At 37.0% G+C, this 122,070-nt stretch overlaps 3 protein-coding genes across 6 annotated transcripts; 2 read left to right on the top strand and 1 right to left on the bottom strand.

Annotated features, from left to right (window-relative positions):
* Positions 1–3,370: 3,370 nt before the first annotated feature.
* patl2 (PAT1 homolog 2) lies at positions 3,371–20,711 on the bottom strand. The gene is made up of 19 exons (XM_067369828.1): positions 20,611–20,711; positions 19,979–20,132; positions 19,488–19,753; positions 19,311–19,376; positions 19,170–19,223; positions 18,932–19,087; positions 18,008–18,085; positions 17,758–17,903; positions 14,759–14,833; positions 14,547–14,670; positions 14,288–14,408; positions 14,100–14,197; positions 13,947–14,000; positions 9,282–9,424; positions 8,516–8,672; positions 8,294–8,434; positions 5,740–5,837; positions 5,232–5,372; positions 3,371–3,956 (listed from the first exon to the last, which is right to left on the bottom strand). Exons 1-19 carry the CDS (start codon positions 20,629–20,631, stop codon positions 3,923–3,925), a joined length of 2,127 nt encoding a protein of 708 aa, XP_067225929.1. The 5' UTR covers positions 20,632–20,711; the 3' UTR covers positions 3,371–3,922.
* Positions 20,712–24,086: 3,375 nt separating this feature from the next.
* LOC137007558 (serine/threonine-protein kinase pim-2-like) lies at positions 24,087–26,508 on the top strand. The gene is made up of 8 exons (XM_067369097.1): positions 24,087–24,330; positions 24,422–24,712; positions 24,803–25,093; positions 25,242–25,324; positions 25,446–25,496; positions 25,587–25,959; positions 26,131–26,310; positions 26,402–26,508. Exons 1-8 carry the CDS (start codon positions 24,087–24,089, stop codon positions 26,506–26,508), a joined length of 1,620 nt encoding a protein of 539 aa, XP_067225198.1.
* Positions 26,509–32,281: 5,773 nt separating this feature from the next.
* On the top strand, positions 32,282–120,992 carry ccser2b (coiled-coil serine-rich protein 2b). Of its 4 annotated transcripts, XM_067369374.1 has the most exons (12): positions 32,282–32,545; positions 54,454–55,845; positions 57,450–57,631; positions 80,131–80,230; positions 80,785–80,878; positions 84,062–84,218; positions 97,859–97,939; positions 99,223–99,309; positions 102,710–102,820; positions 105,966–106,053; positions 108,073–108,112; positions 116,346–116,605. In XM_067369374.1, the coding sequence occupies exons 2-12, from the start codon at positions 54,489–54,491 to the stop codon at positions 116,470–116,472; spliced, it is 2,424 nt and encodes an 807-aa protein (XP_067225475.1). In that variant the 5' UTR covers positions 32,282–32,545; positions 54,454–54,488; the 3' UTR covers positions 116,473–116,605. The 4 variants fall into 4 exon arrangements, with proteins under 4 accessions (XP_067225475.1, XP_067225474.1, XP_067225476.1 ...); XM_067369373.1 differs by lacking the exons at positions 105,966–106,053; positions 108,073–108,112 and adding an exon at positions 43,089–43,161 and having other exon boundaries at positions 116,346–120,992; XM_067369375.1 differs by lacking the exon at positions 108,073–108,112 and having other exon boundaries at positions 116,346–116,543.
* The last annotated feature ends 1,078 nt before the right edge of the window (positions 120,993–122,070 follow it).

Below are 122,070 nucleotides of genomic sequence, written 5' to 3'. Positions count from 1 at the left end.
TAACAAGATTTTAATAATGTATTAGTAAATGTTGAAATTAACATTAACAAAGATCAATAAATGCTGTATAAGTGCATTATTAGTTCATTTTAACTAATGAACCTTATTGTAAAGTGTTACCAGTGTTTCTAGTAATGGTATCAGATGTTGGAATTATAGATTATGGTATTGGATTGCAATCATATTTTTTGTTTTTATACAAATTTCACCTCTCAATAAGGCTGGATAATAAATATCTCAATATTTATGCATTTGTTGTAAAATGACTAAAAAAGCTGATTTTATTTTGATATGAACCATAAACTAATATGAACCAGTGAGGCCAGAAATCTCCAAGCTGGTGGATCGTTGTGAAATAGGACGGACCTCTATCCAATGATATTTATAATTATTTTATAAGTTTTTGAATGAACAATCAATCACAATTAGGGCAACATCAAACTTAAAAAGACATACTTAATATAAATAACAAAACAGAGTTATCTTTTTGGACTCTGTTCTTTTACAAGAAATGTCTGAACAAACCAATCCACCAAAATGAATCAGGCTTTCCAGAGCTATGGGGTCTGTTTAAGATGAACCAATTCACAAGAAAAAAATAGAATAAATCAGGCTTTCCAATGCTACATATAAGAGAGAGAGAGCCATTTAGGACAACCATTTACTGGAACAATTTGAACTGACCAAATACATATGAGAGAAAAAGAAGAGATTAAGACAAACAGATTCAGTAGAATGAATCACACGTAACCTTTTTAGTGTGATTTACGCTCTGCAGTAAAGTAATATGATCATTGTGCTAGATCACTATATCATTCTGATCTTCAAATGGAGGTGGGTCTGTTACATTCTTTTTCCTTTAATTACCACATTATTAGTATATCCCTGGCAACTTTGATTTTGTGGACAAGTGCCACCTAGGACCAAATGTGTAATATAATGTAAAATCGAACAACCTAAACCTTTTTAATAGATCCTAGTAATTACATAGATTGTGTCATGTGGTTTCACTAAGGTTACTCAAATGTGTTAATTTTCCACACAGCGCACACGCAGCACATTGCATGCCTTTTCTGAAAACAGCCTGAGATAACTTCTCAATATGGAAAGACAGCTCATGAGAAAGTAAAACAATGTGGGTACAGCAAAAGAAAAAAACCCTCAGTGTCTCACTTGAGGCTGACATTCCACACACAGGACCAAAATCCTCATATCAAGAGGTGAAGGAGAGTTGAAAGCTTGGCCTTTAACCCCTGAACCTACTCTTTTCCGATTCACTTATACAAATACACTGATATGTCGAATTACATCACCCTGACCCACCCCAAAACAAACAAAAACACACAAAGGAGTTCTCTGTGTTAGTTAGAATGAAGATGTGACTGATCTGAAAACTCAGTGCAGTAAAAACAAGCAAACACAGGCTGAAAGTAAAAGTCTTTTGTACAATTCATTTCTAAAATTGATTTAATTAGCTGGACAAAGAGCTAATCCAGTACATAACAAACATTTCTAAATTAGGACATGTATAATTTATTCTGATTTAAAAAAAATCGTAAAGAAAATAAGAATGATTCTTTCCCATTCAAAATGGCTGCCATGGCTGATAACCTAGAACTTAGAAAAATGTGGGCTTTCAAGTGTGAAAGCTGAATAGTAGCGTGCTTACTGCACGACAGTTAAACATGGAGGCGCCGGTTTAAAACCGGTTTTTATCACTTGCATTTAAAATTGTCAGTCATTTGTGGTCATACAGATAAGAGTAATACACCTTTTGAATCTGTGAAGAGTCTATTTTTATTTGTGTGATCTCACAATAACAAAATGTTGTGCTTTTTTAGAAAGTTTTGCAAACGGGGTGCGCTTTCTGCCACCTCTCTCTGTGAACTTGAGCACGCCAAATAAAAAAAACTGAAACCCCATGTAAACTTGACCGATAGGCATGAAAAATATAGCTTAAATATAGAAAGTGACATACTTTTGAATAAACCAATTCAATTGGAAAACAAATATTTTCAGATTATGTAATCCATATGAAACATGCATATAGGCATGTCAACTACTGGGGAGATGACGAGTCAGCACAGTCAACTTCATCACTGCAGTTGAAAATACAAAAAAAACACTAGCTTATCATAATGATTACTTCTGCCGGTGCGCTGTGGCAATTATGCGTGTGCTTGAACACTGATTAGGCTATAGGCATCAAAGGTTCTTTATTATGATTTATATGGTTTATTAATAAATGTGCGATTAGCCAACTAATTGCTTAAAATGTACGACTATTAGTCAACCAGAAAATTTTTTAGTCGTGGGCAGCCCTAGTAATTCATGGGGTTAATAGTTATTCCTGGAGTTAGATGTACATTTCAGATACCTTTGCTAATTTATTAAAAACTGAGTGAAATCATTGTCATTCAATTTGAATTCAGAATGTTGCCATTTACATTATTGATGCATAGTGGTACATTGTGTCTAGAAGTTAACTTACTATAAAATGCACTCAAGGCCATGTTATATTGTGAATTAGTGTTGTCAAAAGTACCAACCACAATACCAAGTCAGTACTGAAAATTTTAAAATGTGATGCTTTGAGCGCTGTTGAATGGATTCGTAAACACCTCTGATTGCCAATTGTGCCCATGCGTTCATCAGATATTTTGTGCATTTTGGGATATCACATTTCAAAAAAAAAAACAAAAAAAAAAAAAAAAAACACTTGTGTACTCAACTAAATTTATGCAATACAAAAACATGCGCATAAACTACGATGGAAACTTTTACCGGATAAACCATTTTATAAGTCCTCCACTGACAACTTTGGATGGAAACATATCTAGTGATTGGCTACAATGATCAATGCTTCAAAAACATGTAGTAAATAGACAATGACGCTCTTCACCAGAGTGCTTACACAGATACTTGCTTGAAGTCTGCTTTCAAATGCTCACACTTTCAAATTCAAATACTTCCTTGTGCTTTCAAACACTCCCATGTGTTGATCATTGTAGCCAATCAAAGACATCTGATGAGCACGTGAACAAAGGCCAATCAGAGGCGTTTACGAATCTGGTCAACTGCGCTCAAAGCGTCACATTTTTAATTTTAGTACCAACTTGGTATCGTGGTCGGTACTTTTGACAACACCATTGTGAGTAGCACAAATCAAAAAGATAGTGTCCAAAAATTAATGTCTGTTAAGTTGATTCAGTCACTAAAGTTGTGAACATCGAGTCAGTTACTTTTACAAATTTTTATTTATTTATTTTTTTTAACTTGCATGTGCTCTGCAACAGTGAAAAAAATACATTAGATATAACATTAGGTCGAACAATTACAAAAATAAAACAAAATGAAACCATACCGCAAACATTTTTCACATAAGCATACATAATTCTGAAATTAACATTAAAGTATCCAAATTAACACCCAAAACCTTTCTTTGAAAGACAGTTGGATTCATAACAAAAGATGTTTTTATAATCACAAATTAAACCCAACACCTTTAGTGCAACTATCGTTTTACATCAACCCCAACAGCTCGCTCTGAAGACCTGCAGACCACAAATTCAATATGATCAACTTTATCTGTGACGCAAAACTCTTCATGAGGCTTTACATGGCCATGATTAATGACTGAATATCAGCCACTTTGATAAATCTTGTTTAAAAAAAAAAAAAAAAAAAAGAGAAAAAAAAAAGTGCTAATTGCCAATTAGAGCAAAGCTGACCTTGATAGAAGGACTAAATGGAATATGCTTAAAGTAGACAGTTTAAAAATTAGGAGAAGGGGAATTGAGGTTAACTGGAAAAAGAATACAGATAAATTGATGAATGTGGTCTGTCACAAAATCCAGTTCATGCTTAGCGTCGTCCTGTGTTTCAGGTCATTGTAGCGAGAGGTCAAAGGGTCAGTGCTCATTTATGATGCTACAGCCAGATATCCTGTAGCTGATCTGCAGTCAGGAAGAAAAGAAAAGACAAACATTAATCTTACAGTTAAAAAAAAGTCAAGGGCCAAATTTACTAAACAGGGCAAATTAGCATGAGACAGCAATCACATAAAAGCACTGATCTACTAACAATGCACAAATTAAAGAAATCAAGACGCAGCAGCTCATTTCCATTATGACCAACACAATCTACCTAAAATGCCACAAATTAGGGTACATTTACATGACAACGATGTACTAAAAATGGAAAAGTTTTTACTTTGCATTTTTCACATACAGATGACAATGTTGTCAAAATGATTCCAGTTCACACGTATCTGCAAAATGATTAAAAGTGCTGTATTATGTATGCCAGGCCAGTAGTTGGCGATGTCACTTGTAAAGAAACACTACGGGCCTAGAATGAACATGTAATTTGCATGTGCATGATCGCAGTTTTCAAAAAAAAATTCAGTTTTTTGTACTTTACACAGAGACAACTATAGTTTTCAAAATCTTGCACAATGAAACCCATTTTCAAAAGTTTGCATTTTCAGGCTCCCAAAATGCCATTGTCGTGTAAATGAATGGCCAAAATGTTTTCAATGAAACGGCCCCTTAGTGTAGTGTTGCAAACAAGCAGAGCAGATGATAATCAGGTCTGGGTGATCCAACAACAGGCTGCAAACTTAAATGATATGTTCAGATGTCTTCCTCTGGAATTCCAAATAAATGAACATGAGTGGAGAAAAAAAAAAAATCTTTTCTTTCCATCATACACTGTTCTTTGCTGTGCCTCCTTACAGCAGCAACTATCACAGCCTTGTCCAGTGCAAAATGGGTTAAGAAGAGTGCAAAACTGCGTTCCTGAAGGGCCTCAGGCCTTGCAGAGTTTAGTTCCAACCCAAAACAAATTCTGGAACAGTTCGCTTGTGGTAAACCAGTCTGACAAACTATCAGTTCATAATAGGAAGCAAGTTACGCTAAAAGCAGTGTCTAATTACTTATTTGAGTTGAATACCAAAGAGCAACATCTTAATGTTACTGCCCTTTTCCTATACAGGAGGCATTGCAAGAATGCAGTCCTGACAAGGCCTTGATTCCTTCTCTAACGGATTTATCCTTACTTGGATAAATTGCGATATGCATGTTACAAAGTTGAATTTTTCTCATTGGTTCAGTTTACTTTCACAAGGCTATATTTCAATGTATGTGCCCATTTTACAACAAAGCAAAAGGTCTGAAAATCCCCAAGAGGTATGCAAAGTGTGAATTATTGAGTGCAGTATTTAGACTTACTCCATGTTGTTCTTTAGTTGGTGTATGGTCCGCTTGTCCAGATAGCGACAGAAAAGTGTTAGCAGGTTGGAGGGCAGAAGTAATGGCTCAACAAGTGTTGTCTGGGATAGCTGCCGGGCCACATGGAATACGGTATCCGTCCTTGATGGTTGTTAGAAAAATTGAGTTACAATTTTAAAAATCATTTACAACACACATTCACAAAAATATTTGAATATTTGTTTGCATACAGCTGAAAAAGTGCAGCAGAAGAACAACGGCAGACACAATAAGACAAAATCTGAATAAAATACGCTGACACAAGAACATATCAATAAATCTAGAACACTGCAAAAAAGACTTTAGTATTTTTGTCTTTCCAGTCCAAATATCTAAAAATACTTAAAATCAAGATGCATTTACTAGATAAGTAAAATGGCATACCGATTTCAATGTACATGATATTTGACAGAACAATTACATTAGTCTGTCTCTCTGTAAGTAATCTGATGGCAAGCACAAACAGTACCAGGTCTCAAAGTCTCCAATGCTGGGCTCCATGGGAAGGTCAGAAGATAAGAGCCTTTCTCCCTGCGAAAGCAGAGCATACAGCAACGACAGGCCAAACTGCAAAAACAACAAGTTAATTTAAGAATGCTTTTTTAAATAAATAAATACATAAATAAATAAATAAATAGAAATTACACATTGTAAAGACTGCCTCCGTTCATTAAACTGAAAATACTAGAAAGCAATACCACTAGGAAGCCCAAAAAAAAAAAAAAAAAAAAAAAAAAAAAAAAGCAAAAAAAAAAAAAAAAAAGCTGTTAAACATTAGCTAACTGTCGATATAGTAAAAACGCATACACAGAAAAGGACAAGATAATAAAAATATAATATAATAATAATAATAATAAATATAGCTGCAAGCAGCAATTACGGGGCCAAGCACAAAAGTGGCACAAAAAGCCAGCCAACACGGCCGTGAACAATTAAAGACCTATTAAGATGATTTTAGGCAAAAGAGCTGAAAAATGATCAAAAATTATGATTTACTGTTTCATCACTTTCGGTCAATAGGTGGCGCTGTGACCAAATTAATGTGGTATGGTCAGAGTGAGGTGACAATGACATTTGCAAAGTTTGGTGTCAATATGTCAAAGCATTTCAGAGATACAGCTTCAAGAGTCGTTTTTGCATCATGCCTCAAATTCTTTGCTCTGGTATACGAAAATGGTTTGACTTATCGACTTGAAATCCATAACTTTTTGTTGACATGGTCTGAAGATGATACGGTTCAATTTTGGTGAAAATCGGAGCAACGGTCTAGGAGGAGTTCGAAAAAGTAGGTTTTCAAAGAAAAACAATATTTCGGACAGGAAGTTCAGCTGACTATGGCAATTTTGATATCCATGTTCTCAGCATGACCCAGGGAATCTACTGAGACCAGTTTCATTACAATCAGTTAATTCAGTCAAAAGTTATTAGCATTTTTGTAAATTTTGTTATAACTTTTGACCACAAGGTGGCACCGGTCCGAAACTTCTCAGGCTCCTTCAGGGCTTTGTCCTGATGACCCATGCCTATTTATGAATTTTGGTCAAACCCATCAGAAGTTATAAGCAAAAATAACAATTTTTCATATCTCCACTCCAGTAGGTGGCGCTGCGCCGAAACACTGTATGTTGCCTCAGGTCATGCTTGTGAAGACACATACCAAGTTTGGTCTGAATATGTCAAAGCATTGTAGAGATACAGCTTCAAGAGTAATTTTTGCATCATATCTCAAATTCTTTGCTCCGGCATACGAAAACGGTTTGAGTTATTAACTTGAAATCCGTAACTTTTTGTCGGCATGGTCTGAAGATGATACGGTTCAATTTTGGTGAAAATCGGAGCAACGGTCTAGGAGGAGTTCGAAAAAGTAGGTTTTTAAAGAAAAACAATATGGCGGACAGGAAGTTCAGCTGACTATGGCAAATTTGATATCAATGTTCTCAGCATGACCCAATGAATCTACTGAGACCAGTTTCATTACAATCGGTTAATATAGTCAAAAGTTATTAGCATTTTTGTGAATTGTTATAACTTTTGACCACAAGGTGGCACTGGTCCGAAACTTCTTAGGCTGCTTCAGGGCATTGTGCTGATGACTCATACCAAGTTTCATAACGATACGCTATTGCGTTCATAAAATACAGCATTTTAGCACAAAATTCAAAATGGCCAACAGCCAAAATGTCCGATATGGGAAAATTGGATATCATTCGACTCTGCATGATGCCCCGAATCTAACGAGACCAAATTTATGATTTTTGAACAAACCCATCAAAAGTTAAGCAAAAATGACCATTTTTCATATCTCCACACCAGTAGGTGGCGCTGTGCCGAAACCCTGCATGGTACCTCAGGTCATGCTTGTGATGACAGGTACCAAGTTTGGTCTGAATACGATAAAGCATTGCGGAGATACAGCCTCACTTCTGTTTTCGCAAGCACTAGGTACAATTCGTTTGCGAGTTTTTCGAAAACGGTTTGAGGAATCGACTTGAATTCCATAACTTTTTGTCAGCATGGTCTGAAGATGATCTGATTCAATTTTCATGAAAATCAGAGTAACGGCCTAGGAGGAGTTCGAAAAAGTAGGTTTTTCAGAAAATTCAAAATGGCGGAAAATGACGTCATAGGGTGCAATCGAATTTTGTTTCTAGCCCTTATGGTTCAAAAGTTATTAACATAAACATAAGTGCAACTTTGGACAGCTGGTGGCGCTAGAGGGATTGAGTTAGAGACTCCAAATTTGCTATGGACATAGTTCAGACTGTCCTCTAACTGTGTGCCCGCAAGTGGTTCTATGGGCTGCCATAGACTTCAAGAGGAGGAGGAGGAGGAGGAGGAGAAGGAGGAGGAGGAGGAGGAGAAGGAGAAGGAGAAGGAGAAGGAGGAGGAGGAGAAGGAGAAGAAGGAGAAGAAGGAGAAGAAGGAGAAGAAGACAACAATAACAATAGGTACCTCCGCACCTTCGGTGCTTGGCCCCCAATAATAATAATAATAAAAAATTAATAAACCATCTGAAAGCTGACCTTGTTTTGGCAGGCCAGCATTAACCGTGTCTCTTTTGAGTCGGGCAGTGATGTGGTGAACTCTTTGAGAATTCTGATTAGCTGACTGAATGCAAGTCCATCAATCACAGCACGGAGAGATGGATACAAAACAGGCAGGGCCTGTGAAGGCGTTCAAGCTTGAATAGGTGATCAACATCAAGAACTATACTGAAAACACAAATTATTACACATGTTCCAGACCTCATCTGTATCTCTACTCATCAGTACTGGAAGGTGTTTGGTCACCACGCTCAGGATATGTAGGGATGCATCATGTGACAGGAAGGGCAGGAGCCTGGCCAACATCCTCTTTCCTTTTGATACAAGTAGACACGAAAGAAATTCCTCTCCTGAATCCCTGTAGGGAGGGGAAGATTTTTTATATATAAAATAAATAGACCACAGGAGTATGAAGTCAAACTTATTGGTTCATTTCCACCGAGTGGTAAAGTTCAGTACAGTACAGCACAGCAAACCCTCATCCGGCTTGTGTTTCCACCACCAACAGTACCTTTTTTGATAGGCATGGTGTATGCCGGAAAGTAGTGATTGAGGTCTTTCTCGCGTGAAGAAAGTGACAGTAAACAACAATGGAGGAAATACAGCAGGTTTGTTTGAGCAAAGGCTAAAGGCTGCAAAAGGAAAAACGGCTGAAAAATACACACCGTGTTGCAATGTTATTCTGTTGTCATTCACCTTGTAGCACGCACAAGTGATGATTCTCCGTCAACCAATCAACGTTCTGCAGTGAGTGTAGCTCCACCCTTTTGGTACCAGTACTATTGGTACTATTATGCTTTGAACCCCAATGGAAGGGTCCCAAAAAAAGTGGTACAGTATGGAATTAGGATACCATTCACAACTTTTGACAATGGAAACAGCAAAAATTGTGTAACGATACTGAACTGTACCGCCCGGTGGAAACAAGCCATTATACTGTTCATTCAAAAAAATAATAATTTCTTACAATAGATTAGTGCACCTCAGCCCAGTGTAAAGCTGCTGCACCTTCCTCTTCATGTTCTGCATCAACCGCCTCTCCTCATCTTTGTCAGACACTGTTGCCTTCGTTTTCTCTGCCTCTTCCACTTCTAACAAAACTGCGTACAACTGTGAGAAAGCAAAGGGTTTAAACAGTCATATGGGGCTCAAAATCAGAATGCAACTAAAGTTACCCACACACTTGATTGTAGAGTACTAAATACAGAAGAAAATATGTCACTACTTTGGTTTCGTTGTGACTTTGTGAAGTATAGGAGATTAATGGATTAATGAAGAAGATTTTTTAATGCAGTTGTTGACCAGTGATGGGAATAACTGCGTTATAAATAAACGGCGCTACTAAAGGCATTATTTTTTTCAGTAACTGCTAATCAAACGAATCGCTTTCCGTTACAACGCCGTTACTGTTACTGACAAAAAGAAAAAGAAAATGTCGCTTTACTATAATTGATCTCACTGAAGCGGTTTTCAACCAAGTAGGCTCTCTCGCAGCCATAGGACCTGCAAAGTTTTCTTTAGTCTGTGAGTTGGGGTGGGACACATGCTTACTGATGATGATTGGGGTGTGACTAGAGATGATAGACCTGCAAAGCATTTTGTTAAGAAATAGTATAAGTTATTCATACACACATCATTTTAAACTGATAATAATGTATGATGCTCTGTGTGCGCGCGTCAGAGCATGCGAGTGGAGCGAGAGCGGACCCTTTGTGACACACTGGATCGAAAATGTGAAATACGTGTTTTTCTAGTTGTTCATTTAAGCCATTAGTTTACTAATCACATTTATATTAATTTCATTTCTTAAATACTGGAGAGAATAAAACCATAATGAGCGTTTATGTAATACAGGCTAGATATAGCGCTCAAGCGCACAAAGAACCGGCAAAAGTAATGATTATGAAGTGACAAATACAGCAAGGATACATTTTAAATGTTTTCTGAATCAGTGTTGGCTGCAAAGATGAAGTTAACATTGCTGACTCTCATCATCTCTGCAGAGGACGTGCCTCAAGAGAGAATGCACATTTCATTTGGATTACATAGTCAGAAAGTAGCCCATTTCTTTTCTTTTTGAATGATTTAGTTTAAAAGTTGACATTTTTGATCTTTCTATAGATATATTTATCATGTCAACAAGGCATTTAGCCTATAAGACGTACTCCACTTCACGTGCAAGTGATTGCGCCGGCGCCTCCATGTCATGATTATATTGCATGGTATATTTGCTTCTTATTTATTAAATCCAGGCAATTGATTGATGAAACATTGAAACAAAACTAAATTCACTTCAAAGAAAAGCTTTCTACAAAACAAAATTAAATCAAGTGGTCAAAATAATGTCTGACCCACTCCATGTCTCCCGATATATTGCGCATCTTATGATGTATTCCATCTTACTCATGCAGTTCACTTTTCATAATCAAACAGGTTGTAAATTTAAATTTTAAAATCTAACATGGGCCCCATTTAAACAAATGAAACTATGTTTTCTTTAAAGGCTACAAAACGTAGTACAGTACAGAGAAATTTCATGTCGTGAGCAAGAGCTTCTCATTAGTTATGAGTCGGATCAAGAATAATTTAGACATTCAATATTGGGGGCATCCAAGTTATTTGACTTTTTAGCGCAATAGTTACTTTCCCTGGTAATTAGTTACTTTTATAATGATGTAATTTCAAACAAGGACCGAGTCCTTAGTTCGAAAAATATCCCATATACAGGAAAGGATGCATGTGTGTAGCTTTCACGCTCTTAAATCACCCACAATCCTATGCGCGCAGCTTTGCGATCTTGTTCAAAAAAAAAAAAACAAAAAAAAGGGACGTTAGCGGGCAGTATGCTTTTAAACGTAAGCATATTTACATTACCAAACATTTGTTATAACTGTAGTAAATGTGTCAGATAAATAAAGTTTAACGTTTAAATGGCAGTACAAATTACTACCGTATTGATATTATAAATTACACAAATAACGTTATTGATGACTAACTGAACCGGACCGTCATTTAACACTTGTTAGCTTGGTTGCCGTCACCGGCATTTCTTTTATAAATAACTATTTAAGTTGTCCAAAGTAATTTAATGTTAATATTATACCATTATACCATTCACAGCGTTATTCATAGCTTTCTCGTCTTTTTTGACAGGGACCAAGGAACAAATTGAGGCGTTCATACGTCTCCGTGTAGAAAACAAGCAGCTGTTAACCACGGTGAACTGATATTGGTGAGAAATCATTTAATGTTCAGAAGCGATAGCGGTGTAATTTTTTATTTCTCCCGAAAGCGGGAGAAAACTTTTCACTGACATAATGACGTGCACTTCAGGCCCGGTTCTAGGATTGCGTGACTGGGGGGGGCATTTTGAAAACTTGGTGGGGCAGCATAATGTACACTGGTGCACTTGCTAGTCTGTTCCATTTACGTGTTCTCCGAATGCTAAAGAGGAGCCTCGCCTAGCCTCTGGAGGAAGTGACTTGGTAGGACCAGTCCAGCCAAGGAAGTATCCTTGACATTGAGAAACGCCTACTAAAAGTAGTGCAGTGTTTGTCGTTGAGTTAGGACATGAGCTGTTGGCACAACTTGCATCATACGTTTTTGGATCATCTTTTACAATTTCAAATTGCATCCAATTCTACACTTTAGATTTTCTTATCCCAGACATTGTTAACGATTTAATCCCTGCCGCCAAGATGCTCCTCTATCGGTCACGGATCATGGTTCATCTTGTGAAACTTAAATCTGTCACAGGGGTGGTTGGATTTATTCACACATTAAAAATATTTAAAGCTTCTTTTTCACAGTTTTATTTACAGCATTAACATAATAGGTTGTATATTAATCTATTAGGAGAGAACCGTAAATATGTAAAATGAGATATTGAGCGCACCATATCTCTGCGAAGATTCAACTGTGAGATTGGTAGCCTCCTATCGAAGCATCGAATCATCGACTATTCAGGGTCACCCGTAATATATTTATGTTTAAAGTATTTTGACTTGTTTAAAAGACCGAGCTTTAAGGGTCGCTTTTAAAAAAAAAAAAAAAAAAAAAAAAAAGAGCTACACTGAAGTTGGCAGTTTGATAAATGAAAGTTAATTTTAATCTTTGTGTGCTAAAAAGGCACAAGATGCTGTAGAGATAATACACATTCTCCCTTTTTTTTGCCAAACAAACAAAAAGCATGTCATCAATGTCTTCTCTCTTGCTGTATCAAAATCTCACCTAGCTTTTACTCAGAGATGGTCCCAATAATGTGCTTAAGTCAAGTCAAATTCAGTTGCATGATTACATTACAAAAATGTTAATACTGTATCCTAAATTGTGGATAAGCTAGTAAGCATATATATTATATATTTTAAAAGAAAAACAACAAGAACCATACAGAACAGAAAACTGTGACCCTAAAACCGTGATATGAACTGTTGTTGACTGAATATTGAGGTGTGTGCGTTGCATTCATCTGCATTCACTTTTGAGTGGAAGTTTGCAGTGGCAGGTTCAAGCAGACTAAAAGATTGGAGAAGTCATGCATATCACAAGACAGTCTGTAATTTTCACCTAAAGCACCAGTTATAATAATAACAATGATTATTTAAAAAAAAAAGAAAAAAAAAAAAAAAAAAAGGGGGGAGGCAGACACTGCAACAATATGGAGAATAGGGCTGGGCGATGTGGCCAAAAATCTAACCACAATATTTTTTTTCCATATCATACGATATCATATGAATATTTAATCACATTATTCATTTAACATTTATAGACATTGGGAAAGAACTTAAACTTGTTTGTTCACAATTAAACAGTACACAGAGTAGCTACCTTTTAATTTTGGACCCCATGAAATCCATTTTATTTTCCCCTAAATTCTGTTTTCCCATTTTATTTTTTGTGGATTCTGTGATTACAAATTTATATAAACTTTAGCAATTTAACAAAAGCTTTTAAAGCTTCTTGCAAATCAAATGAAAACAAAACATTTTTATTTTTTGTCAAATAAGATGAACAGAACTGTATCAATTTAAAACATGGATGAAAAAATATCTTGGTTGTATGATATTGATAATAATGCTACTATTTTTAGAAGCACATTTTAGTATACAGTAGTGATCCATTTCTGTCAATTCATTGAAGTCAATTTGTCGTTAAGAACTTTCAGTTTTAGTGTGTATTTGACGGTAGACTCTCAAAGCAGCTCTGGAGATGAAGTTCATGTGTTCATGTCCTCATATGAGACTGCAAATTATGAAAACACAGAGCGTCACATGCGTCTGAGTTTGTGTATCAAATGAAACCGCACAGTTCATTCAAAGAGAGACACTCAGAAATCATTTATTAGCAACATGCACTGACTGGCTGTAGTCATGTTTATTTCTATTGCCGTTTGATAGGCTGTTAGATTAATCCATATAGAGTAAAAATGTCCAGAGCTTATAATCAATTATGCAAATTTTATCGATATGATAATTTATCGCCCAGCCCTAATGGAGAACATGTACAGGTTGGCAAGTCACTGATGGTTGGTGACAGGTTTGGTTAGGACAAAGCGTAAGAGTGCAAAAATATGTTCCAAACCAAAATAAAAACTTCAGAACTGGATTCAAATATTACAAAGTGGTTACTTTACCTTCTCAATGGTGCTCAACACCTCCAACCTTTGCTGTCTAGTGTCTTTGTGCTCCTGCTCAAATAAGAAGGTACAGCTTTTTTCTTTTTTCCTGCCCCTCACCAAAATATTCCAAATTATTTTGCATCTTCAGTTAAAGATTGCAAATCTCACCTCATCAGGTGTGTTTGCATGAACGGCATCAATTGCTCTTCTGGGAGAGAAACAGGTGGACACTGCAACCTGCCCAAGCGAACCTTCAATGTGGACCACTGTAGTAATGTAGTAATGCAAGAATCACTACAAACCACTCATACTGTAAAATTATAAAACAGGCATTCCATCAGATTATTGTGCCAGACCTGGGATGTACGAGACCGTTTTGGTAACATAAGGGGTTGTGAGTTTAGGTGATTCCTTCTTTAGCCGGTCACCCAGGAACTCTTCTTCATTAAGTTTGGCTTCCATCCTCTGATAGTACTCCTGCAGAGGTTAAAAATACCACTACTCGTACATTTGTAAAGAAGTAACTTTTTTAAGCCAGCACACAGCCAACAGGACAGTGTTGAGAAAACAGATCCCATTTTCAGGAGTGCGAAGCAGTTCAGGACTGATATACACCTGGTAATAGTAATCATCCAGATGTGGATTCTCACTCTGCAGCTGGATCATCTGCAGCCTGATTATCCATTCCTTCTCTTTATCGGTCATGATTTGAGAATATGGGTCCCAACTCACTGGCTTTCTGAGAATTACATTTCAATTCAGAAAAGGGAAAGACAACATTTTCTAGTAAACATTTATTTCCATAAGACAGCATTCATTGCACTTACCTGTGAGGTCTCTGCTGTCGCTGACTCAAAAGCCGCTTGTGCTGTGGGTGGAACTGAGCAACAGGACCTGGCGCTCTAAAAGTTGACAAAGAAAAATCAGTTATGGAAAGACCAAATAGTAGCTAGTAAATCCAAATTACAGAACCAAATTTGAAAACTTTACCTGAAAACAAAATTATCAAAATACGAATTTAAGTTATCAGGTACAAAGATGATGAATTAAGAGTTTCTACACCCTGTTGCAACCAACTAGTTTATCTATATTAGGATATATCATAGACTGTAAAAAAAAAAAAAAAAAAGGGGGGACACACAACATGTCTTCCTTCCACTGTAGTAAAATGGAAGTCAAAATATTCTATAAACTGTCACTGCAGATTACGTCATTTGGAGCCCGAGTGTGCGCATTAGTTAATAGTAATATAGTAATTACTATATTAATAGTAATATATCATAGTAATATCAAGGTCCCACCCATACTTCCACAGACTCACCAGGGGGCAACAAAAATGTGTTTTGGCTTTAATTTTCAGGACATGTGCTGCACACTTGAGATACATAAAGCTTTAAGAAAAATTAAGGGGGCAGGGGGGAAAGGGTGGTGGCAGAGCATGTATGATCACCCTAGGTACACACAATTGACGTATAATATTAAACCATATATTAGACTTGCTCTGTTTTCATGTGCATTTAAGATATTTGTGCTTTTTTTGCCTTTTTGGCAGAACGGTTCAAAGAGAAGCACAAAGCAATACGAGAGGGATCAAGAAAGCACTACAAGCCAGGACAAACTTAAGACACCTAATGCGCAGTTGACCCACGTGTCGTGCACTGCTCACAAATAAATTTGTTTAACAAATGAACACTATATTTTTACAAAAATGCAAAATTCATTGACTCATTAGGTTTAGGCTTTTCACTGAAGCACAATATGGAGATGTTTAGTAGAATTTTTACACTCATTGGGTCTCATTCATGGGTGAAATGTGCGTATGAATGTTTTCACAAACAAATCATGATTGATCAACTTTCATTCCAAATTTTATTCTAAATTTACAAAAATTTAGGAACAACTGAAAACACAGATATAGAGAGACAGACACTGCATTATGTACAGTAAAAAAAAAAAAAAAAAAAAAAAAAAAGTAAAAGAAAAAAAAGGTACGTGTGCTACAGCTCAAGCTGCGAGTTTCTGCATAAAGATGCAGATTTGGGTCATGTACAGCTGCATGTACATAATGTATGCACATTTTGTGAATTAGGCAGAAAATTCTCATGAGAAGTTCTCCTGTGCGTATAAATATGAATAATCCAAGCAATTATTAGTGAATGAGACCCATTGTTATCAAATCTCATTTGATACAAACTTACAAAAACTTTCCATGATACCACATCAGTTTCGAGACATCACACCTGGTGTGACCTCAGTGCTTCCTACACAGACTTTACTTGGGCGGGCTGCCCAGGTATAATAACGGCCTCCCAAGTATATTTGGAGACACATTTTTGCTAACATTCCCACGGGCGCTGCATGTTGCAAAGTCACAAGGGGGTGCTGTTGCGTGCTCTACAAGCTCACGCAAAACTGCTTCAAAATGATTCTCAATCAATGAAAACCGCAGATTTGTGCCAAGAGATTGATAATGAACTCAAGTTAATGAATTACAATGTCTTCTTTATGGCCTTTATATAAAATGTTTTATACGGTTGTAAGAATCTGAAGGATCAGCCTGCAATAGTAGAGACTTTTCAAAATAAGAGTCCCAGTGTATTTCAGGCTTGTTAATAATTAAAAGTTATACGTTTTAATTTCACCAAGTTTCTTTTTCTTTTAAGCATAATTGATATTTTGGTTACACAAATTGTATTTAATTTGATTTCCATTTAATTCCCCCACAGGAAGAAAAGAACATTATGAGACACATTATACATTATATAAATTACACTAGTAAAATCTGTGTCCCATTCACTGAGAGAGACACTATAATACAGCAAGGAGAACATAGGAAAAGGAGAACCATTTAAATGCTGTATTTTTGCATAATTTACAATGCATAATAATGCATAATATTAGTATGTAATTAAAATTAATTTCAATAAATAAAAATACTGTTCAAAATCACACTTTATTTGTTTGTCACATGTAGTAGACCATTTTTGTGCCGTGGGTAATGGGAGACTTTTTACCCGGCTACCACCGCAAGTATATTTCAAACCTGTGGGAAGCACTGTACCGTTTCATGAATCAAGTTTGAATAAATGGAAGTACATTGAATAATGTATAGTTTACAATGTGAATAGTTTGCTTTACAATGTGGTTGTGTGACTTGGTCTAACGTATTGAAGTTGTATACATCCCAGTACCATTAAAGAAACACTCCACTTTTTTTGAAAATAGGCTCATTTTCCAACTCCCCTAGAGTTAAACAGTTGAGTTTTACCGTTTTCGAATCCATAATCAAGGAACTTTGCTTTCGCCCGTGAGCCCCTGCTTGCACAGGGAACGTGCCCTGCAACCATGGAGACGTTTGTGAGGGACGCTGTGTAATATCATTGCACCTGCTGCAGCCATGATACGGCAGCAAAGTTCCTTGATTATTACGCCTGAATGAGAGTATAGTTCCTAGCCATATCAGCCTAGAAAATCACAACTTTTTATTTAGTACACGATTTAACTACAGAAGAGTCAAGTTTTAAATAGGAAAAATATCAAAACTGTTTGGTCATTTTTAAGCGCGATGCTAACGGTCTAATCAGATTCAATGAACTATGCTAAGCTATGCTAAAAGTGGTACCGCCAGAACCGGAGATCGGCTGAATGGATTTGAAAACGGTAAAACTCAACTGTTTAACTCTAGGGGAGTTGGAAAATGAGCCTATTTTCAAAAAAGTGGAGTGTTCCTTTAACTATTTGAAAAATGCTTAATGGCAGGGTTTGGAGGAACATGAGGGTCCATATTTTTCATCTTCGAAAGTATTCCTTTACAGAGATGACCAACCTGAAGCCCTGCATGATGTTGGAGGATGGGCTGTAGAATGGAGCAGGCCTGGGGGATTCCGTCCCGAACTGCAGGTGCATGAGTTTGGGCGTGTGGGGCATTGGGGTAGAGAGATGAGGACGGGAAGGTGACAGAAAACCTCCAGGCTGGAAAAAACAAAAACAAAACATATGAGCTTATGGGGAAAAAAAGCTCAATATGACTTTATTCAGGAACAGAAAATTAGCAATTGTATGAACAAGAGGGTCACCTGATTATATTGTTGCTGGGGTGTAAAGAGTCTTTGGGGACGAAAAGGAGAGCAAGGCACCATGGGACTCTTTTGTGCCTAAACAAGAAAGAAATGTAGATCCATTTCTATACATTTTACTAAATTTATTAAAAACTCGATTGACACAGACTACTTACACTTCTAGATAATTACTGATGTTTGCCAAGAAAAGCATGACTCAAGCAAATTTAAGAGTTTTGAACAAACCGCTAAACATAATAACTTAGAATTGGCTTTTGTATCATAATGCTAAAGTAAAAGAATAAAGTTGACTGAATAATTTTTTCAAGCCACTATAGAAGTACTGTTACATGTATACACCTTTGGGACACTGAAAGGTTTGTGAACACTACACAAATCTGAATTGCAAAAATGGACACGATAGCTAATCTGACTGCTAAGATAAACCAAATACTGAGCATGCACAATTAAATATCTTTTACGTGCTGATATTTCAAACCAGTTTTAGACAGCAAAACAAAACATCAGATAAAGTGCTTAAAAAAAAAAACAAAACAAAAACAACAACAAACTTTTCCCTCTGAAACTTTCCCAGCAGCACTCTGCGAGTCCCCAAACCCAATTTGTTTGTTGATGGTTTAACGCCATTAACCCATTCAACTATAAAGTTAAGAGTCCTAACAGAGTTCAACAGATCACGGTCCATTGAAATATGCTTCAGCGATAAAGCCAGAGGGGCATAAAGGAGGATCTTAACTCATTAACAAAAACGTATGGCTTAGTCTGGAATGTCAAGATATTACTGACTTGGAGAAAAACTGTAGAAACACCTAGCAATGCTAATAACCACCCAAAACATTCTAGAGTAGTGGCAGCTAGTTTTGCACAGGGAAACATGACTCAAATTTACCTTTACAGAACATAAAACGCAATCTCCACTACCTGATAATGACATCTTTGGTTGAAGGATCCAACAAAAGGCTGTCCTCTCCTGCCTCGGCTAGTGGAAAAAGGCCTCATAGGAGAAAGAAAGTTTGGAGAGACAGGTGGGACCCTGCCACGTCCTGATCGGTCAATCACTCCCACGATCGCCTGGTCCTAAATGATGAGAAGATCAAAATGATCAACAAATGGTTATGTTGTATAATTGCAAATGACACATCTGATCTTGCTTGATCACCTGATATATAGATGCTGGAGGTGGCCTACTGGACTTTAAAGATGCTATCATCCACTGAAGTGGAGGAAAAAAAAAAAAAAAAAAAAAATGCACTTCAGGTCAAATCAAAATTATTATTGCTAAATATTGAAGACTACACACTGCATTTGAATTGAGGTCCTCCCAGTAGGAGCTGAGGCTGCAATCCACAATGGCACTATCAAGACTCTAAAAACAAATACAATTCAGAAAAAAGACAGGGTGGGGGTGTTGGTTAGTATTCAATTTATGTTCACACCAGCATTTCTGGAAACAAAAAAAAAAAACAGGCAGGTAAACCTTCAGGCTTGGTCGACCCTCCACAGTCTTCACCACAGCTGGGTCATCAAACAGCTGGCCTCGACCAGCTCTCCCTCTCTGACCCCGGCCCGTTGGAGTGTGGGGCCAAATGTGAGGTCCCGGTATGGGGGGCGAATGAGAACTGTGAGAGGAAGGTGGTCTGGGAGGTGGTGGAGGTGAAGACTGTGGTGTTGGAGTGCTGTCACTACACAGCAGCAGAAGATCTGTAGGGTCTACATCTGGATTTTCACCACTCGCACAATCATCTGGCAATTTTTGCATAGTGATGTTAGGGAGTATGAGAAAAAAAAAAAAAAATGCTGCAGGGATAATTCTTAAAGAGATTACAATGCATCTAGCAATACAAATACAATATTTCCCTCCACTTAAACAAAAATGGATGGGACCTTTCCGCTTTCTATATTGGTTTTAAACCCTTCCTTAGTCAGTTACCAATTTGTGCATGTTATGATATTATAATATAATAATACCCAAGCCAAATGTTTCCTCATTGTAGAGGTCAATCTCCTCATCCTCTTCAGCCATTTCCTGCAACAGTCCACATTCATCATCCTCTTCTTTGTCGCTCCACTGATCTCCATTCTCTGGCCAAATGGCATCAGGAACAGATTCCCCGTTTTTCTCCTGAGACAGAGACAAAATATTATTATTATTATTATTATATATCATTGCGAACAATCACCTTATTAGCAATGGATTGCATACAAATAAAATATGGTAACATTTTACAAGATTCAATTTGTTAAGTAACTATGTTAGTTAACATGATAAAAGGTCAGTCCATCTTCAGTTTAACATTTAATATAACATCTAAAGTTGTACTTGATATTTGCTGATATTTGATTGGCCTGAGCTAACATGAACCAACAATGAACAGTATTTAATGAACAGTATTTAATAACGTTAACAAAGACTAAAAAAATACTCTAACAAATGTATTGCGCATTATTCGCTATTGTCTGTAAAAGTATTAATTAAATTGAACTTATTGTAAAGTGTTATCGAAAATATTACGAGTACATTTATAATAGTCCACATGCAAGCCATTGCTTTCATCCAAAATGTTCAACTTATTCACAATGTTATTGTTTCATCTACTTACGGGATGTTCAGAATCACCCATTTCAATATTGTCAGTATTTTGTGAAATATTTCGTCAAGCATCCACATTCGCTAAACGTCTACAACTGCTCGTGATGTAACACGTGCTTATCAGTGTTTGTAAATGAACACACCTGCGCGCGCGGAGGTGGTGCTTCACGCAAGGCCCACGTAACCACCATAGACATTAAAGGGGACACGTTCTCACCCCCACCAACAACTAAATACTGATACAGTAAAAAATAATAATATTGTGAAATATTGTTACATTTTTAAAATAACCGTTCAATTTGAATATATTTAAAACATTATATGATGCAGTGTTTCTTTGCAGGGCTCGACGTTATGTCCAAACTCCAGCAGTTATCTTCATTCAAATAGTAACTGATTTGCACAGCACCCAACTCAGCCAGAGCAGCAGAGTACAGCGGGCATTGAGGGATGGATATCATCCCTTCCCTACGAGACATTCCTTCCCCCGATACTAGTAACTTAAGCATGGTCTGACACAGACAAACACGGATATTTAAAACTAATTCTGATATTCCATTCTCTAATGCAATGACAATCAAAAATACAAAGAGTGAATAAATATGAATCAAACTTTATGCAGATTTAATCATGAAAGTAGCTCATGAATACACACATAAGTTTTCATAAAGGCATTTGTACATTTGGTACCTCAAAAATCCATCAGATGAAGGTGTCTCAGGAGACAGGATGTGGCACGATCTTTGGACGCGGCTGTTGAATGCTTGAATCTGATTGGTTGACGAACGTGTGCAATTATTTTCAGGGAAACATTTTCGGTTGAAGTAGTTCAATGAACAGATTTTAGAATTTAGAGCCGTTACGAAACGTCATGTGATCTGAATAGGCTACCCAGAATTATTACTATTTTTTTTTTTTTTTTTTATATTTTTGAAATGAATTATTGTTTAATTTCCAAAATGTTTATTATTTATCATAGTCTAATAAATTATTAAGGGAGCAGAATTTGGATTGGTTCAATAATTTGTCAGATTATGATCCTAATTAATTTTACACAATGTTAATTAATCACATATTATTTAATTTGAATAATTATTCACTAAAAGCTCATATTATCGACTACTTTAATTTAACATATATAAAAAACATAATTTTACGTAAAAATTGTTGTACTCGCGTATCCGACGTCAGGTGTGCATATGCATAATTCGAAATTTGGTTGCTATAGCGACGCGTGTAATGAATTTTGACTGAATATATACATTTGAACCCATCGGTATCTGTTGGTTGAGAGACAAGGAGACACAAGAGACTTTTGGAGAGTATTTTCTGTGCTGAGATTGATTTTTGAAGGCGTTCGGAGGATATTTTCTTTGAGTTTTATAGTTTTATTTTTGAAGGCGTTCTTCTCTTTGAAAGAGACTTTTATTTTACTGTTTGAGTTTTATTATTATTATTATTATTATTTTTTGTATTTTTTTTTTTCTTGTTGGAGTTTTGAGATTTTCGGTGGCTCATATGGGTGAAAGACGAGGTGAGTGTTTTATTTTTTTATTTGTTTATATTGGTATGTTAAAGTGTGATGTTTTACATTATTTGACTTAATTAATGTTAAGTAATTTGTGAAAGTTAATCCATTTGAACCCATTTTTTTTTTTTTTCAAAACTAAATGATCACATACTTTTATTCCTTGTAAATGAAACACTGCATGCCTTTTCTAAAAAGCAAATTCAAATAAGCTTTTTTTCTTGTCACAATTATAATGGGGGGAGCAGCTGATTTGCTAATTTGTAATTCACAACCCAATAGAAAGTTAAAAAATATAATTAAACATAATTTGATGTAACCACTGAAATTGATTATTGATTATCAATATAAAATTACCACAGTGTTTCCCACAGGATTTTGTGAGACTGTGGTGGGTGGACATCGGTTCCTCTAGGGGGGTCCGGGGGCATGTTCCCCCGGAGGAAAATTTTGTACATTTTAAATTTAAATGCATAAATCTGGTGTATTCTGAGAGCAAAATTATGTGACTAGATCAATAAAGAAATTTGTTCTCTTGTAAACAATTTTGTGCTCTAAAAGTAATTTATTTATTGGTGATGGTAGGGCACATTAGTCATGTACACAACATATAGTAGGCTAAATGATAGTTCATAAGTGGTCAAACATGTAGAGCACACATTTAAACCATTAAAATATGTATGGTTACCTGTGTTGAATTAATTTATTAGTGGGAGCCTGTATCTTTGATTTGTTAACCAATCCAGAATGCACTAAACACACCATCTCATTATAGAGAAAAATAACAAATGAATAAAAATATATTCATAAGCTGACCAATAAATAAATAAGTAAACTAGGTGAGTATATAATTCAGCAGCAAAAAAATATTCTAGCCTAAAAACTTTGCACAGTAATTTTATAAATCCAAATGTTAATAAAAAGTTTAAAATTACTATTTGTATTCTGAAATGAAAAAACGATTTATATTAGATTTATATGTAAATAATTAAATGTATTTATATTAATGTAACACTAAAAGGCGCTTATTTTAAATGTATTGTGCAGCTTTTTAATGGGGCAACAAGCTATAGATACGACAGAACAAAATAGGCTATTAATAATCGTTCAGTGTGCAAAACCATGATAATATGAAACGCTTCAAAACAGCAGCACAAACCGCTAATGCGCATCCCGGGTGCAGAATGATGCGCTCGAAGCAATATCGAGTCAGAGCGCGCAGTTGTGCTGCGCATTGAAAAATTCACGGTACAAAGAGAATCCCTGTGTACATCTGACTGTATCTAACAGTTTATTAATCATATGGTTCTTTCATTTTTAAATTCCAGTTATTGTGCGTGTGACACGAATTCATAGTCCTTGTGTTGTGCGATCTAACAGACATCCTGTAGCCAGAATGATGACATCGTTCAGAAACAGCAATAAACTCCAGCAAGATACAGGCATTTTATGCAAATCCGCAGCTCTTTATATACATATCAAGTATTATAATGGGAATATATCATATTGGAGAGTTTTACCGTGCTGACTGTCGTTACCGAACGTGACGCGCTGTTTGAGTGCTGAATGATTGACAGCTGTAGCGGAGGGAAGACAAGTTTCTGACCGTGAACTTATCGATGTATATTTCTTCTGTCCCTCACATGAAGCTATGGAATGGCTTCAGATGACTTTGAATATAGTACACGAACACTTAATTGGTGCTAATCTACTTATTTTGCTCTATGTCTCCCACTTTTGCCATATAAAAGAGCGCAATTATCAGACGGTAATTTATATATCGCGACAAACCTAATTTCCGTTTCATTCTGAGACTGTGGCGGGACAAATTAGAATGTGGCGAGCCGCCACAGTCTAGTCAATGTATGGGAAACACTGTATACCAATAGAGCCTTTAAGTATTTGATGTGTGAAATATTTCAGCCTCAGGCTGCTCCAGGAGTGGAGCTTTCACCCAGATGGCTAGTCAGGTTGGGACTCATGGCTTTGGACACAATGATCAGGAACCGCTGCCAAACCCAAACCAGCCACTGAGTCAAGAGCTACCTGGCTATTTAGCTCCTCTGCCTTCCGAGTTGGCTTCTTCTGTGTCAACAGATCAGACTGACAGGAAGAGGAAGTGGCAGAGCAGCAGCCAGCAAGCTCCAGATGATCGACATCCATCCACCTCATATAAGAGACCTGCCAAACGGTCACGCAAAGGTCAGAATAGGCTTATATTAAACAAGTAAGCCTAGCCAATTCTTACATTACTAATAGACATTTTAAGTATTTGATTTGGGAAATATTTCAGCTTTAGGCTGCTACAGAACCAGGAGTGCAGCTTTTACCCAGACGGCCAGTCAGGAGGTTGGGACACATGGCTCTGGTGTCAACAAAGATCAGGAACCGCTGCCAAACCTAACCCAGCCTCTGAGTCAAGAGCTACCTGGCTATTTAGCTCCTCTGCCTTCTGAGTTGGCTTCTTCTGTGTCAAAAGATCGGGCTCACAGGAAGAGAAAGTGGCAGAGCGGCATCCAGCAAGCTCCAGATGATGGACATCCATCCACCTCATATAAGAGACCTGCCAAACGGTCACGCACAGGTCAGAATGGCTTATATTGAAGACGTAAGCCTAGCCAATTCTTACATTACTAATAGATGCTTTAAGTATTTGATTTGTGAAATATTTCAGCTTTAGGCTGCTCCAGAACCAGGAGTGCAGCTTTTACCCAGACGGCCAATCAGGAGGTTGGGACACATGGCTCTGGTGACAACAATGATCAGGAACCGCTGCCAAACCCAAACCAGCCACTGAGTCAAGAACTACCTGGCTATTTAGCACCTCTGCCTTCCGAGTTGGCTTCTTCTGTGTCAACAGATCAGACTGACAGGAAGAGGAAGTGGCAGAGCGGCATCCAGCAAGCTCCAGATGATCGACATCCATCCACCTCATATAAGAGACCTGCCAAACGGTCTCGCCCAGGTCAGAATAGACTTAAAGAGGTTATGACTCAACTATTAATTGATTTGTCATTGTAAAATATTCTCAAGATCTTTGATGTAAAAACTGCATTAAAGTAAAATTCTTTGAGAGATTTCTTAAAGACATATCTTGTTATCTTATATTGCAGAAGCGTATGCGAAGGGCCCATTGCTGGGGCAAGGTGGATTTGGCTCCGTGTATGCTGGGACCCGCAGGTCTGATGGACTGCCAGTAAGACATTTTCTTCCCTCTTTCATTCAAACAGCCTTTAGAAGTGTTCACAGAGTTGATATTAGTAAATGTCATATGTCACAATGAAGCAGGTGTGATTTACTGTGCTTTCTGTCTACAGGTTGCCATCAAGTATGTCTCTAAAGGCAGGACAAACAAGAGGCTGAAAGTTGTAAGTTCCAGCGTGAATCTGTTGTTCTGTTTACACACACGCACACTTCCGCTTTCAGTCCTGGTTTTAATGCAGCATTTGTCATTGCAGGAAGGAAAGGGTCTGCTGCCACTGGAGGTCGCACTGATGACCTGGGTCAATTCAGCTCCTGCCTGCCCCAATGTCCTGCAGCTTGTGGAGTGGTTTGACTGTCCCACTGATTACATCATGATCCTGGAACGACCAGTTCCTTGCCAAGATCTCCAGAGTTTCTATGAGGAGAACGGCTGTCTGGATGAGAGCCTGGCCAAGAAAGTGCTGGTCCAGCTCATCACTGCGCTGAAACATTGCGAGAGACGCGGAGTCTTGCACCGGGACGTCAAGCCACAGAACCTGCTGATTTCCACAGCTTCACATGACATCAAGCTGCTGGACTTTGGTTGTGGAGACCTCCTAAAGGACTCGGCCTACACATCATTTTCAGGTTGGTTTGCGTTACAGGAAGAAAGTTCTTACTACTTGATGTTCTTATACATGGATATTTTGCAAATGTTTGATTATCAACCAGAGGGAAACTCTACATTGACTCAGGGCTACATTTAGTTTGGACTGGAACCTTTTCAGTGGATGTTTTTGATCTTTTTGGGTATCTCAGGCACTCATCAGTATGCTCCTCCTGAGTGGTTTCATCAGCACCACTATCATGCAGGACCGGCTACTGTTTGGTCAGTGGGGGTGACGCTCTACAAGATCTTATGTGGTTTTTTACCCTTCAGAGCCACATGGAGGGTCACCTCTAACAGCAGACTGCACTTCCCCAGAGAGCTGTCTACAGGCAAGAGATAGCATACATTCAGAGATGAAGCCAGACAGAGAAGTTTGTTCTGTTGTGTAACTGAAGAGAAGTACTGTGTTGTGTGTAACAGAGTGCTGTCAGTTGATTAGCTGGTGTCTCAGTGCAGAGGTTGCAGACCGTCCCAGCTTAGATGACATTGAGCGCCATCCCTGGTTACACAGAACAGGTGGCCAGTGATGTTACACTTATCTGAAGGACAGCAGTCATAGGTTGGATTGGATTATTAGGATCAGTCTAGATAAAAGGTTTTAATTATTTGTATAGGGTGATCAGGAGTGACACAGGACTTGCAGAGGCGGCTTCCTGTGCACCTACGGAAAAGAGGAGTGGACCATGAACTAATGGACGCTCCACAAACATGTTATTTTATCCTCTTCTCCACTGGTAGGGTCCCTGTGTGGATGAACATGCAGCCCCAGCTGAAATCGGAGCCCTGATTGGTCAGAGATCGGCTAGTTGGGCAGAGTCTAAGGTAGCAAAATGTATATTTTCCCCCCGATTAGAGTAGAAAACTTGGGACAGAGTGTAAACTAGCATCATGCGTTTTTGAAAATTTAGACAAGGAAATAAGAAAAATCAGAATAACAAATCTTAGCGGTCAAGTAAGTTCAGTAGGTGGCGATACACACATAGAATGCAAATCACCAAAACACTGAAGATTTTTTTTAATGCTCAGAACAATAATCAACATATGGTAAGGAAGTTTGCCATATGGAACCGGGGGCACTGAGCACCTGGGTTATTATCGGTAACTAAAACTAAAACCAAAAAAAAAAAAGATTACAAAATACTTATAATACTTATATACTTATTTTATTTCATCTTGTTGCTTGGAAGTTTATATGGACAGACCCTCGACCCCTCAATTTTGACTTTGGGAGTGAGTCTACTCGTGTGTACACTTCAGACAGCTTCATATATCACAATTCAACATGATTGTGACCGCACACAACTCTAGAGTATGATTTGTGAATTATTTAGAGATTTAACATTGACCTTGATTTAACCTCTGTCATAGTAAATTTTCATTTGTGTAATTTTTAAGTATACCTATAGACCTAAAGCACAGTATATAAAACAATTTATAGGGAAAACTGTAAGGCTGTAAGGGCTTGACGCTTACTTTTTTCCAAGGAGCACATGTGCTCGTAAGTTGAAAAATTTAGGAGCGGATTAAAAACTTTAGGGGTGCAATGCAAATTTTTCAAATGTGTTTTAGATTAATAAGGGGATATAAAGAGACATTATAAGGAGAATACAAAATGTACACAAGGTTTTAAATATTTCTGCTTCAAACTGTTTTTAATAATTATATGTATATTGGCATGTGACAATATCAAATTTTCATTTAATGATGATTGCTGAAGATTTTATTAGGGTAGCCTATATGGTATCACACATTGAATTAATAGCTTTTTTCTTACAATAAAAATAACTCTGAACATTGAAATATACAGTAAAACATTACACAAAAAATGTATAACGCAAACAAATGTTTCAAACAGATTAAAATGCAATACAACTATAAAGAACAATAGGTAACCCTTTACAATATAGTCCCATTGGTTTGTTAATGCAATTAGGCTAACATTAACTAACAATAGCTTGATTCAGAATACAACTGTTCATTGTTAGTTCATGTTAGCTATTAATAATAGCAGATACAACTTTTGATTTTAATAATGTACACTGTTAAAAATGTCACCTTGGTTTTATTCCAAAAAGTTATTTCAAAAGGCAATTATTTGCATCAGACTTCTGAGTATTTTAAACTCCTCTAACTTGTGTTTGACCAATTAGACATTACATGTCTTCAACAGGGATCCCTGCGACTGAGGTGGCATAGAGTACCAGCTCTGACTGATACAGGAACCTCTGGGGCGACCAAGACATGGAGCTCTAGGACCTCGTCAACCAAGATTGGTAGCTTGGAGTCCAGGCTGTCCAAGATAGGAACTTTTGTGGAAGGGCAGCTCTGTGATTGGGGTGTTAATGATAGGGAGCATCAATAAAAAAGAAGGGCAAAGAAATTAACTATGGACAAAAAACTATGTACTCATCCCCAGGCAGCAATACCACAAGACGCAAATATCGATGCCTCAAGCCTGGTGCCAGATGCTACCAGAGATGGCCAGCCTCACAAGACGCTAAGAACTGGAGGGATGGAGAGGACACTTGTGTAAACCTGCCACATGCTAAGCTGACTAAAGAGTACTTCCTTGGTGGCTGTGAGAGGGTGCTCTTGTCTCCACAACTTATGAGATGACCTAAAACAAAAAGGTTTATTGTCTAAAATCAGGTTTGTTATCTAAATACAATACAGAACAGATTTGACTTAGCATTTAAAAACTGTTCATAACTTCTCATCTCTGAACACTTTTTGCTGATCTTAGGTACCTTAAACCGGTTGTGGAGAAGGAGCCTGTCAAGAACAATCCTCTCTTCAGGATCAGGATGCAGAAAAACATTGATAAAATGGCTGCATTCTGTGCAGACTATTAACTTTAACTTCCTTAACACCTGCTCACTTTTAAAAAATATATATATTATTCTAAGCTGCACAGTTTGGAAAAATTTTAATTCAAAGCAAAGGCTTTGCACAGAAACAGTTATAACAGAAACGCTTATATACATAAGGTGAAGTATGTATGATTTTTTTATAGCTCAATGTGTAGCGAGAGTTTGGGCCGTGGCTACTGTAGCAGGCGGAGCTATGGGAAAGGAAATTCAGCTTTAGTTACAGTGGTGAACGTCAAAATTCGCTGCATTTACTGTATATCTTCAAAGATTAATGAACACGTCAAAGTGAACAGAACATTGTGATGCTACACGCTAAAAAGCGTGCTTTAATACCATATACTGTAGCATCATCGTGCACCCGTTCAGAAAAACACAGTTTAACAAAGACAAATGCAGCACAGCCAAAAGTATTGGACCTGAAACATGCCTTCACAAGAACCAGTAAGAGCTGCGTTTGTGATGTTTAGGTTGCGAGAAAGGGATGTTTGCAAGGTTTTTGGAAAACGTGCTTTATTTTGTAATTCCGCTCGGTGTCACTAGTGTCACAGAAACTACATACTTCACTTTTAAAGGAAAGATAAGGAACATTTTACATTATATTAATCATGTTTTAGGTGCTGTTTTCATAGATGCCAAGTCACATGGTCATGACTAACCAGCTCTCTTTCTTATTTAAATTTTTGCAGAATGCAGGGATCTGATTAGCCAGTGCCTAACCCGGGATCCAAAATCAATGGATTAGAAATGATCTGGATTGGAGAAGTTCAGGAGATTCACTCGATCAGTGATTTCAGGTGTGAGGAAATGTAACAGACAGAGTACGATTATTATTACTTGTCTTTATTTCTGTATTTTATTATTTGTAATGAGATTTTCAAATTTGTGTTCAGTGTAATGTCAAGTCAAGTCACCTTCATTTAGATAGCACTTTATGCAATCCAGATTGTTTCACTGTAATAAACAGGAAAATAGCAGAATCTGTGATGCAAACAGAATTCAATTCTGTTGTAAATCAGCTCTAAAAAACATTCATGTGTTGACTTGTCCATATAATCTTTGTATTGGATAGGAAATAACAAACTTGCTGTCCTTGGTGGATGGCTTGAGCTCGAGACTCAACCTGAAGCCTGAAGACCAACTCCAACCTGTCAGGGAACTCAAGCCGCCACACCAGAGACCTCAGAGCCTGTCCACGTCTGAGCAAGAACATGAGAGACTTCAAGACTGGAAAGAAGTCATCAAGTCATCACAGCCACATTTGCTTTGTTTTGAAAAAGGAATTTTTGCTTTTTTTTAAAAAGTCAAGACATCTTTGTTTATAATAGCATTTTAATGTCGAGAGTAAAGTTACATGTAATGGCATTACGTAATTTAATTACAAAATAAATGTAACTATAATTCATTGAGAAAAAAAATGTGTAATTAAATTAGTTACTTATGAAAATGTTAATGATTAAAAAGGGAGTTACATCTGAATATTTTCTGTAAAAAGCTAGGAAAAAGCTGCTTTGCCTGTTTTTGATGTGCACAATGCCTTCTCCTGCCATTTAAAGGCTCTTTAGTAAGGTGATACTAAAATCTGATTTTGTGGTGGCTGTGCTCTTTCAAATTAAACTATTATGATCTTAATTTAAGTGATGAAGGATTTTGAAAGTCTGACAGTAATCAGTGTTGAGAACTACTGTAAGGTTAACCCTGCCTGGTTTAAATGTTTAACAGTTGAAAACATTCATTAGAAATTTAGAAAAGTAATCCAATGTAATTAGTTACATTACTTTAATAAAAAAAAGAAAAGGGTAACTTGTAATCTGTAACCTATTACTGCACTTAATACAGTACAGATTATTTCAAAGCAACTTTATAGTGTTAAACAGGAAGATAACAATGATGCAAACAATCCAGTTCTGCTGTAAAGCAGCTCTAAGACAGTATACTGTCATTATTCAGCTGAAGTCAGTTCAGTGTTGATTCAGTTCAGTTCAATAACTGTAAAGTTCATAAATTATTGAATTCAATTCAGCTGTAAAGCAGCTCTTCAGAAAACAGTGATGTCATCATTCAGCTCATTTAAACAATCTCAACAAACATTATAAGTGGATCTTAGTGGGATCATAAGACATTTGACATGATCCATTTAAATAAATGCTTTCAAAGAATAGGAAACTCAGGTGCATGACACCCCTCTCCATGTTACAAAAAAAGAAAAAAAAGACCAGGTTCACATACTCTTCCAATTCAGTCATGTTCAGTGCATTGTAAACTTTGGTATTTTGCACTTCTTATTGACAGACATGAACTTGTATTGTGTGCAAAAAGCTGTGTAAAGATTCATTTAAAAAAAAGAAAAAAAAAGTTTTTGTTCCACAGGAAAAACAATTCATATGGGTTTGGAGAAACATCGGGGTCAGTAAATACTGAAAAAATAAATAAAGGAATTTTTACATTTAAAGGTAACATGAGCAAATTACCATGGCTGTTATCAAAGTCTGCCAGCACTGCTGACTCAGGCTGGAAATCTCATAGTGATAACTAGATGAATGAGAATCAAACCACTAAATACACAGAGCCAACAAGAAGACAATTCAGTATGAGCTGTGGAGCCTAATAAAGATACAAGAAAGGAGTCCCAGTGCGCAGAAGTCCCATCTGGGACATCAAGTCTTTAGTGGCATTTTATGCTCCTTTTTATAGCAGCTTATGCTTCTGTTATTCAATATTCTGTTAGTAGCCTACATCTATCTGTGTGGTGTGTAACACTTTCACTCATTTAGAGATTCATTAAAAACCTTTTATTGTTGTTAAGACAAAGAAATAATGCACGGCTATGATGAAATTACATAAACATACAATTTTTAAAGTACATTGCCCCTTACCCCCTATCTTCAGTGTAGTTATCTACTTTTTGTTACTAACATGTAATGTAGCTGACAGGCTACTTGATATCGTAAGAAGCTCATAGCTTAAAGTTTCTTCAAATCGTGTCTTGAAAAAGTGTAGCCTACACTTTTAAAAAGTGTAATTCTTATTAAAACATAATCTACTTTAAAGAATATACTTGAGAGTGAACTGAATGTAATGTTTTCGGACATTGCATGTTCATTGCAATGAGATGAAAATGTATTATGGGCTAACATTTATGTTAAAATTAGCTCAAATTTAGAGTGCTTTTTTCGACCCGCTTAAGTAGGACTTAAATGTAATTTCATAATTTCTTCTATCGTCACTGAAATATGGTTCAAATGACAATAATTTCTGGTAAACTAAAATACACTTTAATTTCATTTTTATTGAAACTTGTATGCTTTTAAATATGTTCTTCCTACAGCACATCCTTATCCTGCCTGCGGAGGCAGCATTTCTCAGATTTCGGACGCAGCCAGAAACAACGACCACGCCGCTAAGTGACGCCTATTTCCGGGTATACCCGCAGTATGAGGAATGCCGACGTCAGTGTCAGCTGTTTTTACACAACATGCTCTCATGCCGGTAGGACATACTTCCACAATAACATAGAATGTGATGAGAAGAATCAGTCCTCCAGTCGACAACTGCATATTTAGTATCGACTAACCATCGGATCGGGCCACCGCTTTACCAGTGACAGTAAGCGGGCTTGACTCCTATGGTGGATTTCCACGCCCAGCTGTACTCGCATTCAGTCGGATGAAATCGTACAGGCAGCCGTTCAGATAAGGTGTGGGTTCCCTTTTCACTGTTCATTTGTCTTTTGTATTTATTATCTACGTTGATATAGACTATAGTTTGCTCGTAGTGGCTTTATCATTTGAATTGAAGTGTTTTTGACATTGTTTACATTCCCGGTCATTCAATGGCAGATGTTTTTACTCACAGCGATATGGAAAAACTTTCACGTAAACTCTTTTTTTTGAACATACACATTTTTAAAATTTAATGCTTAAGATTTGCAATAATAGTATTATTATTGTTGTTTGCATTTCTTTTCTTTGAAAGTCACTGACGAGAATGTAAATATCCATTTTTTTATAATGCAGCCAGGTACTATTTATAAAACATTATTTTACAATTGACTACATATTTTGTATGAAATATACTTTTTGAAATAATTATTTTATATTTTCACCAGTGTTTCACAATAATTTTTGTCTTTGAAAATATTTATAATTAAAAGAAGAACTCCTTGACTGGCAAAGAACATGACAGCCGATGATTAATTATTATTTTTGTTTCAAAAATCCTACATTTAGATTGCCCTCAAAAACATTTATTAATAAAAAACAATTAATCAAATCTTCTCTGCTGTATTAATAAATCTTTTTGATGACCGCAGTTGTAGAATGACTATCAGAGAATGATAACATGCAGTATACGTCAAATCACATGTCTGTCACATGTCTGGATTTTTATATCAGTGCTCTTTTGATTGGATTATTATTGGATACTAATTTGAGATTTACATTTTAATGTGCTGATTTTTTCCCTGATCAATTGGGTGAAGCATTTTTTAAGCATTTTCCATGATAGCTATGCCGATTGATTGGTCCAAAGAGCAAACCAACAAAAACAACAATTAATGTTAATGCAACCTTCTTGTCTGTGTGATAAGAACAATTCAAGCAGATGATATGAACACTTTTGTGGCATTTTAAAGGTTTGAAGGTCAGACACAGGTAATGATGGCCGTTAAGTAATGTGACACTCCCTTGCTACAAAAGGACTGATACTGATGTGGCCAAAACTATGAGGCCAGTAATGATCTCTTATAATCTTTAATGATTCATGATTGCGTAATGCTTATAGATGTCTTTTAGTCTAGCCTGTATGAAGCAAATAATGACCATGCTGATCTTTGCTTACTCTCACGTGTTTTTAATGAGAAGAAGGGGATTAACTACTTTTTTTGTCTAATATGATTATCAATAAGTTAAGCTTTACTCTGTGCTAGTTAGCAGGGTCCTGCAGGTTTGTTTGCTGTGGTTCAGAACATGCTGGATTAAAAGAACCATGTGCTCAATATAATTACTGCGTGTGTCCCCCCCCACCCCACCCCACCCCAATATAAACTCTACTCTCTGCTGTTCTTGGCTTTCTCCGATATCTGATCTCCATAGATAATTCATGCTTTGGCCTCTCTGGCAGGGTTTGTGGTGGTTGGGTGTGGTTTGTGCAGTAGCCTGGGCAAGCCAGAGGGTGTCTGTGCATGGTAAAGAAATGTCCCAGTTGTGCCATCAGTGCATAGATACATTTATGCTTTGCCAACCTATTAACCCTTAAGATGTATACCTAGCATTTTAATTTATATGTGATGAGAGATCATTATAAGACAGATATTTAGCATCTTTGACAGTAGGGTAGGGTAATGTAAGGAGCTCATTCTCTGCTTTGAAACGATATGTATCATGAAAAGCACTATACAAATAAATGTGAATTGAAAAATGTGAATATTATCAATCTTATATCATGATAACAATAATTTTTTTTTCTGTAAATAATGTTTTTTTAATTTTCACAGTTCTCAAAAACAACATTAGAAATCTCAAGAAAGATATTAAAATAAATTCATGCTTTTTTATATCATATGTTTATTCACAAATTACATCAACAACATACAAATTTTAAGCCTAATGCACAGATCCAATATAGGCACATTTGTTTTTTCATGCTCATTTATCTTAATGGATGAAGTGAGTAATCATTACCCATCCAATCACCATTTTTGTATATTAAGTGTGTTAAAATAAAAACTTCTTACAATTGTTTTTTAATGTAAAGTTGGGAATTTTTCCCGTTTACTTAAAGTAAGAGCAAGTTACATTAATTTTCTTATATAGTAGCGAACATCAGCACAGCTGATGGACAAAGAATTGTTCATTCTGAATACAGATTTCTACGGCCTTGTACAGTTATTTATTGTGGTTATGTAATTGTTGTATTAGATGGTTATTAGATAGTTATCATTAGTATGGCTTTCATTAATGAGTTAACAGCATTTCCTAGCAGCAGTTACGATACAACATAACATTTGTTAAAAATAACCTTTATTTCAACAATATATCAAATACTTAATTCCCGTGCAAAGTAACATTCTAGTAAAAGGTCAGCATCTGAAGTAGATTCTGGTCTATGAGAAGGCATCAGAAAATAAAAAAAAAGAAACACTTTACAGTTTATTAGAAATAGATTTAAAATAACAATGGCTTTTGCAGCTGAAGGAGAACTGGTACTGTTGTAGAAACTGCAAACATAAGAGAAGAATATGAGTCTGTACAAGTTTCCCACTGACATTTTGGAGAACTCTGGGATTTTTAATGCTTTATTTAGTATCACAAATTGCAGAACAAATGGAATATCTGTTTTGATGTCACTACCAGAGAATGAAATGATTTAAAAATTATTATTATTATTTTTTTTTTTGCATTGCCGGGTTATTGGTTTGCATGTAAACTGGTGAGGAGGGTATAGTTTCAATAAGCCGATTTTTTTTTTGGTAGTTATCAGTGTAATGGTGTGCATGTATAGGTTATCACTGAAGGTATAATTCATTCAAAGGTGTCAAGACATTTTACATGAGAATGTCAGGCCAGCAGTCCATGATGGTTTAAAAAAAATGAAGATTCTTGTTTTGGAATGGCCAAGTTAGAGTCCTGACCATAACATAACTGAGATGCTGTGGCATGACCTGATATTTGATTTGTATCAAAGTCACTTTAAGACCGGTCATTTCACTCGGTGGCCATTTTGAAATACCTCTCGGGCAGCTATTTCAGTCATAGTACAGCTCACATCCCTTTGAATGGGGAAACATCAAATTCTCCAAAGCTGTTCACTAAGCTTACGAATAAATCACCAATGAAATCGGATTTATTCCGCTATAATGCGTTTTGCACTTTCTCCCATATACTTAGTGATATAAATGCATCGTCTTTCTATATATAGTCTTTGTTTGCATAGAGGGCAATAGTCAAAAATTCACCCTGTTGTGATAGTCTTAAGCTACAACAGAAAAATGTTTGTTGGTTGTTGCTGCTAAAGGAGGATTAGATGTACAGGTTACTATATTCACTTGTTTCACACAGGCACATTTTTGTGTGCATTATTTACACATTGGCCTAGTTATTGTGACTTGTTTGTTTAGTTCAGACAAACTATGCAAAATTTGCTTGATGCAGCTTTGTTGCCTCATTGTCTGCACATCAGCTGATTTGTTCAGATTAGGTGCTCTGAAATAGAGCAAGTCAATAGACAAAGGTAGCAACATAAAATAAGGATTTTTTTTTCTTCTTCTTTTTTTTTTTTACATATTGCATGCATTTGTTTTCCCAGCATTTCATGGGCCATCAAATATGCACAGCAAGAAATACAACCAGAATTCCAGGAATGTTTTAAATTTGAATAAAATGAAAACTAAAAGACTTTCAAATCACATGAGCCAATATTTTTTTCACAATAGAACATAGGTAACCTAACATGTTTTTAACATGTTTTAAAATTTTAAAATTTTATGCACAAAATTAGCTCATTTCTACTTGATGCCTGTTACAGGTCTCAAAATAGTTGGGATGGGGGCATGTTTATCATGGTGTAGCATCTCCTCTTCTTTTCAAAACAGTTTGAAGACGTCTGGGCACGAGGTTATGTGTTTCTGGAGTTTTGGTGTTGGAGTTCTTGCCTGTTATAGGTTTCCAGCTGCTGAATAGTTTGTGGTGTCTTTGCCGTATTTTTTAACGAATGATGCACCAGATATTCTCTAGGTGAAAGATCTGGACTGCAGGCAGGCCAAATCAGCACCTGGACTCTTCTACGAGTATGTGGTTTTGCATTGTCCTACTGAAATACACAAGGCCTTCCCTGAAATAGACGTCATCTGGATGGGAGCATATGTTGCTCTAAAACCTTTATATAACTTTCAGTATTCATAGTGCCTTCCAAAACATGCAAGCTGCCCATACTGTATGAACTTATGCACCCTCATACCATCAGAGATGCTGGCTTTTAAACTGAACGTTGATAACATGCTGGAAGGTCTCTCTCCTCTATAGCCCGGACGACACGGTGTCTGTGATTTCCAACAAGAATGTCAAATTTGGACTCGTCTGACCATAGAACACTTTTCCACTTTGAAACAGTCCATTTTAAATGAGCCTTGGCCCACAGGACATGACGGGGCTTCTGGACCATGTTCACATATGGCTTACTTTTTGGATGATAGAGCTTTAGTTGGCATCTGCAGATGGCACAGCAGACTGTGTTTCCCGACTGTGGTTTCTGGAAGTATTCCTGGCCCCATTTAGTAATGTCATAGACCCAATCATGCGATGAGTGATGCAGTCGTCTGAGGGCCCGAAGACCACGGGCATCCAATAAAGGTCTTCGGCCTTGTCCCTTACGCACAGAGATTTCTTCAGTTTCTCTGAATCTTTTGACGATGTTACACACTGTAGATGATGAGATTTGCAAAGCCTTTGCAATTTGACGTTGAGAAACAAAGCATTCCACAATCTTTTTACACACTCTTTCACAGATTGGAGAGCTTCTGCCCATCTTTATATAATGTTAGCTATGCTATATACCTACAAACAAGGACAGCTAGGTGCCAATTACGTTATCTAACAACACAGTTGATTTACTCTTCCGATGACGATGAAGCTGGTTTTAGCTGGCAGACTCCAAAGTTGAATATTAGGCCAGAGAGGGGTGTGATGAGAATGATTTTTTTTTTTTGCTGTAGGGTTTAGTCAACAGAGAGAGTAGTGCTTGTTTAAATGCTTCTGAGTTGCTTTAAAAGCTGAAAGAAAAAATATGTGTGATTTATTTTATTTTTTAATTCTTTGTCCCAATCTGATTAAAAATAGCCAATGTAAATTTTCTGTTATTCACCTTTTGCAGTGCCTTAATAAGATAAGTTCACTTAAAAATGAACGCTCTATTATCAGTTATGCACCCCCATGCCATTTCAGAACGCTTTTTTCCCTCATTGCTCTTTTGCATAAAAGTCATTGTCTGACAAGGTCCAAAACTGAAGAAAACCCCCCACAAAAGTTGTTTATGGATTTGTACATTATATTCTTCTGCATATTATTCTGTTGATTATGAAAAAGTTTTGGGAGATAATTTGATGAACATCCTCAGAGAGATAATGTGTGTGTTATATAATGATCTTGTGACTATGAGATGATGTATACTTCCTTTTTTCATGGAGGCTGGAGGGTGCATCATCTCTGTTGACTGCTACATATGATTTTTTAGACCGTTCAGTGGAAACAGAAAGCTATATAAAGACCTGTATGATACGTAACACCTCATTTGAAGGTGACTTTCGCCTTTAGCAGGGCGGTATAGGCTTACTTTTTTTTTTTTAACTCTGTTGTATTCATATTTAGTTTTTTTTTTTTCCCTTAAGTGAGTTTTTTTCTTTTGATGAAAATGTTCTTTATTTAGTCAATATTTCATTGTGTCACTTTCACACATATCATAAAAATATGTCCAATGCAGGCCCTTTGACATGCCTGTAGCAGCATTTCAGCAAATCATGTTACATTGCTTATTGTACGTTTCAAACACTTTCAAAGTAAAATGTCCAGTGTGTGAACATGAATCTGGCAATGTTTTATTTTGTTGGTTGCTATAAGTATTGTGGCATTTCAGAAATGTCCAGTGAGTGTCGCTAAAGATTAATGCTCTTATCCCATTTGAAAATAATGTAGCACCTACACTAAACCTAACCGTGATGTGAGATAAAAGCCCATTTGTTAAAGCAACCATGTCATGACTTGGTTGTTCAAGTCTTTGAGCTCTATTATTGTGACTGGTGCTTCACTGGACTCGTACACAAGTGGTTTGCGTTGCGAGTGCAATGCTGTACCAGGTGAGCTACCAAGCAAGTTTACTACTAGAAAAGTCATACAGCTGATTATGTAATGCAAACAAGTTTGTAGTTTACAAACCATGCACTATGGTAAAAGTATTTTGATGTCATAACATAGTATTGTCAAGGGACCGTATGGAATTAAGTAGTTATCAATAATCTGCCCCTCTAGTCATAATTTGTGTTAAAGTGAATGAATGAATTGTTGTTTTACTGCCATTAGTGTTAAAATTCACTGCAACTTCCAGCTGAAATTATGTATAGTTTTGCCTAGGCACATTTTTAATAGAAAAATATTCCTTTTTTTGTTTAAATATTCCTCATTATCACTATCATTATCAGCATGTCTTAGGCTAACCTTTTAAAGGGGTGGTTAAATGCGATTTCACTTTTCTAACTTTAGTTAGTTTGTAATGTTGCTGCTTGAGCATAAACAGTATCTGCAAAGTTACAGCGCTCAAAGTTCAATGCAAATGGAGATATTGTCTTTTAAAGTTATGGCAGTTTGATGCCTACAAAAACGGCCAGTTTGGACTACAACAAGCTTCTTCCCGGATTGGTGACATCATAAACCCTGCAAAACAAGCCCCTGGGAACACACAACAAAGTGGGCTGAAGACAGCTTACAGAATCTATACGAGTTCAATGCTGGATTTGCACAAAGGCTTTTACTGAAAGATGAAGCAGTTCCCACTTTAAAAGCAGAAGCTGCTGTTTATTGGCTTCAAACTGTAAGTATGTTTTATTGTTTTGTCTTTTAAACCTATAGTTCTGATGCTATTTTTGGTTGCATCAAGGACATATACAAAGAGCAAATCGTTTTTGCTTCACTAGCCAGTTAGCTAAATTCTACAAACACCAGCAAACGTCTATGTTCATAGACAAACAGTTGTTCATGCTATAAATTAAACTCTACCTTTACAAAAATGTGACTACTCAGTCATGTATTCGGCTACAGTAAAGCTTTAATCAGGATAAAACTGTATATTGAAAGCTAATAAACATCTAAACACTTTGACACAAGTACTAAATGAAATAGCATTCATAAACGTCCTTTAAAAGCAGCGATTGCAGCTTGACCCTCTTCATATGGGTCTAATTCGGGCTCATTTTGATACAGCAATTTAGACGCTATTATTTACATTTTCACTGAAGCAACAGTGGATGGTAAGGGGCGTGGCGTTTCCGGACGCTTCAGCGAACCACGATACACTGGGCCTGCTAACCAATCTGCCAACCAATCTGAGCACATTGCGTATTTCGGAGGGAGGGGTATCTTAGAAGTAGGAAGTCAAACGAGCCGTTCAAATGACAGTGGATACAGAGGTGTAGAATAAAGGTAAAATATATGAAAAATACGTATTAAGACATGTTAAACTGCACCCCAAAAACACAATCAAGCCTAGAAAAAAACCACTGAACCACCCCTGTAACCTTTTACACCTGTAATAGAAGACAATCTTTTTTGTAATAGCAGGACTGTAACTGTTTAGAAGGTTGTGGTTATGTTGTCTGTGCCATTAATAATTTGCTTAGTGAAGGGCATGGTGGTATGATAGTATATACTCTTCAGAGATTATACTGTTTGTACCATAGTAGATATTCTGTATTTGAGCAGAAATGATTTACATTACACATGAGAAGAAACACGGAAAAGAAAAATTGTAAAAACAGATTAGGATATGCATCAAACAAGTCAAGACGAGGAAGAACTTGTTATTAAGGGCGTAATATAAAGTGGAGATTATTTAATTACAGTTGCCGAGCAACATGCCAATTTGCCATATAATACAGACTATTCATAATTCAAATGTGTGTCACAGGAATGTAAATGAATAATCTTATCTTTTGGATTGTATCCATATATTTTCAAATAAAAAAGTAAATAAAAGAAAATAAATAAATACATTCAATTTGTGAAGTATTTAAAGGTGCCGTAGAACGTGTTTTCAAAAGATGTAGTATAAGTCTAAGGTGTCCCCTGAATGTGTCTGTGAAGTTTCAGCTCAAAATACCCCATAGATTTTTTTTTTTATTCATTTTTTTTTTTAACTGCCTATTTTGGGGCATCATTAAATATGCGCCAATTCAGGCTGCGGCCCCTTTAAATTCTCGTCACTAATCACTAAAAATATCATGGATCATGTCCGTTATTGGTCCATCTGCCATTTTTCGCTATTGTCCTTGCTTGCTTACCTAGTCTGATGATTCAGCTGTGCACATACAGACGTTAATACTGCCTGCCCTTGCGTAGTGCCTTGAACATGAGCTGGCATATGCAAATATTGGGGGCATACATATTAATGATCCCGACTGTTACGTAATAGTCGGTGTTATGTTGAGATTCGCCTGTTCTTTGGAGGTCTTTTAAACAAATGAGATTTATATAAGAAGGAGGAAACAATGATGTTTGAGACTGTATGTCATTTGAGGACTTGCCAGTTATTATTAGATTGCTACTGCTACAGGTTATATACTGTATGTTACACACACATATGTTTAACATGCATACTATTATATGTATGTATTTTTAAAACTCAGCAAAAAAATGTCACTTTTTCAGCATACTGTATTTAAAGATAATTTTGTATAATACATAAGCTTTACAAATCTTTATTCGAAAGGGTTTAAATAATGTGTTTTGTTTTTTTTCACTGCTTGTTTGAAAAAAATGTAAAAAATTAGAATTAGCCTATTGCACATGCACCCATGGAACAGTCCTTTAGACATTAAGGACCTTTTTACACCTGGTATTAAGATGCGTTTTGGTCAATCAGATCACAAGTGGTTGATGCTAAATACAGGTGTAAATGGGGTCTTGTCCACTTTCGACCACTTCCAGAGGTTGTCAAATATGTATTCGACTGGATTGCTTTTGTAGTGTAGATGCTAATGTGGCCGAATGTATTTGAAGAGCAACAAAAAACAGCCTATTCTCTCCAAATGCTGACTTAATGTGTAAACATTATGGCAAGCACACTAGCCAGATGGGATTTAAACTTTGTTAGCTGAAGACCTAAGTTTGGTTGGTACCAAGCACAATGTTCTCTCATCATTCCTGATTTCAACACGCACTCACAGTGTTCGGCGTGGTTTTGCGGCTAGCAGAGCAGAAACTAAAACTGCCCATGCTGAAAAAGCAACATTTACCCAGCCATAGGCACTCCCTTTAAGAAATCAAGACAGAAGTGGTTGAAAGTGGACAAAAGATATGGAATATGATCTAAATGATTTGTGATCTATGATGACTGTCCACACTATGTATCACAACTCTTCAGATCTGATTTGTGTGTCCCGTGGCTCTTTAGTTTTCCGGAATATCTGCGTTGGTTTCCATGGCAATGACGTTGTGTTGGTAGGACTGCGACAAAAATTACATGGAGGTGTATGCAATGTTGTCTTAGAACATGACATTATATGTGTCATATTCTAAGAATATGATATGTGTAGCTGCAGTGCTGGACTACTAATGAAGCAACAATCTATGACATTGCATCCATGATGCAAATCTCCCATTCCACCACATCCCAAAAGTGCTCAATTGGATTGAGATCTGGTGACTGTGGAGGCCATTTGATATAGTGAACTCATTGTCATGTTCAAGAACCCAGTTTGAGATTATTTGAGCTTTGTGACATGGTGCATTATCCTGCTAGAAGTAGCCATCAGAAGATGGTACATTGTGGTTATAAAGTCATGGTCAACAACAATACTCAGGTAGGCTGTGGCATTTAAACAATGCTTAGTTCGTACTAAGGGGCCCAAAGTGTGCCAGGAAAATATCCCCCACACCATTACACCTCCACCAACAGCCTAAACTATTGATATGGATGGATCCATGCTTTCATGTTGTTTATGCCAAATTCTGACCCTACCATCTGAATGTCGCAGCAGATATTGAGGCTATTCAAACTAGGCATTTTTCCAATCTTCTATTTTCCAATTTTGATGAGCCAGTGTGAATTGCAGCCTCAGTTTCCTGTTCGTAGCTGACAGGAGTGGCACCCGGTGTGGTCTTTTGCTTCTGTGGCCCATCTGCTTCAAGGTTCAATGTGTTGTTGCGTTCAGAGATGCTTTTCTGCATACCTCAGTTGTAAGAAGTGGTTATTTGATTTACTGTTGCCTTTCTATCAGCTCGAACCAGTTTGGCCATTCTCGTCTGACCTCTGGCATCAACAAGGCATTTTCACCCACAGAACTTTCGCTCACTGGATATTTTCTCTTTTTCAAACCATTCTCTGTAAACCCAACAGATGGTTGAGCATGAAAATCCCAGTAGATCAGCTGTTTCTGAAATACTCAGACGAGCCCATCTGGCACCAACATCTTTGCCACATTTAAAGTCACTTAAATCACCTTTCTTCCCCATTCTGATGCTCAGTTTGAACTTCAGCAGATCATCTTGACCATGTCTATATGCTAAATCCACCTACTGTAGTTGCTGCCATGCACTGGCTGATGTACCTGTGAGTATAAAAAAATCTCTCCCTTTTAACTGCTTTAATTTTCAACAAATGTCTTAAAACATGTCTACTTTTTTTTTTAAATGTGGGAAATTATACAGTGGAGTGTGACTAGGCAGGGAGGACTGTTAAAGCATCACTACCATTTGCCTTAGTGTTCTTAGTTCTGACTTTATCAGTGAGTGTGTATCAGAAATATGAACTGTATGTCTGTCATCTTGTCTTATTATTGTCAGTCTTTGTCAGACAGTATTTGATGTCTCATGCATGTGTCTATGTGCACCACCTCATGTGTCATTTTGTAAACATGGGTGTGCCTGGGAGTTTGACTGCAAACACATTAACTCACTTAGCACAACATACAGTACAAACACAAATAGAGAGGGAAAGCAAATGTGAGTCTTAGCAGTAGATATGTTTCCACATTTTGCAATGTGGAAGTAAGCAATGTGGAATTTTTTTTTGAATGTGCAAGATTCATTAGCACCAATAGGTAAATAACTAGAAGAATAGAAGTGCCATAAACTGTAAATCTATTTGCACTACAAACCGGTGTGTTTATGATTGAAATGAAATTAAAATAATATGATAACAATTGAAAGTTTGCAACATAAAGCAGTATAATGGTATGTTTTATCATTTTTATGTTTTTAAACAGTATGATTTAGTACAGGTAAAATAACTGGAAGCAAATAACACCAGAAGCCAGACAAGTTACAAATGGCTGTGCCCACTTTTTCGTGAAAAATAAGGTGGATAGTCTTATATTTTCAATCATTCAATCCAATAGGTCCATGAAAAGAACTTCCTGGAATTTTTGCATGACAGTATTCCTTGTCACATGTTCTCTTGTGTATATATAAACTTACTGTACAATAAAGACCTGGAGCTGTATTCACAAAACATTTGATCTTACCATTAAGAGTTTTCCTAAATAGCAGTAAAAGTTCTTAGCTAAGAGTTTTCTCTTAAAACGTATTCACAAAACTGCTGAGACCAACTTTTACTAAGTAACACAAATTAAGATATTTTTGATGAAATCCGAGAGCTCTCTGACTCCTGTTACATGTCATGTCTCTGTCTGCCCTTGTGACCTAGTTTCCCTGTTCTGTTAATTAGTTCATTTGATTCACCTGTGCCTTGTTTATTATCCTGTCACCTAGTTTAGTTCCTTTGTTAGTCCCTTGTATATATATGTATGTTTCTAGTCTTGTGTTGTCCGGTATCGTTTGTATTATGTTGGTGTATGTTCCATTGGATTCCTGTTTCTCCTCAAGTAAAGACTTATATTCATTCTATCTCCTCGTTGTATGCGTTGTATACCAGCAACCGTAACAACTCCTCAGTAGACAGTAATTTAACCACCACTTTCAAGGTCCAGAAAGGTACTAAAGACATTGTTAAAATAGTCAACGTGACTGCAGTGGTTCAACCTTAATGTTATGAAGCAACAAGAATACTTTTTGCACAAAAACGAAGCAAAAATAATGACTTTATTCAACAATATCTTCCCTTCTGTGTCATTCTCTTATGCTGTTTACGTCCAGTGCTTCCAGGTTATACGCCATAATGCTGAGTCATTATTGGCTGGCTCCTGTTTCCGCATCACATGCATGCTTCGTGCTGCTCACTTGAACAGCGTCTGCCAATACTGAGCCGGCATTCTGACGAAGAACCTGGAAGTGCTGGACGTAAACAGCGTAAGAGAATGACACAGATTACGGGTGTGGAACGACATGAGTAATTAATGACAGAATTTTAATTTTTGGGTGAACTAACCCTTTAAGCTAAGAGAAAGGGTGGGGTTGACCTTGTTGCTATATGGATAATGTCAACACGCTTACTAACGATGCACACAGTGATTGGATGATAGGCAAGTGGTTTCTGTCAGTTATTTAATCATATTGTAGAACAAGGTTTGTATTGCATTTTCAAATAAAGATTTTAAAATAAAAATGTTGCCATATTCAGCTAGAGAGGAGGCATATATATATATATATATATATATATATATATATATATATATATATATAATATAGCCATTATATAGCAGCCATTTGCTAAAATCATTTAAGTTCATTTTTTCCCCTCCCGTATTGACAGAAGAACACAGAATTGTTGACATTTTTGCAGATTAAAAAAGAAAAGCTGAAATATCACATGGTCCTAAGTATTCAGACCCTTTGCTGCGACACTCATATATTTAACTCAGGTGCTTTCCATTTCTTCTGATCATCCTTGAGATGGTTCTACACCTTCATTTGAGTCCAGCTGTGTTTGATTATATTGATTGGACTTGATTAGGAAAGCCACACACCTGTCTATATAAGACTTTACAGCTCACAGTGCATGTCAGAGCAAATGAGAATCATGAGGTCAAAGGAACTGCCTGAAGAGCTCAGAGACAGAATTGTGGCAAGGCACAGATCTGGCCAAGGTTACAAAACAATTTCTGCTGCACTTAAGGTTCATGAGAGCACAGTGGCCTCCATAATCCTTAAATGGAAGACGTTTGGGACGACCAGAACCCTTCCTAGAGCTGGCCGTCCGGCCAAACTGAGCTATCGGGGGAGAAGAGTCTTGGTGAGAGAGGTAAAGAAGAACCCAAAGATCACTGGCTGAGCTCCAGAGAAGCAGTCGGTAGATGGGAGAAAGTTGTAGAAAGTCAGCCATCACTGCAGCCCTCCACCAGTCGGGGCTTTATGGCAGAGTGGCCCGACGGAAGCCTCTCCTCAGTGCAACACACATGAAAGCCTGCATGGAGTTTGCTAAAAAACACCTGAAGGACTCCAAGATGGTGAGAAATAAGATTCTCTGGTCTGATGAGACCAAGATAGAACTTTTTGGCCTTAATTCTAAGCGGTATGTGTGGAGAAAACCAGGCACTGCTCATCACCTGTCCAACACAGTCCCAACAGTGAAGCATGGTGGTGTCATGCTGTGGGGGTGTTTTTCAGCTGCAGGGACAGGACGACTGGTTGCAATTGAGGGAAAGATGAATGCAGCCAAGTACAGGGATATCCTGGACGAAAACCTTCTCCAGAGTGCTCAGGACCTCAGACTGGGCAGAATGTTTACCTTCCAACAAGACAATGACCCTAAGCACACAGCTAAAATAACAAAGGAGTGGCTTCACAACAACTCCGTGACTGTTCTTGAATGGCCCAGCCAGAGCCCTTACTTAAACCCAATTGAGCATCTCTAGAGAGACCTAAAAATGTCTGTCCACCAACGTTTACCATCCAACCTGACAGAACTGGAGAGGATCTGCAAGGAGGAATGGCAGAGGATCCCCAAATCCATGGACTTTAACATCAATGACTCGTGACTTCACTTGGACTTGCGCCTTTTGACTCGAGAAGACTTGCTACTTTCCATGAAAACCTGGGAAAAAAAAATGTTCACACGGCCGCGCCGCTCTCAGTGTATCTGCATCTGTGAAAAAAAATGTGCACCACCTGTATGCATGCAGAGAGCATGCGCGCTGCCTGCACGACATCCAATCAATCACTGTAGTCCCACGTTGGTTTGATCCGACAGCAGCAGGTACATTGCAAGACAACCACTGAAGCGCAACAAGCAACAACGTGCCAGTTGGCAAAATGATACCAAAGATAGTTTCGTTTGGCGTAGTTCGTAAATGTGGGAAGAAGGAGGCGGGAACCGGCGAACGTTCAACAAAGGTTTAATACCAAAATAAACAAATACAAAACGAAAGTAATGCCGGCAGACCCTCGCAGACGTCTGCCGGCCACACAAACATAATAAAACATAAAATAAAGTGCAGTGAAGTTGGCCTCGCCCCCACCCAGTGCAAAACGTCGGCAAAATAGGCTCAATCGTTTTTACTTCATTTGAATAATAATATTAACTAATGGGAATATTGTTTAACTTATTTTTGGTTTAATTTGGTTTACTTTAGTTATTTAATTAATTCAATTATTTTGTTTTGCTGTACTTTTCATGCCAACTTGCCATGGCCCCCCTAGCACCCCTATTTTATTGTGAAAATTAAAATTTTCTGTTTTTTTACTGTATTTGAGTAATGTCATTGTATAAAAAGAGGTTTAAATAAATACAAATTGTATAAATTGTATAAATCTTATTTCTGTGGTAAGAGGACTTGAAATGACTCGAAACTAAAATGGTTGGATTTGGACTCGACTTGAGACTTGTTGGCTTTGACTTTTGACTCGACTCGGGACTTGCCTCATCTTTGACTCGACTTGACTCGGGACTCGAAGGCAAAGACTTGAGACTTACTTGTGACTTGCATAACAATGACTTTGTCTCACCTCTGCTGTGTATACATTAATGAGGAAAAAAAATTAACTTAAATGATTTTAGCAAATAGCTGCAATATAACAAAGAGTGAAAAATTTAAGGGGGTATATACTCACCTAGTTACCTTGACAGTTTTCTACACCCCTCCGCCATCCCGACTCCTCGCTCTCGGCTGGTTCCTATTCCCAGGATATGGGGGAGTACTCTGGGTTTGAGCTAAATTCTGAGCTTGTAGCCAAATATGCTTATTTACTCGTTTACTCTAAAGATCGATCACTTTGATATTTTGTAAGTGTGAACTTGTGAAAACAACTGCCACAGGAAATCAGACATTATTCATTTATTTATTCATTTATTTTCAAAGATTTATTTTTGGTGTTTTTGCCTTTTTATTATAATAGGAAAGTGAGTAGACAGGAAGCGAAGTGGAAGAGAGTAAGGAGGGACTGGATCAGGAATGGTCCACAAGCCAGAACTCGAACTTGGGTTCGAGCTGCCCACAAGGCTAAAACCGCTGATGATGATAGGACATTATTTTCGACTTGACCACAGTGTTTTATTCTCCATCATTCAATGCATTTTGCCTGTACATAATTTAACCTTTATGTTATGTCTTCGCAGATTAAAAAAGGCTCACCACCCAAATCTCTATCGCTATTGCCTCATTAGTGTACAGTGTGTTTGGGCAGATTGCTGAGGCGGATTGCCAGCAACAACCATTTTAGGATTGTTTGTGATTTGGTCTTAGTGACTTAGATTTAGGAAGTGCATTGTGAAATACTCTTAGAGCAGGAGTTATAAATTTAGGACTGACAAGCCCATTATTTTTAAGAGTTTTTCCTAAATCGTCAAGTTAGGAGCTAAGTGTACGTGTTTTCCCCCTGTTGATGTCAGTTCCCTTTGGCCCAAGACATGCTGGGATAGACTCCAGCACTCCCTGTGACCCTACAGTGGAAAAGGAATATGGATTGTTTGAATGGATGGATTGTTGGAACTTGATGGACACAAAGCAAAATATAATATGAAAATGAATAACAGTGAACAGTGCAAAAACAGCCTTGTATTATGTAGATTAACGCTAAAACAGTAAAAGTAATAAAACTCATAAAATGGCCTGGATTTTAATTTCTGGATGACCTGCAATCAAAAGCATTGTAAAATTGACTATACATCAGATTTATTATGTTAATGCTGCATATGAAGTTGCTTGCTTATCAACCCTAAAACAAAACTGTGCTAGTATAGTGCCTAATACCCAGAAATGTTGATATTATAAAACTGATTTGTAGGGAGGAATGGTGCAATTCACCCTCAATGTTGTGCAAAAATTTTTGTTACAATTATAGTCCAATTCTTTAGAGCAGTGTTTCCCAACCAGGGGTCCGTGGACCCCTAGTGTTCCTTGACGTAATGCCAGGGGGTCATTATAAAATATCTGAATATGAATATTTGTATATTTTGACATTTGACATGTTCCCATAAAATAAGAAGATAATATATGTATAATATAACTGATGGTATGACTAAATATTGGACAAGTCAACTAACGTAGTACAAACCCGGTTCCAAAAAAGTTTGGACACAATTGTGAATAAAAAAAGGAATAATAAAAGCAATAATTTACAAATCTCATAAACTTATATTTTATTCACAATAGAATATAGATAACATATCAAATGTTGAAAGTGAGAAATTTTGAAATGTCATGCCAAATATTGTCTCATTTTGGATTTCATGAGAGCTACACATTCCAAAATATTTGGGACAGGTAGCAATAAGAGGCCGGAAAAGTTAAATGTACATATAAGGAACAGCTGGAGGACCAATTTGCAACTTATTAGGTCAATTGGCAACATGTTTGGGTATAAAAAGAGCCTCTCAGAGTGGCAGTGTCTCTTAGAAGTCAAGATGGGCAGAGGATCACCAATTCCCCTAATGCTGCGGCGGAAAATAGTGGAGCAATATCAGAAAGGAGTTTCTCAGAGAAAAATTGCAAAGAGTTTGAAGTTATCATCATCTACAGTGCATAATATCATCCAAAGATTTGAACAAACTTGACAAGACTTGACAAAGAGTCAAGGCTGGAAAACCATACGGGATGCCTGTGATCTTTGGGCACTTAGAAGGCACTGCATCACATACAGGAATGCTACTGTAATGGAAATCACAACATGGGCTCAGGAATACTTCCAGAAAACATTGTCGGTGAACACAATCCACCCTGCCATTCGCCGTTGCCGGCTAAAACTCTATAGGTCAAAAAAAAAAAAGCCATATCTAAACATGATCCAGAAGTGCAGACATTTTCTCTGGGCCAAGGCTCATTTAAAATGGACTGTGGCAAAGTGGAAAACTGTTCTGTGGTCAGACGAATCAAAATTTGAAGCTCTTTTTGGAAAACTGGGACGCCATGTCATCCGGACTAAAGAGGACAAGGACCAACCCAAGTTGTTATCAGCGCTCAGTTCAGAAGCTTGCATCTCTGAAGGTATGGGGTTGCATGAGTGCGTGTGGCATGGGCAGCTTACACATCTGGAAAGGCACCATCAATGCTGAAAGGTATATCCAAGTTCTAGAACAACATATGCTCCCATCCAGACATCGTCTCTTTCAGGGAAGACCTTGCATTTTCTAACATGACAGTGCCAGACCACATACTGCATCAATTACAACATCATGGCTGCGTAGAAGAAGGATCCGGGTACTGAAATGGCTAGCCTGCAGTCCAGATCTTTCACTGATAGAAAACATTTAGCGCATCATAAAGAGGAAGATGCAACAAAGAAGACCTAAGACAGTTGAGCCACTAGAAGCCTGTATTAGACAAGAATGGGACAACATTCCTATTCCTAAACTTGAGCAACTTGTCTCCTCAGTCCCCAGACGTTTGCAGACCATTATAAAAAGAAGAGGGGATGCCACACAGTGGTTAACATGGCTTTGTCCCAACTTTTTTGAGATGTGTTGATGCCATGAAATTTAAAATCAACTTCCTTTCCCTTAAAATGATACATTTTCTCAGTTTAAACATTATTGTCATCAATGTTGTATTCTGAATAAAATATTGAAATTTGAAGCTTCCACATCATTGCATTCTTATTTTTATTCACAATTTGTACAGTGTCCCAACTTTTTTGGAATCAGGTTTGTAGTAAATTAGACTTGATTGCATTTGGTCGTCACAAAGACATTAACTGTGTGTTCACACCGCCGGCGGCAAGAGCGTCAAAGTGACGCTAGTCATTCATTTTCAATGAGAGCCAGCGGCGAGCTCCGGCGAGAGCGGCGCGGCGCGTCTTGGACGGTGAGAGCGTCGAGGAGAGTTGAAATCAGGTTAACTTTATGGTAATGAGCTATGACGCGGTTCGGCAGCAAACAATTGGAATGTAGAGGTCCTCGCTTGAGAGGCTTCCGATTGGTTGACGCGACTTGTCATTTATTTTGACCCTCCCGTCGGCGGCGGTTTGAACGAACAGTACAGCGTTGTTGGCAGGGCGGCCAAGGCGACTGTTGACGCTCTCGCTGGCGGCGGTGTGAACGCACGGTAATGATACCAATGAGCCAATATTATTCTGGGGTTATTCTGGACGGTTCTAAATATGACATGGGTCCATTACTCAAAAAAGGTTGAGATTCACTGCTTTAGAGGGTTGAATTGGTAATAAACATCATAACATGCTTCCAATACAGAAGTATCTCAGCTGCTCACAGGGCATGTTGCTTTGTCTTGCTCCTGAATAGATACTTTGTATCCACCAACTTTTGGCAAATGGTGATATCTTTAGTTGGTCATGCTTTATCCCTCCAGTGAATTCATTAATGCGGACAGGGCTTTTAAACATGTGTCACATAATGAATGAATACAATGAATAATGCTTTGTGCCCCTGCATCAGTTTAATCTTCATCACATTACACACATGGCTTTCACCTCTCTGATCTTAATCAGAGTATTGTCTGGAAGTGTGGGCCTCTCATATGATGACTCCTTTTGTTGTCCTTGTATATCATCCTTGTATATTATTGGCCTGCAATTTCAAAGCCTCAAGGACTGCATTTAATAGCGTTATTGTTTGACATCCTCATGTTGACCGCCTCAAGCAAGGGGAAGTCTGAGGACAAGCACTAAGATGTTAGAACTAAATTTTCAACCATAGGCACTGAACCAGTGGGTGCTCAAGCCCCCGAAAACCAAAAGGTATTCTTCATTTATTTTAACCAATCAAAAAATCAATTGAGCTTCTGAAACCTCTCAAATTGGTGGATCCCACATTGTGTCCCGATGGGTCATAATACACAATTCGATCATTATTTAGCACTACAACATAACTTGACACAAAAGCTTGTGCTTTTTGTTTTTTGCACAAAATTAAGAAATGAATAAAATAATTATTCAACAGATTTGAATTTATAGAAATGTAGTAGTGTGTTATGTGTATGCTAGGTTAAAGAGATGTCTTTTTAATCTAGATTTAAACTGATAAGAGTGTATGCATCAAGAACAACACTAAGAAGACTGTTCCAAAGTTTGGGTACTAAATAGGAAAAGAATCTACCGCCCGCAATCGATTTTGATATGTATTATCAACTGGCCAGATATGTATTATCAACTGCAAAAGACGTGATGGACTATAATGCGTTAAGAGCTTGCTCAAGTACTGAGGACCATTTAGAGCTTTGTAAGTAATTAGCAAGATTTTAAAATGTATGATACGTTTAATAAGGAGTCAGTGCAGTGTTGACAGAACCGGGCTAACATGGTCATACTTCCTGGTTCTAGTAATAACTCTAGCTACTGCATTTTGGATCAGCTGGAGTTTGTTTATTAAGCCTGCAGGGTAACTACCCAGTAGAGCATTACATTAATCTAGCCTTGATGTCATGAATGCATGAACTAACTTTTCTGAAACTTGAAACTTGTTTTGCGTCATCACAATGTCCTATTGTCTTTGTGTGCCAAGCTGCTTTGTTAAGTTTAGACATATTTTTCAGCAGCTATAGGTTAACTCGTAAAAATGGGCATTAGCTTACAACTCTGCAATGCTTCAGCGAATCAAAACTCGTTTGATAACTTTTTGCCAGCACTGTCCCTAGCTGCTCAAAAGTACTGATTTTTTTATATTTAAAACAATATTGAAACAAGCATTTTTAAGTTACAAATCACTGAAATATTGAGAAATAGCTGATTCCAATCTCAGTTGGAGGCATAGTCAGTTGTTGAAGTTCTTTCCAATATATGTACATACGCTATAAAAAAGGACTCTTTGAAATGGTTTTGCTCAATGTGGATAAAGAACAATACAGAGGAGCAGAGAGAGAAAAAATTATGTCTGATGAGAGAGAGGAATAGTTGAAAGAGGAGAGTAGTTGGATAAGGACAAGGCAGAAGAAGAGGTAGGGGAGATGAGTAAGAATGTGTGCTGGACTGTGCATCTTTATATGTTTTCCTTTACACATGTGGAACCAAAGGCCTTGTATGTTGGATTTTTAGTTGATCACTGGCAGCAATTTCATGTTGATAATAAAGCTTTTATTACAGTGATTCCAGTACCGCCAATCTGTATACACAGAATGCACGGTCTGCATAGGTTGGCAACTACCAATGGGAAACCATTGACACCCCACCCATACAGTGGCAATTGAAGTTGTAATTAGAGAACCCATTTGACCAGTGGCGGCCCTGAGCAATTCTGTTGCTAACTATTTGTTTCTTCTACTGTACATTGAATAAAGTATTCATTTACTATTAGATAATAATGTTGCCAAGAATGCACACATTCAACACTCAACCAAACATTTAGAATGGTTTACAGTAAAAGGAAACTTATGTTATATATGTTCCTGTTGGATAGAAAACTACTGCTAGTATTTTGACAATGATTAGATATTGAATTGGGTTTGCTGTGTTTTGATAGTCAGTGATGTAGAAAAAGTTTTTTTTTTTTTTTTTTGCATTTTGAAATGTAGACTTGGCATTTAATGAACATAATGTGGTTTTGAGCAGAAAATTAACTATTTGGCTAATTGTGTGATGTAGATGTGTTTCTGTGTTAAGAGTTAAAGAGTTAAAAGTATTTTAAGTATTGGTAAACGTTAACAATAAAAAAAATAAAAAATAAAAAACTGTAAGGGGCCAAGCACAAGAAAGGCATGTCGAGGCTTTCAAGCATGGCTGGGAGCATCAGACCAACTGCAACAATGAGTGATTAAAGACATTTTTAGATAATTTTAGTCAAAACTGTTGAAAAACAACAAATACAATCACTAGTAGTATGATTTAATTATTTATTGCTTTTGACCATTAGGTTTGTTACCAAATTGATGTGGTGTGGTCAGTATGATGTGACGATGATGTGCATTAAAGTGTGGTGTCAATATGCCAAAGCTTTGCAGAGTTACAACCTTAGAATCAGCTTGGCACCATGTCATTAATTTCATTGATGCATTATTCGAAAGCAGTTTTGTCTATCAAAAAGCTTTTAATAACTTTGCATTTTTATATTGTGATATCTCAATATAACAATGTATCGTTACACCCCTAGAAAATTCAAAATGGTGCAGAAAAAAACACAGCAAAGTTGTCTGTAATTCTTCCATTTTAAATTGTGTAATGTGTGACCCCCTGTCGTCATTCCAACGTGTAATGTGCCCAAGACAGCAACTAAATGGTACCACAGAAAGTTTTAGACAACCCCCCCCCCCCCCCCCCCCCCCATGTAGTCCTTACAAAAATGCAACATGCTCAGCACCAAAAAAAGAGAGAGAGTTGAAACTGTGTCGAAACTTCACTTGCCCCAGTGTGCATTATCATCATGCCTTTTTTTTTTTTTGGAAAGTTTACTAACTATCTTCACAGAACGTGCATGTAAAATAATGTGAAATGGCTCTGTCATCAGTGTGACATTAAATCATGCATACCTTGCATTTCCAGACTGCACCACTGGCTGTTGTATACAACATGCAAACAATTAGCTTTTTCATATTTCCTCTTCTCTCTTTCTCTCTTTTTGCAGTTTTGTCCTCACATCCATGGTGGTCAACCTAGCTGATGGAAAGGAACGCTGTCAAACAGCTCAGCATGGTCTCCAGGCTGCCCAAGTTTGCTTCCCAACCCTCAGGCACCACCATGACCCCCCTTCCCCAAGGATCTGCCCTACCGGTTTCCTCCTTAGAGTCTAAAGGTGGACCTATAGGCAGGCACAGTAGTTTGACACGTGTGCAATCTCTAAATTGGAGAAAGGGTGAAGAGGATAGTGGAAATAAAGTTCAACAGTCTGGCAGATTGGATGAGGAGAGTAGTGTACCTATAGATTCACAGATGGTGACTAAAAAGCCTTCCCCTGCAGCTGCAGTTAAATGTAAGAGTACAATCCCCACTGCACAAAGTAGCTGTCCCAGGAGTATACCCCAGCCTAGCAAAACCATTTCCCGCATGACTACTCCCAAACGCCTCTCCACAGGAAATCCCCTCAATGGTATAGCTACTCTGAATGGAGTGAGTGGTGGTAATGGGCATTATGGCTCCTCAGGGCCTGGTCTTGGTCATGTATCCCAACAAAGAACCCTGCAGAGCAAACTGTCCCTGTCCAACGACAGTGCAAAGTCTGCCTCTAAAGAGAGCATAGTGCGCTCTCAGAGTTTCACCCACTTCAAGAGTGCAGCTTGCCTCACCAACCCACCTATGACCCGTTCCTTCTCCTTTAACAAAGCTACAGAGCTTGCTCAAGAACTCCCCAAACCTTTAGCACAATCTCCAGTGGCTAGATCACCCCTCATTCAGCCAAATCCAGTATTATCCGAGGGGAAAGTAGGTAAATATGGGATTGCAAAGCCCTCTGTAACTTCTAGTGGTCATCTTTTGCCAACAACCACAATAAAGAAATCCCTTTTACCCAGCTTTTCAGTTAAGAAACCCTCTGTGCTCAGTTATAGACTTACACGTCCAACTCTCACCAAACATCTCCGTCCTGTTGTCCCCGGAACTGTCCAAAAAGAAGCAGAATTAAGTAAAAATATCCAAGACCCTACACTGATGGCAGAAACCAGTTCAGAACCAGCCAGCAACAATGAAAGTATTGAAACTACCCCAAGTGACACTTCATTTGAAGTAAAGGAAGTTGAAGACATTCTGGGCCCCTCCATGGAGGTCTTGGAAGATATGTCGCTATCATCATCCTCCTCTGTGGAGAATAATGATACTAGTGAAGAGTATATGGATGACTTTGATAATCTTGGAAATGGAGGTGAGACCCTGTTTCTGCCTGTCTTCAATGAGGGGTTTGACCACTTAGGACTATGTACTGATGACAGCACTCTAATCTCCAAGTGCAATGAGGAATCATCGGTGACCAACCTGCACACCTTCTTATCCGAAACTGTTGACTGGGCAGGGATGGGACTTGCAGGTATGAATGACAATTTATCTACTTCTATTACTACTAATCGAAAATGTCTGCATTTTGACTGTTCAAACCCTAGCTACCTTCAAAGTGTAATTCACGACCCATGCACTCAGCATTGGTGCCCTAGTTTGTAAGAATGTTCCTAAATGCATTTCTTGAAAAATAATAACATTTTTTGTTTTCTAAAGAATGAAATGACAGCCTTATTTGGTGTTATCTAATTGGTTTGGCAGATCTTGCTGAAGACTCACTGATTAACTAAATGAAAAACACCTCAAAAGCCTTCTTTTTGCACTGCCTTCAGATTACTGTTATACTCATAATAAGAGTTAACTTATTGATAAATAATTATTTGAGATAAGACATAAATATTTGAGCTATGACTGGCTTGAGGGGAGTCCAGCCCCCGCTAGTCAAAGATTGTATATATATCTTAAAGGGACTTTGGTATACTTCACCCAAAATGAAAATTACTGTAAGAAAAAAATTCAAGTTTACATAGTTTTAGTGTCTGTACACCATTAAACTACTATATATAGTGTTGAATATAATGTATAATAATACAATGGGGGGCATTTGTGGGTCCTGATAATACCAAATGTCTTATGTTACCAGTAAAAAGTGCCCTACACTACTTTAAATACATCTAGTCAGTGACAGATTGCAAGCATATTTGTCTAAAATAATTCTGTATTTTCAGCTTCAGAATCATGAATATTTTTATTCTGGTGTCACCATTGTCCTGTGCATTGGGTTAGCAGCACCAAGTCCAAGCCTATTCATTTCCACCTCCAATGTAATACCAAATTTAGCATTTTTAACAGCACATTTTTTGTTAACCTTTTACCATATGTCTTGAAATATCGGGATAATATCGTATCATGAGTTAAGTTTCGTGATATGTATCAAATCGTGACATAGGGGTATCGTTACACCCCTTGGAGCTAGTGTTGTAATTCTTAATATTTGAAACAACACAATAAATGAAGTCAACATCTTACCTTTGGTGATTTAAGACCAGTTAGAGGTTATCCTAACTTTAAGAGGTTATTTACGATGAAATTTTAGAGTTTTTAAATTAGCAGTTAATAAGAATTTGATTCTCCATAATGTTTTGTAAATCCGGCCCCTCATCACTCTGTTAGGTTTAGTAATGACAGGTTGATATTACATTATCCCTTAGCCACAAGCCAGTGTGATTTAAATTAAAAAGGTGTTAAAAGGTGAAGTATGCCATTTTCATTGTAAAAAAAAAAAAAAAAAAAAAAATCTCCGTGTATACTATACATAGCCTACATTAACTGTTTTTTTCGGTACTTCTCAGCATTGTGTGTAATATTGTATGCATAGTGTATACACTTGTGGCAAGGCTGATTTGATTCTACCTTAGATTTTGGCCCAAACAATATACCTCATAAGGCAACATAATGATGTTGTAACAGCTTTTGGAACAGTAATCCATCTTGAATGTGCCTTAAAATTCTGTCTGTTTAGCTTTTGAAAAAGGTTTTCTATATTTAAACAATATGAGCAGAGCCATACTTTCACTAAGATTGCTTTAAAATATATTTCTCTGTCACTTTCTTACCCAGTTTATTGTCTTTCAGCTGGTAAAGATGACTTTGTGCATGAGACGTCTCCAACGGACGATTTTCCTCATGGCTCGTCTCTGGACCTGTCGCCCTCAGACAGCTCTGGAGGGACTTACATGTGGGATGAAGAGGGGATGGAGGCACTGGGAGGCTCTGGACACCCTTGTGGAAGCTTTGGCTCTGATCTCAACAGCATGGTGAGTCCAAAGCCTTATGAAATGATCCACCTAAGCAACTTGGAGAGAAGAGAGAAATTACACATGAACACATAGCACTTTTTCATGAATGTTTTCACAATTAGTGGATTCCTGAGTCATTATTTTATATAGATTTTTTTTCTTATGTATTTTTATTTTAGTAGTGGTTCTCTAACTTCCTTAAGCAGACTGGCCTTGTGGTATTTGGCCCTGCGGTGGAGAATTACTCCTCTAGGCAACTCTGCAATCTTATTTCCAAGCTCCTAAAATACACTGTCAAAGCTTTCCTGAATCAGTGTGCTTTATGATTGACATTTAAAATCTCAACTGATGAGCACAGTTGATTTCATCTGTCTCAAAAAGGAAGGACTGTCTCGTGTTCATAGCCCAGAGACTGACTAGATAAGTCTGTCAGCTTGAGTTATTGAAGATGTGTCTCTGATTATACATCATAATACTAAGAGTACTCCAAATTGGCTCCTGCTGATAGTCATTTGTCTTTCTTCTGGAAGCAGCTGATCAGATTGTCAGCTTCATCACAGTTTGTAAATAGTGAGGTGAAATCAGTCAAATGAGAGGATGACTCGGCATTTATGCTTAAAGCGGGAGCCTTTATCCTTCTTTGCATCTATGATAGCTTGTTAAATGCCTGTCCTTATTATATTTATCTTTATGTGTTTAACAAATCACTCAATTGGTGTAACTGCGTCTCTGTTTAGTAATTATTTAGCAAAATATTTCATTTTAAATATGGCACATATTAGATAAACAACAGATTCATTGTGCTTGGCCCAGGCGCAGCCGATGCAAGGCGACAAATCTGCTTTTGTCGTCACAATTCTTTGATGTCGGCTTAATGTGTCACGGCCTTTAGAAAGCCAACAAGGTATACAGTGCATTCAGAAAGTATTCAGACCCCTTCATTTTTCACATTTTGTGATATTGCAGCCTTATTCTTTAAATTGTATTTTAAACATCACATTGACAAATGAGTATTGAGAATTTAGATCCTTTGCTATGACCCTCAGATGCATCCCATTTCTCAGGAAGATCTTTGATCTAATTCTACTTTTTGATCGAAGTCCACCTCTGCCAACCTGTCTATTTAAGGTCTAACAGCTGAAAATGCATATCAGATCAAGCCATGAGTTCAAAGGAACTGAGATACAGGGGCTCACAAACAGGATTGTTTTGAGGCACAGATCTGGAATGATGTTCGAAACAACCAAGACTCAGAGAGCTGGTGGTCCAGCCAAAGTGAGCAATCAGTGGAGAAGCACCTTTTGTAAGAGAGATTACCAAGAACCTGAAATAATGTTTGGAGATGGGAGAAACTTACATAAGGACAACCATTACTTGAATGCTCCACCAATCCGAGATTTAAAGCAGAGTGGCCAGACGAAAGCCTCTCCTCACTGAAGACGCATTAAAGCCCACTCGGAATTTGCAAAAACACACCTAAAAGATCTTAGTCTGTGAGAAACAAGATTCTCTGGTCTAATGAACCTCAATACTGTTTCTGTAGGAAACCAGCTAAACAAAGCAGCTTCAGTAGTGCTGTGCAGCCTCTTTAGTAGCCTACCTTCAAGGACCACATGGGGGCAGCAGAAACTCACAAACATTCAAAGATGGTGAAAGAAGTAGTGTCAGAATTTTCATTTTTGCTTGAACTATTTTCTCCTGACAATACAGCCAATGTGCATTGCGTTTTACAGATTAATGTGATGTCACCTATTTCAGTTTGTGTCATTGAGGTCTAGTTTCATTTATGTATTCACCCATACTTGTTTTGGTTTATTTAAAGTGCTTCACCACTCTGCTATGTAATTTCATCAGTTGTGTGATAAAATATAGGCAAAAACATGACAGTTCTATGTGGTGGCCATTGTGAAGCTGTGAATTAGGATGACAATTCAGAGGAGTTGTACTGTAAGTAGCTGACAGTATCCACCTTTCTCATGTGTGGCTGATATAGATGGCCTCTTTTATACCTTTTAGAATGTATATAATTGATTAAAAAAAAAAAAGATTTTTTTATATTATTGCCACATACGGCACCTTTGTTTGACTAAATGGTCTACTTAAATTGGAAGACAGTCAAACTGATTGACCACAGTTCCTTTTGTTTTTATTTGTCATTCTTTTTCTTAAATACATACTGTATATATTATAGCAATAATATATACCAATGCAGCCTCCCAATGGCTGTAAAGAAAATAATGGAAAAATAGTGGAAAATGTGTGTAGACTTTGTAATCAATTTCTGCCCATCCTAAAGTACCATACACGTTTTTAACAAACCTAACTTGCCAAAAAAAAAAAAAAAAAAAGCTGATAGTTCTGCTTGTGGAAATCTACTTTATAAATCAATATGTCCCAAGATGCTGTGTTTACAGTGAATTTTAAACAGCTAAGGGCTGTTGCTGGGTATCCACAATATATCCTAGATATCCACAGGCAGAACTGTCAATTCTGCTTTGTTTTGTAAGTTAGGTCTGGGCGAGGAAGTCATTAACACAGCAACAAAAATGTAATAATTATTGATAACAATATAAAATTCTTCCAGCAAGCAATGTTGTTCTTTAGCAATGTTTAACAGAATAGTTGGAGCTACACATAGATTAATGTTGTAATGAGATCACGGGTGTGTTTTATATTTTACAATGGCTGCCTTCGAACACGGCTCGGCCAATCATAATCAAGGACTGTAACGATCTGTTTTATAAATGCTATTAAGCACCTCAAACAAAATCTTTCAAATATATAGCATGTGTAACCTGATATCTTGTAAACACAACTTTGATTCCAGACATTCCAGATTTTGTATTTTTTTATCCTTTCCAGCCTGGTGGCAGTTTTGGCCTTAGTCTTTTCATGGGTGCTCTGTTGCCTCTTCAGCTTGTGGCATTTTTTCCTTTAAATACTATTCTTTAACTTATTCTTTAAAGGGGACCTATTATGCAAAATTCACTTTTCTATGGTGTTTGAACACAGATGTGTGTCCAGTGTGTGTAAACAACCAGCCTATAATGGTAAAAGTCCACCCAATACTTTTTTTATAATCCTCATTTATCATTTTCAATCTCTCAGAACAGCTGTTTGATATTTCCCTCTACTCCTACGTAAGAGTAGGGAAACCCTGCCCATGACTACTGACAATCTGCCCTGTTAGCATAGACACACCCCTGAGCTAGACACACAGAGTCCGCCATTTCTGTGTACTCGCTGTATCAGCTAGAGATATACAATGTCTGTGCCAAAAAACATTACAAATGTTCTGTTGTTGGATGTACCAACGAAGCTTCATAGTCTCCCGCCATCTGAGTCACTGAGGACACCTTTACTGGTTGAAGTTATTACTCAAGGATGGATCAGTACAAACTGTACGTGATCCTCTCTGGAGCGATACTGGTCATGGCTGAGAGAGAGAGATAATGGGTACTTTATTACAGTCCATCGGAGTTGTTTTACAGATATAAAGTTTACCAGTCTATTCTGCTCTTATGGTGATTTTCTAGAGTGATAACATACACGTCATCTTTTGTGTTAACATGTGTTCATGTTTCGCATGTAAAAAAACACAGTATTTTTCACATAATTTACTTATCTGTATACCGCTGTTTCCCGCTGTATACCGTTGATGACTTCCTTGTTCTATGAAGTCCCTCCTTCAGAAATATGTAACGAGTTCTGATTGTGCCAGCGGTTCCTGTGTTGTGATTCGACAGCAGCTTAGCGCTCCTTGCCCGGAAAGGTCACACCTCTTACCATAACGTGTGCTGCACATAGTTTTACATGTGGATTATTGTGGTGTTGTGTCGAATGAACACAAAAGACAATAATTCCAGAGAGACTGAAATGGCCATTATGTGCACTGCAGTCCAACATTAACTATTGCAGTAAGGATACCACAATTATAATTTTCGGGAACCGAGTTAAACATAAATTGTAACCATTGATCTCTAAGTACAGCGTCCCTGGGAAGGCCAAACAAAGGTGATTGGACTGCGGGATGAAAATAACAGCGTTTCGACGTCATGGCGACAAACACACTCTACAAACGCAACTCTTGCTCTTCTCCGTGGGAGCGCAACAAGACCACACCCCCTTTTTTGTGTATTCCTGTGGGCGGAGGTTAGCCAAAAAACTGTTTTAGTAACGTCATTAAAGAAGGAAGTAGAGGAATGTAGTCCAAACTGGCCGTTCGATGTAGGCGACTTCTGGTAAATAAAATATCTCGCTTGGCATTGAACTTTGAGCTTTAAAATTTTACAGATTTTATTTATACTCTAACAACAACATTACACACGAACTAAAGTTTGAAACATGGGATCGCGAAGAACGGGACCTTTAAAAACAGCCAGATTTTCATCCAAGGTCTTAAATTTCATTTAGGCAGGTCTAATTTTTTTTTTATACCCATTTCCAGAAACACTACCTGCTGAAAGTTATTACAAAGTAGCAAAAAAGTAGTAAGTCATAGTTCTTTCTGGGGGATATTGGTGTTGGTACGTACGCGGTGATAAAACTACAAATCCCATGATAAATGCAATACCTGCCCGCAAAATACGTCTGCATCTCCTCAGAGTTTGTTAAAGTTCGGCTACAGCGTGTGGAAAATGGGAAAGTGTACTTTCAACGAGACATGGCTAGGTCACAGCGATTTCTGCTGTTGGTTACAAGCGGTACGAGTCTCGGCTTTTGGCATTTGGCACATTGTTGGGCGTGGAAGGTTACCAATGTGATTGCTTTATCTGTAAATTAAATTAATGCTTTTTCAATGACTGAATTCATTGAAGTAAAATGATTTTATCAGAATTTCTTTGATTTGAATATTTTTTGGTAATGCGTCGTGTAGGTCTTAAATTTCAATCTTTATGGTCTTAAAATGTCTTAAAAAGGTCTTAAATTTGACTTACTGAAACCTGCATGAACCACAATAAACATAAACTCATCAGTAAAGATTTGGCCATCATTTGGACGGGTTCGCTACAACAGGCTCGTACTAATAGTGGATAAAAGAAAGATGACAACATAAGATATATACACAATTAAACTATACTACCTGTTCTGTCTCCAAGCAGAATATTCTCTGGTTCTGTAGGCATAATTTTCAGACTCCGATTTGAACTAAAAACCACTACAGAGTTTCTGTATTTATAAGTGCGTGAGACTGTTTTGTCACTGGAGCTCAGAGCGTCAGCTCTTGAAGCTCCGGCCTCTTAGGCCATGAGCAGCAGCTCTTTTGCATTTAAAGGGACCCACACTAAAATGGCAAGTTTTTGCAGTAGCCCCTCACTGCTGAACACTCGAGATCCAGGGAGCAGAGTCGGGTAGGTTAAGGGATATGTAAAGTGGGAGGAGTTGGATCCAGATCCAGGGGGTGGAGATGGGTAGGCTTAGATCCAGGGGGCATAGTCAGGTAGGTTAAGGGTTATGTAAAGTGGGAGGAGCTGGATCTAGATCCAACCCCACCCCCTAGATCTTGTGTTGTGCAGTGAGGACCATCTCTGTTTTTGCTCAACCCCAAAAAGTGGCAAGTTTAACATGTTACAAAAATTCTCTGTGGGGTATTTTGAGCTAAAACTTCACATTGGGGACATCAGAGACTTAATTTTTACATCTCTTAAAAAGGGGCATAATAGGTCCCCTTTAACTTATTCGACAGTTGCATCACTTAAAAAAAGTTTCCAGCAGAAATAAACACTAGTGGCAGTAAAACACCTACAACTTTCACACAAATTATGACTACAGGCAAAGATTATCAATAAAGATTTGTTTCCACGCTGTTCCTTGCACAATACTGTTATAACCTCAAAACACTTTTACAATAATGCATGCATATTTTGACATGAGCATCAAATAACCAGCTCCATATTGCTCAGGTGAAACACAGATCATGATAAAAGAGATTAAAGGCTTGTAGTTGCGAGCTAAAATGGCATGGTTTCATTTCTGAACGGCCGCAATATGTAAAATAGCCAATAATAAAACGTTGCCAGATTCACACTCATCTGTTCAGAATAAAACTAAACACGCTTTTAGTGCCTCTCACTGGATACTTCACTTTGAAAGTTGATTGAAACGTGCAATAAGTAACGTAATATCATTTTAAAGAAATGTTGCTACAGGCATGGGTTGACTGAAAATCATAAACCAGTGTTTTGTCTCAAAATATATATGATATTTTCAAGTATTCTCATTCGTTTCTAGAAGGACTCCAATGACTTATGCTGACTGGCATGTATAGTGTGCTGCAGTGAAGTTGTGATATTGCACTTTTATTGGCCAGTCCAGAAGTTTGCATCACCCTGGTTCCCTTGACAAAAACCGAATAGGATTTTTCCACTGGCGTTTAGATTATTATAAAACTTATATATAAAACTACATAGAACTTTTCCCTGAAAGTTTGAGTTAGAATAGTTTGCAAGAGTGCGGACTAGTGAGTAGATGAATTTTCCTGTTTGGTGTGATGATGTTTAATGTTCCTGACATCCTCTGTAGGCAAGTCCCATTTAGCCATTTGTTAGCAGCTGCCTTTTCAAGACAAGTAAAAGCTTTAAATCACTAGGGGTATTACTGATCTATTTAATTTCATAGAATAAACTGCGAAAATATCTTGAGGTTGTTTTATAACCACAGACCTTATATCAGGCATTTAACCAAAAACCATTCTAAAAACCTATTGACTTTTAGAGAGTGGTACCAGAAGTGCTAAAATGCTTACTTATTTAAAAGTTTTGACCTTTTGGCCAAAAATGCATCACCCCTGCAGGAATCTATAAGCAAATAGTGTGAGCTAGAAAATATTTGACTCATTGTTTATTGTAATTATTCTGAAGTGTCAATCCATTTTGGAGAAACCTTGGTTAATTACCAAATTTAGTAAATAGCGCTCTCTCTTTCTCCTCTCTCTCTCTCTCTCTCTCTCTCTCTCTCTCTCACACACACACACACACACACACACACACACACACACACACACACACACCTACACACACCTACACACACCTACACACCTACACACACCTACACACCTACACACACACCTACACACCTACACACACACCTACACACACACACACCTACACACCTACACACACCTACACACACACACCTACACACACACACCTACACACACACACACACACACACACACACACACACACACACACACACACTGTGACTTGTCAAGTTTTAAACCAAGGAACAGAAGTGACTCAGGATGCAACCAAGTGAGAAATCTCTGAGCAATGGTGTTCTGCTCCCCCTCCACACAGAACGTCTGTCACGCTCAGATATCAGTGCTCCTCCTCTGATTGGCTGAGTCAGAAAGGATGATTTCCTCCCCACTGCTTATGTTTATGTCCTCAGGCAGTACAGCTGACCCAGTGTGCTGTGCTGCTACACCAGCTCTCTGACTAGGCTAAACGCAGGATATGAAAGTCATGCAACTTTGTTTCAAAGTGATGTGTCTGAGACACTGTGGAGCCAAACAAGCTAAATTTATAGGAAGCGGTGTGGTAGTGTACTCATAAAAGTAGAGAAAATAAATGTATATAGTATGTATTTTAAATTTACAGTCTTTAACTCCTGGGCAAATGAACCAACAGTGTTTGGATCAAACTTTGTTTTATCAAAACATTGTTGTTTGAATTAAGAAACATTAAAAAAAGGGGGGATAACCTGAACAGATAAAATAACTGACCGGTCAGATGAGACAGTGCTCCACTAGGGGGCAGCGTGTTTCCAACATGATGAATTGCTACAAGATTGCGTTTGCAAGAGAGATGCTGTGACTTTATACATAATTTTGTTATCTCTCTTTCACTCTTTTATTCTTTGTTCTGATCTCTCTCGCTTTCACTTTCACATATGGGCTTTCATTGCAACTTTCTCAACATTGCCTAGTCATTTGGGCTGTTTAGAAGTTTGATGCATGTCCCTTGTTCACCAGGACCGTCTGTTGTTGTTGCCTGCCAAGCGTCACTTGAGGGCCTTCACTATGGCACTGAATCCATTAAGATAACACATGTTTCTCATGTTTTTTTCTCTTTCCTGAAGGCAAAACCTAATATATAACCATCCCCAGAAGAATCTGCAAGATTGCTACTATTTTAATTTTAAACACCATTACAAAGGGTGTAACTAAGTAACTTTTTCTAACTGTATAAAAGTTTTAGGGTGCAATGGGGCTAAATGTGCTACTTTCTTATGGGCCATTAACACACCTTTTTTTAACTAAAATCTGAAAACTTTTTATGCGTTTGGCCGTTCATTTACACAACAATGGTGTTTTTGGGGGGCTGAAAATGCAAACTTTTGAAAACAGGTTTCAAAGTTTAAGTTTTTTTTCAAGCTTGAAAACGATACTGTAAATATCTCTGTGTAAACTACAAAAACACTAATTTGAGGAAATGGTGATGTGATGCGCATGGTTTCATTATAAATGTGGTGATTATCTCCAAGGTGGACTCCCAACTTAAAGAGTTAGTTCACCCCAATATTAAAATTATCCCATGATTTACTCACCCTCAAGCCATCCTAGGTATATACAGTATAACTATCTTCTTTCAGACGAACACAATTGGAGATGTATTTAAAAATATCCTGGCTCTTCCAAGCTTTAGTGAACGGGACCAAAAAATTCCATCCATCCATCCATCCATCCATCCATCCATCCATCCATCCATCCATCCATCCATCCATCCATCCATCCACCCATCCATCCATCCATCCATCCATCCATCCATCCATCCATCCATCCATCCATCCATCCATCCATCCATCCATCCATCCATCCATCCATCCATCCATCCATCCATCCATCCATCCATCCATCCATCCATCCAGTTATGTATGACACAGGATGTAGGAGTAGCATAAGCTTAGATGCCTCTCATGGTTTAAACAAATAGGGCTGGGCTGCAAACTCAAGCTCCTTTTCTCTTACATCAAAATCTTCCAACATTTCTCTTTAAAATTTCTTGTTTTTGACTTCTAATTTGTGACCGGGTTGTTTTTTTTTTTTTTTTTTTTTTTTTTTTTTGCTCTATCCTCTGCCTTTCTGCATTCATCATCACGTCATGCATCGGGTCAGGGATTACTTTTCTGCCACAAATAGATGCGTATGCCATCTGCCGGAAGTTAGTTATTATAGTTAAAGTTTTAATTATGGATATTTTTCTTTTTACAAAAAACCCCATCGCTCTGCTGAAGAAAGCCTTTATTAACCCCCCTGGAGCTGTATGGATTAATTTTATGATTGTTGGATGCATTTTTTGGGGCTTAAAAATTGTGCCCCCCATTCACTTCCATTAAAGCTTGCAAGAGCCAGGATATTTTTAAATAATAAATCTGATTGTGTTTATCTGAAAGAAGATAGTCATATACACCTAGAATGGCTTGACGGTGAGTAAATAATGGGATAATTATATTTTTTGGATGAACTAACCTTTTAATAAATTATATTAGCAATTTTGATCTAATCCCAATAATAGGAGCGTTTTTTTTTTTTACCCCAAATACCATACTTTTACGTATTCTTAAGTTGAAAAACTTTTAGATTGAAACTGAAAACTAACTGGTCCTTTTTCTTAAAATGTATTTAGTAATTTTAAGGATTCTCATTTGAATTGACAATTGTGTTGATACCAACAGTCGTGTCAAGGATCAGACACATTGCCAGGTTTAAAAAAAAATCTGCATTTAGTTTTGTGCCATCTAGTGGTTTAGAAGAAAATTAAGTCAAATGTGACTTACCTTGGTTCACCTTTAGCTCTGTTGTACCCTACCCCTAAAAATTGGAAAAAGGAAAAGAAATGGAGCCTTACTTGATGTACTTTCAAAATTACAGAAATGTGAATGCAAGTCTGTTTACAAACATAAAGACTTATCCTTTTTAAGTAATATCTATGACTTGCAGTATTTCCTCGGGGTGGACTTTGTGATAATATTTTCAGTCAGCTTTTAAGTTGCTTTGTTTGAGTTGCTTTGACTCATTAAGATTAAAGGAACCCCAGCCTCTGGAACAGTGCTAGATTATCAATATTTATTTAGAGGCCTGATACACCTGAGCAAATGGCACTATGCACAGTACAGTAGTTTCATTAGATCCGATAAGCAACCATTTAACTTAGACTAAATAACTCTCTTTTTATACAGCAAATAGTGATGATATGCCACACTTACTGAATAAAATGCAGAGAGAATGCTTTAATGGAATTAAATCGTTAATGAAATCGTTAATGGAATATTTCACTTAAAGTAGAAATTCTGCCATAACTCTATCATTCTCATGTCATTTCAAACTCTTATGATGGTATTTCTTCTGTGAAAAATAACAGGAGACATTTAGAAGTCTCTTTTTTTGGCATACAGTGAATGTGAAGCCCCAGAGTGACAAATATCACTCTGATATCTTGCCATCTATCCATCATTGAGAACCAATGGTATTTGGTATCACTTACATCTGGGCATTTTTGAATGTATGCAAGTGATTTTAGAACTACAGGTGATTTTAGTAAATAACAACATAAATTTGGTCTTTGTAACAAATCTATTGTATGGATTTAGATGATTTCTAAAGACAACTTTTTAAATAATTTTTTAAATCTTTATTTTTTAAATGGTCATTTTTGGAGCTTGACAGTTCACACCAACATGAATGTATGGCACAAAATCCATGGCAAAAATTTGGTCCATTCCAATTAGGTCCATGGCAAGCGATTTGTTCAAACCAATGTTCATCATTGTGTAGATTTTCTTCTTAACCCTGATCTAATGGTGCATCTTGATGGTCCTGACCTGTCTCTCCACTTGACAGTTAAGCTTGACAATTCCTAGCTTACTTTATATTCTGACCCATTTTTCTTTGGCCATTGTATGGAGGGAGGATGACAATGGCTTCCTTCTGGGTGACCTTGTCTTTATTTCTTCCAATCTGATGATCTACAAACCCGATTCCAAAAAAGTTGGGACATTTGTACAAATTGTGAATAAAAACAGAATGCAATGATGTGGAAGTTTCAAATTTCAATATTTTATTCAGAATACAACATTGATGACATATCAAATGTTTAAACTGAGAAAATGTAAAAGTTGATTTTAAATTTCATGGCATCAACACATCTCAAAAAAGTTGGGACAAGGCCATGTTTACCACTGTGTGGCATCCCCTCTTCTTTTTATAACGGTCTGCAAACGTCTGGGGACTGAGGAGACAAGTTGCTCAAGTTCAGGAATAGGAATGTTGTCCCATTCTTGTCTAATACAGGCTTCTAGTTGCTCAACTGTCTTAGGTCTTCTTTGTCACATCTTCCTCTTTATGATGCGCCAAATGTTTTCTGCAGGCTGGCCATTTCAGTACCCGGATCCTTCTTGTATGCAGCCATGATGTAGTAATTGATGCAGTATGTGGTCTGGCATTTTCATGTTAGAAAATGCAAGGTCTTCCCTGAAAGAGACGACATCTGGATGGGAGCATATGTTGTTCTAGAACTTGGATATACCTTTCAGCATTGATGGTGCCTTTCCAGATGTGTAAGCTGCCCATGCCACACGCACTCATGCAACCCCATACCGTCAGAGATGCAGGCTTCTGTGCCCGGTTGCATAAAGCACCTTAAGTGTAATTTTCCCTTAAGATCGCCCTTATGTTTCCCTTAAACTTAAGGGTGTTGCAGAAAATAACCGTTAAGTATTACTTAAGGGTTTCTTTAGGTGAAACGTCATAAACCCTAAGAATTTCCCTTAAGTATGTATTTTTCACTTAAGTAATCCCTTAAAAAACCTGTTGCATAAAGCCCCTTAACCGTCATTTCCCGAAGTATAACATAAGGTTAGGAAAACTTCACCTTAAGTGTTACACGGAGTGAGCAGGTTCAATCCAAGTCTTCTAACGAGACACGATCGACCGATTTATATGATAAACAAATTGTACTTTAGCGGTTTATTCACATAAACATTGATGAAATCACATATGTAGCACATATCTTAAATGGTCAACAGAAGCGCAAACGTGCGTGCATCACAAGCAAAAACAAACCTCTTTGGTTCTTGCGCGCACGTTTGAGCTTCCGACACAGCCGTAATCATAGGGATGTCTTTCAATAAATGGACATAAATGATGAGAGAATATTAAAAATATCTTTATTTGTTATCCAAAGATGAAAAGTCTTATGGGTTTGGAACAACATGAGGGTGAGTGAATGACGGCAGAAATCTCAATTTTGAGTAAACTTTCAATTTGAGTTTCTCGTCTGGTCGTTTTCTTTCATATTTGGTTTTCTTTTTTGTTTTCCTTATCCATCTTATGTTGTTTTCTGTGAAAACTTACCACGATATGTATTAACAAATAACGTGTCCATGGCAACAGTAGAATTTTATAACGGCAAAACCTGGGATGCTGTCGTGAAACACTTAACGGTTTCCCTTACCTAAGTGAACAGTTTAAGAGATTATATGCAACACCCTTAAGTCATTCCCTCAGTTAAAGGGAAATCACACCTTAAGTGTCATACTTAAGGGAAAAACTTAAGGTGCTTTATGCAACCGGGCACTGAACTGAGCGCTAAAAACAACTTGGGTTGTCCTTGTCTTCTTTAGTCCGGATGACATGGCGTCCCAGTTTTCCAAAAAGAACTTCAAATTTTGATTCGTCTGACCACAGAACAGTTTTCTACTTTGCCACAGTCCATTTTAAAGGAGCCATGGCCCAGAGAAAACGCCTGCGCTTCTGGATCATGTTTAGACATGGCTTCTTTTTTGATCTATAGAGTTTTAGCCGGCAACGGCGAATGGCAAGGTGGATTGTGTTCACCAACAATGTTTTCTGGAAGTATTCCTGAGCCCATGTTGTGATTTCCATTACAGTAGCATTCCTGTATGTGATGCAGTGCCATCTAAGGGCCCGAAGATCACGGGCATCCAGTATGGTTTTCCGGCCTTTTTTCACCGCAGCATTGGGGGAATTGGTGATCCTCTGCCCAACTTGACTTCTGAGAGACACTGCTACTCTGAGAGGCTTTTTTATACCAAATCATTTTGCCAATTGACCTAATAAGTTTCAAATTGGTCCTCCAGCCGTTCCTTATATGTACATTTAACTTTTCCGGCCTCTTATTGCTACCTGTCCCAACTTTTTTGGAATGTGTAGCTCTCATGAAATCCAAAATGAGCCAATATTTGGCATGACTTTTAAAAATATCTCACTTTCAACATGTGATATGTTATCTATATTCTATTGTGAATAAAATATAAGTTTATGAGATTTGTAAATTATTGCATTCCTTTTTTTATTCACAATTTGTACAGTGTCCCAACTTTTTTGGAATCGGGTTTGTAGTTTGCTGTAGATGTAATTGTTTTTCTACCTTTACCATTTTCTCCTTCCAATTGCTAAATGCTGTTGGAACAGTAAACCGAGAACCGGGAAATTGTAACATCTTTCCCTGAAGTAGAAATGATAAAATTCTGCATTTCTTGTGAGGTTTTTTTATCATTTAGATCTTATAGAGATATTATTGATATGTACATTTCTCTATTTCACCATCATTTGCATAAACAAATATCACAAACTTTTGGAATTTCACTTGTTAAAACAAAGTTAATGAGAATTTGTCATGTATTTGGCCCAGATTGCTGGCAATGAAAAATAACATGAATTCTCTTGTCTATTTATTTTTATTATTTATTTTAGGTTCATTTGACAGGGACAATGCACATCAATAATGTACGATGTGCCAGAATTAGCCAAAAGGCATGTCATGTCAATTCAGATTAAAATAATATTATGATAATAGATAGATTGTCATAACATGTCAGTAGAGGGCTAAAGATCTAGGCCCATGGCGTCATCATAGAGATGCAGCCTAAGTGAGGGCTCCAAGCCCTTGCAAAAGGTGGCGAGGAGGGCTGGCTCATTCCAGGATACTGCCATGAGGGTATGAAAATGCAGAGCATAATCAGTAATCAATGAGTTTCCCTGAAGTAGACAATAAAGCTGTTTGTTCACTGATGAGTAACTGACAGCTTGATGACAGGGCCGGCCTAGTGCCAGATAGTACTGGCCCACTGCAGTGCTTTACCAGTGAGCAAGGAGATGACAAAGGCAAATTTCACTCTTTCTGTGTGATAGCACTGCGCCTTCATCTCTGGCAGTGCAACAGTAAGCAACTGCAATCCTCTTGAGTAGGGCACTGAAGTGCCAATGGGACTGGCGTAGAGCGGTGAACTGGCGTGCGCAGATGGAGAATGAGGACTGGTGAATGAGGAAATGGCAGTATCTTCTTAGCATGGTGTTTCATGAGCACTCGACCAAGCTCTTGAACTAATTCCTCAATCAGGTCAATGGCAGGTAAAATGGGTGGATCTGTTGGTGAATGGTCTGGTCTTCTGTCATGTATAGAAGGATCCAGAAAAAAAACACATTTTTTTAAAATGGTTATATATGTTAAAAAAAGAAAAGAAAAAGAAATTGGTCAAAATCATCAGTCTATACAACTAAGTACAATACAACGACTGGTCATCTAAAACCATTTGACTGGTGTGTGAAGAAAAGGCTGAAATATAAGTTACTGAAAATCTTTTTTTTTTTCCTCCTGTAGCTAATCAGTTAATTTAGTTAGCGATACCATCCCATGAAACCTTCAGGGTGTTACAAGACCTGATCACCCTTGTCTTTATTTTGCAGTAATGACTAGCTGACTGTATATCGTCTTGTACTTTAGTGTGTTCCTCACATAAAGCTATTAAACGTGAAATATTGTCCTTAAGTTGCATAGACTTCTTTAATGATACCTTTATTGTACTTTTGTGTCCTTTTTGAAGCATGAAGCCAAAGTTCCCAGTCATTTTAATTGCATGGGGAAGGTTTTGTTTACGCGAAGTCCTTCATTATTTCGCTGACTATTTGTCTGGTGCAAAATGTTAACAAAGAACTGATGACCTAAATACAACAGACATTAAATCTACTTTTCACACCCTTTCTCTTTCTTTCTGTCTCCCTCCTTGAGACCACTGCCTAGAGTGCTACAGAATTTCAATTCAATGCGTTCAGGCTGTCACACGCCACTGACACAAGAAACCATCTAAAATATTGATTGGTGACTTTCTTTTCAACCCCCTCTACTCATAAACCCATATTTATTTTATTTATTTATTTTTCTTTTCTTTGGTAATATCAGCTTGGTAATATATCTGGTTTGTTTCAGTTTGCTGCTGTGACTACTTTACAACAGCATAACTACTTTACAAAATGGTACAACAGTGTCAAGAAATCCAACATTAAAATTAGGAAATGTGTTTCTCATGTAGACCTTTATTTTCCCATAATAACCTATTTTTAAGACTGTAAACAATAAGTTAACAATACATGAACAATGAATTAATTGTGAAAACTACTATGTTTATCATGTTGTAACACCCAGTTCACTAATGTAAATTTGCAAATATGCTGGGTTCAGGTTGGTCTATGATGGTCATTGACTGACAAGCCACCATGTTCCAAAAATCTGATTGACCATATTAAGTAGGCATGACAAGTCTACTTGAACCAGTTTGCATCAGCTTTTGTTCCAAAACACAGCTATCAAATTAAACTGAATATTCTAGCTGGGAGTTCTAATCACAATAGAAATAATTCTTAATTGATATAGAGTGAATTTTTACAATTCTTGATACTATAGATTCCACAGCAAAAAACTAATACTGTATTAAACAAATTACTTTATTGAAGTATTTTGAAAAAAGGATAAAATTAATTATAAAAACAAAATTTAAATGAGAAATGGATGACAGGCATGGGAAGGTTTACATTTTATGATATCAACAAATTGAAAAAAAGAATCAAATGCAAAAACAAACCGTAATGTATTGCTTGATTATTATTATTAAACACTGATTCTTCATTGTAATTAGCAATTAGTGTTTAATTCAGAGCATATTTCACATATGGTTTGGTGAGACAAACATATATGACATTTATCATAAAGCAAAGCAAAATCTTTGAAAATCAAGCTTCCTTATGCAATGAACATGGTAATTGCATGTATGTTTGAATAGCGCTGGTCACATCTGGGCCATGTTTGAAAGGCTGTACCTCCATTGTGAGAAGGCTTGAAGGCTGTGTGAGAAAAGCCTTTTGTTGTCTTAATGCAAAAAGCACCATGAAATAGCAAATTACTGTCTGATGGGAAAGAAAGGCCAAAAATGGAGCAGACAGTAAAGCTCATTCAGGAGCAGTTCCTGTGTCCTGAAACAAGGCTACAGAAATTAGAGGGACTGCAGATAATGATGTTTCTCAAATACAATTCAGGCATGTTAGTTATTTAGTTTCTACTTGCAAGGTCAGATATTTTTTTCTTGTGTCTGTTCTTATGGTTGAGTTAGGCAAGCACTTATGAGGCCTACTTGAAACTATATCTGGCTCTCCCACTTTATTTGCATTTTAATAGCTAAATTGAAAAACCTTGGCCCAGTCAATAGTCTGTATTATGTACCATGCTGATATACGTCTAAAACAAACTCTTGCAGGTAGGGTTGTAGGGGTGTGACGAGATCTCGTGTCACGAGATCTCGCGAGTATAAAAATGTGACGAGACTAAAATTTCTCGTCGAGGCGAAAAGTAGTCTCGTGATATTGCCATGACAGAGTGTTAGGATGATTAGGAAAGAATATGCCACCGCTACGTTTACATTACGCCTCCACTGTCCTTTTGCTTTGTATTTAAAAAAAAAAACATTTAATTCAGTTGGATAACGGTCGCCGCCGCTCCATATTTACATAGTTTCGCACGGTCGCTGAAAGTAAAAGTAAACACGAGCGCGCATTTAAACGCGATTTCAATACCCCGCATTTTGAAAGAGGCTCCCTGATGAATGTAAATATCTCTCAATATGAAAGCTATTTTAGGCTGGGCAGTGTAGTTAATCATCTCTTAGCTCTGTATCAAAGAAAAATGTTGGTCTTATTTGCACTTTGAATATTTAGAGAGTGCGATTATGGTTGCACTTATTGTAAAGTGTTACCATAAAAATGAATAAGAGTTTTCTCTTAATCTTATTAAGCACAAACAATAATATTTCATTTGTTAACATTAGTTAATGCACTGTGAACTATTATGAACTAACAATGAATGACCATTTTTATTAACTAACATAAACAAAGATTAATAAATACTGTAGCACATATATTGCTCATTGTTAGTTGATGTTGGTTAATTAATGTTAATAAATGGGACCTTATTGTAAAGTGTTACCGTTTTTATTTATACTATTTTTATTTCTATGATCAGTTTGTGGAAAGGAGTTCAGTTAGGAGGTCAGAAGTTGTAGAAGCTCATAAATCATGTACAGTAAGGTCTGAAGAGACTGAAATCATACAGAAGAGAAGTCAGTCAGTTCAGTTAGTGGCAAAACCTTTTACAGTGCTTGAGTGTCTTTTACTGCATATGATAATTCATACTCAGAAAGTAGAACTGAAATGACATTCATTACAAGATGATTAGTTAAAACATTTCAAATACACCTGCAGAATATTTTTCTAGTCATGTATTTTGACATTGAGGATTTCTTAAAAATAGTGTGTAAAAATCTTGTCTCGTCTCGTCTCGTGAACTCAATCTCGAGTCTCGTCTCGTGAGATACCTGTCTCGTCACACCCCTATAGGGTTGTCATGGTACCAAAATTCCAGTAGACAGGACCAATTCCATCTAAATTTGGTTCTCTGTACCAATTTCAGTAACATAGAAAAATTTGTTAGAACTATTTTACCATTTTTGAGTGGTCTTGAGTGGATTCTGAATAACTTAAACACCTCTGATTGGCCATTGCATTCATGCATTCAAGAGATATGTCTGTAATTTTTACAATGATCAACACTTCAAAAACATGCTGTAAGTAGAAACCTTTGACATGCCTCACAGAGCGCTTACACAGAGCGCTTACACAGATATACACGGGAATGTGTGAAAGCAGTCGCCTATCAGCGGGTATCAAATATACTCAGTACTCGGTACTACTGGTACTGCAGAAATGCTGGTATTGTCACATTTTAAAAATTTTCAGTACCGTCTTGGTACCGAAGTAGAGGTATTTTTGACAACCCTACTTGCGAGTAAATAATTAAAATTTGTTAACACAATGTCTATTTTAAATGCTGTACTAGGTGAGTTACCAAGCAATTTTACCATATCAGAACAGCCATAAGAATGGAGCTGAATCAGCTGATTATGTGATGTTAATGTCAAAATGTATTCGATAACAAATCATGCACTATTATATAAAAGTGTTTTGAGGTGACAGTACTGTACAAGGAACTGCAAAAATAAATGTTTATTTAAATTCCACATGAAGTGGCTTGATGAGTAACAGTTTTCCTTGATTAAAACATGAAGTCAGGGCGGCACATACTGTATTGTAGTGCTTATCCCAGTGCCATACTTGACAGCCACAGTTGTATTAAATTGATTTTAAAAGATTGCCCTATCAGATTTAATTTGAAACTATAACAGTTATGTAATAAAACCATTTACTGTTAATACAGTAAAACAGTGACAATTTTTAGTAATGTTTATGATGTATAGCCTTAAAAATATGATTTATTTTTGTGTATTGCAGCAGTATCATCTCTTCTTCTCATCAGTGCTGTTTATTTAGGCTGTCTAACTGTTTGACCTGCTTCATATCACCTTAAATGAGCAATATCACACGAGCAGGAACACAATATGGCTCAGCACGGCTGTTATTACCTCAGGCATGAGGCCTCGTGCTGATATAGAGCCTTTGCCCATGACTTTGAGTGTGATATTGCTTTTATGTGAAAGAGACGTCATTCACCCCAATGGAAATCTTATTTACACTTTCTTAATAGCTCCCTATCCCCTATATCAGGGATTTACAAACTTTTTTTGTCAGCTGAACCCCTTTGACATAAAATATTTTCTTGAAGTTCTCTGATATTTTTAGTTGATGTTAAGAATTTAACAACACATTTGCATGTTTGTCAATCTTTGATGTTGATATATTAGAATTATTTTGTCATATATTTGTGATTGTACAGTGATAAACATTTAATCTCTTGGGAAAAACTATATTTGTTCTTGTAAAGACTGAACCCAAGTGTGAACACCCTTAAAATGCAACTAATTCTATTTGGCATCAGAGTATGGTATCTTTGTTGTTATACTTATTAAGATAAGTATAATAATTTTATTTTACACTATAAGATACTAAATGCTAATATGTCTTAAATTATTCACTTTCAAATGTTATTCACATTTCAGTCTGTTTTTAGTTGACAACACGTTTATAAACACGTATAAAAGTGACATGCAGAGATGGTGTTCATGTGGAGCAGCATTTACTGTTTTAATAATACCCCTATTTTTAATTTTTCATTTTATGATTTAATTAAATTTTCATCAACTCACCAAACCCACTGCAGTTCTCTCGCAAACCTCAAGGAATTCATGAGACGTGTTTGAGAGAACCTGCCCTATACAGTGCGAAGTGACCGAATTCAAATTCGGTTTTAGTCAGATGTAGTTGGTATTTGTAATTTAGTGAGAATAATCAAGCTATTTAAATCCCAGCTAACATAAGATTAGGGTTGGGATTAGACACCCATGACATGCACCATTCTGGTGAGCTTTCCCTTAACCTCCATACGCTCTATTACTTTATGCTTGCACAAACAAAAGCTGTGTGTTGACAGAAATGTATTGGTGTTACATATGACTTGCCCACAAAAATTTTAGACTACTAATGTGATGTCATTTTACGCCGGACTGCTTCACAAACGAGGGTCAATTCAACGTTGAATTTGCACAAAAGATTAACATGACGGCACATGCTAGTTGATGAGTTGAATCAACTACATACATTTATCCATGAACCATTCAGAAACATCCAGATGCATTTTAAAAGTTGTAACCTCTTCCTGAGTCTCTCCATAAGTGTCCAACTCCGGTTTGAACAATGTAAAGCTGAACACCGTTACTGACATTTTGTCTGCGTAAGATTCTCCAGCTTTGTTGTTGTTGAGCAACCAAAGTGCGAGCTGTTAAAGCTCCGCCCTCTTCTGGAAAAAGCAGCTCATTTGCATGTAAAGGGACACACACAAAAACAGTGTGTTTTTGCTCAACCCCCCAAAATTTGACAAGCTATAATAAATGATCTGTGGGGTATTTTGAGCTGAAACTTCACAGACACTTTCTGGGGACACTTATATTACATCTTGTGAAAAGAGGGACCATGTCTGAAACAAAACTGATTTAGAGTGCCTTGTTTAATTCACATTTAAAGCACAGTGTTATATAAATGGTTTGTCAGAGCTGCATGCTTTTGTTGACTTGTGCAGTTTAATTTTCACATTTTATTACTAGGCCTATTTACTGTATGCTGTGTGACTATGAAGAATGATTACCTCAAAATGATCAGTATGCAGGTAAATCAATTATTGTGCCATTAGCCTAATAATACTTAGAATAATATCTTGGCCATCAGACAGGGCTATATTTTACTGACCAATACTATAAAACAAAGAACAAAAGTCAAGCAGCTCATTGTCTTTAGCCCTTGGCGGAATGTGTTGCTTCGTCAACATTTTTCAGTGAACCAAAAAATGGTCAGTTTCTTCCAAGAAACTGATTTGCTCTGCTTTGCAAATCGCCTGTTCCCTTCTGAGTATCCCTCTATTGACTTGCCATGAGTAGATAGCTGGTCATGGGGAAAAATCATTTAACGGAGGTCCTCAGCTGGCACTAAATCTTTTCTGAGAGAGATGAATTGTGGAGAGGGGGAGGTGACTTCCGTCATGTATTCCGTCAACTGTTCCTCGCTTGAATAAACATCAGTTGTATTCCTTACCCCTTCAGTGAAGTCTACTCTGCCCATTGCTTGCTCATCCTAAAAGTACCCATGTTTATCTTAAATTTGGTTGATCTTTTACTTTTGGCTAAAGTGCTTCTTGTATACCCTTACTTATATTTAAGTTTATATTAAGCAGTTTTAAGCATAGTTTAGGGATGAAGGTTGCATATTCTTCTGCCACATATGCATTTGTGCTTTTGAATTGAGGGAAATGAGCCATGAGCCAATGGTGTTTTCAGAAAAGCAAACTTACATTTACTGTATATGGAGAATCAATGCTACTGTATATTGTCACGTAACTTGTAGTGGAAACAACACGAAATCGAAGGAGAATAGGAATACTAGAATTTAATTATACAACTCAGGAGAACAGATTATTGTTTGACAGATAATCAAACAATAAGACATACTGGGAAACTGGGTCACCAGGAAACACCCCACCCCTGAACCTACCTTTAGTGATTTATAGTGCATATACACTTTATTAGCACATGCTTTCCTTGGGATCGAATCCACGATTGCATGATCACATGATTGCATATTGTTATATATTGCAATGCTCTGCCAAGTGAGCTACGCGAAACCCGAAATATGATGCAGATAAAAGGGAACAATGCATTAAAATGAAAGTGTCCTGTTGTCGATAGGGGCGCACCTAGCAAATGCTCAACTTTAGTAAACGCTTCTATGGTTCGTATTTCAGGGAAGTGACAAACGACCTATATAGGCGTATTGGTTGGAAAACATTGCAAATTTTGCTTAGATGATTGTGAGGTCAAGCCGCAAAAAATATATATCACTTTTCCCCCAATATTAACTCAATATACACCCATTAGTATTTGAGAAATAGTTTTACAAATTAGCATGCAAAAGTGGACATTAGGCTATATGTAATGCTTTGGCATATAGAAATGAATCTTGGTACCTGTCATCACAAGCACCTGAAAGTACCTTCACAGTTTCAGAAAAATGCCACCTACTGGTCATTTATATTTTTGCTTTTGACTTCTGAACAGTTTGACCAATTATGAAACTCATCTCTTTAGATTCGATGCAGCATGCAGAGTCGAACAGTCGGACAAATTTCCCATGTCAGCCATTATTGACATCTGCCATTTTGAATTTTATAGAAAATGCTGTATTTTAGTAATATATTGCTGTATTGATATGAAAATTGGTATCTTCGACAATAGTTCCTGAAGCTACCTGTCGAGTTTGGGGTTGGCACACAATTTGCAATAATGCTTTTGGCTTTTTAAAATTCCTCTTTCTATTCCTTGCATCTTACAGAATCTGATCAACAGCCAAAAATAATTACCTCAATGCCACAACCAATAAAACTTTGTGATTGGTGGGCTTGGCTTAGCCCCATAATTGATTCTTGCAGCTATATTTACAGATGTATTTACAGAAGCAGGTATTTTAAAAATAAAAGTACATTGTAAATACACATCTACACAATAAATGCATTTTATCAAATTATTAATCTAAATGTTAGTACATCGTGTGTATGTGTGTATGTGTGTATATATATATATATATAATTTTTTTTTAAATATGATAGTTGATAGATTTCAAAGATCCTGGCTGCAACGTTGATTCTCATTTCACATATTACTTTTATAAGGACATTCTCAACAACCTGGAAAATGTGGAGTCATGTGACCTGGAGGAAGATGATCTCATGTTGGATTTGGACTTGTCTGAAGATATATCATTCCACAGTGGTGAGTGATATAGTTTGGCTAGCATTCTCTTGAAATTGTTTCTTTGCCATGACAGTGTTTGATTTGAAAGGGAAAAGAAGAAAGTAGAACTAGTACACGATATAGTTTTATTCAGGAAGTTTCCATTAAATTTATCAAAAGTGACAATAAAGATATTTATAATGTTATAAAAGATTTCTGTGTAAAATAAATGCTGTTCTTTTGAACTTTCTATTCAAAGACATCTCTAAAAAGATATATCATGTTTTCTACAAAAAATATTAAGCCACAATGTTTTTTTAAACATTGATAATAAGAGTCATTATTAATAATTGGTGGATGATAGTTGATGACAAAACAGGCAAATAAATTCCATAGACTTATTTTTCAGGATGGACACTAGCCATATCTAGAGGCCTGATTATATTAGAGAGGGGAATTTTATTTGAGCCAGAAGCAACCACCTTGCAACCCTCTAGCAAGCACAAATGTTTTGTAAGCCACCCACAAAAACATTGTGGTGGAAAATTCTGCACTCACAAAACTAGTTATTGATATACTTATATATGTTGTAGACACTGATGGGATATCACCTTATGAGTGCTCTGAAAAAGAAGGCTGGCCCATTCAGAGGAGACGACAGCAACACTGGGGCAGGAGTGAAAACAGGTGACCATTTCATTTATGCATTTTGACATTTTGTGGAATTGTAGATTTTATATCACAATGTGCAAGCAACTACATTGTCATAATTTTTTTTCAGGTTAGTACTACTCTTAGTAACACAGAGCTGAACTAATGACATTTAGCATAAAGTCTGGTCCATTCTGGTCCATCTTCTGCTTAATCTGGAAGAGATTTTTTTTTTTTAAAATGTGTTTAGGGGCAGAAATATAATAGATTTATCATTTAATTGCTTTGTTTAAATTCTTCAAAGAAAAAGTAAAACAGTATCTTACAATTATTTAATTCCATGTAAAATGGCAAACGTAAGGACTAGTTCTTAAAGGGATAGTTCACCCAAAAAAGAAAGTTATTCCATGATTTACTCACCCTCAAGCAATCCTAGGTGTATATGACTATCTTCTTTCAGATTAACACAATCGGAGATATATTTAAAAATATCTTTAGTCCTCCAAGGTTTGTAATGATTGTGAATGTAACCCCAAATTCTGAAGACATTCTGAACTATTCCTTTAAACAGCCCAGTACCTTGTAAACATGACTTTTTTTCCAGTAAAATGGCAAAAAACATTGGTTTATTGGAAAAACGTGCTTCTACCTCAGGGTCAGAAATGAACCTTTTCAGTAAGGGGCAATATTTGCATTTATTTTTATAATTACCGTAATTAGAAATGTATCTGTATTGTTTTTTTGTTTGTTTGTTTGCTTGCTTGTTTAATATACATGTTAAATATTTAAATTTAACTAGTTAAATGGCATAGACTGTTACCAATTATTATTATTTTTTTTCAACATTAAGAAAAGCCATCTTTATACTGCAAAGTTGAAAATCATGTCATATTCTGGCTATAGACGAAACAAGCTAAAAAGCAAGAATTTGTTATTGCTTTGTATGGATTAGAACATTGAGGCTTCGCATTGGTTATTTCAGTAACACGAAAAACAAAACAGCTATTCAAACTCTGAATAAATCATATAAAGAAAGCGAGCAAAGAAAACTTAAGTGGTCCATGACTTCAGTCTAATGTGAGTTATGCACTTTCGCAAAAACTCCTGTTATAATCAATGAAGCTGTCTACACTGCAAAATTAATCTGTTACTTAAATCTTTTCTGCACTTTGTTGTTTATGATGATGAGAGAATTTGAGAATTCAGTCAGTGAGTGTGTGCACTGAACAATTCCACCGTTCTCCGCGATGACAAATCAAAACGCCTTTGATTGGATGTTGCATTCATAATCTCAACAGAAACGTGGGTGATTGGTTATAATGCTCAATGCTGCAAACCACGCATAAAAAGAAATATGATGCAAAATGAGCAAATCTACTGTAAATGTAATGCCGCAATCAATACTTTTTGTTAATTTCACATTTTACTTTAATCGTAATAAAAATATAATAGATGTAGCTTTATTGTGCAGGGGCATTTTTTGCCCCCTTATTTTGAATTTGGGGGATATTTTTGTTCATTTTGGTATAATTTTTGCCTCAAGCCCCTATTAATTTCAGACCCTGCTCTACCTTCATTTTTGTAAAACTCCAAAAACACACCAATACATAAAATTTGCTGCAGTTTCCAGCTGAAATTACCACTAGTGGCAGTAAAACACCAACAACTTTTTTTAATAAAGACACAGTATTTTCACCCATTTCCTTGCACTAATCTATGTCATGATCTCAAAACACTTTTACCATAGTGCATGATTTGTAAACTAATACATTTTGACATTCATATCACATATTGTAATCAGCCCCATGTGTGTATTTTATGATCGGTATCTCATCTGGTACAGCATTACACTTGCGTTGCGGAACGCACTTGGTACAAGTCCCGTGAAAGACTTGTAGCAACATGCTAAAATGGCAAAGGCCCCTCGTGCCGCTTTAAACCCGTAAGACCTTCGTTGATCTCCGGAACACAAATTAAGCTTTTTTTGTTGAAATCCGATGACTCAGTGAGGCCTGCATAGTCAGCAATGACATTTCCTCTCTCAAGATCCATTAATGTACTAAAAACATATTTAAATTAGTTCATGTGAGTACAGTGGTTCAATATTAATATTATAAAGCGAGAGAATATTTTTGGTGTGCCAAAAAAACCCCAAAATAACTACTTATTTAGTGATGGGCGATTTCAAAACACTGCTTCAGGAAGATTTGGAGCATGTTAAATCAGCGTATTTAATCATGATTCGGCTCGCGTGTCAAACCGCTCCGAACAGCTGATTCGACTCACTGATTCATAATGCTCCGAAGCTTCCTGAAGCTGAAATCGGCCATCACTATACAAGTCGTTATTTTGGGGTTTTTTGGCGCACCAAAAATATTCTTGTCGCTTTATGATATTAATATTGAACCACTGTACTCACATGAACTCCTAAGTTCTTTTTGTTGCATAAATGGGCGTGAATGGTTATATACACTTACTTATTTGTCAAAATGCCCGTCTTTACAAGAATCCTCATGAACACAGTCATTTATGTCTTAAGTGAATGTAAACAGTTGAGAAAGAAAATGTGTGTGTAACAGTATATTGAATCCATGCTTTCAGTCTTAAAGTGACAGCAGATTAATATACCTGCAGTCATCTGTCATATTTTTTACATAGTCCACCCCATCTGAAAGTGTTGCAAAACGTTGAAGTAGCAACGTAATATAATTTTGTAGAAATGTTTTTCCAAAGAGCCTGGGTTAGGCAAAAACCTATGCACCCTAACTTAGAAATGTATCCAACTCTTGCCATTTTTGAGTCCAATATGAGTCCAGATTGTCTGTGAACAGACTGTGAGAGGTCTGCCGGTGAGCCATCTGAGACTGAAGATTACATACAAAAAAATAAGTATATGTTTTGTAATGAATACCCGCATTCTGAAGGCAGTCTTTGTTATAAAATTTTGTTATTTACAGTTCCAGTTTTCAAGCTTTAGTCCCCACAAGTGCATTTGTGTCTGTTTTATATCTTTTTAAAAAGCTAATTTGTCTCAGAAAGCCTCATTCTCAGCATACCTCCTACATTCCTTTCATCTCCAGACTCAGGTTATCAGGATTTGGGATATCATGGCTGTCTTTGGACAGCTAACCTGTCTAAAGAATTTTTTTTTTGTGGGCTGAGGCCTCTGGCTGACCTGGTACGTGCTTTCTGATTGCTTTCTCTTTGTTTGACCTACAGAACTGACATTTTGCAGTCGTTTGACGGGTTTAGGGGACAGGGACTGGAGAGTTCAATGTCAGATCATGTGACACTGGATGAGCTGACGCTGAAACTCATGGTTCAAGACTGCTCTTCTGTCAAAGAACAGCTGCTTCAACTGAAGGCACTGCTTCAGGTCAGACACAAATGCATGCTGTGCAAATATAACCTTTAATGTCTTTTTTCAGCGGTGTCCCAATACTGTTATAGCTACTTTTATATAACTGTGTTGTTATTTTAAAAGCATGTCGTGTTGATTAGTGATGATTGTTCATACCTAAAATATTTGAAGAATCCCATAAGCTTAAGTTTTATATTTTGGTGCTTAATTTACATTTGCGATCCAGGCCTTCTCGTCCAACATCAGTGCTTGAACTCATAAATGCCAAAGCCACTTGAAGGCAAACCTGCAAACTTAGCAGAAAAAAAGTGTTTCCGCAAGCAATGATTGACTGTCACACAACTCTGAACGAAATTCAGTGACGTCAAGGCTTTAATGTGCTCATCTATGCTTTATTGGATGAATTGGGAAAAAATTCCCACAGAAACACTCCAAAATCTTGTTGAAAGCCTTCGCAGAAAAGTGGAAGCTGTTATAGCTGTAAAGGGGGACCAACTCTGTATTAATGTCTATGTATTAGAATGCTATGGTAACACTTACAATAAGGTCTCATCTGTTAGAATTAGATGCATTAACTCGCATAAACTACCAGCATTTATTTAACCTTTGTTTAAATGTTCATGTTAGTTCACAGTGCATTAACTAATATTGTAAAAGCTGAGATTAACATTAACTAATATTAATAAATGCTGTAGAAGTATAGTTCATTCTTAGTTCATGTTAACTAATGTAGTTAACAATTAACTACAAATAACTTACTAAGATTCAAAAATTGAATTTACCTCGGCATAGTTGAATAACAAGTGTTCAGTACATGGAAATGACATACAGTGAGTCTCAAACTCCATTGTTTCCTCCTTCTTATATAAATCTCATTTGTTTAAAAGACCTCTGAAGAACAGGCGAATCTCAACATAACACCGACTGTTACGCAACAGTCGGGATCATTAATATGTACACCCCCAATATTTGCATATGCCAGCCCATGTTCCCAACATTATGAAAGGCATTAGACAAAGGCAGCCAGTATAAATGTCTAGTTGTGCACAGCTGAATCATCAGACTAGGTAAGCAAGCAAGAACAATAGCAAAAAATGGCAGATGGAGCAATAATAACTGACATGATCCATGATAACATATTTTTAGTGATATTTGTAAATTGTCTTTCTAAATGTTTCGTTAGCATGTTGCTAATGTACTGTTAAATGTGGTTAAAGTTACCATCGTTTCTTACTGTATTTATGGAGACAAGACTGGCGTTATTTTCATTTTTTAAACACTTGCAGTCTGTATAATTCATAAACACAACTTCATTCTTTATAAATCTCTCCAACAGTGTAGCATTAGCCGTTAGCCACGGAGCACAATCAAACTCATGCAGAATCAAAAGTAAACATCCAAATAAATACTTTACTTACGCGATTAGACATGTTGCATGACGAACACTTTGTAAAGATCCATTTTGAGGGTTATATTAGCTGTGTGAACTTTGTTTATAGCTGTTTAAGGCAAGCACGAGCTCTGTGGGCGGAGAGCACAAGATTTAAAGGGGCCACGCTGCATAAATCGTTGCGTTTATAATGATGCCCCAAAATAGGCAGTTAAAAAAATTAATTAAAAATATAAAACTATGGGGTATTTTGAGCTGAAACTTCACAGACACATTCAGGGGACACCTAAGACATATATTACATCTTGTGAAAACATGTTCTTGGGCACCTTTAACAAATGAAACCTTATTGTAAAATGTTAGCAATTTATTTTACTTTATTATACTCAAAAATATTATTAATTTACATGAATAAACTTACCTTATTATTTAAGATTACATCAACAAAAGTCATTAAGTGTTAGATAATGTAGAAAAAAATCCTTACAGATTGAAACTATCCTTTTTACCATGTAGTTGTTACATAGTAGTGGATAAGGAAGGAGTAGTTGAGGTGAAGATCAAATTCACAGATGTTTAATGATGACAAAAACAAAGACTTAGGAGCATGCAAGCATAGAACAATCCAGGATAACAAGAAGATAGTCAAAGAAGAAGAATAAACAAACCCAAGGGGTAAATCCAACGTAACATCTTTGGAAACATGCTAAAACTATAAAAGAGAAAGACTGAACTGAAAAACAGTGCTACAAATACTAATGCTGCATCCCAGTTTGCCTTCTTAAACTATGCCATAAAAGTATGTACTGTTTTTGTGAAGAAAAAGTACATACTTTTGAGTGTGTAGCAGAAAGCTTTGGGACATACTACTTATTACTTAATTGTGTCTTTAACAGACCGCTCTGTTGCTTACTTACATGAATCCTGTCACCAATTAAACTGTCCTGTCAATCATCTTATCACAGTTAATATCCACCACATTCAATTTATTTTAATTTCCTACCGCATCAGAGAGAAACGTTGATCTGCCAGTCGTGCCTCTTTCATACGTTTGAACTGTCCTCATTTTTTGCATAATGATGCATTTAAAAGTTAATGACCAAATGTAGCTTTATAAAAGTTCACAATGTTGTTGCAGATAAAATTTAACATGGATAACATTAAATAAATATTTTTTCATCAGGTTACTGATTATTAACCACTCAAACCTCTTAGTTTGTAGTTCTAATTGAATCCTCGTTCAACACACTATGAGTTGTGGGCAGTATTAGCGATTAGAATGTGCATGGAGAGTATGCAAATTTTAAAACAAGGTACTAAACGACACAGGTCAGCATAATGAGTTACAAATGATACAAACTCAAGCACATGATGTGAAGAAAGAAGCAATGGGAACAAAAAGCAATGGGAACTGAAACTTTCAGAAGACATAGACTAAATGTGACAGCAGTCTATTTTGTTACATTTTATAAATTGTGAATCCATCTGTTACAATATAGCTGCTGTTGCATTAAAGTAGTCCTAGGGGTTATATAACAAAAAGTGCCACATGTACACAGGAAACTTATTGTTTCAGTCCCAGCATTTGGAACAACACTTTGACCAGAAATAAACTGAAATTGGATTTATTGAGACAAAGGAAAAATAATGAAAACACAAAATACTTGAAGATGGAGGAAGACCAAAATAATAAAAAAGTGTCCTAACTAAATGTTAGGAATCTAAATTTCCTATACACGTATCGAGGAATTCAATGAACAACAATTAAACTTCCCTGACTTCCTTGCTAACCAGTATATATAGGAGAAAAAGGTAGTTGATCCAAACAAAGGCCTTGTTTACACCTGTATTAAAATGTGTTTTCGTCATTCAGATCACATACAGGTGTAAATGGGGTCTAAAACAGTTTGAGCTTGTCCACTTTCGACCACTTCCAGAACAGTAAAGTTGCTTCTCTCTGTGGAAGATCTGAAAAAGCCCATATTTACCCGCCCGTAGACCCTCTTAATACCAGGTGTAAACGGCCAAGATGGCATCCACTTCCTAACTGATTTCCACAAATATTAATACATTTTTACTGAAAAGATCCCAAAATCTAACTATTAGCCATTGACTAGTCATAATTTTACATAATTTCAGCAAATACTCTGAAGTCAAAATAGAACAGGGGTCGTCAATTAAGTTTGGCATCGGGCCAAAAAAAAAATTTCGCCACTAGATGGCGGGCCAGAACATAGTCAAAGGATAATTTAAGAAATTCATTGAAAAATGCAACTAGAATTGCCTGTGAAAAACTGTTACAGTGTCTTTTGTAACTGGTATTGAGCTGTTACTCTGTGTTAAATCCTGTAGTAGAACAGTCATTAACAAAAAGCCACATTTGTGTGGCGGTGTCCGGGTTTTACACTGGATAAATTAATAAAGTGGAGTAGTGACCTGGCAAGTATCTTCATTCACCAACTTGAAACACAGACCGCCTTGACATATGTGGGAGATGCGGAATGGATAAAAATAACTCAAAAAATAAAAGAGTTGAATAAGCCCATTAATGGCATGTTTGAGTCATGCTCTTTACAAACTATGTTTTATTTCCTCTTTCCATATTGTGAATAATAAATGTGTATCATTTTAATTTGCTTGTTACACAATGGAGCCTAACTTATTGTAATAATTATTTGACATAGCCTACTGTTACAGTCAGAATTATTCCTTGGCGTCCTCATGTACTAAACTGCATTTTTTTAAATTGTTTGCGTGATGGAGGTACGCTATTATGTCATGTGCAGTGTGATGTTAACATTTAAGATAGCTGGTGAGAGAAAATGGCACTATCAAAGAGTCTAAAGAGGAAAGTTGACAATGAAAATAGGGCATGCAAAGAAGAATGGATAGACAACTATGCGTTCTTATCTAGTTTTGTGAAAGCAAAGCCAGTGTGTCTTATCTGCAATAAAGTTGTCGTTTTCAAAGAATATAACACTGTGTCTACACCGGATGCGAGTGGCGCGATGTGACGCATCAAAAGATAATCCATTATAATCAATGATATTGACTGCCCCGGATGCGGTGCAACGCAAGTCACGCGACACAACACATTCCCGACAGTGAACGGATTCCCCGTTCTGTTTCTGACGTAGTCCAAGTGCTTTGCAGTGGTCGGTTTGTCACGTAACAGCGTATGCAGCTTTTAGCTGTGGCGGCGCAACGCAACACGGAAAAAGTTGCGTCCGGTGTAGACACGGTGTTAATATTAGACGCCACCACAAGACGAAGATCTATTTCAGAACCAGCCGCTTTAAAAATAATCTGGCTGTGGGCACAGGCCAGATATTATTGCTGGCGGGCCAGTTTTGGCCTGCTGGCCATCTATTTCTGACCACTGCAATAGAAGATGGCTGACATTCAACAACAGAAGGCATAGAGAAATGTCTAGTGCAGAAGAAAAGGAGAAGCTGTGGGGAGACAAGTCTCTCATTTGTCTCTGTCTCTCTGTGAGGCATCAGCTGGCCTTGCTGGCCTTCTCCTTGCAGGAGCAAATCATTGTAGCTGATGTTGCCAGGCAGCAAATTAGCAACAGGTGAACACAATCAGTACCTGTGAGAGCAGTAACACAGCAGAAACCTTGGAAACGGAGAGAAACAATAACAGCAGAAAACAGCACATCACCAGGGGCAGTAATACATCTCAGGATGTGACATATTTAAAAGCGCATCAGAGATGTGTCCTGCTTCGTTATGTGCATTACAAGAAAATCACAGGGAAAGAGGTATAAGTCTTTTCTAATTTGCACATTTTGGCACATGTACGTCTTTCTTCAGCCCCATGTTATCTAAAGAGACAGTAGCTACTTATATTTGCAGTGCTGCTTATATTTATCAAGCAGTAAAGATGGTCCTTCCCGCACCAAACACAAGGCGTCTGTGGATGAGAGTCCAAAACAAGGACTGGTGGGACATTTTCCTGCTCCACTCACAGTGGAAGTCATTTATGACAGTTTATTCAACAACAGCTTGTTCCATGCATCATCTGTCATTACGCCATTGCACATGCGCAGAACTTTCACTCATGCCTTACTAGTGTTGTCAAAAATAATGATATTTCAATAAGTATTGAAACTGAAATATTTGAAAATTCTTGCTCTCTTCTCTACGATGGGGAAATGGCACACATCTGCCTCCTGTCATTCACTTTTCTCATTTGCTCCAGTTGAATAGTGCTTGTATTGAGCATAATTTTACTCATTCCTGCAGGTTTCATGCTCACACCAAAAATCTGCACACTTCTGATCTATATATGTGCCGCTCACATAAAGCCGCCTCTCAAACAGCTTGCAAGTACCAAATTGACTTTTTCATGGCTTATTGTGCTTAAACTGTCAAATAAATACAAAATTATGTCAAAATACCCATCTTGCTGAGTATTCAGATAAATAAAATCAGATTTGATGCTTGTTGTGTAACACTATATTGGATCCGTGCATGAACTCTTAAAGTGACAGCAGCCTAATATACCCACTGCTGTCTGTCATGTTAATCAAATAGCAATAGACAGAAAATCACTTGCTGCTCTTGATTAAATAACTTATGTAACTTTAACTGTAACCATTAATCTGGTTTTGCATCACATTATGAGATAATAACAAATGACCTGTATGGAGTTTCAGTATATATGACAGTTTTCACCGTAGTATCGAAAATATTTCATATTGAAGTTGGAAATTCCAGTATCGTGACAACACTAGCTTTTAAAATCCAAATGAAATTTTAATTGAATTTGGCCAATTAATTCTGATTGACATGGTTACATGTGACTTTTTTTTTATTCCAAATGTGCTACAAATTACAATCAGATTATTAGGGTCCATGTAAATGCAGCTAGTGTTGCCATCTTGCTAGGAAATGTACAACAAAACCCACACTGCAACTTCCAAGTTTATTAACTGCAAAAATTGGCTCATAATATTGAAAAGAAACCAAAGTTCAAAGATACTTGTAATATTATAAGGGGACATGGCAACACAGGGCTCGAAATTAACTTTTTTTTGCTTGGAAGCGCTGGTGCTCCAGCTAGGAGCACCACAACTAATATTTTTATATAATCCTGAATTCTTTGTCCAATTCTTTGCCCACACCGTGTTTAATTTAGCTCTCACGATCTAATAAATCATTAATGTGTTGATTTAAAAAAAAAACACGGAAATGTCATTTCACGGTAAAATGCAACTGTCATCAGTAGTTATTCAACATAATGCATCTTGGTCGCTAATATTACTTTGGTCAAAAACAGCGGATACCAAACAGGTTAAACTATTTTCCAAAATATGGTTAACAATGACAATCAATCCAACAGTGTTATTTACCAAGATTTCACTAGCTTTTCATTACAGTTTGAAGAGCGAGAGGCACACGCGTTTGATTAGTCATGGTATTTACTCCTCACATTAAATCAGTCAAACATGAATGATTGCTGCGGTTGTGTTCAGAGATGCAGTTTTAACACCATTTAAAAAAGATTTAAAAAAAAATCAATTTTAACACAAGCTAAACAACAACCATTAAAATCAAATCAAATTCAACAAAACATCTTTTCCCCACCACAATTACTTTCCTTTGCTGACAAAATATCAATATCAGTGGCTACAGCAACAGATTTCTTTATACGATCTATATCAAGACAGAAAAACTCAAGACACCTTTTTCAATGGGTTTTAATTTGTTTGATGCGAGACAAAGTAATGGTGCCCTTTTTATAGAAACATTTATTAGTTTGCTGCACTATAATTTTTTGTTTTTTGTTTTTTTTGTTTGAGGTTAAATGTGTGACGACAGGAACCTAACAATGAAGTACAGAACAAAGATGTCCTACTTTGTATGCTCCAATAGAAACATTGAACAAGAGTCGAGTCCAGTGTTTGTAGTCCAACCAGTGTTTGAACTGAAGTGACTGAGACCCTCTATTTCCATTCATAGTCCCCTTAGTTATCTTTAAAAATCAGGATGAGGAGAGGCTAGCTAGCCATGCAAGTAGTGCAAATATCCTGGCTATTTAGACTAACTCTGTCGACCATTGTGGGACAGTCACATAGAGAGTAAGAACAGTTGATTTAGCTGTCCAATCCCATTCTTCTCTAGCCTGACTTCGTCATACTCATATTCTAGGCAGAATGTGAGTCTGATACTGATCCAACGCACTTGAATTATGGGGCGTGTCTTAACCGAACCAGTAAAAAAAAAACAAAAAAACTCTGCACTCAATTGGTTAGACCTACAACAAATCAGAGCAACGCAGTAAGTGGCGTATGTTGAACTTGTACTTAAACTTTTGCCGAATCCCGTTGGAAAGACGGCAAACACATCTTTCCCATCGACAAATGCCTTGATTGTGGTTCTTTGTTCGTCTTTTAAAATGAATGCGCTGTCGATTTTTTTTTTATTACAGACGTGATAGCGGAATCTAAACATCTTACTTCTCCAGCTGCAGTCATCGTTGGTGAAAACCAATTCAACCCAAGCGCTCTTTGATTACGTGGGTGGTTACGTAACCGCAGATAGCCTGTCCATCATCGATTAAAGCCCGCCCTGGCAATTTGATTGGCTCGGCCTTCTGGGAGCCGAGCATAATTACTCCACAATGGATCGAGTCCAGACCAAACTTCCCATCCAAAAAATGTTGTGGGCGGGGTTCGGGCTGGCACCCAGGCTAATTCTTCTCCCTTTATTTAAAATAAAAATTAAGAAAATGATCAAAAAGTGGAAATAAAGTGCCTAATGATTATTTAATAGTAAGACTAATGTGTTTAAACTACACACCCCCATGTCGAAATGCAAATTTTGAAGGTGGTATGTTTATAAAAAAAAAAAAAAACGAATAAGTACTAATAAGTTTCTAATAAGTAACTAGATAAGAATGTTTGGAGTGTGAGTGTGCGTAGTTTAAACATCCAGTGTGTAAAATTTAGGGGATCTATTGACAGAAATGCAATATAATATACATAACTACATAACTTTGTTTTCAGTGGTGTATAAAGACCTTACATGAACCGTTATGTTTTTATTACTTTTAGAATGAGCCATTTCTATCTACCTACACCGCAGGTCCCCTTACATTGAGTTCGCCATTTTGGGTTGCCATGTTTCTACAGTAGTCCTAAATGGACAAACTGCTCTACAGAGCGCATTTGCTTGAATGGCTAATCTCTGCTGTCTCAGACGACAACTTTGTCCTGTGTCAGCCACCGTAGCTTTTCTATGTGCTTTGAAAGGGAGGGGTAAGCGGTGACCTGAGCCGTTGGTTGCAATTTGCAACTTCACAGCTAGAGGTTGTATTGTATTTTATGTTTACCACAGACCTTTGTGAACCAGTGGCAAATTAGTCTTCCAGGTTTTATGTCAGACTTGTAAGTTAAGTGTGACTGTCTGTTGAACTGCTTATGATCTTCACTTACCTGTTAGGTTGCAATCTTGTAGATCATCAGTAATAACGTTTATGCGTGGTTATTGAAAAAACAAAAAACTTAAGTCACTGAAATAAGGCCAAAAAATATATATTAAATCTTTGTTCACAAGACTTCTGGGTATTTGAGGTTGTAGACTACAGTTTTTGCTTCAAAATGAGGTAAAATTATGCTGCCTGCTTGTTCATATAAAACAATAGAGAGAATTACATTTTCTAAAACATCTTTGGTCAAGAAACACAGTATGTGTGGAGGCGTGAATCCTCATGTATAATGGGTGATTCTCACCTGAGAAGACAAAAGAATTGCATAAAGAGCTCTAATGAGCTGCATAAATGATGAGCTCTTTCAGTCAGGTAGGCTGTGAAAAAACCCTCTATTGATCATGTCTCAAATCTCATCATAATGTAAATCAAACATACAGAAAAAATAGCAATACTGTTAAATATTATTACAATTTAAAATAATGGTATTCTATTATATTCTTTAAAATATAATGTATTTCTGTGATGCAAAGTGTCTGAACAGTTATGTTACCTCTATGGCATTTCATATAGGCTTTTAGCTTAAAGGAACACTCCACTTTTTTTGAAAATAGGCTCATTTTCCAACTCCCCTAGAGTTAAACAGTTGAGTTTTACCGTTTTCGAATCCATTCAGCCGATCTCCGGTTCTGGCGGTACCACTTTTAGCATAGCTTAGCATAGTTCATTGAATCTGATTAGACCGTTAGCATCGCGCTTAAAAATCACCAAAGAGTTTCGATATTTTTCCTATTTACAACTTGACTCTTCTGTAGTTAAATCGTGTACTAAGACCGACGGAAAATGAAAAGTTGCGATTTTCTAGGCTGATATGGCTAGGAACTATACTCTCATTCCGGCGTAATAATCAAGGAACTTTGCTGCCGTATCATGGCTGCAGCAGGCGCAATGATATTACGCAGCGTCTCTCACAAACTTCTCCATGGTTGCAAGGCACGTTCCCTGTGCAAGCAGGGGCTCACGAGCGCTGCGTAATATCATTGCGCCTGCTGCAGCCATGGAACGGCAGCAAAGTTCCTTGATTATTACACCAGAATGAGAGTATAGTTCCTAGCCATATCAGCCTAGAAAATCACAACTTTTTATTTTCCGTCAGTCTTAGTACAAGATTTAACTACAGAAGAGTAAAGTTTTAAATAGGAAAAATATCGAAACTCTTTGGTCATTTTTAAGCGCGATGCTAACGGTCTAATCAGATTTAATTAACTATGCTAAGCTATGCTAAAAGTGGTACCGCCAGAACCGGAGATCGGCTGAATGGATTCGAAAACGGTAAATCTCAACTGTTTAACTCTAGGGGAGTTGGAAAATGAGCCTATTTTCAAAAAAAGGTGGAGTGTTCCTTTAAAAGCATGCACATTTGGAGAAATACTGATGGATTCTCATATGTTTGTCAATTTTCTATACAGAGGAGTAATATTTATTCAGGATTTATTGTCATTAAAATGAGTGCTGGATACTGTGTTTTGAATTCATACTTGCAGCCGGAGGGCGCTCTGTACACCTTTAGTCCACAAATGCCTGAGCACTAAAGAAGAATAGGCAATCCAGGAAATAACCGAAATAACAGAGGCCAAAGATCGCTAACTATGGCTATTCAAAACACTTTTCAAGACAATAAATACACGATTGAGACGATGTATGCATGTATTGACTGAATTTGCCTCTGAATAGCGCTGGCTCAGTGGGCGTGGCCGCATTAGCGGATAATGAGCTGAATCACGGACTTCTGACATGGCTCTCTTTTCATACAGATTACATAAACACAGAATATTTGTTTTTGATTTGACTTAAATGATTTAAAACCTGACATTTCAATGTTTTTTTAAGTCATAAGTCTAATTTTTGTGTCATTAGTATTCACAAGTTACAGTTCATTTTCTGAGAACTATCAGATTGGACTTTGTTCAGAGGGAGAGGAGAGATCACGCATCATGTTAGTTTTCTTTATTTTACAAAAAGCACAACATTTTGTTGTGTACACATATAAAAGAAGATCCACAGATTAAAATGGTGTATAACTCTTAATTGTATGTGCAACATTGACAGAGTATTTTGAGTCTCTTTCACACTGGTTAGAAAAAAAACGCGGTGATCACGCCGGCGTGACCGCCGACCCGAGAGTGTTAAATAATAATAATAATAAATGAAATACCATTGACCATAGACAAGGTTTTTTTTTTTAAATGGTGTTTCTCAGTTGTCTCAAAATAGCAACACGCCAACAACGCTCCTGAACACACCTCGTTTTCAGACCAACATGCCCATGGGCGAACAGATGTCTGCAAGTGCATTTGTTATTTAAACAACATGTGCGCTGCACGTGGGAATGATAACTGTGTCGGGCTGAAACTAGCAAAAAACACTTGATGTATGATAGGGCCCAATGTGTCATGTTTTGTGTTTTGACACATTCTGAGTTCTGTTCCATTCTGTTTCCTTCCATTTAACTGTCCAATGGAACCCCAGAGGGAGTTCCATTTCTCTATCTACTGTCAGTAGATAGAGACAGGAAGCAATGGGAGACAAGAGAGGGAAAGGTTCTCAAGCCGGGTCATCTGAGGCACTATTCTGTGTTTCAGAGCGCTGTCCACAAAGCTATGGCTTTATCTCTGAGCCTGTTCTGAGCTACATGAGCTCAAGCGGTCTTTGTTTAGAGCTGATTGTAGATCATTTCTGATAGACGTGACATGTTCTAGAGCTCCTTAGAGAAGTTTAACAACTGCCTAAGTTACACTTAAGGCTTTGAAGGCTTTTAAAGGGATAAAAGGATGAGAAAGATGTTATGGGAGTATGGAAAGATCACACATAAGGAAGAAAGGACACTCCTACATTCCTTTTCATCATGGGGCCTGTGTACGCAAATGTACTTTTACGAGTTCTTCAAGTGTGTTTGTGAAAAAGAGACAGTGGTTAAAAGAAAGATTCCCTTATCCTTAGTCTCTGAATACCATTAGTCCCCTACTTTCAACTCTGAGAGTATTTTAAAATTTAAACATCTTCCCTTTGTTTTTTGTTTGTTGTTTTTTTTAGTTCAAGCAAGTGCCTCATTTTTATTTTATGTTTTTGATTGATGGGTTAAAAAAAAGTCCAGTGGCGAGTCTTTCAAAAAAGGGAAAAACAATAGCCGGGGGAAAAAAAGATGAATTTTATTTGCAATAAGAGATAACACAAACCAACAAAAGATATAAACAAAAACAAAGACTTAAATAAGGATATATTTTGGCCTTTTGATTTCATGTTGAATTGAGGGGATAGTAGAAAAAGAAAAAATTTGTTAGAAGAAAACAGTATAAAGGGACTGACAAATGATACAGGCACCAGACAGCATTTAGACAGCATGGCTCAGCATGCTATCATAAGGGCATTTACACTGATTGGTGTAGTTGGTGATTTGAGATCATAATGACCACTGGCAAAACTTCAAAGTTGGACAAAGACATTTGAGTTGTGAGGTGAAGAGATGATGGCCATGTACACAAGGCAGTTAAATTTAGTTGTCAGATCACCTTTTAGTGCTTAATCCCATTCTGTACACAGACAGTTCAGTAATTTACAGGAATGACAACTGCATTCTGCAACCAAATTCTGCTCTGAAAAATTCAGGTAATGACTACCACATTTACCAAAGTTCTGTGCAATGTGTACAGAAACAAAGTGAACAACTAGATGTTAATGATGTATTTAAACTCAATCTCTGTGTGCAGTGCAAGAAAATCACAGGGGAAGAGGTACAAGCCATGACTTATTCGTGTTGCCAGATCATCTTTGAAAAAAAAAAAAAAAAACAGTGAACACGAACAAGCCTATAATAAACTGATATGCATCCAAATGCTTAATAAAAACAAGACCAAAATACCTGCACATGCCTAGTTCATTAACTCCATAAACTAGATCGTTTTATGAGTGAAGCTCAAACAACAAGCTGCAAAGCACCCTTCCAAACACAAACAAAACACAACACCTCTGTAGACGGTGGTTAAGTTAAAATGGCAGAACATAATGTGTCTTTGTTCACTCACCATCACTGTAATATTAATTTTGTCAAAAAAAATGGATACGAAACATGGGACATACACGCCAGAATGTAGCTATGGTTACCATGCTATCAATCATCGAAATTTCAGCAGTTAGTCATGTTCCTTACACACACGGAACAATAATTTAGGGGAATCACTCCTGTATTTAAATAGGGTTGTCACAACTGAAACTTTACAGTGTGCACATGGTCGAAGAGTCCACCAATGGAAGTGGAAAACGACTAATATGATGTGATTGATGATGTAACAGTTGTCAGTGGAAATGCTTCATATGCATGTTATCTCCTGCTCTTGTTGATTTTTGGTCATTTTGTTATTCTGTGTCACAGTGGCTGTGATCATGATTTTAGAGTGTTTAGTGTGTGTTTCCCGTAAAATAAAGTAACTCACAGCTTAACCACAGTGATACCGTGCACTGTTGGAGAAATTAACTAGCTTCCTGTTTCCTGTAACCATATTAACTTTGTCGCACATCTGTCAGTCTTCTTGTCATATGATGCAGGTCAGAGTTCAACAACCTGGAACTTTTTTTACACAGCGGAATGCAAAACATTTTATAAGCTTGCATTACTTATCTTTTACATTTGCATGCAAATGAATGGAAGTCAAAAAAAGTATAGTGTGTCCACCTCAAAACACTGAGCAGTTTTTCATAAAACAAATTACTCATTTGCAGAATTTTTTTCCTCCACACTACAAAGAGTGATTTTGTTTGTTGTTTGTTTTAGATGGAGAAAGATGGTTCTGTTGAAGAGACTTTTGGGGCTTATACACCACAATCCATTGGCCAATCTTTACTTGATCAGAAGGTAAGATCTTCTTCCTTAAATCCATGACATTTTGCTTTTTCAAGTGAAATATTTTAGATGTTTTCCAGTTTTCCCCAATAATAAAACAAAAGGGTAACCATGTGTTCAAATTTTGAAGTCATATGTACTTTAGTATCTTTGTATGTAATATTTTTTTTTTCTTTTTTGAGGTAACGCATTGTCCAAGGCCCTCTATTTCTTGAAAATCATCTTTTCATCTTTAGAAATGCAAAGCAGTATGATTCAATTAATAATTCAATTTATCTGATAAAATTATGAAGAATCGTAACTATTTTTGTTTTCTACCAACATTACTGTATTTCCCTGTGAAATTTTGAAGATAGCAGAGATAAACTATGATGTTCACTATAATGTTTGGGGGGGGAGGGGGGGATGTTACATCAGAAAAACATGGAAAAAGAAAGGTAGTTGACAAAAAGACATACTTTTAATAACAAATATTCATGTTAAATGTATTAATTTGCATAAGGAAAGTGTTTTATCTGGTCGCCATTTCTTTCACCAAGTTTTTCCACAATATTTAATTAATTTTTTTGCTTCCACTAGTTCATTCCTTGTTGTGTCATAAATTTTGCTTCCATTTTTTTAAGAGCAAATATCTCAATTCTCAAATAATATCAACTCATGAAAATTGCATGTATAATTATAATAAATAGGGATGTCCTGATCAAGTTTTTTGTGTCCCCAATCCATCACTGAATGTTGAGTATCTGAGTATCTGCCGATATAGAGTGCCGATCCGATACTTTTATTTTCTTTGTGCTTGGTGCACAATTTCAAATACATTAAAGTAATTAAAATCAATCCAGTATATACAGGGATGTGCAGAAAGATTCTCAGGGGCAGGGGCTCAAACAACTACTACATTAATTATATTTACAGGTATATGGCAGATGTACATTGACAAGACATTGGTAAATGTAAACAGACTGTGTTTGTGGTCACAATTAGGAATATAGGACTAATGATATAAACTTCTTGTATTTTATATATAAAATAAGCAAAATTGGAGTTTATTTTAACAGTTAGGCCCTGTTTACACCTGGTATTAAAATCAGACTTGGTAATCCGATCACAAGAGACACATCACTGTTTACACCTGGTTGTAACATGCGTCTCTTCTGGCCACTGCATATTGATATAAAATATACTAAAGAAGTCTTCACAAGGTAAAATGTACACATCTGACTGAAATCAACCCTTGTTCTGATTTGGACGAGAAGGAAAAAAAAAGGTTCATCTTGTCTTCTGTTATTTTCTAGGTGGGGCTGCTCCTGAAAGAGGTTCAAGAACTGAGAAATGAGCTCAGAAGCAAAGACAGGACGATTGCTGAACTTTCCCAGCAGCTGGTGCGTATTATAGCCTAAAAATGTACTTGCGAGGAACTGACTTTAAACGTTAAACAAAAAAGTGGAATTTTTCTGCTACATTTATTAGTGTGTTAGTTACACTAAATTATTGGCATTTGCTATGGTAATAAAGAATCAATGAGATTGTGAATGGTTTAACACAATCTGACCTTTTTTCTTTCTTTTTGTTGAAACGTTACAACACTAATACTGTGTCTACACTGGAATGTGACCGTCGCACCATGCCACAACAGCTAGAAGCTTTCTACACTGGTTGCGACAAAGCAAGAGCAAAGCAAATCTATTTGTCCTTCCTATGAGAAGTATCATGTAGTACGTCATAAATAGAACAAGGCATCAGTTTTCTGTTGGGATTTGTCATGTCGCGTCACGCCACATCCAGTGTAAACAACATCACTGATTATAATGGGTTCTATTTTCTGTTGTTGCATCACATTGCACCTCTTGCGTCCGATATAGACACAGTGTAAAATTAAGCTTGAACTTGTATCTGCTCCACCACAGATTTTATTTTGATTTCAAAATAAAAAGTCAGTTTGGGATTTTATTATATTTAGATCTTATTTACAAGTCAATTTCATCATCATTTGCATATGGAAATACGCAAATTTACACAACTTCACTACAGTAAAAATCTGTTGAAACTGAATGTGCCATGTATTGTGGGCAGACTGACTTGAAAATCATGTTTAACAATGGCTGACATTAATGTGACAACTATTTGCTATGCATCCACCTACTGTGTGACAACTCTAGGATTTGCTTATGCTTATTATGCTTAAAAATGTTGCTTTTGGATATGTATTTAGACACGATCCAGCTGTTTTGTTCCACATTTTTTTCTTTCTTCATTTTGAAGCATAATTTTTGCAGTAATATTTATAGTATAAATAAACACATATAAATACATTTTTAATGAAACCTGAGAGAATTCTGTCACTTCATTGAAAGTCCATGTAACCAAAACATTTCACAGAAACATAAGATGCAAATCCATACAAATTGAGCAGTTTAATTCAGGTATTCTGGACAGCCACGGGGGGGGGGGGATCAGGAAAGTACCACGAGCCGGGACTCGAACTCGGGTCGCCCGAAGCGCATTGGTGCTACATGTCGGCATGCTGCCCATGAGGCCATCAATGCCAACAAGCAAGCACATTTGAGCAGCCCTGACCATGCAGAGTTCAAAGAGGCAACCCTCTTGGGAAATCACCCGTTGTAAAAATAAAGAAACCTCAAACCGAAAACAGACTGCAAATCATTGGTGAGGCTGCGTAAGGGCGAGGATGGCACTGGCCCACTCAGATAGACGGCTAGTCCACCCAATCATTCCAAATAATTAGTAATTACTAGTTATTACCATCCAAAACCTTACAAAAATCTCAGACGCTTACAATAATACAGCTTCAGTCATTACTAGGGAGCTATCATGCTTTTAGCTTTAGAATACTGCTGCAAATAATTAGTAAATCCGAAGGATTTGGTAATACTTGAGTCATTACTAATTGGCTACCATGAACTTTACTTTAGAAATAATTATAAATTATGCATTATTCACATTAATTATGAGCCTGTATACAATCGTTCTTAGTAGTTCTCTACTGATTAGCTAATAGTGAACTACCTCATTCAACTGAGCAATGAGCATTATTACTAATTCGTTAATCAGTTTCTTGTTAGTTAATAGTAGTAGAATATTGCTCATTTGTTCCTGTGTAGTTATTAATTAATGATGTAAAAGTATTCTACAGTGTTACCAATTTTGTATCATAAATGTTCATGAGAATCCATAAATTTGCCCAATTTGAGCGCATTAGTTTGTATATAACAATGATTTAACTCAAACTGATACTCAGGATGGATGTTGTCTTCATACATGTTGAAAACAATGTGTTCTGATCTGCTTGTCCTGGATGGATGCATTGTGTTTGTATATCAGTGTAATCTAAACATGATTTATGATATGCATTCACAGGTGAATCTGCTATTGCTAAACTGATTATTTATGACAAACTTAAACTGTTGCAAGGACTGCAATTATTTATATAGTTTCTTATGAAAGCAACATGAGTGAATATATTGTGTTAGGGGAAATGATATTTGCAGACATATTTTGAAATATTTTTGCCAAATTAGATTTTGTAAATTAACTCCAAACTCAGATCCTTTCTCGTCATTTTTATTTCACTCATAATTTATTATTTCTCTAGTTTCTGCTTTCGGTGTGAGGGTGAATTTCATGAAAATGTCATATTCCAGCCAAAAACAAAATATGAAAATAAGAAATTATATTTTGCATATTTTAGGCAAATCATTTTTTGTTGTTGCATTGTGACTTTTTTTTTTAATTACCATTATTCTCAATAATGATTCTCATTAGATTTTACCATGTTGTAGGTTATACTTCACATATTTAAAGGTGCTAAAGAGGATGTTTTGTTTTATACATTTTTGCAATATTACTTGAAACTGTCTTTACTAACTGATAAAAGACTATTTATTAGGTGCACTGAAAGGAATAATATTAATATACATCATCTGTGCACGAGGTAGGGCCTTAAAAACATCAGCCAATCATTTATGCGATCATCGCGTAAACGATTGGCCCTCTGGCTTGTCAATCACTGCCATGATGTTTCTTGTGAGAGACGTGCGCGGATTGGTCCTCTGGCTTGTCAATCACTGCCATGACATTCCTTGTGAGAGACGTGCGCGCTCCAGTAACTTTCCACACTCCACAGGCGCCACATGCAATATTATTTTCATTAGACAGGAGTAACAACTGCAGATTATGAGTTACCTGCGGTGAGTCCGACATAATGAATCCACTAACACGATACAGCGAATGCCGGTGGTAAACACTCGTGTTCCCATACTCGTGCACAAGTTTTGGGAGGCGTTCCCACAAAAGGAGGGGGGTTGTTCTTACGCATGCGCTCATTTCAAAAACTCAATAACTGTCTTTGGTTTCTCAGTCGACGAAAAGATCATCTTTAGCACCTTTAAATAATATATCATTATTTATCATTTAAACTGCTTAAATGTTATGAACTGTCATGTCACAATACAAAAATACCTCAATAGTCCTAAATAGGATTAATTTTTTCAAAAAAAAAAAAAAAAAAAGAAAAAGAAAAAGAAAAGTAAGTTCTTTCTTTTGCTTTTGGGATTGCATCTTTATAAAATCCACACTTATTTTGTGTTTATGAATGTTCATGATGTTCAGACATAAATGACTTGTAATATTGAAATGTGTGTTGTATTGTGAATGTTCCTGGAAACACAACAGATATGACGAGACCAGTGTGTCATTTGATTGCTGTTAATTATACTTTGTTTTAAATAGCAATAGCATTTTATTGTTTTGTATTTTTTTTAGTCTTCTCCAATAGAGGATATGCAGTGCCGCTGCCTGCAGGCGTCAGAGGCTAACAAGGAGTCAGCGGAGCACCAGGACAAGGATACTCAAACCTTGTGGAGGCCACATAATGTGAGTATATATGCAGAGATAGAAAACAAGATCAGGTCAGCTTTATCACTGCAGAGTTGAGAATATTATGTACATGGTTAGGAATGGTACTGACTGACAGAGGCATGGGCCAAATGATTTCACTCACCTGTGTGGAAATAAGGATGCTCATGCATCTGAGAGGAGTGAAGTTAGGGGATGAGGTTCTCACTTGTCAGTGCAATCGCCATGCGTGTTTCTGATTCTTCCAACATAGGCTCATTGGAAAAAAACATCCCTCTACCTACATTTTAGCAAAACTACCTATACATACAATTCACTGCAGTTTCCATTTGAAAACAGTAGTTGCTGTAAAACACCAACATATTTTATTCCTTTAGTCACAATAAAAAGTCACAATAAAAGAATTCAAAGACTTGTAGTAGCAAGCTAAAATGGCATGGTTTCTTCAGCAAATACGTCTTTATCTCATTTGTTAGGGTATGGGTTTCGTATTAGGGTTAGGGTAGGGTTTAGTATTGGTGGTACACTATTATAAAACATGATAGAGCATTAATCTTTTAACACCATTTACCAGACATTTAATTTCCGAATGGACTTGATACATATTTAAAATGTTGCTAGATTCGCATTATCTGTTTTGAGTAAAACTGAACACAGGTTAGTGGCCTTTCTCTGGGTGTTTCCTAGATGACTCACAAACATCTATCCATACATTTTAGTTAGGGCTGACTCCCACGTTACACTGCATCACATAGGGACAGTTACATTGAGTGTTGCAGACAGAAGCCTGTTTTGTGTATATGTATAGATGTGCATTTTGTTGTGTAAGCTATATTACTAGTAGGGTTCTATACCATAACATACAATGTTTAACTTGCTAACAAATATATTTTATATTTGAAATATATTTTTTCTCCACATAATGGATGTCAATGAGCACCAAAACAGTTTGAACAATATTCTACAAAATATCTTCTTTTGTGTTCCTAATATTGAAAGAAATTCATACAGATTTGGAATGACATGACAACGTATGGATGATGATAGCTTTAATTTTTGTGTGAACTATCCCTGTCAAGTCCAAACTGCAAAATTAATGCATGTTTCTGAATGCTGCTGATGATTATACATTTTAGTTCTTAGGACTGGTTTTTGTGATTTACATTAGCAACTGACAATTGACCAATCATGAGGTGGCGTGTTCACCAGCATGGTTCTCCATTTCTCAATATAGGTAATTCATATGTAATCCATGAATTAAAAACATGTTCTAACAGAAATGCCACCACTGGATGATGTAAAAGTCCTTATTGTCTTGACAGTTCTGAAAAAACTTTGTCTGTAGTCCTGGTAAGAGAATTGTGTGAATGATGTAACATTTCTTGCAGGCTCTGGAAGAAATCATTTTAATTCAGTGGATCTCAGTTGGTGGTTCTGTGCTCAAAGTGTAATGGACAACAGGGAAAAACAAAGCAGTTATTATTCAGAAAAGACCCCTTGAGGGGTCAGATCAAAGACAGGAAAATGTTGACAGCTGGCAAAACTAAAGAGCCTAAAGTGGTGCAGTGAAGATTGTGCGCCCTAATTGAATTTGCCTGTGTTTAGAAGTCACTTTTCATGAAAAGGGTGCAAAATAGGGTCCTTAACTTTTTCTTCCGCAGTAGTTAGTGAAGGGTACTTAACCTTGAGAAAATGCTGATTGTCAACATAGGTGTCCAAGCATTATATGTTGTTTTATTTTTCGTTCATTATAAAAGATTTGCCATTTTTGCAACCCTTTTACCAAAATTAATAGATTTTTGTTATTTTCTAATAATAAATGTTATATATAAACATCAAAGTTAAACCGAAAAAAAAAAAAATTCATTTAAATTTATTTGTTTTTAGAGTAATGTATAATGAAAAAGTTGTGCTGTCAAGTGTGTACATTGACTATTGAGAACAGAATTTCCTGGTTCTCTGTACCTTAGCAAAAATTATTTCACTATTCGACTTTACAAAGATAAAAAAAAATAAATAAATAAAAAAGTTAATTGTTAATGCTAATACAAAGTATGACCATGTCAGTAGTTACTATTTCAAATTCAATCCTGCATTTAAATACAGTTGTCTTTCCCGAAACTTTGCTGTGCACATCTAGCAGATGAAAAATAACTTTTATTCAAATTGTAAATGGGTTGTATACAGAAAGCAATGGAAGAGTGCTAATCATTGATGCTGTCAGTAACTTCTGTTCAGAAGTTCTGCATTCGTGCTGAAATTCTTGATTTAATAAAAAAAGCACAATTAATGTCTTATTTACATCATGTTTATACTTTTTATTTTTTGTTCTTGCATACACTTGACTAGTATCTCATAAGAAACTGATCACATGAGCTCCAGTGACTTCTCTGCACACTCTGCTGCTGCATTAGGTTAAACTTTTTGTTTCCGCTAATTCTCATTTAAAATTAATGTCTTTCTGTCACTTCATCACCATAGATCACTGTCAATGTAAAAACCCTTTTAAAAGTTTCTCTGCATGGAAAGTCAGATGAAGTCAGGGTGTTTTTGTTTTATTATTGGGTGATATTGGTACATCTATTGAGAATGGACGTTTGCCTTTGGTGGCCATTACAAGCAACCAAGGTTTGAAATATTGAACATACTGTAGCAATGTTCCCTTATGCCAAGCCCCAGAAAGGCCCCGATGGACAATGTGATGCATACTGCACAGAAAAATGACAAATTGCTACTCTGAGCACAAAGTTTTGCAGTTTCATCAATTTCCAATTTACTTTCACTTGAACAGTACATAAAAACAAAATGAATTCTGGTTGGTGGATTTACATGCCACCAGATGAAAAGTGGTCCAGTCTTAATTCAAAAATTAAAAGCCCTGAAAGCCGAGTAATAATTTGACAGTGCAGATGAAAGTGGCATTTTTACCAAATTTACATTTACAAGTAGGGGTGAGTTCAGGTTCAGTGGGACACTTTTTGCCTTTGAGATGACTAGGGAAAAGTGTCCCAATCACCCTGAATTCACACTATGCGGCTTGCACTTTCGAAATATTTTTTTTTCCCCCTGTTGAACTGTAAGTATGTGTTTGGGTATGTACAGTATAGTATGTGTGTGTGTATGGTGCAGGGATCAGTCTTTCTCTCTTTGTTCCTCTGTACAGGGCATGTTGCTTGCCCCTATCCTCTCTTCTTGGCAACACTCACAGCAGGGGAGTGTGCGGCCATGTGCGCCACGTCACCACAGACAGAGTGAGTCTTTAACCATCCGACCAACTGTGCACTAGCCCCAGTGCTTGCTGCATGTCCGCCTGCCTCCCCCTTGTGACCCCTCGTGTCATGCACACAGATCCACCATCCTATCACATTCCAGTGCTCAATCAGTCCATCATTTCAATTAATTTTTAATTTCATTTACCTTATGTCCTCCGCCTGTCTGCTTGGTTTAGAATCTCCAGACCCATTTCTGCATAGTTTTCCAAGACAGACAGTCATACACTGAATGACTTTCTTCTGTACTTTTATCCCTCTACCAGATTTCTTAGAAGATCTGAGCCTGTTTTCAATAGAACACTTGCTGATGAGATCCGGTTTTGTTATCTTTTTCATTATCTAAAAATATACAGTTGTGACAGATCCTTACTGTAGTGGGGTGAATAGTTCACCCAAAAAAATGAAAACTGTCATCATTTATTTTCCGTTATGACATTCCAAACTATTACTTTTTTCCTTCAGTCATATGATAGCTTTTTTGAGAAACAGACCTCTACCACAGCTCTCAAATCTCGTTCTCACTTACATTCATTAGAAACAAGGTGTTTGATCATGAGACATGAAGCCCCTTAATGGCAACTCGCCTTGAGACATTTGAATGTATGCAAATGCAAATGTGATTTGAGAGCTACAGCAGATTTTTAGTCTTTTTTAAATAACCCTTCAATTTCCGTTTCTCATAAAACCTATTGCTTGGCTTTAGACACTTATAGAATACTTTTATGATACTTTTATGGTGCTTTTTTATCTTTTTTTGGTTGACAGCCCCTGTACCCATTTAATTTCATTGTGTAGAAAGGAGCAGCTTGGATATTCTGTTTCATGGGAAAAAATAAAGGGTTTGAAACCCTTCATTTTTTGGAAAAACAAGAGGATGTGTAAAGGATCAGCTCTATAGTAGAGTTGTCAAAAGTACTGACTTCGGTACCAAGTCGGTACTGAAATTGTAAAACTTTTGACGCTTTGAGCGCTGTTGAGTAGATTCGTAAACGGCTCTATTTGGCAATTGTGTTCACAGCTCATCGGATATGTCTGTGATTGGCTTCAATGATCAACGCTTCAGAAATTTTTCAGTGAGCGCTTACACAGATACACACGGAAGCGTTTGAAAGCAGGCGTCTATCGCGGACCAGTCCGCTGATAGACGCTTGGTTTCAAACACTCCCGCTTTCAAAACGCTTTCAAATTCAAACACTTCCGTGTACTTTTAAACGTTGCTGTGCGTTGATCATTGTAGCCAATCACAGACATATCCGATGAGCCGTGAACACAATGGCCAACCAGAGGTGTTTACAAATCCGCTTAACAGCACTCAAAATGTCACATTTTTAAAATTTCAGTACCGATGTCGGTACTTTTGACAACTCTATTCTGCAGTAAACCACCATACAGTAGCTGCCATTACATTTATGGAAACTAATCATCTGATAAACAAGATATGACTGAAAGATCCTTCCCCACAAAGCTTGTTGGTGAAAGCGCTTGCGAGCTGTGGTTAAGCCGTGATGACTGCTAATACATCAGATGGCAGCTGTGGGAGACTGGTATTGAGAAAGAGAGTCATTACAGTTTTTGATCTGGCACTGTGGGATCCCTCAGAGAAAACGACAACCCTCTGACTCTAAGACACGTGTTCTCTCTCTCTCTCTCTCCTTGGCAGTCGCTTAGATTGAGCAGTCCAGACAGAACCTTAATTCTGCCCATTTTCAGATGCGCTAATGAGCATGGAACTGAATGCACTTCCCCTTTTTTCTTTTTGCTTTCCTTCATGTCATGTGAAGCACAAAAACTTGATCACTGTCATGGCTGTTTTGGCTGTCCAATTTTTGCCATTTCTTTGTAATAATGTTATAGTAAAAAAAGTTTGCCTTCATGTTGTGTGTCTTGCGTGCTGAGGTCGCTTCCTGTTCTGCCCCAGTCATCTGTATGTTTATCTTTCATTGACTGATTTTTCCTTATTGTTTCTCTCCCTCTGCCTCTCCCAAATTCTGGCAAAAGGAGTGGAGCATCTTGTACATTACTTCAGAGACACTGCGTGGTATAGTACTGCCTGTCTTTTCTCTAAAACATCCTCTCAACCCCTTCCTTTTTTCTCTCTCTCTGTTTGCATGGTCTCTTATTCTGTTCTGCGAGGACAGCCCATCTGCATCATACAGGTTCATACTGTTTTCATAAAGCTGACTTTCTTCAAACCTCTTTCAGTCTCTTCTCTCAAGACCCCTCTGTCTTTCATTCTCTAATATCTGTTTGGCCAAATCCTATAATTTTGTGAAATCTAAGTTTACATAGTTAAAGGTGCCCTAGAATTGAAAATTGAATTTACCGCGGCATAGTTTAATAATTAGAGTTCTGTACATGGAAATGACAATGACACCATTGTTTCCTCCTCCTTATGTAAATTTGATTTGTGCAAAAGACCTCTGAAGAACAGGCGAATCTCAACATAACACCATTATCATTAATATGTACGCCCCCAACTTTTGCATATGCCAGCCCATGTTCAAGGCATTATACAAGCCAGTATTAACGTCTGGAGCAGCACACAGCCTTTATGCAGGTAAACAAGCAAGGACAATAGCGAAAAATGGCAGATGGAGCAATAATTACTGACATGATCCATGATATCATGATATTTTTAGTGATATTTGTAAATGGTCTTTCTAAATGTTTTGTTAGCATGTTGCTAATGTACTGTTAAATGTGGTTAAAGTTACCATTGTTTCTTACCGTATTCACGGAGACTGGAGCTGTCGTTATTTTCATTATTAAACACTTTCAGACTGTATAATTCATAAACACAACTTCATTCTTTATAAATCTCTCCAACAGTGTAGCATTAGCCGTTAGCCACAGAGCACTATTAAACTCATTCAGAATCAAATGTAAACATCCAAATAAATACTATACTTACTATATCTGATATGCTGCATGATGAACACTCTGTAAAGATCCATTTTGAGGGTTATATTAGCTGTGTAAACTTTGTTTATGCAATGTATTATAGAGCTGCGAGCTGGGGGCGGGAAGCGCAAGCATTTAAAGGGGAAGCGCACTGAATCGGTGCATATTTAATGATGCCCCAAAATAGGCAGTTAAAAAAATTGAATAATAAAAAATCTATGGGGTATTTTAAGCTGAAACTTCACAGACACATTCAGGGGACACCTTAGACTTGTATTACATCTTGTGAAAAAGCGTTCTAGGGCACCTTTAATTCCAGAGTCAAGATGAATATCAGACCAGTATAGACTACTTAGCCTGGGGCCGGTTGCATAAACCACTTAGACTAGTCTTAAAAGTTAAGACACTAATGTTTTTCTTGAAGAGTGGTCCTAATTTTTTAAAGTCTGTTACATAAAAAGGTAGATTGGTGTCATTTGAATTGGAAAAATAACATTGATTACCCCTTGGTTAACTGCAAGTTGGTCAAACTAGTTCTTAAGACACAGTCTTAATATAGTGACTAAGTTTATGCAACTGGGCACTGGTCTTTCTGTACATAGGTATTATTATGTAAAGTTTACAATACAAAAATGCTTTTTTGTATGTTTTGATAGATAGTATTGTATTGACAGCATCTGAAACCTAAATATTACATATTTACAGTTAAATCAACTATTTTAAAATAAAAATATTTACAAATCTTTTATATCATAAACATAATATAAATGTTATAGATATATTTTAGACTCATTAAATTTACCCTCAAACCTAAACATAACCACTTCAATAGAGACTATAAAAAGAATTATGTAACAGAAAGTTACTTCAACAGTTTTCTGCATCCCTCCGCCAACCCTTCCCTCACTCTCGGCTGGGGGATACTGGGAGAACTCTGGGTTTGGGCTAAATTCCAAGCTCGGAGCCCTTATTAATTTTTTTTTTTGCTCTATTCAATCATTTGTAAATATGAACTCATGAAAACCACTGGCACAGGTAATTGGACAATATTTATTTATTTGTGAAAGATTTATTTTTGGCATCTCAAAATCTATATTCAAATCTATAAATCAAAATGTATTGCATTTATGAAGAAAAAGTTGAGCACCTAAGGCTCTATCGCTATTGCCTCAAGGGTGTACAGTGTCTTTGGGTGGATTAGTACTGTTTGTGATTTGGTCTTAGTGACTTAGGAGTCCTCTTGACTACTCCTAGCGTTTCACAGATTTAGGAGCTAGTTTTAGCACTAAAATGCTTTGTGAAATACTCTTAGAGCAAAAATGTAGGAGTCCTAAAATTAGGACAGCACGCCCATTATTTTTAAGAGTTACTTTTAGCCTTAAGATGTTTTGTGAATACGGCCCCAGACCAATAGCAAATCTCTAAAGATCCAAACCTCTAGCAGATCTCCTTATTTGAGTAGTTTTAAAAGCAGCAGCCTAACTTTGAGTGTTGCCATCTAATGGACTGTGCAGATGATGAAATTTACATCATGCACAAGATGTAGTGGCCAATATACAACTGAAGCATATACTTTGGGCTTAATACCCAAACTTAGACACATTGAGGTCAAGATCCAGAACAAGACCTGTATGTCCAATACTCTAAAAAAAAAAAAAAAAGGAAAATAGTGCTATAAAGTACTAAAAGTGGTTCTTTGGCTCGTAATCATAGGAGAGCCACTTTTAGTGCTGTATAGCTCCAAATCTTGGTGCTTTAGTGGTTCTTCACTGGTTCTTTGGAATGACTGAGGTGCTATATAGCTCCGCTACTGCATTCAGAACCTGTTTAAAGGTTCTTTATGAGCCAAAGAACCACTGTTGGTGCTGTTTAGCACCATTTTTGTTGAAGAAATAAAATGTGATATGGCTACTCTTATGGGTTCTACATAGCATCATTTGACAAAGGCACCTTTTTAAGATATAGTGCTACATAGCACCAAAAGTGGTTCCCCTATGATTATGAGCCAAGAACCACTTTTAGTGCTATATAGCACTTTTTTTTTTAGAGTGAAGAACCAGACTATCCATTTTAAATGGGGAAAATGCCTAAACAATAATTCCATCAATCATTTAAAACATTGTACCCCTTACTGTAGCTCAGACCAAGACAACAAATTATGAGAGAAAGACCCAGTCCAAGGCTGTATTTATATGGTCCTGAGAGGTCTCAAGACCAAGACTACAACTACAACTGGTTTCTATACAATTAGCCCCTTTTGTCAGACTTTTTGCAATTAGTATTGCAGGGTATACTGGTACTAAAAATGTAAATGTCAAATGAAAAAAATATATGGTGCCAACATGGTGAAAATTTGAATCAGTGTGACACACAACAAGCCAGCTGAGTGATAGAAATTGCGGATAAAACAAAAGATGTTAATTTCAGTGTCTATGCCCTCAGCTCACTGAAAAGCAGTGCTGTAGCCAAATATGGAATTACTTGGCATTCAAAGAAAACAAAATGTTAATCCAGACCTATCAGTCTGCAAACAATGCTTCAGGAGGAAATACATCAAACCATGTAAACCAAAGGCCCAGTGCTCATCCCGAATTATACAATGACATAAGTCATCAACAACTGTGCATGATAACATTGATAATATTGTGTAAAGTTACATTTTATTGCGTCATTTTGATTCAATAGTTATCACTTTTTAATGCTGATATGCTGATATGTCCAGAATGTCCAGAATGACAGCACTGGTACACGAATTTTAAGTGTCAATTATGTTGGAATGCTTATAAAACATGCAACAAACTTTTGTAACTGCATGATTTTATGTAGCACAGTAATTTTTTTGTTTAGTTTTTTTTGTTTCAGCTCATCAGTCATCTAAGGTGGTTCATTTGTTGCCTACTACAATATCGATTTAGTCCTGCTACTTAGATAGCAAAGCTTGCTATTGTACAAAATCAGAGCAACCCTATGTGTAATAAAAGCAACCACAAGAATGAAAGACTGACTTTACCAAAAATTCTCAAATGAAAAAAAGAAAGTCTTCATTAGTATGATATTTCATACTTTACTTTCACATATTGCCATATGCTGAAGTGCTTAGAAAAAAAACCTAAATTTGAAGGGGGCATACTTTTTGCCTCATGAAAACTTTTGCCTAATGAAACTAATTTGTCTTTTTGTATTTCTTAATTTGTTCTTCATTTTTCAGGCAGTGGTTATTCACATTTCTCAACCTTTTTCATTTATTCTTTTTTTTTATTTTTTATTAGTATAAGAAGGGAACGTGGAGTACATGGGCCGTGAGGCATAATTATGTGCTTTTACATTCTGCAGTTCGTTCATCACACCTCATTGCCATGTGAACACCTCCACCAAAACTGAAGATTCCCTTGATATTCCTGACTTTAGAAAGAGACATTATTGTAATTATATGTATATTCTAATTATTTGGAATGCTCCACACTGGTGCATATAGCTGGGGGTGGTAGGTTATCATTATTAAAATGCAAGTTTGGAGTCAATTTAGGTGTGAGTAAATGAAAATAAAACAAACCAGCAGCACCTCTGGCATCATCCATATTTTCAAATGATGTGTTCCATGGAAAAAAGGTTTTCCAAAGTCATTTGAGGAGAACTGTCGGGCTCTCATATTTGGGGAATCTTTTGACAGTTCTTTTTATTTCACCCACCAATTTGTTTACACTTTAGTATTCACCTTGTTTACATTTTTATCTGTTCTGTGGCTTTACTTCTTTTCTGCATCTGTCTGTCTACTTTTCCCTCCCACCATAGATTCTTTCTGCTCCAGAACTCTGTCACCTTTTCTCAGCTGTCTTATTTTAATTCTTGGTGAGCTGTCATAAATTATTTATGAAACAACTGAGAGCCCTCACACAGCTCCGCTAAGAATTTCTCTGAAGCTTTGACAGGGTTGTAGGTGCTCTCAGGTTAGCCCGATTGAGACTTCACCACTCTAGATAAACTCCTCACTGCTCTCTCTCGTCCATTCTGAAACACATACTCTGGAAAAAAAAAAAAAACTTCAAAGGATTATATTTTTGAGAAGAAATCTGGGGCCTGGAATTGGCACAAAAAATGGGCTCAGTCAATAAAACAAGTACACAAAACTGCATTGAATGGAAGATGGTCTCCATTAGAGGGTGCTGTGGACCAGGAAATACGTCCTGAGGATCGGCAGAAACACACTATTGGGGTTGCATGTGGCATACACGTTTGTGAACTTGAGAATGGAGATTTGCTGTGGACCAATAATGACAATAATGACACACTCATGTTGTTCGTATATAATAGCTTTGTGTGAACAAATGATTATTTTGAGTCAGATCTTTTCAGAGGATCAGTTAAAAGCCTATAGCACGTGAATGGCTCAAATCGAATATACTGCACAGTTAAAAGGGCAATAGTAAGGGCAATAAGGGCAATAGATGTAATGAGCAGTACAAATGGGCCAGTTGCATATGGCCACCATGTTGGAGCACCCAACAATAAATATTTTATTTTTAAAAGATATTTTGAAGAATATGGGTAACCAAACTTATTTTTTTTTAAAAATGCAAAAAAAAAAATGCTTTTCTTACTTAGTTTTTTTGTCTTGTTTCCAGTCCAAATATTTAAACATTCTTAAATCAAGAAGCATTTTCTAGACAAGTAAAAAATATTGTCTTGTTTTCAGAATTTGGACTAGAAATAAAACAAAAACTCTAAGTAAGAAAAGCATTTTTTTGCAGTGTATGGAAATCATTGGGGACCAGCAACTGTTCTTCATTATTCAGAATATCTTCTGTTGTGTTCAGCAGAAGAAAGAAACTCATACAGGTTTGGAACAACTTGAGGGTGAGTAAATGATAGAATTTGAAATTTTGGGTGAACTATTCGTTTAATGGTGGTGACATTGAAGCCATGTGACTGTGGTGTAGGTCATTTATAGCCTACATGTAGCTTTGTACTTCTGCCAATAATATTTAAGCTTACAAATTCATAAAAGTTGTGTTCATTTCTGAAGAGTATCATGGTGAACAAAACAAGCTTTTTCTTTTTTCTTTTTTTTTTGAGGGAACCAGAGTAATGCTAACTTCCAGGTTGGCCTACAAAAATATGTCATCACTGCAGCACTCTATACACTCAAAAATTAAAAACTGGAGTGATCATAGACCACTAGAATAAACCAATAAACATTAAAAAATATTGAACTGACAATATTCCAAAAGCATAACCATAACTCAACCACTTCAATCGTTTAAAGTATGTAATCGTGGTAACATTTGCATGGTATTTTTGTAAGGATAACACAAGTAAGGTACTATTCCTAAAGCTGTTTCCAAGGAATAAAGGGCTGCCACCTGGAATTCATCCACCAGTGCCAATCAACCAGCACAGCAGACATCAAAGACTGAGCTAACAATAGCACTGTACTCCAGCACCTCAATGTCCTGCATACCACAGAGCCTCGCATCACATGGAATAATTCACATTGAGATGGATGTGTTGGCTGCTCCATCAATTTTATGTGTATTTCTTGTGATCCTGAATTTGAAATATTAAATAGAAGGCAGAAATCCTCATTTGCCCTACTTTGGATGTTTTGCTTTGTGACAATTACTAGCTTCTCTGATCTAAACGCTTTTGGGTTCGAGTCGTAAGTTGTTAACTTGAATTGCATTCTTCTTTGTCAGTCTGAGAGATGCGCTCGAGTGCATGTACTGCTTTGACAGTGACCTCACCACCTCACGTGTAAGTCTACATCATTGCTAATAAGTGTGGAGAGGGTGAGCTCCACTTCGCCAAGAACTGTAAGGATCAAAGCTCTCTCAGACAGCTTGTTGTGTGGATGCTCCAATCGGTCTCACTCTGAGTCTGAGTTAACAAACACAGTAGGTTCATCTGAAGCTGTGTGGCTGCTGCTAAGGATATTGTCTCATAGAGCATGACTGATATATCAGTTCTAAAATTAAATCAGTTTTTAAAATTAAAAGCGATAAGTTTAATGTTTAATTCCTCCATGCATTGGAACTGAAGGGTTTGCCCTCTAGAGGTAAAATAATTCATGAACTCTGCATTGTTGTGACCTTTGACTAAGCTTTGCTCTTAAAAAAAAATGCATTTGAAACATCAAGAGAGAAAAGGCAAGGTGTTTATATAAGCATTATCATTACATATAGTCATGGAACAATAAATTGTTTTAGAGAATTAAAGGGATCACATTAGTATTATAATATTTTGTCATCATTTAAAGGGTTAGTTCACCCAAAAAAGAAATTTCTATTAAGTACTCCCCCTCATGTCGTCCCAAACTCATAAGACCTTTGTTTGTTTTTGGAACACAAATTAAGGTATTTTTGATGAAACATTGCACCTTTTGAGGTCCAGAAAGGTACTAAAGACATTGTTAAAACCATTGACGTGCTTACAGTGGTTCAAACTTAGAATTATGAAGCGATGAGAATACCTTTTGTGCGCAAAAACAAAACAAAAATGACGACTAAATACAGCTACACTATTTTCGTTGATTTTTCGGCCAGTACTGAGCAGCTATTTGGACGTAAACACTTAAGCTCTGTAACGAAAATTGCGTAGCAGTATTACGGGACAGATGAATTTGTTGAATAAAGTCGTGATTTTTGTTTTGTTTTTGCGCACAAAAAGTATTCTCGTTTCATCATAATATTAAGGTTGAAATGCTGTAGTCACGTCGACGGTTTTAACGATGTCTTTAGTACCTTTCTGGACCTTAAAATGTGCAATGTCGTTGCTGCCTGTGTTTGGATCAGATACCCTCGGATTTCATCAAAAATATCTTAGTGTTCCGAAGTCAAACAAAGGTCTTACGGGTTTGGGACGACATGAGGGTACTCAATGGCAAAAAATTCATTTTGGGGTAAACTAACCCTTTAATCACCCTCATGTCGTACTAAACCTGTATGACTTTCTTCTGCAGGAAAAAAAAAAAATATATATATTTTGAAGAATGTTCATAACCAAACAACTTCCATTGGAAGTAAGAGTAAGCAGTAATCAAAATGTATTAAAGAAATATTGTCGGTTGTCCTAAGTAAACAGAACAAAAAGTCTGATGAAGTATAATAAAAAGGTCGTCATACAGTTTCATGCGAGTTTAACATTTTATACATTTATATCATATGAAAATAAAAGTGTGTTTATCGGGCAAAATAGGTCGACCAGACACTCATGTTGTATATTTTGTCTTCCAATTTTTTCTTTATTCTTTCTTTTTAAAGCTCATCCTAAGAAACAGAACAAGTCCCGTAATTGAAGAATCAGCCTAGTCTAATCATTATGAAGTTAGAGCAAACAAATGTTCAATAATTACTTATTTTTTTTCTCTTTAATAGCTTCAGATACTACAGACTCCCAGATTCTTACCCAACAAGCTCCACAACCATGAAGGACTATCCAGTCCAACCTCTTCAGGGACCCCTTGTGACAGTTTGGATGCCGAGCTTAGTCACCATCCACTGATGCCCACGTCCTGCTCTCCAGACCTACAAAGTCCCATCGCTGTTGAGTCTACCCCAAATAGTACTTTACCAACGGTAACTATATCTGCTGATAGTGCTGCTGCCTCCTCTTCCAGAACTTTTCAGAGCTCTGATCCTGCTGAGCTTGGCCTCGTGAGCAGCCAGCTTAAAATCAATGAGCCAGCAAGCCCACCAGCTTCTGCTAGCTTTTGCTTTAAGCTAGAGAGAGGTATACAAAAACTTCCTTTGAGAAAAAGCAATTTTTCAACCCTACAGCCACCCACCTATACTAAGAGAGCTTCAACACTCATCAAGCCCCAGGAAGTACAGCGGGTCAGTGTGGTCAAAGGAGCCCTAGGTAGGGTAGGAACCACAGGTCTATCCAAAAGACATCAACTTTTACCAGCTTCCGGACTACCCTGCATAAACCCAGCCCAACAGACTACCATGGACACCACAACTGTCGCACCAGTATGTAATAAACAAAATCAAGGGGGTAGACATTCTCTATTTCTTGGAAAGATAGAGAGCAGTTTGCCCAGAGCACGTGCTCCCCTTCAGCCCAAACATTCCCGCCTTCCTAAGCCAAAGGCACTTTCTTCTCTCCCAAACCCTGCATCTCAACAAGGTCAAACAACAACTTCCCCCGCTCTGCCTTCTCGTATGCTTCCACAATTCTAGATCAGCTAAGCAAAGCTTAGGGCATCTCACCAGAGTATACAAAAGCTGCTTCTTAATGCCCTGCTTATAAGGCACCAGTCAAGTATGCTGACTAATATTAAGGTATTCTTTAAAACCATGCAGCATTGCTTGATCTGCTGGGCTTCAAACAAATAACGCACTCAAGCTATCTGTGTTACCCTGCAAATTAGGAATTCCATGAAAGAAAGTGATTCTCCACTGTAGCTCCACTACAAATGGTTTGAATCAAAATGATTTAATATATGTTGAATATAGATGGTTATTTAGCAAGAAACCTGATCACTTCTACTTGCTTTTTGCCCACAATAAAAAGTGTCTTTTTTTCTGAGCTTGCTAGTGCTAGAAAAAAAAAAAAGTCTTGTACTTTTTACATCCCTGCAGTACAAATATGCAAGCCTACCAATACAGATTCGCTTCCTTTGGGCTGATCTTGCCAGTTATTCATACTATGTACAAAACGTGACACAGGTAACCACTATTTTTTTTTCTGAATAATGCACTAAGTTGTAAGAGACACTATTGTCTACCTTGTACCTATGCACCTTGCATAAGATATTTCTTCTGTTAAATTAGCAAGACGCCACTTCTCTAGAACAAAACCAAGTATCCTTATTGCTCCTGCATCAGTTTTTTGTATTGCGCTTATGGACCTTTATCTCATCCTTATGGATGAGACAGACTTGCATTTTCCTGTCTTAACTACCACCAAATGTTTTATGTGCGCCGCATGGGCCGTGATGAAGAGTGCCCACTGAGATTTTCAGAGAAGATGTCTACTTCAATTGCTTTTCTACACATCTCTCTTCATAGCTTTCTTTTCTGCTAGCGTGAAGATTGTGTCTTGCAGGAATTAGCCTCCCACCACCGTACCTAATGAGAGCAAGTTCTGGAAGCTAAGTTGATCTTAACAAGAGTATGTGTTGTAAGGCCTTGAACATAATAAGAAAAGAAAAAAATCTGGTTGTGAGGAACACCTCTCTACGCAGTGAGAGAGTTAGAAGTGGTTGACATGGTTACTTTACAATTACAGTGACTTTGCTAAGTAAGGTATGTTTCTTGATTAGGAATCCTTTTGGTCCCGGAATACATTACTAAGAATTACAGTATGTTATACCAGGGCTAAAAAAGACACATCTTGCATGCCATAGTCAGGGTGAACTGTGCTTGATTGTGAATTGCAGGAATCGAGGGATGCTGTGTGCACATACTTGCGTTCAAACCATTTTGGCAAAATAAAACCGTTAAACAGTGATTGAAGAACAAATCATAAAATAAGGAAATTGATGATTTATTATGGCTTTACATGAAATCTTAAGGACCTAAATCCTATGGCATTCATGCAAACGGGTGCGCTAAGAAGGATGCTAAAGACGGCTGCCTCTTGTAACCAGGGGAGTGAGGTTTTACCTGCGCTTTTACTAGCAGGCCTGTGTTACACTCACCCCTCCCCAAACCTCACTCCCATCTGGGTCATGGCACCAATGCAACCGGTTCCACCCGACCAGTTCTGAGTGATGCTCGGCATGGTAGATGGGTGCAATTACAAGGACACTAAAGAATACATCCTCTATCATCAGTCGCTAATGCACCTCTTTAGGAAAGCTCTTCCTAGCCTCTTGTTACATCCAGGTCATACCTGATTTTAATGTTAAATTAATTCTACTATAATGTATATGACATTCAATGCCACACTCATCAGTTTCTTTTTAGCTTTCTTATTTGTTGTTATCAAAATTAGGGAAATAGATTTCATTCATTTTAGAATAATTTTAAAAATCCCACTTTCTCTACTCTTGTAGTTCTGTCTCGTGAAACATAAAATGTCCAAGTTTTGCAGCAGCAGCCCATACTTTCATTCCATGTCTATCCACATCAAGATTCAGTCTGTCTGATTGCCTTACCAAACACTGCAGTACATGGTTAGCACAGCCACTGACTTATCTGGTGTGAATCCATCAGGCCCTTCAATCAGCACTATCTTGCCTGACAGCTTGCTACACATACCACTGCAAGTCAAACTGTTTATCCCCTGCATGTCAGTTCATCTTATTTAATTTATCTCCGCTATTCTTTGCCACTTCAACATGCATCTTCTAATGAGGCTGTCGAGATGGCCTCCACCTTGCATTAGACGCTGTAGATGTTAAAAAGGGTTTAATGATACAGATCTTTAATACGGTGGAGATGAGCCTGATGCAATGGCTAGATTAGTCCTAAACCCTCACCCTAATCCCTAAATCCTCCTCAATGTGCACCCACCTTACAAAATCACTACTTCTACCTATGCTCTCCACTCCTGGCCTCAGCTATTGCTGTAGATATATTTGAGTGAGTAGACAATATCTCTTCTGATGAACCCTAGATGAGATGAGGTGTTCTTTTGCTGAAGTGTTTTGGAGTGAAGATGATAGTCTCTGTCAATGGAGGATAGTGGAACCCTTTCTGAAGGCTCAAGGAAACTAACATCTTATTTTTTTTCGTATATGACTGACAAAAAGTAGCCAGTGAGAGCTAAAGAGGTCTTTTCCTACTTAAACATGAAGCAAGTTACTGCAAATCCTCTATGATTATGAATATCATTAATGGTTAATGCATACTGTACGTATTATCAAATCTTCTTAGCAGAGTGTATAGTACAAGTATAGTTTATCGCTTTAACTATGGACATATTCCAATGACCTTTGCCAGCCACAAATAGTCACTCGATAATGTAAATCTGTCAATTGTTTTATAATTTTAAACTTAACTTATTGTGAAATGTTTGGCTTGGCTACTTATTTTGATATTTTATGTCATGTCACAATCTCATGACATAATGTCATACATTTTTAAAATGTGGCACCAAATACTTTTCTTTTGCCATACAGCTCAGTTATTTGCCTCCCAGTAGTATGGTGGAACAAAAGAAATTTAATTTAGGACATTTCATTTATGTTGTGGAGAGTAAAGGAGGGACAAAGCTCTTATATGCCCATCCTGTATGGGCCCATTCTTGTCTGCACATTTCAAATATTTAATTTTTCACATAATAATACATAAAAAATGACAAAAATCTTGGCTGCCATGTTCAGCGAAGAGTTTGATCCTCGGAAAGGCAAAGGGGGCAGGAGTGTGACCGAAAAATCCGACCTCTACCTGCTGGCTTTTGCAGGTGGGAGCATGACAGAATATTGCATAATTTTTGCAGGTCTGAAAAATCGAATAAACATTAAGTGGTACACTACTGTTTTCATAATGATTTAAAGGTTTAGGAAATATAAAAAAAAATGTCTATGACTTCACTTTTATTTTAAGTCTGTATAAAATGCACAAACATTAGAGTGCATCTGTGGCTTCACTATCCTTTGAATATGTGGATTACTTGAAACATTGTCTTTGTGGGTATAAAATAATTGGGTTTGTGTCTTTAGAGGTGGTAACTATTATAAACACTGTTTTATTAGGGAGATTATGGTTTCAACATGTTGGGTTTCAGTTTCTTTTGTCTCATTTGAAGCATGCAAACGTTGAAGAAACAATACCATTGTGTCATTATGTCTCCCTGTATTATTAGATAGAATCAGATGCAGCAATGTGCATCATCATAACACTATTAATTTGCTCTTTTAGAACGGTTTTATTGTCCGTTATGTTGTGTGCCATCTGTTTACTTGATTTTTGCTACATTATGACTGTATGAAAATTGCACTGCCCTATAATGTAAAACTGTTCAAACTTAATTTATTTGTGCATTAACAAATGTGTGTGTGTGTGTGTGTGTGTGTGTGTGTGTGTGTGTGTGTGTGTGTGTGTGTGTTACAGATAAAAGAAATCCCTTAATCATATTATATGCACTTTAAATGTAAAGACATGAGATGAGAGATGTTTTAATGTGCTTAACATCTTTCCATGAGGCTGAGTGTCCAAGAACTCTAAATAAAGACAGCAACAAAAGCTACTGCAATTACAGTACGTGTTTGTTTGCACTTCACAGAACTATGATTAGAGCAGAGTACATATCATAGGTGTTATTTTCAAATGTCTGGAGGTATGAATATTTGTGTCCAACCAAACTTTGGAAGTCCTGCCAAGGGTAACAGAATATGAGCTCTCATTGACAGTGACAGTAAAATTAAAAAGGTTCAAAGTATTACAGAGGACTGGTGAGAAAGCTTGGACTGTTGACATTTACCTCAAGATCTATTTACACCAATACTTGATAAAGTGTCACCACAACTATCCACCAATCGCAGTGTGACTCATTAGTGAAGGCCTCTTTATGCCAAGAAAGATAACTAAAGACAACTAGAATAATAATAATAATAATTAAATTTCTTCTATAATCATTCTATATGTCCCAACGGCACGGGGATCCCGGAGTATGACGTATTAAGGGAAACCCAAGTACTGCAGCACAGCGCCGCAATATAAAGTTAAAGCAGAACTAAGTAACTTTTTTTACCTTCATAAATAGTTTTCTAAGTCCTTACGATGGTTAATTGACTTGTAGTGGTGTGTTTGAGGCGTCCACTAACCCCCTCTGGCACGTCTACGCCAAAAAACTTGACTTGCAAGTTGAGCTGCGGCGACCCGTCACAATCTCGCCTCATGTTCACGTTCACCCGAGAGTGACAAAATGCTTTACGGTAATTCAAAAACAATGTATATATTATTACTTTATGAGAAAATTTTGAAAATTACCCACCTCCATTGAAATTTCTTGTACTGTATCTGCAAAACTACTGCGCTGGTGAGCGTTGCAGTCGTTGTAGTCCAGAGCTGCGCTTGGAGTATTTACGACAGTGTGATTCACTGAAGGAACCTGTAGGGGGAGCTTCGCAAATCTTACTGAGTTCCGCTTTAAGGAAAGTTATATGTCTATCTCAGATTTAACGTTTGAGCTGTACATCTGCATCAG

Source organism: Chanodichthys erythropterus, chromosome 19, assembly GCF_024489055.1.
Source record: "Chanodichthys erythropterus isolate Z2021 chromosome 19, ASM2448905v1, whole genome shotgun sequence".
In the NCBI taxonomy this organism is placed as follows: domain Eukaryota; kingdom Metazoa; phylum Chordata; class Actinopteri; order Cypriniformes; family Xenocyprididae; genus Chanodichthys; species Chanodichthys erythropterus.
This window is presented reverse-complemented; position numbering and strand designations above follow the sequence as displayed.

Bases quoted from the DNA above. Each gene is read 5' to 3' on its own strand.
- patl2 (XM_067369828.1), bottom strand. From the start codon at position 20,631: ATGGGTGATTCTGAACATCCC. The intron at 14,671-14,758 runs GTAAGTGCAATG...TGTAATTCTCAG, and splicing joins CGACAGCAGAGACCTCACAG to AAAGCCAGTGAGTTGGGACC. The intron at 9,425-13,946 runs GTAAAGTAACCA...GCTTTCTCACAG, and splicing joins TGTTGAGCACCATTGAGAAG to TTGTACGCAGTTTTGTTAGA.
- LOC137007558 (XM_067369097.1), top strand. From the start codon at position 24,087: ATGGCTAGTCAGGTTGGGACTCATGGCTTTGGACACAATGATCAGGAA. The intron at 24,713-24,802 runs GTCAGAATGGCT...GAAATATTTCAG, and splicing joins TGCCAAACGGTCACGCACAG to CTTTAGGCTGCTCCAGAACC. The intron at 25,960-26,130 runs GTTGGTTTGCGT...TGGGTATCTCAG, and splicing joins GGCCTACACATCATTTTCAG to GCACTCATCAGTATGCTCCT.
- ccser2b (XM_067369372.1), top strand. From the start codon at position 54,489: ATGGAAAGGAACGCTGTCAAACAGCTCAGCATGGTCTCCAGGCTGCCC. The intron at 99,310-102,709 runs GTGCGTATTATA...TATTTTTTTTAG, and splicing joins CTGAACTTTCCCAGCAGCTG to TCTTCTCCAATAGAGGATAT. The intron at 102,821-116,345 runs GTGAGTATATAT...TCTCTTTAATAG, and splicing joins CCTTGTGGAGGCCACATAAT to CTTCAGATACTACAGACTCC.